General features: G+C 35.2%; 3 protein-coding genes across 3 annotated transcripts; all 3 read right to left on the bottom strand.

Annotated features, from left to right (window-relative positions):
* Window positions 1-53,113: 53,113 nt before the first annotated feature.
* Window positions 53,114-53,533, bottom strand: LOC132305527 (premnaspirodiene oxygenase-like). The gene has a single exon (XM_059803160.1). The coding sequence runs from the start codon at window positions 53,531-53,533 to the stop codon at window positions 53,114-53,116; it is 420 nt and encodes a 139-aa protein (XP_059659143.1).
* Window positions 53,534-59,865: 6,332 nt separating this feature from the next.
* LOC132305526 (desmethyl-deoxy-podophyllotoxin synthase-like) lies at window positions 59,866-79,991 on the bottom strand. Its single transcript, XM_059803159.1, has 5 exons — window positions 79,744-79,991; window positions 79,478-79,559; window positions 79,286-79,385; window positions 60,577-60,886; window positions 59,866-60,487 (listed from the first exon to the last, which is right to left on the bottom strand). Exons 1-5 carry the CDS (start codon window positions 79,989-79,991, stop codon window positions 59,866-59,868), a joined length of 1,362 nt encoding a protein of 453 aa, XP_059659142.1.
* A 3,897-nt stretch (window positions 79,992-83,888) lies between these two features.
* LOC132305525 (premnaspirodiene oxygenase-like) lies at window positions 83,889-91,689 on the bottom strand. Its single transcript, XM_059803158.1, has 5 exons — window positions 91,642-91,689; window positions 91,515-91,556; window positions 86,225-86,287; window positions 84,632-85,450; window positions 83,889-84,538 (listed from the first exon to the last, which is right to left on the bottom strand). The coding sequence occupies exons 1-5, from the start codon at window positions 91,687-91,689 to the stop codon at window positions 83,924-83,926; spliced, it is 1,587 nt and encodes a 528-aa protein (XP_059659141.1). The 3' UTR covers window positions 83,889-83,923.
* Between the last annotated feature and the right edge of the window lie 52,490 nt (window positions 91,690-144,179).

Below are 144,179 nucleotides of genomic sequence, written 5' to 3'. Positions count from 1 at the left end.
GAAGAATGAGTCTCCACAATGCATTGTTGCTTTGTTGGGGCATTCAAAGGCATTTTCCCTTTCTCTCTAGCATTTAAAGTACTAGCTATTTGCCCGACTTGGGTTTCTAGCTTAGCAATGGATTGAGAATGAGAATGAAGCAATTGAGTATTCGCCTCTAGAATACCTAAAACGGTCAATACTTTCTCTTCAAAAGCGGGACTCCTAGAATTTCCTTGAGAATAAGATGGTTGATTAGGAAAATAAGAATTAGAGAATTGATTGCCATGTGATTAATATGATAATGATCTAAAACCTTGGGAACCTTGGCTTTGCATAGGCGGTGGAACATACTTCCCCTGAAAACCACCTTGGGGAGGGTTTGAGCCTCCCCTTGGCTTTTCCAAGAGAAGTTCGGATGGTTCCTCCAACAAGGATTGTAATGATTGCCATAGGGATTATTCCCGTGATTAACAAATACGGCATTAACTTGTTCATGATGCTCACTTTTCGTATGTCCATAGGGACAATTGGAAGTAGAATGTAAAACACTTGAACAAGTCATGGATGATTCATTAGAATTATGATGATGAACATGATTAGGGGAGGAAGACACTTGATTTATTGAATTTTGGTTGATAAAAAATTGATCAAACCTTTGAGATAAGGATTTCATTTCGGCGGCTATGTCATTTGAATTGTCAACTTGATATAAGCCAACATTCTTCCTTCCACCTGAATTTCTACCATTTTTGGAAGATAATGATCGATGCATTGAATTCTCACTCATGCTTTCATAAAGACGCCACACATCATCCTCGTGCCTATCAATAGAAGAACCACCCACGGAAGCTCAACCATTCCTTTAAAATTGTCCGACAACCCTTCAAAGAAGCATTGAACTAACTGCTATTTAGGTATGTCATGGTGTGGACACTTCCTAAGTAAGTTATTTAGGTGTTCCCATGCCTCATGAAACGTTTTCCCATCCCCTTATGAAAACTCTCGAATTGAGGTTCTCATGGTATTGGTCTTTGAAACTGGATAATACTTTTTCAAGAACTCTTGTTGTATTTCTGCCCAAAAAGTTATCGAAAAAGGCCTAAGATTGTTAAACCAATATTTTGCTTTGTCTTTAAGGGTGAAAGGAAAAAGTTTAAGTCTTAAAATGTCTTCTAGCATGTCTGTGTATTTCACGGTGGAACACACTTCAAGAAATTCATCCAAATGCTTGTAAGGTTCTTCACTTGGAAATCCATGATATTTTGGAAGTATTTGAATGGTTTGTGGCTTAATCTCATAGTGATGTGCTCTAAATGATGGCAATTGAATACATGTGGGTGCATTATATTCATTCGGCACATAATGATTACGCAAAGTAAGAGGCGGATTCACAACCGGTGGTGCTACACGAACACCTTGATTGCTTTGGATAATAGGAGGTTGTGGAGCAAAAATTGGCCTAGGCATTCCCAATGGAACTTGGCCTTGTTGTTGTGGATGAATGAATGGTCTAGGCATACCTAATGGAACTTGGATGTTGTCATGATGCACATTAGGATGGAGGATACCTTGTTGATCTATGTGACCAAGGTCCTCCACATGGTCTTCATTATGGTCTTTCATTGACGAAATAGAGTGAGTAAAACTACCTCTTCCCCTAGGATTATGAATAACAGATTCAAGATGAAAATCAAGTGGGACAAGAGTAGGATTTAATGACCTTCGACCATGTATGCACAAACAAAACAAAAACAAGCAATAAGCAATAAGCAATCACTCCACCTCCGTAACAAATCAATCAACAAACTTCCTCCACGTACAATGATCCCATTCTCCCATGCTTTCAACAATATGCAAGAAAAATTAAAATGCCTCCACGCGGGCTCACGATTTATCTAAGAATGTAAAAACAAGCCTCCATGCGGACCGACGATTTAACTAGAGATTGAGTTTAGAAAGAGCTCACAAAGGGTTCTTAAGCACTTCAAAGTATTTTTCAATTTTGGCTCAGCTTTGCAAATTTTTGTAGTCAATCAAGAACAAACACAATAAGTAACCAAAATAAAAATAAAGTAAAGACACGATTAAAAGAGTACTAATTCCTAATTGTTTCCAAAATACGACGTTGCCTTCAATCCCCGACAATGGCGCCAAAAACTATGGTGTCTTCCCCGTGGTGTGCACAAAATAATGCACACCACTTTGAGTTTGGAAATTAGTGTCAAGTGGGCACCATACTTTAAATTTATAATCCGCTTAACACCTATACTATGTAGTATGAGTGAGAAGGGATCGTCCTAAGGGATTAGGGGGCTGTATTGATATGGAAATAATAATATAGGGTTAATAGGTCGAGTGATCAAAAATTGGTTTAATTGGTTGATTAAAACTACAAGTAAACTAAACAAGCTTAATGTAAAATAAGCAATGTAAATGAAGGATAGAGAAAACAAGAGAGAGAGGTCTTGGGACTTTAGAGGTCACCACTAGACATCACCTTTCTAAACACTCAATATATAATTAATGAGGGGAAACATGTGTTGCAATATTAGTGTGTGTGATTAATTGTTTCAACAAGCATGGATGACCAATTAAGTATATATTATCTAAACAACATAGTGAATAGCACAATATATCAAACTAAGCCTTTAATCCTTCCTTTAAGCTCACAATCCAAACACATCACATGGTTAGAGACATATACTACTTGCATTTATAAGCATGGAACATCAAACAACAAGCATGGATTGTCCTTCTATCTAAGAAACTAAGACAACTACACTACAACTAAGCTAAAGACATGAAAATTAAACTAATTAAACTAAGGGAGAGGCACAATCCATCAAGAAATGAGTATGAACCATCAAATAAACCATAAGAGCATTCTATTAAACACCATGCCTTAACAATCTCTAGATTTATAGCATCAACACACAAAGACATGCATCAATAACAGAAAAGCTAGAAATAAACACATGAACATCTATTCTAGCATACATAGACATATGGATAGAATGAAATGATCAATTAGAAGTATAAAACCACACAAATCATTGAATAAACAAGATTCATATATAAATAAGTGTCAAGACAAGTATTAAAACACAAATCCCCTCAAAATACATAGCATCAAGATTTAGAAGGCATGCTTAGGGCTAACTCTAGCCCCAAGAAGATGTTTAGCCACTCATTGATGTAGTCCTCCAACCCTCAAGGGCTATCTCCATGGTAGGGATGATCTCTTTCTTGATAGAAACCCTAGATGAATGGAAGAACTCCCAAAATGTGTCTCTAGCCTCTAGTTTCTCCTCCTCTCTTTTCTTAGTCTCTAAGATTGATAAAGTATGATATGATATGAGATATGATGTAAAAGTGGCTCAAAATCCTTATATAGGTAGCTCAAGTGTCACACCCAATGGTCTAGACTCGTGCACTAGGGCTCTTCCAATGATTGCACCATGAGCCAACTTTTAATGAGCTGGACTCTGTTTTAATTCGCACTTGAGAGGGTTTGATCAATTGAAATCTGGTGAGATCGATCTAACTTAGGTGAGATCTATCAAACTTTGGCGAGATCGATCATTCCATGGCGGCGCCTTTTTGAATAAAGACAAATCTGAGATATTTTTGGGATATTTTGGGAAAAAGACAAAAGTGGTAGGTGAGGATAAGATCAAGTAATTTCGATCGATCTGAGGAAAGTTGGATCGATCGAAGGTGATGGATTCTTTTAAATAAGGACAAAGGCTTGGATCCATCTTGAAATGGCTAGATCGATCTTTCTATAATCGATCGAAGGAATGTGGATCGATCGAAGATGCTATTTTTTCACCACTTTGCTTCCACTTTCCTCCTTTCTTCCATTCAGCTCAAAATTGATTCTTTAATGCTCTTATTTGGCTAAATTGACTTATTTTGGGGATAAGTGCCTAAAAATGTAAATAACACGAAATTAGTCTAAGGCGGAAAAATAAGATAGATAAAGGTTCTAGAATGTTCAAGCTTAAGGGGTTTAAATGCGTACTTTTTAATGCTCATCAAAGGTCATTTTGACATTTTTTGGATTTTTGGTCTAGGAGGTCCCATGTGGGTCCCGCACCCAGATTTTTCGTGCTCAGGGCTACTTTTTAGGATCAGTGCACTCCATTTTTTTTATTTGATGCATATTTATGTGATTAGGTGCTTATGTGTATAATTATAGCATGTTTTGGGGCTAATTTGTGAAAAAGAGGACTTTTGGATATTTTGAGTCAAGTGGGGCTCACTTAACCAAGCCCATTGACTAAAGGGGGAAGACCCCATTCTTTTTCTTCATTTTCTTTTCTTTCTTCCTTAGCCGCAGCTCTCTCTCTCTCTCTCTAAAACCTAAACCTTCAAGCTTAAATATCTCCATCTTCCATCAAGAATTGGACTTTACCATTAAAAGCAAAGTTAAGGAGCTCGACGAGGGCTATAATTTGATTGGGGCCAATTTCTGATTGGACCACTTTGGTGATTTCAAAAATTGGGGAAATTTGGGGCTTTTCTTTTCGTTTTGAGGTAGGGGTTCCTAAGGCCCAAATTATTTTATTTTGGTGAATTATTTCTTTGTAATTTTGTTATAGCATACTTAATTGTGAATTTGGTTTATGGCAATTTGGGTTCATATATATGTGAAAAGTGACAATTGTATTCTATGTGATAAATATATTGATATCCATACTTATTAGAATTGTTGTGAAAATGCATGCTTTATTTAAATTACTACATGTCTTACTTGTTTAAAATGCCTTGGTTGTGTATTGATAATATGGGAATTGTGGTATTGATAACTTCCAAATCATGTTAGTAGAATGGTAGCTAATGTATGAAATTTCAAATTGGTATGATGTTAAAATTCATGTAACATTCGTACATTGGCATTGGGTAAGGAAAGGAAAATTTATTTTTAAATGAAAAGAAATTTATTTGGGGAAAAGGTTTTAAAAGGATATTTGAGAAAATCGGACGGCAAGGAGTCGCTTTGTGTCCATAGAAGTAATGGAACCTAGAGGTAATTAGGGAGACTGCCCTGTGTGATTGAGCTACCTAGGCCCCAAATGACGCTAAGGAGTTGCCTTAGGTCAGGGATAGTTAGCCAATCCTTCTCTCGTGGTGTCTTAGAGTTGCCACGGGCCGGGTTACATTAACGGTTTGACGGTCATTGTATTGTCAAGGATTTTATTTAAAAATTGGGGAGTGACATAGGCATTGCATTGGCATTACATTAGCATGCATTGCAGTTTGTGGATTATGCCGGATTTGTATGTTGATTTATTTCCCCAAAATATGCATGACCCCTTCTCTATACTCCGTTCTTTATTTGTAATTTATGGGGTCATTAAGAGGTGTGTTTTAGGCACCACCTACTGGGATGTTGTGTTCACCCCTTTATTACCATTTTTTAGGTCACGGGAAAGAAGTGGTGGACGACGTTCCACCACAAGTTCAGATAGGATCAGAGGGATTTTTTTTTTTTTTTTTTTTTTTGTGTGACATCTTTTGTAACTAAATCTTATTTTTGTAAAGCCTTGGCACATGATATGTTTAAGCCTTGTAAATTATGGCATTGTGAATGTAATCTTATTCTTTTGCGGATATGTTCATGTATATTTTGGATATGTGAATGTAATGGAAATGTATTTTGAACTCACTTAATGTATGACTCTTTTTATCACCATTGTATGTGGGTATTGTGAATGGTTTTGGGGTAGGTTTGAGGTGCATGATATTGTTCTATAACTTAAAAAAGCATTGTAGGGACCAAACCAAGCCCAAAGTATGGCCTCATAGTCATTTTTGTAGGGCCACAGCTTGAGCACAGGGCCCTGGACTGGGAACCAATTTTTGCAGGGTGGCTAATGCTCAAGCACTGGGGTTTGTGCTAGAGCGCTAGGGGTCCAGAGCTCGAGCACAAAATTTTGTGCTCGAGCATAGTGTTGAGCTTGAGCACAAATGGTTATGCTCGAGCACAAAGTGACCTAACCGTATCTATATTAGTTTAAACTTCATACGCCCATATTTTCTTCTTTTAAAACCCGAATAGGGTCATTCTTGAGCCTAATTTGAATGGTTTTTAGCCATATTTCAAATGGCATTAGTCCCATCCCATAATTTTTAAATGAAATGACCATTTTATCCTTGTGTGTTCCCAGGTCGGGTTAGGACCCGATTAGTGATCCGGACCCCCGGGTTTGGATTGTTACAGATTTGGTATCAGAGTGATGGTTCGAACACCATTAGGACGATTGGTATAGGCTTACCTAAGGTTGTGTAAAAGTTGATTTACATTGTTTATGTGATTATATGTTAATATGTTATGTTATTTGAGAAGCATACTTACTTGCTTATATGACTATGTATTTAATTACTTATGTTGACGTATTTGTTGCATGACCAAGCGTGCTAAGTGTTTAAATGTCTTCATCTCATGATGTATCATTCGTGTGAGGACATAGTTCTTGGGCAGACTTTAGTATTATCGGTATTGATTCATTTTCTCATTTTACAGCGTTATGCTATTGCGAAAGGAACCACGGGGTGTTGGCTCTAGGCCTAGAAGAGGTGGTGATGTTGGGGAGAGTTCTAGCTCCAATCCCGCGGAGTAAGTAGATGAGGATACACTTCTTAGGGACTTAGTTCCTCCTAGAGGTGTTCTCGTTAGAATGGATGATGTTGTGGCACCTGTTGAAGAGGAAGAAGGTTAGATTAGGCAGAATTTGACTACTTTACTGCAGGATGTATTGTGGGTTACGGTTGCATCTGTTATGCAACCGGCACCACAACCGGTGGTTCAACCAAAAAAGACAGAGATGGAGAAACGTCTCAAGCTTATTTCTAGGTTTGTTAAGTTAATGCCGGTGATATTTGAGGGTGGTCAATACCTTATGGTAATCGATGACTGGTTTGATCAGGTGGAGAAGCATTTGTTAACTATAAGTGTGCCGAATGATCATTTAAAGATCATCTTAGCCACTTATAATTTCTCTAAGGATGCAAAGCTTTATTGGAATTCGGTTACCAACCGACATGATGTTGAGACGATGAATTGGGATACATATAAGGAGTTATTCTATGATAAGTACTTTTTTATAACCAAAAGATGCGAGCTAAGGATGGAGTTTGATCTCCTTATTCAAGGCAACATGATAGTGACAAAGTACGAGAACAAGTTCACCTCTATTTCTCACTTCGCTCTTGACTTAGTGAGGGATGAGGCGGATAAGACTTAAAAAAAAATTTAGCCCTTCATTATCAAATAAGACCTGCATTGACAACTCAGTTTATCAAAGTGTATGCGGAAGCAGTGGAGAGGGCCTTGATGATAGATGCGGAAGCAAAGGATAGGAATGCAAGTAGAGACTGATGAGCACTGAATATTGCATATTAGAGCCCCTAAATATGCATATGTTAAACTTTAAGTAGTACTTTTATCCAGTTTTAGACTGATTTGAGTTTACTTTGTGTTTGTAGGTACTTTCCCAAAGAAATGGTTAAAACTGAGATTTTATGATGAAAAGATTGATATCGAAGCTTGCAGAGTCATTGTCGATAATCTGAAGCAAGCTTGAAGTCAAAATGGTGATTTTGGAGAGTTCAAGTGCCAAAGCTCAAGCATAAGTTCCTAGGTTTAAGCACAAAGTCAACTGAAACAAGAAAAACAACCAAGGCCAAAAGGCTCAAGTAGAGATCTTTCTGCTCGAGTATAGACTCAAAGTGCTTAAGCCTTTTCAAAAGCACTTGAGCAAAAACTGCCTCGGAAGATGAAAAGACGCTTCAGAAGTTCCATGTTTCCAAACCTCGAGCAGAAGTCAAAAAGCTTGAGCAGAATCCAAAAAGCTCGAGCAAAAGTCCCAAGGCTCCAGCACCCAAGCAAGGTGATCGAGCACCATGAAGAATCATCCTAAAAATATTCTAAGTGTTAATGAAAAAGACGTTTCGAAAAAGATTTGAAGAAAATGCTCGAGCATATGCCAAAAAGCTCAAGCAGAAGCTTCTTTGCTTGAGCTTTTGCTATTAAGTCAGACTTTAAAGTTGCGGGATTAATTCTAATTAAGTCCTATTTCATCCCAGACGGGCCCAGATGACCCCAGAAGACCTAAAACCCATCTAATCCTTATTAGAAGTTAGTTGCTTCTATAAAAGGATGCATAAGGCCACATAAAAGCTCTCTCTTCTTTATACAAGATATTCTAGATCTAGTGGCACCTTTTAGGGTTTCTAGTTTTGTTGTGAAGTATTGAAGGTGAAGATCCTCAGAAGAGAAGTGCAGTCTATGAAGATGAAGACCACAACAACACAGATGATATCTTGCGTCGTCATGAGTAGCTAAATCCTCTCTTAGGGCACTAATGTAACCTGAATCCGAGTACTATGGTTTAATTGTTCCAACTTCAGGAATTTAATTGTTTATGTATCTTGATTGCATGATTATGAGCAATTGACTTAGATCAATTGGATTTTAATGAATTAAAAGGTTTTTGAATGATTAATACCTTGTCTTAGATTTAATTGTTCTTAAATTATATTCAACCTATTCTTTGTGTACAAGATTGGCGACTAAGGGCTTCTCAGACAACGAGAATAGAGATCATGCAATGGTGTTCCAAAGTTTTTCATGAATGAATATTTTCATAGTCTATGCCAAGGGAAGATGAGTTATACTATAACATTAGTTAGAAATAGGTCTATAGATAATTCGTGCTAACCGAAGATAGGTTATTGTTAGTTAAAATTCATGAAACATCTTTCTTTAAACATGAACTAAATTAATATTATTGAGTTTAATTCCATATGATGCATAATTTTTGAATTCCCAAGGTTGAATAGTTGATCATAGTATGAGGTTCGTTGTAAAGTCAATCCCTGAGATCTTCTCTCTCTGATCTCATTCTTTTATTTAATTTAGTTTTATTTTATGTTCGTGACACACACCAAATCAAACAATCTTTTATCTCTGAATCAAAATTGTATTAATTGAATGCTCAATAATTCACCATAGTCTCTGTGGTTTGACCCTCTATAAGTAGCCCTATTCTGCAAAGGATTCGTTATATTACGATTGGTTTTTTATTATTGACACTGTAAACCACACATCAATTTTTGGCGCCGTTGTCGGGGACTATGTAACGGTTTATTGAATTTACAATTAGTTCCGTTTTGATTTATAGTCTTCAAACTTTCTAATATCTCATCTTATTTCTTTTTCTTTTCAATTGCAAGAATCTAGCAGCGAGGATGAAGACCCTCAGGACCATCTGTGAGTTCTTGTTGTTTTCTTTAGTTGAATATATATATATATATATATATATATATATATATATATATATATATATATATATATATATTACTGTTTGTGCAATTGGACATTGTGCATATTAGGCTGCCATTCTTTGTCAGAACTAACACTTGAATACGACCCTAAACTAGAAAAAACTCTTAGGCGAATTAGAAGACCTAAACAAAATTCTGACTTGTTAAGAGAATCCTCTAGGACAGACATGGCTGATGAAACTAATGTACTAAGAGCACGTGTGCCACCCGCACCTGCTCCTCCGTAAATGAGGGATCATTAAATTCCCACATTATATAATCCCCTTCGTGCTTTCAATTTCCATAGTCTGATGCTACAAACTTTGAGATCAAGCCTGCTATGATCCAAATGCTTCCTTCATTCGATGGGTTTGCAACAGAGGATCCTTATAAGCACTTGAATGTGTTTCTAGAATTGTGTTCGACCACCAAGTTATCCACTCTTTCGGATGACACATTTAGGATGCGACTTTTTCAGTTCTCTCTCAAGGACAAAGCAAGAACCTAGTTGCACGCCCTACCAACTAATTCTATAACTACATGGGACCAGTTGCAACAGGAATTCTTAAAAAAGTACTATACTATGGGTAAAACCATATAAATAAGAAGAGAGATCATAGCGATCTCCCAAATCCCGGGTGAACAACTCCATGATTCATGGGAAAGGTATAATGATTTGCTGAGAAATGTCCACACCATGATATTACTAAATGACACTTAGTGCAGATCTTCTGTGATGGATTATCTGATCCATAGAGGAACATGGTTGATGCATCCAGTAATGCAGATTTCTTTCATAAGAGTGCAGTTGATGCTTGGGAATTGTTTATGGCCCTAAGTGAAAATTTTATGCAGCACGTTTCTTCCTTTAGGTCTAGGTCTATTCCTATAATCCATAAGGTCGAGAAGTTATTTGAAGTTGAGAAATCTAGCGAGTTAGCCACTTAAATAAAAGCGTTGAACCGAAGGTTCGACCAAGTCTTATCATCTAGCTTTGTTCCTGTTACTACTCAGCATGCTTCTTTACCAAAGGAAGTGTGTTCGATATATGTTAATCCATCGCATCTTGCTGATACTTGCCTTATGATGGGACAATCATCTGAGATCCCTCAGGAGCAAGTAAATGCTGTATTTTTCAGACCAGCATATAATCCATATTCTTATACCTATAATCCAGGTTAGAGAGATTAGCCCAATCTATCATGGCGGAAGCAGAGCCAAGGTACCACTATTCCGCAATCTCTGAACAGTACCAAAATTCATCTAATCCTTCGCCCCAAAATACTTCTTTCAATCAGTCTTCCATATATCATCCACCTCAGTTTAGGAATCAATCTACTTAAGCTCCTAATCTTCCACCTCATCGTAGAAATTTTGTATTCAAGGATCTAGTACTTAATGCTCTTACTGTGACGACCCAAGTTTTCCAACCCGGTGCGTCAGTGATGATCCGAAAGTTGACCTAGTAACGAATCTGAAATGCGGAAGTGAAAGATAAACCAAAGCTTCTAAGGATATAAATCATCCCCAAGACACCAATGTGACCTTCCATGAAGTCACGGAACTCAAGGTAAACGAAAGAGCAAATGACAATCAATCTATTGTAAGGGGTTGATTTGACCCACCGGGTTAGTGTGACCCAAAGAAAGACTAAGGGAAGGTTGTTCTCTTAGCAAGGTGAAGCAAGGAGTTGCTTCATGTAAATGTTTGTTCTCCACCCTTAAGGAGGTGTCATAGTGGATTGGGAAGTCTCAAGAGGAGTCTGAGCCGAGGAGTAGGAGTTTCCGAACCTCGCTAAAATTGCCGAGTCATTGTTTGCAATTTCTCTTCCCTTCTCCCTTTTACAATTGTGTTATTAATTGTTTACTTTCATATATTGATTATTGCATAATTGCTTACGAAAATTGGCCATTGACTCTATTCACCCCCCTCTAGAGTCAATACTTGGGTAACAAAGTTATCCCTCTAAATCTCTCTAAATCCTTTCTTTCCTCTGCTCATTAAGAAACCAAACATTTTTTTCCCACTCTCCCTTTCTTTTCTTTTATTTTCTTTTTCGTACAATTCCATCGACCCAAGCAAAGACTTTTAAAACTAAGTTATTGAAGTTTTACATTGACTATATAACACAACGATTTTACATGGTGCTGGTGATCAGGCTGTGGGTTTCTTTCACTCTATTAAAAGTCTTTGTTTGGGTAAGAGGAGGACTACTTTAGAGAAAGGGGAGAAGGAGTTTAGGAAACTCATCTCTTATGTCAACTACAAAGGTGTCTTCTCCTCGGGGAAGTTTCGAAGTGAGATCCTATTTTCGATGTCTTTCTGATAATGCCGGGACTACGTTTCCGTGGAAGGCAATGTGGCAATCCAAGGCGCCGCATAAAATGGCATTCTTTGCTTGGATTGTGGTGTGGGGCAAGATTTTGACGCTTGACAACTTGAGGAAGCGAAAACAAATCACAGTTAACTGGTGTTGTATGTGCAAGTGTAATGGTGAGTCGGTTGATCATCTTTTTTTGCACCGTCCTTTGGCTTTTGATTGTTGGAGCCTTTTGCTAGGTACTTTCAGGGTTTCGTGGGTTATGCCTAAATCTGCGAGAGGATTGATGGATGCTTGGAAAGGGTGCTACGTGGGAGCACAGGCTCATGGGTATTGGACGATGGCGCCTTTGTGCTTTTGGTGGTGCTTGTGGAGGGAGCGGAACAATAGATCATTTGAAGGAGAGGAATCTTCGATTATTGTTCTTAAATCTTTCCTTATTAGTTCTTTATGTTGTTGGGCTTTGTGTAGGCATTGTTCCTCCCTTGAGGAGACGATTGACTTTATTAGTTCCTTGCGATCTTAGGGTCCCTGAGTCCTTTATGATGTTTTCAGGACGCGTTCCCCATTGGAACGCTTTCTATGAATTTTCTTAACTATCAAAAAAAACAATTATTATTTTACGTCAAGTAATTCTAAAGATTTGTTTCATACGAACTATATGTCAAAGTAATTCTAAAAAATTGTCGCAGTTCATTATGGATTAAACTCTTTTCTCGTTTACTTTTGTAAAACATTCATATATTTTGTATTGCTAATTCATACATTCAAATTAGTCTCTCTTTAATAGTGAAAAAACAATTAGAAAAAAAAATAATAATAAAAAAATAAAAATAAAAAAACATTCGAGCCAATCAAAATTATCAAACACCAAGAAACCCATAAAGAAATTAACAACAATGCAATGGCGGTAGCAGACAGTGGAGATCGAGCTAAAGATTCAGTCAGAGAATGAAATTACTTACTTACAGCAGCACAGCACGGATGCCGCCATATACCTCATTGTTAATTTGAAACGATTGGGTGGAAAGGACAGAAGCTGTGAGACTGCCTTCCCTTTTGCAAATGGAAATTCGGATTATCTCGCATCGAACTACTTGTTTGGTAAGCCAGATCAAATAGAACTTGTTACCATGGAGATGATGAATTTGCATCAAAGCCCTGAAGCTATTCCAGATGTAAGGATGTATACCGATGATAGTACCGTGGATGAGCATTTGGAGATCCAAATCGTAAGCATATATGCCAGAAGTAAAGATGCAGCCTTTGTCAATCCGAATCCAGTAAAGAGTATTATCAAAGAATGCAGGGCGGCTGCTCTTCCAATCATCAAATAATTCAGATTGAATTCCAGCGGTAAATTTCTGGTCTAGGATTTCCCAAGAAGCATCTCTCAAATGATAGGCAATTAAAAAACCATCACCTACAACCGTACCCAAAAGAATCCTCCTTGCAGTGTTATCATACACTGAAAAAAGAGACCTTTTATTACACATAAATGCCACTTCCGAGGGTGGTGGAGGATTAATAGACTCCCACTTATTCTTGCTGGGGTCGAAAACCTCGCACAGAAAACTATCATCAGCATTTTCGCACTTGGTACCACAAAAGACATAGATCTTACCATCATCAGCAGTCACTGCCTCACAAAAACGGCCTTCGCTTTTAAGGTTCTTTGCGGGCAAGCTATCATCAATATTCAGTTTCATTGCGGGCAAGCTATCATCCATATTAATACCCAAGGCAACGACAGAGATGCAATCGGAAGCACCAATGCAGTATATAGTGGATCCCACGGCCACAAAGCAGCTCCCCCATGAAAGCGTCATGCCCTTCGCGATGAATTCGACAGGTAAGGGCTTTTCTTCCCCTCTTCTTCTTCTACTATTCTTCTCGTTTGATAATTTAAATACGTACCAGTCCGTCACTTCTGAACGCTTGCCAAACGCACCACCATCTGATTTCGAAAGCACACCAAGATAGACAATTTTCTCGAACTCTACCATTTCCAATGGCGAAAACCTATTAGATACAGAGATTGCCTTCTCCCCCGATGATAAGAGTCCGACTGCGGTGTTCGCCATAATCAATCTTCGACGCTGCTATCGATGTCTGCCCTTACTTTTAGGGTTTCGCTTTCGAACCCTCGATGGGATTTGTCATTATATAGATACAACACCACACACTGAGCCCTAGCAATCTGTTTGGCAACCAGCGATACCGTGACTCCGTTACATGCTAAGGTTGTCCTCCGCCGGTTTACTAACTTAAGGATAAGGAGTTATGGAGTTATTGCTTAACAATTTAAAATATAACAATATATATATATATATTTTTATTCCTCCTTTTTCTTTTTTTTCCTCATTAGTCAATGCGCTACATTGATAGTCAAAATTCAAATTGCAGTTCCAAAATATAGAATTAACTCAACAAAAATTCAAATCTCTATTCTTCCTTCCTTTGTTCCAATTGTAAGTCGTAAACGTTAATGGTCAACTAGTCAACACAAAATAAACAATTTCCAATACTAACTCCATTTAAGTTAATAAAATAAACAGTTTAAGTTATAAACAATTTATTGGCTCAATTTAAGTTAATAAAAATAAACAATTTCCATCACCAACTCCAAACTGTGCAAGCAATTATAAATGGAAAACTGAGAAAAAGAATATAATAATGAAATTATCAATAAAATAAATAAATAAAATTGTAAAACGAGCCAATGGGTCACGACAAGCTCATCTAACCCGTTTTGACTCGATCAATATTTGACCCATTAAAAGCGAGACGAATATGGATCACAACCCCTATTTAATCCGTCCATATTTGACTTTGTCCAAACCCGACCTTATTACTCTCATTTATAATGTTATTTTTGTTGCTATTGATACACAAAAATGGCAGCTTAAGAGGCAACCACTTTGGCATTCATGTGGACAAATGAAAGAGAAACAAGTGGACCAAAGTATAGTCCAATAATACGATGACACATGACATTTGTTGAAGGTAACTGAAAGCCCAACCTGTAACACCCCCAACATTTTCCACGCATAAGTTGATCAGGCTAATACACGAAAAACGAGGGATATCAAAAACAATTGGCAATATACAAACATGGAATACAAAATGATAATAATAAAAGAATTTAGACAGGAAAGGAACACTAAATAATACAACATACATCCATCATTTATTTAATACAGTACTCCATTACAACTTGGAAATCCTATGTCAAGGATCCCTAAATATAAACCTGAGAGTTCAACGTCAAAAGTAAATAAAAACTGAAACTGAAGTAATACATAAAACTTCTACCCTGAACTGGATCGTAAGAGTAGATGAGTTCGGATGGTGGTCCCACACTGCTAACCTCAACCTTGGAACGGGTACTGACCGTATCCTGAAATAACAACAATGTTGGGTCAACCCCACGAGTAAGTCCTCTCTACTGTGACCCAAATCAGAGAATCAAATAAATTAATCATTATGAATTTGATGAGTACTATATCTGTATGCATCCTAAGGGAACTACCCAATGTATAATATGACCTCAACCAGAATAGACGGTGATCTCTTAGACTCACACTAGGTGGTTAAGTGTCTCCTTTCCCTACCCGGGAAATCAGCTATTATACATGGTACACGGTACTGACAACACAGACTTTAAAGACTACACAGTAGTAACGCATCTCCATGTACAAATGAATATACTGAGCATATCAATTAGGCAACACATGCCAACAATATTAATAAATATACCGAGTATGTCAATTAGGTAACACATGCCAATAATATTAAACCACATACCCTGACAGCCACACATCTGTCTATCGCAACGAATGCATAAGGTATAAATGAGTCTAAACTTATTAGCCAGCTCACATGGTTCTATATGGCAACACATCCATATAATATAAATGCGACATAATTAATCAGTCCATTTATTCCCTGAAATGCACACAGCATAATAATCATGGTTTATATATGATTAACAGTATAAATATCCCATAATATATAATGGATAATTTATATGACGATAACCGTGACATTATTATGTTTGAACAGCAATAATGAATACCATTTAATAAAATAATAACACCATCTATAGTAATATTGTTAAATGAATCACATTCATATCCGTACGCTAAACGGGCCAATTAAGGTTTAGAAATATTAATCGGCCATAATAATACTTAACGGGTATTAAAATAATAATTTCGTGGCCCGTTAAACCTGTAAATACCAACACAGTACCTAAAAATCCAAGTTTAAGGTTCTGAAATTTACAAAACAGGCCCTAAGGGTATTCTGGTAATTTCCAACAGCTGACAGGGCCTTTCACGCGCCCCCACGCGCAGCCCTATGTTTTCCACTCTCTCACGCGCTCACACGCGCCTCCACGCGCGTGTGGCATCATCCGCGCGCGCGTAATAGTCACTTGCTGACGCGGCGACTCCTGGTTCGCTCCTGCATCCGCTTCCTATAGGTGCGTCACACCGGATCATCTCACCCTATCTTCCCTCAATCCAACACTCACAGATCCGGGTGTACCGCGGTAACATGGGCCGCAATGCACCGGATCAATCGCTCCTAGTAATGGCCCAGATGCGCGCGCATACCCTCCTATGGTGCGCTGCATCACACCAGATCACTTTGGTCATCTCCCCCATTGCCGGTGACCGGAAAACTCGCCGGAAGGTCGACGGAAATTGCAGAAACTTACCGAAAAATTCTAGAAAATTCTAAAAAAAATCCCAAAGGCCATAATAATTATTTTTAGCTATATTTTAATTAAATAGGCCATAAAATAATTATCTACCACCTTTAATAATTAAAATTTCCTTTCTTTAATAAATTAAAAATTAAGTTAATAAATTTCCTAGCATGATCTCTATGCTCTATAATTATTTAAATAAACTAAACAATTAATTTATGGATTCAAAGGGGAAAAGAAGATAATAACTTGCCTTTTGGATTTAAAATAAAACCGTTGGTTGCGCGTAGTCGGGTAAAAATACCTACACCGGTCCAACCTCCTTTCTTTCTCTCTTTTCTTTTCCACACTTACAGAATAGCCCACAATATTATTTCTTACTTCTACGTATGTGAACTACTCAAAGGTAGCAACACATATATATATATAACTAACTTATATAATATAAATATTATAATGTCAAATTTTTCATTAACTTTCCACCTTCCCATCTTCCTACCTATATCACATTAAGCCAAGCAAGCCAAGTCAAGCAAAATGTCCTAAGGTTCAACTATGGGAATGAAATCCTATCCTAAGATTTAATTTTTTTCATCATTACATTGATTTAGTAATATTTATTTAGTCTTATTATTACTAATATTATTATTATAATTATTATTACTTTAAGGCATGCCACTAAGTCTTCCTTATAACATAAATGAACTCATCATAATCACACATATCACATGACTTTGGTTAATACTAATATAATAATAATAATAATTATTATTATTATTGTTATTATTATTATATTCTTATTATTATTATTATATTATTATTCTTATTATTATTATTTTTATTATTTTTATAAGAATACATTACAATCATAATCATACTTTACAATATAAATATAATACTTTAATTAACTAATATTGCTTAATATAAACCTTACCAATAAAAATATAAAATAAGAATACATGCACAATTAAATGAATAAATTTACTACTTTAACATACACAATTAATTCACATGCACAATTAAATGAACTTAATATAATAATGTAGCATGCACAATAATAGGTAAAGAAATCTACACATAAATGAATTTAAATAAACTAAGCTCTTTAATAAAATATGGGGTATTACACAACCCTTGTATGGTGTGGCAGATGACAAGTGTGTAATACTTCAGCTGACCCTTGGAAGTAGGGGTGCACAAGATTCAGTTCCTTACGGTTTCGGTCGAAACCAAAACCTGAACTGTTCACAACGGTTCCTAAAAAATGGAACCGGAACTGAAACCATATAGATTAGAACCGAACTGGAACCGAATCGTAGAACCGGTTCGATTCCATGAGAATCGTTACAGTTGATGGCATAGTAATAAGGAGAAGGCAAACAGTACCCTTTGGCCCCACCACAGCAAGTGCACAATGCACAAACTTGGAAGCTCCCCAGCCGCCTCCTGGTCTCATTTAGCTCCACCACCATCTCCGCCCGCCCATCTTCCATCAATGGCACCATCTCTGCCTCTGCCGCCACCTTGCCATTCCCCGCCGCGAACCTATTTACCTCTATATCACAAAACTCAAAAAAATCAATCCCATATATGATCAAACCAAAATTAAAAATAAAAAATCATTATTTCATGGGTACAAAAACTCTAATTCCTGTCCACTATTTGCTACATCCAATACTTGCAATGGAGTGGATGTAGAAAAACCTGTAGTGGAATTAGTGCAAACACAACACACACCATGAGTTGAGAGATAGCATTATAGCGGCTGAATCTTGCGAACCCGAACTGGAATAGCAGGCGATGGAAACTGAAAGATATGGGTTTTGATTTTTTGAACAATCTGAAATGATATGCCTATATAGGTTTTGAACTTTTGATTCTTGTAAACAGATCTGAAATATATGGGTTTTGAACTTTTGATTCTTGTAGATTTTGTAGTTTACAGACTTACAGTTGCAGAGAAAGAGAGGGCAAGTTCAGAGTCGAGTGAATAAAGATGGAGATTGGAGGCGATTGGGGAAGCTGAGGCTCCGATTTAGGGCAAAAAACTAAAAAAATAGGTATATATATATATATACGGTTCTGGTTCTTACCGGTTCCCACGGGCTGGAACCGGAACCGTATGTCTACGGTTCCTAAATTCAGAACTGGGACTGGAACCGAAATCGTGAGAACTGGGAAAAAGGGTTCCAGTTCTCACGGTTCTAGTTCCGGTTCTCACGGTTCTGGTTCCAGTTCTTTTGTGCACCCCTACTTGGAAGAATGCAGAAGTTCACTTGCGGCAGAATTGTGTAGTACCAGTTGGTTATATAATTCAGCAAAAAAAATATGCATAATCAGTCATAAAGTGTGTAATACCGCTAATTTTAAAAAGATAGTCTCCGTATTTTTTTAAAATGTTTTAATTGCATTTTTTATTTGTTTTATTTGATTTCTTGGCTATTTGTTTAATTGATTTAATTGCTTAAGTGTATATGTGAATTAAATTGGTTTATGTGAATTAAATTGGTCAATTAAATAATGCGTTTAAATGATGTGTGCTATTTGTTTTATGTGCTAAGTGCTTAGTTGTAATTAAGTGTCTAGATTAAATGTTTATTTTATTTATTTTATTTTAAAGGAGTTGGGCGGATAGTAGTAATGGCCAATCAATTGGTTCTTATGAACTATTTGGATAAATATATTAATGGGTATGGATATTTACCCACGGATAATTGAATATATATAATTAAGGGAATGTATATATTTAAGGATAGTTTTGTTATTACTATTAGTATTATTAGTTTACTATTGGTAATAAAATAAGTAGATGTTAATCTTTATACACACATTTATATATAGTTGTTAAAAATGTATTATTATGGTATGTATATGTATATATATATATACACATCACTAATTTGGGAGTTAATATTTTTTATGTATATAATAAATATATATTGTTATAGGTTAAATAATATATATGTATAGATATATATAAGTAGCAGACTTAGTATATATATTTATATTTTCTTTTCTTTTCCTCTACGTTACGCGAGCTGGAATTGGAATAGGATAGTATAGTGTATATATATATAGAAGTTATGTCTGCTAAAGAGTTTAGAAAACCCTATTCATGTCCATTGTGGAGGCAGCAATATTAGAGAGAGAAAGAGAGAAGTAGAGGAGGAAAAACAAAGAAGGAGGCTTGGGTTTTAATCTAAAATCCTAAGGCAAGTTCTAATTCTGTCTCTTCTCCTTTGACTTGTTATCTATGCATGCTTAGTTATATCCTAGGATTTTTAATTGGATTTAATAAACTGATTTGCATGCTAAAAATCTTAATTTTACAATGCTTAGTTATATGTAATGGGTTGTATGATTTTTAGTTGTTGTAAAATAAGTTGATGCGTGATATATGTTTTAAATTGATGCATGATTGTTTAGACACTTTAAAATCAATGATGGAACACTCTGGGACGTTGTATGAATTACTGGAAAATTGTTGTGGTTGTTTTATACTTTTACACTTTAACACCACATGTAATTATTTCCCCAAGTTATTTACAATTAAACATGATTATGAGGTCTTGGCAAACTTTATTCCCTAACCTCCCTTTAATTGCTATTATCTTTGAATTCAATTTAGTTTTATTTAATTTTTATGCAAGCGACAAACAAACCAACTCTTCAAACTATCTTTTGTGACATTAACAAACAAGAAATTAGTCTTTGAAACTTGATTGCTATAAGCTTCTCAATCTTCATGGATCGATACCCCTATTTAGCCGTTTTCTTTGTGAATTCGTGCTCTAGATAATGGTTTATTATTGATAGTTGCCCTTGCGAACGCATCAAAGTACATTCAAATTTGGGAGAAGAATCGATCTTTATCCTGCTTTGACCAATGTGAAGGAATTTTGCCAATTGAGAGATAATTCATAATATTAGCAAACCAAGGCAAATTCTCATAAGAACCCCCAAACAGTTGCTCATCTGGAAAGGAATCACAAACTGGAAGTGAAGTTGAGATATTCTCAATAAGAATTCTAGAAAGATGGTCAACTATTACATTCTCTGACCTTTTCTTATCCCGAATTTTGTAATCAAACTCTTGAAGCAAGAGGATCCATCGAATCAGACAGGGTTTGGTTTCCTTTTTAGATAGAAGATGTCTCAGAGTAGAATAATCAGAATATACCACTACCTTAGATCCTAATAGATAAGATCTGAATTTATCCAAGGTAAAGACAACTACAAACAACTCTTTCTCAATAGTGGTTTAATTCAATTGTGCATCTAAGAGAGTTTTGCTCATGTAGTAAATAACATGAGGAAGTTTGTCTACTTGTTGTCCTAGGACAACACATATACCATAACCGGATGCATCACACATGATCTTGAATGGAAGAGCCCAATTTGGAGGATTCATGATAGGAGTAGAAGAAAGAAGAGAGCGAAGCGTATGGAAAGCTTCAAGACACGATTCATCAAAGACAAATAGAGCACCCTTTGTAAGTAAATTACATAAAGGATGAGAGATTTTGTTGAAATCTTTGATGAAGTGTCAATAGAACCCGGTGTGCCCAAGAAATGATCGCACTCCCCTTACGGAGGTAGGAGAAGGCAATTTAGAGATAAAATTTACTTTGGCTCTATTAAGTTTAGTACCTCTCTTTGAAATGATATGCCCTAAAACAATACCCTCTTGAACTATAAAATAGCTCTTCTCCCAAATAAGAATAAGATTGGTCTCCCTACAATGCAAAAGAACTTGGGACAGATTTTGGAGACATTTTTTAAAAGTGGATCCGAAAATAGAGAAGTCATCTATAAAGACCTCAAGAAACTTTTCGACCATGTCCAAAACGATAGACATCATACACCTCTGGAATGTTACAGAAACATTACACAAATCGAAAGGCATCCGTCAATATGTGAATGTACCAAATGGATAGGTGAACGTAGTTTTCTCTTGATCCTTAGGATCTATGGCTACCTGATTATAGCCGGAATATCCGTTTAAAAAATAGTAGTAACTCTGGCCAGCCAACCGCTCTAGGATCTGATCAATGAATCGTAATGGAAAGTGATCCATCCTAGTAGCAGATTTGAGTTTCCTGTAATCAATACACACATGCCGTCCAGTGGTAGTGCGTTATGGAACTAATTCTCCCTCGGAATTCTCAATTACAGTAATACCTGACTTTTTAGGCATTACTTGTGTGGAGCTCACCCACTTGTTATCTGAGACGGGGTAAATTATTCCCGCATCTACCAACTTCACTACCTCCTTCATATTAGGATTCAATCTTCTTTGGTGCTTCCAAGATGTTTGGGAATTCTCCTCCAAATGAATCTGATGCATGCAAATTATGAGGCTAATTCCTTTCAAATTAGCCACACTTTGCCCAATAGCCTCTTTATTTTGCTCAAGAACTTTTAAGAGACGGTTTTTGATGGTCACAATTTGTTACCACTTAAATTACCACTTGCAATAGCACAAATCAATGTAGAATAATGATATAGTAAGGGTTGTCGAACCACAAGGATTGCTAGTTTGTGGCAACCAAAATTGTAAAATTATTTCAAGTCTGATTAGAGATATGATGATTTGATTTGTTTGTCACTTAACATAAAATTAAAACTTAAAACAGAAAATCAAAGGATTCAATTGATTTGAGAAAGTAAAGAGAGAAGTCTAGGGAATTGATTTCACCAAAACCTCATAAACATGCTAAATTGCATTCAACTTGGGGATAAACAACTATGTATATAAAATGATGTGTAGAAGTATAAAACAACCACAACATCTTCTAGAAATTCATACATTTCAGGAATAAGTATAACCCATCTTTGGTTGGTATTTCTCATCCACCTAAACTAAGTTGTGGTATGAACCATCTTCCCTGGGCATGGCCTATCAAGGTCTTTCAATTATATGTTGCAGCACATGAAATTCAATTATCTATCATAAATTATCTTCAGTTGGTATGGACTATCTACCTAACGAAATTAATCTAAAGGTGTAGCATGGTTCATCTTCCTTAAGTATAATCTATATAAATTCTCAATTACATGCCAATATAACCATTTCATAAATTCATTCCCATTGTCACTATAGGAAATCAAGTGCATAATTGTGCCAATATAATTTCTAAGACAAGATAAACATATCAATATAACTATATATTCAAACAAATCTCACATACAGTAATTCAATGTAAAAACACATCAATTCAATGTAAACAACTTCTAATTTATGAAATCAATTATATACAAGATAAATCTCCAAATTGAAATAGCAATTACAACATATTTCCTCGGTCTAGGTTACATCAACTCCATAAGAAGGAAGTTAGTTCCTCATGGACATGGTAGCAACTTTAAGGATTGAAGAAGAGAAAGATTTCCCTTGCTGCCCCATTGTTACAAAACTCAGCATAGAAAAACCTTCTCTCTCAATATCTCTTTAGAATCAAAAACTAACTCCTTAAATTCAAGCCTTTGCCCCCTCTTAATCCCAAAATGAGTTTCAAAACAACCAACTCATTAAAATTCAAATTCCCACTTAAAAGGGAAAAAACTTTGACTTATTCAAAATAGGGACCCATAGGTTGGCGTCCGGACGCGAAGCATAACATCCGGATGCGAGAGCTGGCGTCCGAATGCGAAGTATGATGCTTGGCTTCTTTCTTCTCTTCTGTAGTGCTGAATATATCCATTAAATGTTTAGACCATCTTTTCTTCAAAATCACTTGGTATTTAGGCCCGATATGACATGTTCTCAAAAACCCTTAAAACCTTATTTTTGTTTCTTTTAGTAAATAAATTGCAAAAACACAAAAACTCAAAAATGAAGATAATCTATATACAAAGATCAAATAATAGGCTTAACTAATGTAATTAAGGGTGCTTGAATAGGCAATATTCGGCACTTATCAGTTTTCTTGGGAACTTGTAAGATTAGAAGCAATGATCACCAGTAGGGATAAATAGTGTGGAGAAAGAGGCTCGGTTATAGATTTCTATGGACGAAAATCTGTGATAGGAGTAGTGTTGAGTATAGAATTCACTTCATCAATCAAGGATTCGATGTCGAAGTCCTCAAAATTGAAGTGATTCAGACAAGCTTCTAAAGGATCATTAGATAGAATAGTTGGGAATGATTCCTCAACCAACTCATCGATAATATTAAGGAAGAAACATTCACTATCATCATGGGGATGATAAATGGCATTGAAGATGTTTAGATTGACTTTCATATTTTCAAAAGATAAATCCATGGCGTCAGTCCTATAGTTAATGCAAGCATTCGCTATGGCAAGGAAAGGACGCCCAAGAATGACTCGAATATATTTCTTGGAATCGTTGACTAATTCTGTATCAAGAACTAAGAAATTGACCAAAAAATAGAACCTGTCCACTTTTATGAGTACATCTTCAATGATACCTCGTAGTTGTCTGATAGAACGGTCAGCAAGCTATAGAACAATCGACGTAGCTTTTAGATCTCCCAAACCTAAGTTCTCATACACTAAGTAAGGAATGAGATTCACATTCACTCCAAGATCAAGAAGTGCTCGCTCTATCATATTGTTTCCAATTATGCAAGAGATGGTAAAAGCACCAGGATCTTTAACCTTAAGAGGAGTGTTATGCTAAAGTATAGCATTGACTTGCTCAGTGAGACAAATTTTCTTAGGAACTTGGCTCCTTGATTTTCTCTTTTGAGTGCACAGGTCCTTTAGAAATTTAGAGTAGGCAGGGATTTGCTTAATAGCATCAAGGAGAGGTAGATTGATTTTGACCTATTTAAAAACCTCTAGCATGTCTTGAATTTTCTCCCCGTGTTTACCAAAGTAGGAGATTTCCTTGAGACGTTTAGGAAAAAGAGCTCTTGGCTCATAAGCTGTCTCAAAGTACGAAGCAGATAAAGAAGTGACTTCATCTTCGACTCCTTTGGAGCTTGATGAAGCAGTAATTGAGGGAACATCCTTGGGATGTTGAATAAGAATGATATGATTAATGGGAATCCTACGACTTTCTTTTTCTTCCCATTGCTCCTCAAATTGGTTACCAACCACTTTACCACTCCTTAGTGTAGTGATAACTTGAACTTGCTCATGATGAACACTTGAAAGATTAGTGTCATCAATCTATAAGTTTGCTCTTTGGGGTTGGTTACTGGCTGACTGGGCAGTTTTCCATCATCTCTTTGAGATAAAGTACTCACTGTTTGCCCAACTTGTGCCTCTAGCTTTGCTATGGCTTGTGAATGAGAATGAAGAAGTTGGGTATTTGTTTTAAGATCAGTAAGTGTAATAACCTGGTCATTTTCCTTCCTTTCTTTTTTCTCAGATTTTTACGGATATTTTTTTCTCTTTCCGTTGTCTTTTCTTTTCTAAGTTTGGTTTCTCGTCACTTAGTGTCATCTTGAGTGCTCAAGAATGGTTTTCGAGACTCTTTATTTTGGATTGACAACTTCCTTTAAGGATCGAGTCATTTCTGCATTTTCACTTTTTGAACATTATTCACTTTTCGCCTTTTCTCGTTCGTCACTTTGTTGGCACAACCTTACTTTTTATGTTCGGAGTTGAGTTTTGACTTCATGAGTTTTCATTTCAGTTAATTTCCTTGAAACACGTAACTTTATGTTGGTCCTAAATTGCCTTAAGGAATGTTTGCCCTTTAATGTCAAAAAGTATTGCTTCAGAAAGCTTTATTTCAGCCTCAGCCTCGGCCTCGGCCTCGGCTCGGCTTCTGAGCCTCGGCCCTTCAGCACTTCAGCTTTGGACAGTGAACGTTCAGCACTTTAGCCTCAGACATTGCAATGCCTCAGCCTCGGACATTGAAGGTTCAGTACTTCAGTATTACAATGCCTCAGCCTCTGAAAGTGAAGGTTAGCTGCTCAGGTGCTCAGCCTCGGACAGTGATAGTTCAGCCTCAGACAGTGAAGCCATGCTCAATATTGTGACACTTGTTAAGTGGCCCTAGAGAAGAATGAGACACGTCTCAGTGGTCCTAGAAAAGAATGTGACACGTCTCAGTGGTCCTAAAAAGCTATTATATGTTTTTCTTGGAGGCTAAATTTGGACAGAAATGGAATTAAGCACTCAAACCTATAACCTGTTATGGCTGGTAGATCAGTGACAATTTTAGTTGAGGTGGCACACCTACATTGGTCCATTGCTTTGAAAATATCTGAATTGTGCTCTCCCAATCATTGGTGAAAAATGACAGGTGTATATTTGTGATGTGTGAGGCCTTGTGTTATTTATAGTCACTATAAATATACTGCTATAAGGCTCCTTAGGGTTTAAGCCTCTGAAATTATTATTGCACATTGAGCTGCTCATGAGAACCCTCATGTATACTATGTCAAACAAGTTTTTCTCTGTTATTTGATGATGATCCATGCAAGAAAAACTCATTAAATCAACTATGAGGCATGCTCTGTTTGCTGAGATGAGGCTGCTGTCAAAGATGCCGATGCAAGGGCTGTATTGAAGAGTGACTTGGGGTTTCAAGCTTCTATAGTCAATTCTGAGAGTTGATACAGGTATAATTCATCTTCTTACACTTGTTCAAACTGCATTTGTGTTAAGAATATGCTGAAAATGAATTCGGACAGTGTAGTCACTGGTTAAGCTCTGTTTTCTGAAGATATCTTGGATTCAAGTGGTATTTGATTATACTTAGCTATTTCTTGTTGATCTATGCTACTAGCTAGTATATTTTGATGAATCAAGATTATTGAAGTTGAATTGGTTGTGATACTATGATATGCTTTGGTTTTGAGTACTCTATGTTGAAGACTTTCTGTGCCGAGGCTATTTTGTACTGAAATTATTTTGTGCCGAGGACCATTTTGTACTGATCTAAGTATTTGGACTGAACCTGTGATATACTCATGCTGTATTTGATTATACAAAGCTATGATCATGAGTACAACAGTGAAAGAAGACTATATGGGGAGCTGGTGAATTTATCTCAAAGGGAATTCTCTTTTTACCCCTCAGACCGTAGATGTAGAGGATCGCAGTTTTAAGGCAGTAATTTAGAGTTCTGCATTGTCCAGCATTTTTCTATTTGTTGCAATTTCTTATTGTATTGGGTGTGCTGACACCTTGTGTAAATGGCAGTGAGGCTTCGTACCTCACCCATTGTTGAGTGGCAGTGAGGCTTCGTACCTCATCCCCCAGTTGAGTGGCAGTAAGGCTTTACATCCTTACCCCATTTGTGGCAAAGCTATTGAGAGCTTATTGGGTCCAAGTATGGGTGCTTCAGACAAGGGGAGTGCGTGGATGCACTGAAGTATCCTAGTGTGTGTGTATTGGTTGTGAAAGCTAGTGTCTATTCTGGTGCCTGGGTGTATGCAGAGAGTGAGACAGCTGAATGTGTAACAAGATACATACAACTAGTGGATTGCTTATTGGTTGAGGCCAAGAACCAATGTTTTCCCTACTTAAGAGGGTTTCCTTATAAATCTTGTGTTATCTGTTCTTTGAATGCTTACTCAGTGGTGTGAGAAAGATTTTAAAAGTAAAGGTTTAACCAATTCACCCCCCTCTTGGTTCAACACTTTACTTTTGGAGAAAAGCTGGCCAGTTGTTTCCTATTCCCGTAGGGGCGTGGATGAAAAGATTCTTCCGAAACATTCTTGTTTCTTGGGGTGTTTTCATAAATATCTTTTGAAAATATTTATTTTAGGGGTTTTTAAGAAAATATCATTTGGAAGATATTTTCATTCTGGGCCAGTTTTGCAGTTATCACTTTTTGTAGGGGACATTGTGCAATTAATGAAAGTTATTGCAAAATGCCTCATTTTGAGTCTAGATCCTCGTACGGGATTCATTTTCACTTTTCGTTGAGTCATGTACTCTTAGAATTGTCTTCTGGTCGTTTTCCCCAGTTTTAGGGTTTTTGACCCTAGTTGCCACCGAACTTGTTCGGGGCATATCTTTCTGTTCGGGACTCAATTTTCAACGTCGTTTCTTCCGTTGTTCATTTTATCTCATTTCAGTTCTTTTTTGTTCACGGTGTTTTGCCGTTTGAGCGCGTCTGCTCAAATTCTACTTTTTCGGACCGGACGGGACCTGTTTAGGGCACTTTTAAGGTTTTTCTATAAATAGGGGGTTAGTAAACGAAAAGTCAACTTTCTCATCTTTTTCCTCTCTTGGCCGGTAGCCATGGAAGCCAAGGGGCTGCCACCATTCTCTTTTCTTTTTCGGCCACTTTCCTTTAGTAAAATGCCGTAGTGCCGTAGTGCCTTAGTGTTTAATATCCGCCTTCACGAGGCATTCGATTCCAACCGATTGGAATCCCGTTTTGGCCATTTTTTGAGTTCAGGTTTGAAGCCAAGTTTGGATTTTGGTGTGACCTCCTTGGGGTTTAATGTTCACCGTGTTGTCCCTAACAAAACCCCGAAATTTCATAGGATTCAGAGCGGTTTCATTTCAGTGGGGATTTGAGATTTTCATCTTAAATTAAGGTAGGGGATTTATAAGTTTATATTTTTGTTGTCTTGAATGCTTTTCAAGCTTATACAACTTGTATGCATGTGTTTGTCCATAATTTCTTTATATAAGATTTAATTCGCATGGTTGTATGTGTAATGGAATTAAATTGTGACATACTATTAAATTAGACATTGATATGTTTATTAACATATATTAAATTAAGGACATTTGAATAAGTATTGAGACTTTAATTTAATAATTTTCTTTTATGAAATTTTAATTCACATGGTTGTAACTAGCATGAAATCAACTTATAATGTGCTATTAAAATAGGCCTTGGTATGTTCTTTAACCTATGTGAACTTGAGGACATTTGAAATTGTTAACTAATTAATTTCATTTTAGGTGTTTTGTGCACTTAATTGGATTTTTAACTTGATATTGTTGATGACCATGCTATGTTCTTTAACATACATTAAATTGAGGCTATTTGTAATAGATTTGAAATCTAGAGAATTGAATTATTTTTATTTAATTAAATTATATCTAATTATTTCATGGATTTAATCATGTTTTAGAAGTTGTTTCTATGTTTAGATCATGGATTTGGACTTGTTGTGTATTCACTTGGTTGTGTTTTAAGTATTGAATAACATTGTTGTTAAATTTATATTCATGAGAACATGTTTCCAATATTGAATATATTATTGTCTTGTGTATTGAATTGCACACTTTGTATTTGACATTATATATGCATTTTAGAATTGAAACTCTAAGGCATGCATTGTGTGGTTTCAACCTACTTGTGCATAGAAGGTGGTTTCGTGCATTATTTAATTACGTATAAGTTGTGATTGATTTTGGAGTCACTTGGGACATTGTTACAAAGATATGGCTAAAGTTTGGCTCTAGTGCGGGAGGTATGAGGTCTCCCCAATTTATAATGCGCACTAGGGTAATATTCTCAGCGGGTTAGTGCCTGGAATAACCGTTTAGGTCTTGGTTTTACTTCGAGATTTGATGTCCAAGTCGTCCACTATTTGATTTCGTATTCAATTTCAAGTTGACAACCAATGTTTAATTGTGACTTGTAATTTTGGTTATTGGCGATTTAATGTTGTTAAGTACATTTATGTATTATGATTTTTAATGAATCATAGCAATTTTGATGTTGTTAAGTACATTTATGCATTATGATTTTTAATGAATCATTGTAATCTTGATGTTGTTAAGTACATTTATGCATTATGATTTTTAATGAATCATTGCAATCTTGATGTTGTTAAGTACATTTATGCTATATTGTTCAAGTGTGGCTTAGGAATGATCCTATAGACTCATTTGAAACATAGACGTTAGGTGATATGACCCACTTTAGTTCTTTTCTTATTTTAGATTTTAAGTTGATAATTTATGTCTTATTGCATTGTACCTTATGCTCCTTTATTGTTTAATTGCATAAAAATGTGGTTTATGCTAGAAATGTTTAAGGTAGCTTAGGATGGTCCTTGGGTCTCACTCTTGACATAGACGCTAGGTGGAATGAATCACAATGATTAAATTATGCAAACTTGTAAAACATTAGGTCTTTGTATGCTCATCTCCTACGAGTAGCTTTATGTTACTCACCTTAAAGTTACCGGGGACATTTTTCAGGTACATAATTCAAGATTTGGGGATCTGCATTTGCCTTAGGTGATTTGTAGATTTGAAGTTCTTTTAAATGTATTCTTGTTCACATGCAAGTGTTAACATGTTTAAGTTTTACTTATAAAATTGTAATACTTAGTTAGGTTCAATATGCTGTTTTTGCCTTATAATATGTTAAGTGTACTTAGATACACTATTTGAAACCTATTTGATATGTATGATTTGAGGCCAAAAGCCACAAACTTTAAAGTTCAAGTGTATGCTTTTAGATTCCAAGTTTTGCCTTTGAAATGTAATTTCTCTAACTTTGGAGGTTTGGCATGTGATTTGGAGTAAATGATATGTAATGAGGCTATGGGCCATTGTAACACATTTCAATATGTAAAGTACATTATTGGGATGCTTGTACAGCTTTAAAGATTTGTTTTTGGACAAATTCATAATGGGAATTGAGGCTTGGGTTAAGCCTCAACATTTTTGGTGTATAACAGGTCTTTCAGCACCATTTTGAGTCATTTCGGTCAACTGATGGCTTTTAGGATAGTAAAACTCACTTTCCAGTAGCTAAAAACACTGTTTGGGTACATTTCGATCGACCTAAATGATTTTCCTTCATTTTTCAGATTTTGGGCCATTCTGGGTTCGTTTCGGTCGACCTAAATGGTTTAATTCTTTATTCTTCAGGTTTGGGATATCACTATTGCTCTGACTTCAAATGGTCATAACTTCTTTATTTCTAATCCAAATGGGGTGATTCTTGAGCCTAAATTCAAGGATTTTGATTCAGCTTTCCAATGGTACTAAATTCATTCTTAGATTCAAATCATAGTGGGAGTTATTCATATTTTTGTAAGACAGTGTCAGATTTTGCTTAAACTGGGAATGGGAATCTTGTGGGATTCTTAGCCAAAGTTCTTAGAACCTTTTAGAATGTTGTGAAATGATTATTTTAGGTTGTATGGACCTCATTTGACTTGCTTGGAGTCAAATTTCCCTTTTTATTTGTAAATTAACTATTTTGTCCTTGGTTATTTGTAAATTGACTATTTTGTCCTTGGTTAATACAAGAAGTATAAGAAATCTCTCAAAGATAGATGTACAAATTTTATGAAGATTAAAACAAGAGCAAAAACCCTTTTAATCTTTACTAGAATCTCTCAAGATAGAATAAGAGTGAATGAGAGAGATGAAGAGAAGATGAGAATAAAAGTTCTCTTTTGCAATGTAATGTCTCTCAAATGGTGTGTCAATTATGCTTAGACATTCCCTTGGTATTTGTAGAGGTTTTAGCTACTGGAAGGAAAAGAGTCAGCTATACTCATCATGGAGTCGGCTCTACACTTGTGGAGGCGGCTCCCAAAAGTGGGAGGCTGCTCTACTCTTGGAAATATGAAAAGCGCATGCTCTACTTTTAATGGAGGCGGCTCCATTGCTGTGTATGATTTCAAATAGACATAACTCAGTCCATTTAACTCCAAATGAGGTGAAATTTGATTCTAACTTTATTGTCTTGAAGTCAGCTTTCTATTGCCATCGGCCTTACTCAAAAACTCCAACCACAGAAATGGTTATGGCCGTTTTAATGCAACCTGGTCAGAAATTTCGCAGACCAGAAACATGCATTTTGTGATGCTCATATCTTATTCAATTCAAATCCTTTTTAGGTGAAATTTGAGTCTAAACTCAAGGGCTTGAAGTCAATTTTCTAATGCAACCAGCCTTACTTAAAAAATCCAACTACAAAAATAGTTATAGCAGTTTTAGTACAGGCTAGTCTGAAAATTTTCTGGGTTGAAAATTGCTTCTTATGAGATAGCCATCTTTCTAGCACCTAGTACTTTGATGTATGGTTCAATTTAGTTTAAGTCCAGTTTCTAAGAGTCTAGGGACATAAAATGATGATAAATTTCAAGTGCATTGTGTCCTAGAGTCATTTACCAAATTTTGGTAACAAAGGTTTTAAAGATGAAAGAGTAAGTTCAATGTCTTTACCTTTACTTTCTAGGGACCAAAATAATTCATATAATTGATGTGCATGGTCCTAGCATTTTCAGCTTAAGTAATGAGTTCTTTCAAAGCTTATCAAGCTTGAACTAACTCATTATTTAGCAAAGACTCCATATGTCATATATGATGAAGTTCATATTCTATTGCTAATGGATATAGGAATTTATGAATGATAATGATGATATGCATGATCCTCTAGAGATGAGCTTTAAATGAATTCATAAATACTTTGACATTGAATCCTAAACACTCACCATCCTATCTATCCCTTTCTTCATGCTTTGGCCATGATCGTGTAGGTTTCGAGGTATTATTGCTTTCTTCCTTCCTTTGAGTTGCTTTCTTGCTCATTGTAGTCCAAGCTATCTTTTGATGGACTTTGCATTTGGTTCCTTACAACTTTATGTTCTTTTGTCTTCTTTGCTTTCCATAGATGTGATCTTGAGTAATGGAATTCTTTGAATGATCTTTAGTGCTTCATTGAGGTCATTATTTGATTGTGAATAATCTATATGACACTCAATGTAAACATTAGTCCTTAAACATCATTAATGGTTTGTTATCATCAAAACACCTAGATTATCCTTGGATGAAATCCTTAAGGTCAACAAACTTATCCCTCCCAATCTCCCATATGCTATCATTTCAAAAGTGGGAAGATTTGGGGAGAAAGGATAGTAACCTAAGTAACACTACCATAATATTGATTTTTTTTAAAAGACACATGAGTCCTACCTTACTATTACGGTATAATAATAAATTGGTTAACATTATTTTTTTATTTTATTTTCTTTTCTCTGCTTGACCCTTTCCGAACAAGTATGCTAGCCTTTCCTTTCTTTTCCTTCAAAATTTATCCAAACATGAATATGAGATATTGTTATCTTTTTTTTTTCTCTCATAATTAATTATCCTTTCTTTTCTTTCTTTCTTTTTATTTTTTTATTTTCTTTTTTTCCCAACTTTTTATCCAAACAACGCGTGTTTGGTTGATTTTCTTTGTTTTTTTATGATGATTATATCACAAAGGTGAACTTGATAATTGAAAATTAATTCAATAATCAAGATAACCAAAAATGACAATTGAAATTAGCTGATGCTTATAGAAATTCAGGTTGTAGTTTTGAAATCTCAGAAAGTAGGCTGCTGAAGTGTAGCAGTCATCATCATCAGTATTAGGGCTTCCAAAATCCCAAAAGGTAAAACATGGTTTACCCAACAAGAGAGAGGGGAACCGCACAAGACAAATTTTCAATGTACAATCTAAAAAGCTTCCCGGTAAAATAATTTGTTAAGATTCCTATCGACTATTATTTGAGTAAAACTTAGCAAAACTAGCATGACAAGTAAAATTTAAGGACCACCGCACATGACGAAAAATTTCAAATTACAATCTAAAAGGTTTTGCGGACAAATAATTTGTAAAGATTCCAATCAACTATTCTTTCCATAAAAGTTATCAAAACTCACATGACATAATCAAGTAAAATTTACGGATCATAATTCATTGAGAGAAAAAGTTTATTCAGACAGGCGCTAAGCTAACCAAATACCACAGCGAAGCAAATTTTACCTACAGGAAAAGAAAAAAAATCACATCAAAACAAATTTTACCTATCAAAAGAAAAGGAAAGCCAAAAACCCAGAGGAGGGAAATATTTGAGGAAACAAAATTTTGTTTGTATAGGCATGTTATGCAACAATCATAAGATACAAGGAAAATCCAAGTGACAAAGCAAGTAGTCTAATAGTAACTCCTTTACCTCCCAAAGTAAGAGGTGACAGATCAAGTCTCCAAAGGGGTGTGTATATTTCTTGCGAAAATAAAAAAGTAGCAGCAGCATATCACATCTTTGATCAGTATTGCAAAATAAGTTCAAACTCAAAGAAGAGAAACAATTACTTGAAAATAATCAAAATCCATATTAGATAATTGATTACACAATTTAGAATTTTGAAAAACAACACAAAAATAGGAAAACTAAGATTTAGAAAATGAGTATGAAACACTTACAGTGATGTAATGTTATTCATTAATATTCCATCTGATCCATAAATTTGTAATTTGTAGCATGATCTAAACAATCAAGGTACCAAAGTATATTATGGAAGATAAAAACCTCGAAGGCTTGAGGTTTATTGAAATCCACAGTAAAAACATGTGCAACCATCTTAGCAGCCCACTGAATAATTGGTATCATGTGAGAGGAGAGGGTGGGGGGAAGAGTTAGGCAAGAAACAAACTGAAAAAAGAAACTCATAGAAGCACAATGAACAAATCAAGTAAAACCAAATTACATGAAAAATGGCATACGCATTGCATGATTCACAAAACAACATAAACATTATTATAATCAAAGGGATATATAGCAAGGATTTTAACAACAACTTGGATTCTTGTCTTTTGCTAAACATACGAGTGGATATAGCTAGCCTATATGTCTTGACAACAATTACATGCAATGCGGGTTGGTGACATGTATGCATAAATTAATCTTTTCATATATTGAATATAACTTTATAGACACGACGTTAACATAGACTAAAAAGTGGAGGTGTCTTTGTAATAGAAAGAGTGACATAACAAAATAAGAGAGATTATATTACCCGGAATATTTGATCTTAAATCTATGTTATGTGAAGAAACTGTTTAAATTGTAATAATGAGGATTGTAATCATGGAGTTTGGTGGGGATGAAACTTTTTAAAGCTTGGCAGAGAGCAAGAAGAGAGAGGGAATGGATATTGGTGAAAATAATGGGTCAATAATTGAGGAGTCGGAGAGTGTCATGACTACTGAGGAGGTAGTTATGGATGTGGATCAGTTGTCGGATATCGATCGTCGGAGATAGTCTTAATGGTTGTTTGGCATCTTTGGATAGATGTATTTTTAAGGGTATTTTGGGTTTTTTTTTTGGAAATAATTGGTCAAAATTGATGGTCAACACACATTAGGGGGAAATTTGCTCCAAATTTTGAAAATATATACGAATTTGTATTCACATATTAAATAGTAGGGGTTTTTCTTGCACATTTTCTATATAACGAGGGTTTCTTTGCACTTTACCCTTACAACAAAAAAGTGAATGCATATAAAGACTAAAAAATAGTTAAGACCTCCAATTTTTCTTTAATAAGTATTAATGGATTAGAAAGCATTCAAAGGGGGAACGCACCCCAGAAAAGAAACTACACAAAGGCTAAGGCCTAGAGGGGACCCAAGGAACCCAAAATATCAACTATCTCAAACCTAAAAAATCAACTATCTCCTCTATAGATTAACAATCGTTCCCTATAACAAAACAAGAAAGAGTGATAACAGTAAGAAATTTTAGAACCCCAATAGAAGATTCCTCTTTGATTCTTCATCAAAGGATCTTCCTATTCTCCATAAGGGCGCCACCCTCAAAAAATCACGGGAGTGACACTTCACATGACACCATAATCCCCTCCCACCAAGACCTCACATATCCCCGAAAATCATCCGCCCTATAGGTTGGCGTGGACGACCGATCGCCAATTTGGACGACCGGTCATCCAATGCCATGGCCCCAAGCGCATGCAAATGAGTGCTTTGGAGTTTTGATGCTTGGCAATTGACGATTGGTTGTCCAAATGCTCAGCTACTGGTTTGGACTTGAATTTTGAGGCAGCTTTATTCTGAGTCTGGTTGGACACCTGTTAGTAAAATAGCCATAACTCATTCATTTTAAATCAAAATCAGGTCATTCTTGAGTCTAAACTGACCGTCTTGAAACCAGCTTTCCAATGGTACCAATCCCCGTCCGAGATTCCATGAATGGGAAGAGTTATGCCGTTTTATTGAAGACTGGTCATAGTTCTCTTCAGCAAAAAATTATGGAATGATTCTTTTCTTTGTCCAAATGACCTTCGTTCTTCATTATAAAGTGGCCTAAAGATATAGTAATCTTCTAACTCCCCAGAAGCATCATTAAAGACCCTAAATCAATGATCTTAATTGAATGTTAGAATGAAAGCCTGAAAATAAGAAAAACACAAAAATAACATAAAAGCATAAAATAGAAACAACTTAAAGAGCTAAAATGTGCAATTAAGAGGGCTTAAATGTATAACATGAGGCAGTCATCAGTAGACAAAGTGGTGGATTGCCTAGAAAGGATCGAAGCTTGGGAGGCAAAGATCTGGAAGATTGCAAGTAGAGTGAGGGTTTCTTGCTTAGCTGAAGGTCTTTTCCTATTCAGACTGCATTCTGAAGCTGAGGCGCAACATGTCTTGAAATTGGGAAAGCTAAAGTGGGGCAAAGCCCATCTGTTCGTGCAAAAGAAATCAAGTGAGGATGCAAATGTGAGTGGCTTTTCTGCTGGGCCAGCAAAGTCTGTTTTAGGCTCGGAGCGTTCATGCTCTAGAAAAGTAAGTTTGGGCCAAAAAAAATAGGTTGATTATCTCTTTAATTAATGGAAACAGCAGCCCTACAGGACAAGATCCAAGTCATCTACAGCAGAAGAAGATGGCTGGTCTACCTCCTTTCCAAGATCGCGATTCAATGACGACATCTTATGACAAAGGACCCAAAATTATCAAACATAAACGATCAAGTCAGAGCTTTTCCCAGAAGTTCGATAATGCTGAGTCTGACGTCCACGAAGGATTTTTGTCTAGGTATGATATCGAACGTTGGAGACGTGTTAGTTTGGGATTGCAGAATGGATTGCAAAAGTATGGAGTTGCTGTAATCATCCTTTTGGAATTACTCTCTGACCGATTAATCAGCCTATGGAGGTATGTATGACACTGTCCTTAATTCAGGCCAAAATCTCTTCTAGCCATTATCCAAAATGCTGGTCTAGAAAAGAAAAGCAAGAATGTGTTCACAAAAGCTCTATCCCGGGTATAACCTCTTTTCCTGAAGGCTCGAGCTCCTCTTCTGCACTTTCTTCTTCCCCTTCTTCTAGTATGTTGCTGAAGGGTTTGGGTTTGGAGAAGGGAGGTTTGGGTTTGGTTTCTAGAAGACATTCTTCTGTGTTTGTGGCTTTTTTTAAGGAAGGTATTGTGGAAGATTCTGATGCAACATTAAAGGGGCTCTGTGTTATGGGAAATCTAGGAAGGAGGGTATGTTCTTAACTCAGAGTGAGAGGTTTGGGAATGTAACTGTCAATGTGAATCGTAACATTTAGATTCGACTATGTGAAGGCTCTACTGCTACTGTGATTAGGGAACTTCAACTTTGTGAGGCCTTTACAGGGCTAAGCTTCTTTGTTTGGACAGATGTTCGCGATGATGTACACAATTATGTTTTTGGTACCCATTGTGAAGGCAGTTTCTCTTCTGTTTCTGTATTTGCTCTTGATGAGCGGGATGGTGTGTTGGTATTTTCCTAGGAAGGGGAGATAGGGATTGTTTCTAGGGATGGCAACGACACGGCGGTTGAGGATCTGCTACTTCCTTCGGACATGATGGAACCAGAGAAGGGGTGGGTTGAGGGAGCTAAAGTTGGGGATGGGGTTGATGAGTGTAGAAATGCTGAAGCATGAATGGATGAGGGAGAATGAGGGGGATGTGGGCAGCCTTATAGGGGAACCTGGAATAGGGGTGGGGTGTCAGGCTATGAGTATGTTTTACGATGTTGAAACAAGCTGAAAGGAAAGAAGGACGGGTAGGATTTCCACGGAAAAAGGGGAGTGGGAGGTAAGGAATCTCATTTCATATGTTAATGATGAAGGAAAAACAGGGGTTTCAAAAGAACGGGGTAGAGGGAGCTGAAGAGGGAAGGGAAAGGAGGTTTCTATTGTTTGTCAATGAAGATACACATTATTTCATGGAGCATCCATGGTCTAAATGACCCAGGAAAAAAATGAGGGGGGTAAAATTGGCTATTCGAAAGTGGGATCCGCATGTCGTATGTTTGCAAGAAACAAAATTAGCCTCGGCCTCGAATTCTGTTGTTAGGAGTCTTTGGGGAGGTAGATTTGGAGACTGGATTTCTTTGGATGCTTTGGGTTCCTCGGGAGGCATTATTGTGATGTGGGACAAAAGATGGGTTTGGGACCTTTGGGTTGGCAACTTCTCAGTAAATAATTATTTTTCGTTGGAGGAAGATGGTTTCCATTGGATCTTTTCAAGTATCTATGGTCCGAACGAAGATGATAGGTGTCATTTGTTGTGGGAGGAGCTTGATTCGGTGCAGCACAGATGGGCGCATCCCTGTTGTATTGGAGGAGATTTTAACATCATTCGTTCTTTGTTGGAAAGATCAATATGAAGCGGTTGGACTATGGCCTCAGAACAGTTCTCTTTCTTTATCGATGACCACTTTTTGATTGATCTTTTTTTTTTTTTTTGATAAATAAGAAAATTAATAGAAAGCGTTCAAAAGGGGAACGCGTCCCAGAAATAACAAAGGAAACCCAAAGGACCCTAAGGTCCTAAGGCAGGGGCTACCTGAAATCCAATAACATAAAGAACTAATAAGAAAAGATTTAAGAACAACAATCGAAGATTCATCTCCTTTAAAGAATCTATTATTCCACTCTCTCCACAAACACCACCATAAGCACAAAGGTGCCATCCTCCAATGTCCATGATCATGAGGTCCTACATCGCACCCTCTCCAAGCGTCCATCAATCCTCTCGCAAATCTAGGCATAACCTACGAAACCCCGAAAATACCTAACATAAGACTCCAACAATCATAAGCCACTGGACAATGCATTTGATTGATCTTCTAATGGAGGGTGCTTCGTTTATATGGTCGAGTGGTAGGGACCTACACTCTCTTGTTTGGATAGATTCCTTGTGACAAGCGATTGGGAGACGAAGTTTCTGGATGTTGTCCAGGTCGCGTTGGCTTGCCCGACTTCGGATTATATTCCTTTAGTTCTCGATTGTTGTCGGATTCGGAAATAGGAGTTCGCTTTTCAAATTTGAGAATATGTGGTTCTGTGCTGAGGGTTTCTTGGAGAGAGTTCGTTCTTGGTGGGAGAATTATGTGGTTTCTGGCAAGCAAATTAAGGCTTTTGAAAGAGGACCTTAAGAAGTGGGATAGGGATTATTTTGGAAATTTAAAATGGAGGTAGAGCGGTCTTGATAGCTAGAGGATCACCTGGGATGTTCGTTTTCAGCGACAGTTTCAGGATTGGGAGTTAGAGGACATTGTGGGCTTGTTGGAACTGCTGAATAGGCAGACGATTGGTGGGGGAGTCCTTGATTCCCTCATTTGGGTCTCATCTTCCCAGGGGAGATTTGAGGTCCGCTCTTTCTTCCACTGCCTCTGGGCTAATTTTCCTTGGAAAATAGTTTGGTGTTCGAAGGCTCCCCTGAAGGTGGCATTCTTTGTTTGGACTGCCGTTTGGGGCAAGATTCTTACCCTTGACAATCTTAGAAGGAGAAGACAGGTACCGGTCAATTGGTGTTGCATATGCAAGAAGGATGGAGAGTTAGTGAATCATCTACTCCTCTTACATTGTCAGGTGGCTCACGACTGTTGGAGTCTCATCTTTGGTCCGTTTGGTATTTAGAGGGTTTTATGCCCTGGTCTACGAGAGGTCTGATTGACTCGTGGAGAGGGTGTGGTATGGGTCCTCATGTTATTCATTTCTGGAGGGCGGTACCACTCTGTGTTTGGTGGTGCATCTGGAAGGAACGTAATAGTAGATCATTTGAGGGGGAGAAATCTCCTGTAGGAATGATACAATACCAAATCATTCTTTTTTTTTTTTTTGTATCACATTCGGCTGCTTGTAGGACATGATTGAACTATTAGGAGTAAGAACCGTGCTTTTACGGAGATCGCCGATATCGATCGTAAGGAAGGGGAGGGAGTCATTGATGAGGCTTTAAAACAGGAGGAAGGGTTGAATACCAGGCGGAAATTGCCGAGGTTGCCTTGTTGGAGGAGATTTCATGGAGGTAGAACCAGAGCCTTTGTGCATTTAGTGGTGTGTTTGGCAGCTCTATGGCGTCTCAACTCTTGAAAATTACAGTAGTTCCATCACTAAGTTTTATGCGCATATCTGGACCGACAGTCACCTCATCATTGCCCTCACCACCACTGTCGGAAAGGTCCTCTGACAAACTCATAATAGATATTGTTTGTATAATAAAAAATAAAAAATAAAAAATAAAAAGAAAAAAAAGATGGGAGGAAGAGAGCTAATATGTTATGGATTCGATTATGAATTGTTTGTGGTAGGCATCCAGATGAACTCTTTCCTATATAATATATAGTTTGTATACTCGTTAAGTATGATATGATTTTGTAATTGATTGTAGTGTTGTATATTGAGCTGAGGTAATGTGTGATACCCCTCGATTCTAGAGCCACGGGTGATCAAGTCCGAGCACAGATCCGAAGGATATCAAACAATTAATATTTAATCGAACACAGATGACAAAATGAATTTAATAAATAAAGTTTAAGCTGGAAGAACTAAAAATAAAATCCTTTATAATTAAATACTTAGAATCTGATAATCCAAAACTCCATCAGTTTAACAACTCGGGAATCCATCTCTAATGGACCCCTAATAAAAATCCCAAACTGAATGCAAGTAAAAACTGAAAATAAAATCCAAATCTAATATTTGGAAAGAAGTCCTACGTCGTCGGTAGAATGGAAAATCGTCCCTGCTCAGCACGAACAAGCTCTAGATTGGAAATGTCCGATACCTGAAAAATGATGAGTGGGTCAGGCCCACATGCAAGTTCTATACTACTACAACCCAAGCAGAGACCCGATACGCATGTATATCCTAACCAATCCAACAATAGCTAATAGTTCGTAGATAAATATGTATATATAATCACACTACAGGACTCTCACTGGACTACAGGCCCGTCTCAACCTGACTAGTAGGCACCATGCGAAAGCGCACCCCAAAGGTGGGTATGACTACCTAGTCCTAGCAGGGTACACATCCAACCATCATAGCCAGCTATGCATCCCAATGCATATACGCTCCCTAACCAACGACTCTGAGACTCAGGCTCATATCGTGGCATCATAAAAATATATTTAAATTCCATTCCAAACCAAAGTGTCACTCAATTATTTATTAATCTGACATAGAAGACAGGTAGGACTTAACTTTTGTAATTAATCCATCCCTTATTCCAGAGTAGGTAGGACTTAGCATTTTTAAGCTAATCCCCCTAGTATGTCACCGTCCCATACCGGTGCATACAAAAAATCCATCCAGAATTGATAATATATATATGACAGCATAACATATCAATATCAATATACCCAACCATAAGCATAACAAGAATGTTTAACTAGCATGCTTGTTCAATACATCCAGTACCTGATTCTCTAACGAATTTTAAATGCAGAGAATAAATATAACCATCCGGTAACTCACAATAAGCATAATAACAACATTAACAGTATCTACATACTTACTTGTAATCACTCCACAACATACCACAAGTTGACATAAACAATTCTTGGTCAACATCAACTAGTTTCTTATTAAACATTAAGTGAAATTATATTCGTCGACAAACTTAATCCCATATCACTGTTTCATGATTTAAACATAAACTTCTTAATTCAATTGCTAAGCTTAAAAACAAGCAACTTGAATTGTCTGTAACAAGGTCGTCACACAAACTTCCTTAAGCGTTGTAAACATCAATTAATTCCCCGTTAAGCATAACTGACATTATATAATTTGAGATGCTTAATCCAATACCACGGTCAAATGATTTACACATAAAATTCCTAATTCAATTGCTACCTTTAAAACAAGCAACTTGAATTATCCGCATCATTGTAAAACTAATCACTTCCTAAGAGTCTCCGGTTGTTCCTTATTTAGCTTCTTATGGTATATTATGAGTTACCATGCCTTCTTAGAATTTATCAAGAGTTTATTCATTACAAAATACCCCTAGAACCATTCCTAAAACCTTCTGGAACTTCAAAATTCCAAATACAGTAGCCTAGATTCGCAGGGTAAACAAAGAAAATAAAAAAAAAACTGGAAACCTTGGAGGAGCTGGCTCCACCCAAAGTGGAGCCGCCTCCACTACCAAGTAGAGCCGGCTCTACTACAAAGTAGAGCCTGCTCCATTTTTAATTGAGCCTGCTCTACTTGAAATAGAGCAGGCTCCTTCTCCTTTGCGTCGTTTTTTCAATTCCGGCGGTGTCCGGCTGTGTTGATCCTCCAAACCAAATTTCTTGCTGATTAAAATTAAGTCCTTGGGTGTTCAAAAGTTAATTAACTTCCTTGATTAATAATCACGTTCAGTGTGAGCAAGAATTAAACAAAATAATTTAAAAACGGTTAACATGCACCTACAAGGAAACATGCTGTTCAACTTCTTCTCCAACTCCGGCAACTTTGTTCCTCCAACCCAAGTTTATAACTGATCAAAACTAAGTCCTAAGGTGTTTTAGAGTTAACTAAATTCTTTACTTATTAATCAAATTCAATCAGAACAAGAATCAAGCAAAACAGACTAAAACCGAATGAAAACACATACATGAACACATACTGTTTTGAAACAATTACTTGTGCAACCATATTAATTTAACTTTATTACTTCCTGGAACTAAATTAGGGATGCAAAGAACACACGCCAAAGAGATTGAGTAAATATAAAACTTGCCTGTGAGATTCGGTTCAAAAATCTCAATGTCCTTCCTCTAAGTGTTTCCAGAAATCCTTCAGTTTTGTCCCACACTTCTCTCTACGTTTCTTGTTTCCAGTATGCCGTGAATAGGATTTTTAAGCCCTAGGCAGATGCTCATTACATATATTTATAGGTTTTCACAAAAAACCCTAATCCATGTCTAATTCGGCCCATAAGCAAACCTAGGATATACAATGTCGGCTGCCTATGAAAACTATAAACCCCATGAAAATATATTCACGTTGCCAACTAACTAAATGTAATTTAACTAATCTTATTAAATTTAATTTTAACTCAATTATATGTAAGTAACCTAAACCAGTAATCAAATGCAACAATTAAATCCATCACCAATCCAATTAAATTAAAACAAAACAAATTTATTAAACAATTAAAGACAAAATAAAAACCCAATTAATAAAGTCAAATAATACAAATAATTCAAGTAAGTCAAATAAGTCAATAAAGAATTTAAAAATTCAATTAAAACAATAAATTAAATACCAAGACTATCCTTTTAAAATTAGGGGTATTACATAATATCATTTTGTTGAACTGCAAACTTACTCTTTATTTTATCATTCAGGTAATGGGTGATCCAGTTGCGAATAGTTGATGCGTTTTATATAACAACTAGTTTTATTTAAGCTATTATATATTTGTGTTATGGTTTACCAAACACATTTGTGGTGATGTTGGCATGGAACTTTTTATGCAGTATGGATTGGTTTGAGTTGTGGTTTTCTTTATGTGATGACTTTACTTTTTGTTGTTTTATTTGTCTAGCAAAGATATTGGCTTTACTATACAGTGGAGATGGGGAACATATTTCTAGTTCACGCTCCAAATTTAAGTGTAGAACTAGAGAATATTTGAATTTGGGGGCATGACAAAGTTTATTTCGTATGTGTATATTTAAATTTGGCTTTTGGTAAATTAAACAGAATTCCATAATTATGCATGTTGTAATGAAGCTATTAAATATATATATATATATGCTATATGTAGAAATATGCTATGGATATTTTAGTATAAATTTGTTTACTTAGATCATCTTACATCCGCCAGGGATAAAATAGGATAAAATACCGGCAAAAAATTTTAAATAATTTTTTTTTATATATAATATAAAATGTCTATAATTGGGTTTATGCTATGATTATATCCAAGTATGGTTTTTATATGATGACATTGATGGTAAAAGTGTAAAGAGGTGTGTTGAAATTGGTTGGTATCATCGTCATATTATCATTCTTGCATTAATTATATATTTCAAGTTATCTCACTATTAATATTTAATACATTTTTTGCGTTCTGGACTTGTAATAGGGAAAAGTGCCATATAAAATTTTTTACAGGACAAATAAGTTAAAACGTCTATTTTTGAAATTTGAAGTATTAATATTTGAAATTTATTTTTAGAAGGTTCTATAAAATTAAAACGTCTCATTTCTTTTTTGTTCATAACTTGTAGTGTAAATGGATATTTGAGCTTCAGTTTCTAGCAGTTCTATTTGTGTTCGTTTGTTTAATAATTGAAAATAAATAAATAAATAAAAAATCAATTTTCAAGATCTTGTTGATCTCAAAACGGTTTCTAATGTTTGTGTGTGTATATATATATGTTATTTAGATATTAATATATAAATAAAATTAGGCTTTAAATTAATTAAAAATACGAGCTTAAAACAAACCCATTCATCCTAAAACTAAAGCGGACCTAAGTTACTCAACCAATTGTTCTAAAAATTATAACAACCCATCCGTAACTGACACACTATATATCCCACAAAACCTAATCTTCCCTTTTTTATTCATAAGTAAACTTACATGTATAAGAAAAAGTGAAGATAACGATTAATGAAGAGATGTTGCGACTTGCAAGCCTGTTGTCACGTATCAACCCCACCAAATCACTCTGACGAATCACGCTGGGGGACTACAAAACTCTTAATTGCAAGTCCTCAAGTCCTCTTCTCATTTCTTTCTCATCTCTTTCAACCTTCTCGGAAAAAGATGCAAAGGGAATTCAGCAGCCCCATGACGATCCTTTAGTATTGGCGGTAGTTTTGGCCAACTACACAATCTATCATGTACTAACTGACAATGGTAGTTCTGTTGATTGTTATTTATTGATGTTTTTAAAATGATGTGTATTAGTAGTGAAAAGTTAAGGCCAATGAAGTCTCCCTTAATCCATTTTTGTGTGTCAACATTAAGCCCCCCAAATTTCAAATGCCTTATGGCTGTCTAAGCCAATAATATTTTTGAAATTTAAAATATATAGGAAAGGTATTTTCATAAACTATGGCTGAACTAGAAGTTGGAATAATATGACAATTGAACTCGAAAACAATCATCAACTTTCTTTATTTCAAAGCACCACTAAGACGGTATTTTTTCCATATCTGCCTGTTGCCCTGGCCGATTAAGTTTCTTTCATAACTTCCTATAAAGTTGATCGATAAAGGTATTGGCCATTTGTAAACCAATGATGGACTTCACCATCAAATCTTTCAAACACTACTAACAAGGCATAATCATGATCGGCCAGAATCAGGTTGTTATATAACGTCAATTTGGCCATCTCTACTAGGAAAACAACATTATTCTGGTTTGGAATTATCCTGGTGATTGATCTTCTTGAATTTTTGTATGCCCTTGTAGCTTTTGACAGCAATTCATACCAAGTCTTTAGATTTTCATCTTCTTTAATAATTTCAGCAATGTCGGCCGAAAACGTTTGCAATAGAATTTCTCTTATGCCCGATTATTTCTCAGTCGAGTAAGCTTTTAGCTTAATCGAAGCGGCCTAGAAGACCTGCTCCCTCCTTGATTCTTTATTGGGATTTTCTTCCATCATTGCCGTGGAAGATCTATAATCGGCCATGAGATTTCTTTAAGTAACTTGTTGAAACCAGCGGCCAGAATTCTTTTCATAATTGTCGATGTTGGTTGCCTTATTTCATCTATGCCTATGAAGCTGATAGCCATATGATTCTTATCATACATCATTCATCGGCCATGTAAGAATTTTCCCCAGATGGCCGATATACTTTCTTCCACGAACTTAACTTTATCTCCATCATTAACATTGATAATTGATGAATAATAGAAAAAATATAAAAATCTAGATGGATCCAAGTTCAGTATAGTAACCTTAAGGTTATGATAGGAATAGCGTTGATGGCTGATTCGTTGTCTTCCAGCACCCTTTTAACTAGCTGACCTTCCACCCAGACGTTTGCATATAATGGCCTTAGTTTCTGGGTCATAGCCAAAAGAGGTTTTTCAAATACCACTTTATCAGTAGCACACATCCTCTTATAATATTCTAGTGACATAATCTAGCATTTACTTTGTCCAATAAACTACTGAAATCTCCAGCCCTTAACTTTTGATTTGACAATGGTAACCCAAGATATTTGAAAGGGAAATGTTCAGTTTGAAATTGAAGAATAGAAGCTAATCTTCTCTTGTATCTCCCTGATTTTGAAAAAATAACAGAATTCTTCTCTTGATTAACCTATAAACCATATACATCCTTGAATTTTCTGAAAACTTCATCGATTGCTTTCGTTGTTGATACCTCAGCTTTAACCACCAGCAACAAATCTTCAGCATAGAACACATGAGAAATTTGCAGCCCAGTATTGACCCCTGATTTACACAATTTGATCCTCCCACTATCAATATACTGAGTCATAATTGTACGGAAATATTCAGTAACAAAAGAAAAAAGCAATGGAGATAAAAGGCAGCCCTGTCGAATCCCTCTGGCAGCAGAAAAATACCCAGGCACACCATTGCACAAGACATACAATTTTGGAGTAGAAATACAAGCTTGAATCCAATTAATCCACTGGTCACTAAAACCATGAACCTTTAATCTACTTATCCACTCTATAGAATCATAAGCCTCTTCAAATCGACTTTCCAAGTCATGCTAGGTTCACCATATTGCTTTCCGAAGTCCTTAACCAAATTTGAAACTAGTAAAATGTTGTCATGTAATCTCATATTCTTAATGAAAGCCACCTACTCTGGTCCAATCAAATTAGGTAGCACAGAACTCAATCTATTGGCCAGAATCTTTGAAATAACCTTGTAGACCAAATTGCATAAAGCAATAGGTCTATAGTTTGTACTTTTATACCCATAATTCAACTTAGGGATCAAAGCAAGAAATGTAGAGTTGATACCTTGAGGAAACTTGCTATTGTTGAAGAAAAACAACACAGCCTTTGTCACATCTACTCTAACCACACTCCAATATTTTTGGAAAAACCTAGCTGGAAAACCATCTGGACCTGGAGATCGGTCTGGATTGAATCTCATTACCACACCCTTTATTTCCTCAGCAGAAATACAACTAACCAGTATACAACAATCCTCTTGATTAAAGCTTTTCCTAGCTGGCATATCCTCTTGCAGTATACCCCATCTGCCCTTATAAAGATCAGTATAAAATTGAATCAACTATTCTTTAATGGTATTAGGATCTGAAGATAGTTCCCCATTCACATTCTCAAGCTAAGTAATAGCATTTTTCCCTCTTATTTGTTTCACTATACTGTGGAAAAACTGTACACCTATCCCCTTTCTTAATCCATTTTACCCCTGATTTCTGAGCCCACATAATCTCTTAAATATCAAGAACACGTTTTAAATAACCAGCAACTTCCCTTTTTAAGTTTATATTAACTTGATTATCAGTTTAAAGGATCATTTCCATCTTATTTTTATGTAAATTGTCCCTTGCCTCTTTGACTTGATCTGAAACACTTCCCATCTTCTTGTTCCATTCTTTAACTGCATTTTTAACAGACCTTAATTTCTGCTGAACGATATGAAATGGATTACCTGCCCAATCAGTCACCCAAGCCTTTTCCACAATGTTTCTCACCTTTTCTTGCATGCACCAGATTTTCAGAAACTTAAAGGGTTTTGGCCCTTCTGAACAATTGAAATGCCAATTAATGGCCATTCCATATTGATCAGATAAAGAAGCTGGAGTAAAATAAGCTTTTGTATCAGTATAAAGTTGCAGCCATAGGTCATTTATCAAGACTCTATCAAGTTTGGCATTGATTATGGAGCTCAGAGTCTGCTTATTGCACTCGGACCAATCCCTATTATTAATAGGGATGTCATCCATGCATTTGGCTTCCAAGTGTACCACATTTCCAACTTTGTAGCAACAAACTAACCCACCTCCTCTTTTATATCAACATGGTTATTCGCATATGTAAGGATACTATTTATGCCTACTCACCTCCTTAATTGTATGAACTAATTCAACCCATTATGTTAACCAGTAGCCCTGAATTTAGGACTTGTTTGGTCCACTTTGTGATACCCCTCGAATCCGAGACATAGGTTGATCAGGCCCAAGCCCAAACACAAGGGAATATCAAACAATTAAAGTATTTAACAAGCATGTAATACAAAATGAATTAAGAATAAAGAATAAAACTGAAAGAAAACTAAATAATAAACCTCCAATAAAAACAAATCCTCTGATGCCAATAATTAATTAAAATTACAACTTGGGAATCCATCAGGTGGACCAATAATCCATAATCCAACTGAATTAAAATAATATCCAAATACTATAACGTAAAGAAGACTCTAACGTCAAATCGGAAGTGTGATAATAAACTGTCTCTTCTTAACACGAACAACCTCAAAGACTGGAACTATCGAACACTTGAAAAATAATAGTGGGTCAGGCTCACGAATAAGTTCTAATCTACTACATCCCAAACAGAGACCCGATACACATATACATCCTAGTTAATCTAACAATAGCTATATAATCTGTACAAATATATATACACACTAAAGGAACCTCACTAAACTATAGGGTTGTCTCAACTTGAATAAAAGGCAACATGCAAAACGCACATATAGTGGACATAAGTACCTAGACCTACCAGGGTACACAACTACACTTTATCTAGCTACACATCATATGCAAGAGAGAGAGTAAGAATGCAGAGATTGAAAGTATTTTTACCAATGAAGCATTCGTTGCATAGATATAAATTTCTCTCTCATTACAGAACCTTATCTTCTTTACCCAACTACGCCCAACATGATGATCTTCAAGACCAGGCAATTAAGTTTATCTGAACACTCTCTCTATATATATATATGTATATGTGTGTGCGCATTTGAATTGGTCAATATTTTGAAACCCATTTAGCTCGCTCTCAAATTTGTTTGTATCCATGTTGGTCTTTGAAGAAAGCCATATCGTCTTTCTATGTCCAAGAAATGTTCTTTATTCTATCTGTAAATTCAGGTTTTAGTTGAGGGAAGAGTTAAATCAAGAGCAGCTATACTCAACAGACCATCTACACTAAATGCTCTCACTAATCCCATGGTGTGTCCTCTGTCCTCCAATTTTCTCCATTTTTATTTTGTGGGTTTTTCAGTAATGTCCTTTAGTTCATAGCCATATCTAAATTTTGAAAAACTTTGTTTTCCATTCCAGATTGGTAGGTTGAAAAGACGGTATGAATCATGGGAAGAAAACATAGATATTGGGTTTGTCATTATGAATGTAATATATTTTTGTGCATCTTTTTCCCCAACCGTTGGAAGTCCAAGTTTTTTAGGAATCGTAAGTTACTTTTGATTTCATCTTTGAAGGGTAGCGGCAAGGCATTCTGTTCTGGTGCTGATGTTGTTGCCCTCTATCAGTTGCTTAATGAAGGTGGGTCGCCCTCTTTTGTGTGTGTGTGTGTGTTTTCGGAGTCCAGCATTTGAATTCTTTCGGATTAAGGTATCATCTTAACTTAGGTTGATTTTGGGTACATTTTCTATTGCAATAGATTTCTATGCTTCCTTTTATTTGCTTTGGAAACAACTTGAGAAATATTAGTATAAAAACTTGATTGATTTCATTACTAGTGTATATCAGATCATTTCACAAGGAACAATTTTACATAGTTCCTGCTCACTGAGTAAAACTACTAGTTCTAATGTACATACCTGACTAATATTTATGGTAGAGGTGTGGGGCTATGTAAAATTGTTCTGTTATGGAATCCACTGCGTACCTTGGTACAGAGGATATTATTAAATAGAACTAGTGATAGATTTGATGATTAATTAGCGTTGGATTTTATTTGATTGCTATTTTCGCAATTTCTTGAATGTTAATGTGTAAAACTTGAAATGGCCTTCGATCTTTGGCACCCCCTTTCCCCTCCAAAATTTTAAAATCGTCCATGAATTTGTTACAAGGGGTGGAGAAAATAGGGAACAAAATTATGGTTATTTGCAGTTCTGGATACAACCATGGCGCACCCTTGGATTTTCTGGCTGTGTACCCTCTTCGTTTCCACATCTAGTGGGTCACCTCCACGGGGTCTTCTGTCCCTGGTCCTTCTCCTTTTCCAACACGAGTGTCCGGATGTTGTTCAAGGACAGGAAGACAAAAATATTGAAATTTTCTTGTGTTGATCAGATTTCTGGGAGATTATATGTGGTTTCCATGGTTGGACGGTGATTGTAGCCATCAATATACTGCAAAAATTTGGGCTTATGGTGGATTTAATAACAAAATAGCAATACTTTCTTTGTGTGTTTAGTTTGTTTAAACTTTAATGATTTTGGTGTATGTGTGGGGATTGTATTAAGGGTAAACAAACCAAACACACAAAGAAATGAGCCACAATAAGTGCATAGCTTCTTGAAATTATTCATATGGACATTTGTAGACCTTCTGATATTCCATCTTTTAGAGGATAAAAGTATTTTATCGGCTTTATAGTTGATTTTTCACGTTATGGATATATCTATTTGTTGCATGAAAAATCTCAAGTTGTGGATATTCTTGAAATATACATAAATGAGGTTAAAAAACAACTAGATAGAAAAGTGAAAATCATAAGGTTATATAGAGGTGGTGAATATTATGGAACGTATGATGAAACGTTTGCTAAACTCCTTAAAATATATGGCATTGGTGCTCAATACACTTTGCTATATATGTTACATCAGAAGCGTGTAGTTGTAATACATAATCGTACTTTTGTGGAATTGGTTAGGAGTATGTTAAGTAATTCCTTGTTACCCATAATGTTGTGGATATTAAGTAATCTAAAGGGTACAAGTTTTACTATCCTAAACATAGTACGATAATTATTGAAACTGGCAATGTCAGATTCATTGAGAATGGTGAAGTCAGTGGGAGTGATAAAAATAAGAATGTGATCATTCAAGAAATTATGATCTAAATTTATTTATCCATAACTTCTAAGGAAATAATTGTTCCTTCAGTTGTTGAACCGTAAAACAACGAAAAACAATTGAATGATCAATAACTTCATAATGAGATTATTACCAATGAATAGATTATAGATGAACATAAGGAATAACATTAAGATGATCTCAAAGAGAAAGGAGATCTGTTATTCTAGATGATTATGTGATATATCTGCAAGAATCTGATTTTGATATATAGTGAGATATATACAAATTCGGTTACATATTCACAAATCATTAACAGTAATGATTTTACTAAATAAATTAGTGTCATGAATGAAGAGATTATAAAGAAACCTTCTTTCTAGTATTTAAGAAGGAATCTTTTAAAATATCACGGCATTAGTAGCTTATTATGATTTAAAGTTACATTAAATGGATGTAAATACAACTTTTATGAATGGGAGTTTATAAGAGGAAATCCATATGGAACAACCTGAAGGTTTCACATTAAAGGGTAAATAATTCATGGTCTGTAAAATTAAGATGTTAATATATAGATTTAAACAAGTTTCCTAACAATGGTATATTAAGTTTAATGATACTATTATTTGTTTTAGTTTTAAGGAAAACACTGTTGATCAGTATATATACTAGAAGGTTAGTGGAAGTAATATTATATTTCTGATTCTATATATTGATGATATTTTATTTGCTAGTAGTGATTTTAGTTTATTATATGAAATTAAAAGTTATATCTAAGAACTTTGAAATAAAAGATATGGATGAGGCTTCCTACGTGATAGGAATAGAAATATTTCATGATAAATGACGTGAATTTTTAGGATTATCTCAGAAAGCATATATTGAAAGAGTTCTAGAAAGATATGGTATGTAACATTATTCAACCAGTATTATTCCATACGTAAAAGGGGATAATTTCAGCCTAATGCAATCCCAAAGAATGAGTTAACTAGAAGATAAATAAACGAAAAATATTACTTATGCATATATTGTAAAGTTTGATGTATATACAAGTTGGTATGTGACAAAAGATTATATACTCACACTCAGGAAGATATTTATTAATTGGTTATTTGTTTCTTTTGGCTGGAAGAACAATATTAATTGGTAATTTTTTATTACTTTGTCAATCATGAATTTTTAATTTGTAGCATGCTTTGAGGTTACAATTTATTATTGTAGAATTTATTTCAAGATTTGGAGTTATGTGTACCATTTTCAGATTGTTGAAAATTCATATTGCAATTGTTGATCTTTTTATATGAAAAATGATAGGTATTCTAAAGTTGAAATATTTTACCATTAAAGAAGATGTTTAGAAATAACGAATGTCTATTGAATATATAAGCACACAACTTATGATTGTAATCCGTTAACGAATGGACTACCACCCAAGACATTTATGGAACATGCTAAAAGAATAGGTCTTGAATTTAGTCAATGATGATTATTTTTTAATTGTAGATTGTTTAACAGTGCTTATATATATTTGACATTTTGCGCTGATTAAATGTGTTTATGATATTTCCTATTAGTTAATGTACATGTACGTATTACTTTAATACATGGTAATAGGAATAGTCTTGGAAAAGACATTATTGTTAGATCATTATTGATACTTCTAATTCATAGACTATGTTGAATAGGTTACTAGTGTTGTGGTATATGGAAGGGACTGTGTCATTTAGGGACATATAACCGCCATGACTCGCATTGGTAGTTTATTTACCATGGTATTTACGATGACCAACTTAATGAGTCAATCTGATTCATGGTACTACACACTAATAACTATTTTACTAAACCACTACAGAAGTTATCATATGTGCCAAGTGGGAGAATGTAAGATTATTTATTTAATTGTGGCCCACATGATTTGGACACGTGATTTACTTATAATATTTGGTGGTTAAATAAAATAGATATCAGATTAATATTATATTATTTGGTAAACTTATAAATTACCTTTATGGTAATTAATTATTGGAGAAGTGTTTTCCTATTTATTCTTTTACTTTGATGGATGTGGAATTAAAGTTATTAAAAAGGAAAACTGGCCCTCTCTCTGCCTTTATAAAAGTGCATATTCCCATAAGTTATGTACGCTAATGAAAACAACATGTATAATATTTATGTGTGCAAAAGGCCAAGAGAGAAATCGATTTCCACACTTTGTATTGCAGTTTATCACGTTGTTCGTTCCGCAGAAAGGATCTCGACGTTTGCCTTGATCTCTTTGAGTTTACAATTACAGATCGAGATATCTATATATAACTATTTGTTTATGCATTATAGATATGTGAAAATCATGAAGTTCTAAGATATGAGATTCATGTAAATTTTGTGATTAATGATTTCACGAATTATTAAAGTTTACACAAAAATATCATTAATATATTGCGCAAACTAAATACTATATATATACATACAGTAGTATATATATATATATATATATATATATATACCAAAATGACAGCTTTTATGTTATCAGGTGTGAGAAGGGAGAAGTTATCAGTACTATGACCACCCTTGTCTAGGTTGAGAAGGACATCAACCAAATCTTCCTCCCTGCCAGCAGCTGCAGGTACATTACTGCTTTTGGTTGTGTGCTCATTGACAATGGTGTCGAGAATTTGGTCCATTTTCCGGTGCAACCTTCGGAGGGTAGGCTTGGTTCCACTAATGTAATGAAGGATTTTAAGTGAAGGAAATAGATCATGCAACCCAAAACCTCCTGATTAGCTTATTGCTTCGTGCAACACTTTTAAGAACAGTCCTTGATCTACACACGCCTTACCAAAAGCGTGCGTGCAATTATGTTGTTTGATAGTGAGTATATCTTAGTTTGATGATGATGGGATGGCTGCTGCTGCTGCGGCAGGAAGATGAAATAAATTGTATGAGATTCTCTACTTCTTCTTCTCTTACTGATTTGAATGAGTCTACACGTTTGGCGCTTAGGCGTTCAGTGACACACATCTTTCGCAGTTTTCTCCATAAATTATTACAGGGAGAGAAGACAAGGCTTCCACCATTATAGCAGATGACCTCAACAGCAAGAACTCGAGGCCTTGGCGCGCACTTGAGTTCGTGCTGCTTCAACACCTCCTGGGCTATTTCCGGTGACGATATGACTACAGCCGAGATCTCACCAAGTTGGAGATGCATAAAGGGTCCATGTTTCTTGGCTAAGGCCTTCAACGCATGGTGTGGAAGAGAGCTACCTAGGGCCATAATGGGTGCAAGTTACCATAATGGGTAGCTTCCATGGCCCTGGTGGCAGCTGCTTCTTTGAGTATTTAGATGTCTTCCGGTACAATTTCAGAATCAATAAGAACGAAATAAGAAAAGTTAGAAAAACCTCAAGTATCATGGTTTCTGAGCTGCAAATCTTTAATTTGTTTCAACTTTTAACTGCTAAAACTTCACAGGGTACAAGATGCTTTTATGGTAGGTGTGAAGCAGGGTAGTGCCTGACATTTGAAGCGAACACACAATATTATTTAATATATGTTGGATTCGCCAAAAATTAATTATGAAAACATAGGTTACTAGTTCTGGGGAATATATATATACACATAAAAAACACACTTTTATTTTATTTTTATTAATTAATTGTATCCCACCCTGTTACGTTATATCAGACGGTTGAAGGACGAGTTCTATTGTCCAAGATGCTGCAGAAGTTGTTAGCATGATGTAAGGATATTTGTCTGTCTTTTTTTTATTTTTTTATTCTCACAAACTAGAGGAGGGGTATTCTGCTACATAAGAGGGGTTATCATGTGGAGGATATTTGAACCCATTTTTTTTTTTGCAAATTAGAGGAGGGGTATTTTATTATGGGCAGATTTGCTTCCGAACTGGACACTCTACAAACTAAGGGAATTAGACACTCTATAAGCTAAGTATAACGGGTGGACGCTTACTTATTTATTTAAAAATTCAAGTTGGGTAATGCTGCATACTCACCCATTTATACTCATGTCACTTTTCATCCGGATCTGATGTGGGAGACTTATGTCACTTTCCATCCGGATCCGATGCGGGATAATTCTCCCCTTGTAATATTCTCCCCCACCCGAACTCACGTAATGCCCTCGTTGCGGTTGGATCACCCAGCCTACCCGGGGTGAAGACCCGGACGCCCTTCGGGTCGGGTGCTTGGCTTGACACCAGATCAAGGATTGGGTCTGATTCTGATATCAACTGTAACGGGTGAACGCTTACCTTTTTACTCAAAAGCTCAAACTGTTGAGTATTACTACATACCCACCCATTTATACCTATGTTACTTCCTATCCAGATTCGATGTAGGACAAGTCTCCCCTTGTAACACTAAGCCACTACACAATGTCGCACAAATAATTTTAAGGTTAATTTCAGTGACACCCCCTGAGATTTTGATAAATCTCACGTAGAGACACCTTTCGAAAATAAGTATCACTTAGACCCCCAAATAATTTTTCAGTCTCTAACATCGTTAAAAAGAAGTAAATATACATTTTTACCCTTATTTTTTAATTATATTTTAATTAAAAATATCATAAATCTTAAATGACCGAACTACGCTCATATTCTAAACAACTCTCTCTGTAAACAGTTTAATAGAAATGAAGCTTGCCCGTTTGTTTGGTGTAGTTATGTGTTGTTTGCCAGAAATAATAAAGGTTTTTGAACTGGAGCATGCCATTTTGTCCGTTGTAGCTTGTTGTTTGGATCTCTTTATAATATATTATATTTAAAATATATATTTTTGTTAAATAAAAAATAATTTACACTAATATTTAATATTTTAATTATATAGTAAAAATATAACTTTTATTAATATTTAATGTATCAGCAGTATATAACATGAATAACATACATTTTATTTGAAATGAATAGCAGATATGTAAAAATAATAGTGGAAACATTTTTGCTCAGCGGTGTTGAAAGCATGAGAAATATCTTTTTTATGTTTCATTCTTTCTTCACAAAAATAGAAAACGTTTTCTGTTATAGAAAAACAAAAACATATTATTAAACACGATTTTTGTTTTTGTTTTGCCTTTTTAGGGGTTGACAACAGAAAACAGAAAATGTTTCCCGTTACTAAACGCAGCCTAATGATGTGAAAAAATACCAGACATAACAATATACTAATTAATTAAAATAAAATACCATAAAGTACTAACAAACATAATTTTGAAAATAAAAAATGTATAAAATATGGGCTAATCAAAAGCCAGAATGTGGAATAGACCTACTCACCCCCTTCTAGTTCTTATCTCAATATCCTAATTTGCTGTGTTATTTATTGTGATTGCTTATAGTCTCAGTTAATACTTTTTCAGCTAGACTCACTTTTGAGTTATCTGATAAAATCCCTTTTCTCAAGTTAAGATGTAAAATGACATTATTCAAGACGACTTTCAAAAGTTTTATGAAAACAATAGAATTTTGAGATCTAAAGGATCCCTAGAGAGGGTTTTGAGATGAAAATTTGTTTTGAGATCGAAAGAGTGACGTTTAAGAAAATATGTATTTTTTGAATGAAAACGACCTTTAGAGAGGATTGTGAGAAGAAAATGAGTTTTGAGAAGAAACGAGTGACGTTTAAGAAAATGTGTATTTTTTTTTTCAATGAATACGACCTTTAGAGTGAGTTTTGAGATGAAAAGATTGCCGTTTAAGTAAACGTGTATTTTTTTTGAATGAAATGACCTCTAAACAGGGTTTTGAGATGAAAATAAGTTTTCAATGCTTGGAGCTTGATTAGTTAAGCAAAGCCTTGGAAGTTTGACTAATTATGTAGCAATAAAAAGAGAAAAGTCAATAAGATAACAGTTACTCCCCGTATTTATATAATCGCCTATAGAGTTGTCTCACAATTTAAGAAATGTACAATTATATTAAAACGGAAGTAATAAAATAGTGTAATACCGAGTAGATATATTTATTTGTTTGGCAACCTATCGTAAGTCAACGTCAGCTTATCAATCAGTGTCCGGGTTTGAAAATCAGGAGTGAGAAATTTTTTTGGGTGCTGCAACACATGAGTCATGACTGCAAAAAGGTCGAGTCTGATTGAAGAGTACGAACACAATGAGTTGGAATAGGAAAGATAATAACTTACTCCGTACTTTTCTTAGTCTGAAGCTTTTGCTTAACCATTGTAATTTTTTTTTTTAAGCTGCCCTTTCGTCAATTATCCAATATTCAAAGCCAGAGCCAGTTCTCATTAGAAGGAAGATCAGCCATATGTCATACAATATTTAAAAGGCCAACATGATCAGCTAAATGTTATACAATCTTTATATATGTTAAATTTGCCAACAGTTCAAAACGCACGTTTTCATATATATATATATATATATATTTATATTTACTCTTTAGCAAAGGTGTACTGGTGTAGTATAATGATACTTTCTTGTATATAATTATCAAGAAATTTTTTATTTTTATTTTCTCTATAGACTATTGTTTTACAAAATCATGGGTGACATCTATGTAATGATATAATTTGTGTTATATATCTCACACCATTAATTATTGGACAAAGGATCAAATAAAAATTACTGTTTGGATTGATTTGTCATATCTTATTACATTATTGTAGGGTTACTTGCTGTAATGAAAAAGCATTGATTGAATTAGACGGTTGAAAATCATTTAACAATTTCTTCATTTTTTCACGCCTCACTATAAGCACATCACATTCAAAATAACTTTCAAGGTGGTTCGAAATTATCGATACAAAGTCTTGGTTTGCATTAAAGTGGTCATGTCTAACAAGACGTGATTCAATTAAATAGGAGTAATTAAATTATGGTTTTTTAAAATATATTTTTACTTTGAATTTGCCACATGCAGTGGGGAAAGTCTACACTAACAACAAAATGAGATCACACAAGAAAGGGAAAAATTGAGTTTTCTACTAAACAATTCATGTTTTTAATGCTTAAAGATCATCTCGGAGGAAGTTCGTTGACAAACAACTTTAATTTTATAGTTGAGGAGGCAAAATTTCCAACAAACCCATACACACTCCATTGGAGCTAAGATAAGAATTCATTTTGATCCTCATTTTTAGCCCCATCTATGTACAACATTATATGATTTATTTTTTTGACTTTTCAGTGTTTATTTCCATCTAACTCAACAGACTCATTAATTTGAATGTTGAATGAATTTTAAGTTGGTTTATGTTAAAATAAAAAATAAAAAAAATAAAAAAATAATACCTTCTCCAGCCTCAGTGTATGCCAGAGTATTGTGCAGTATAAGCCCACCCTATAATACCACTCTGTCGTAATGTGATAAGATCACAAACATTAGTCAAAAAATAATTGTTATATCAAGATAAGAGACACATTTTTTCAACTGACACTTATTTAAAAATCTGCTAAAAGTAGGTGGGACCCATCTTCTTCCATTAATTCTTGATGTAGAACAAAACACATCAACCTGCATCAATGACTAAAAGAAAGAAAAGAAAAGAAAAAAAGAAATCAGGAAGAGAGAGAAAAGTGAAAAGTGAAAAAGAAAACAGTAAATGGTAGTGTGGCAGTAATTAATGGTAGGCTCTGCTTGTTTGACTATAAAATATTTTTATTTTCTTGAAACTACTTGCCTCTTGCTCCCCTTTTTCATTTCTTTCCATGTTTTTTATTTTTTCCTAATTTTTTCTTTCCATGTTTAAGCTGTCATACTTTCATTTTACTTTTCATTTCATGCTTTGTGTTGAAATTTTAATTCCATGCTTTACTTATCACTTGATTAAAAAATTGTTTAAGATTAATAGTATTGCTTCTACAAAATTAAATTAAAAATAGGTTTTTCATACATACTATAAATGAATAAATCCAAGGGAAAGGCACAATAAAAATAAATGAATAAATCCTCTAAGATGGTATATGAAAATTATTGAAAATGTAATGATTCATTTTCAATAACACCACATTTCGTAAAATTGGCGGAACATGAACGGATGCTGTCTCTATATATATACCCAAAAATGGTATACAAATTGACGGGCCGTTCTATCACATAGGACTCCTCAAATTGATTTATCACTTGGACAAATGGTGTAATGGTGTAGTCATCACCTTCACCATCACTATCATTAACACTATCACTTGACTCTTTAATAGCTACTTTTCAAGTTGAGGTTTGACTGTCTTAATTATTGTATAGGCTTGATTTTGTATTATGAGAGACAGAGAGTATGGACCATGCAGATAATTTGCTACTTCTTAGGCTTGAAAAGTTATATGCTCTGAAGGACAAAATATATATATTTTATGTATAAAAAATGTCCGCTACTTCTTAGATAATTTGATACCGATAATTTGACACAAATGTGAAACTTCTAGACATATATTTTTTAAGTCTTTTGCATTAAAAATATAAAATTTTCACATAATAGAGCATAATTGGCAAAAAGTTTAGAATTTCTCTAGAAACAAGTATTAGGATAATTATTATGCACTCTCAACTCACAATTTATTGGCTATAATTAAAAAAGCAATTGACCCCCTTTTTTTAGATCACCACAATGAACTATGAGCAATTTTGTAACATACGTGCCTCTCCTCTGTTTAGTTGCCATCAACAAATAAGTGCATCATGCAAAAATCTTGTTTAAAGCCTTTTTTACATGAAAAGAGAAGTGATGGCCGGCGTGGTGTGGCCGGATGCACTCCAACTTCTCATTTTATTGGAGAGTTAATGGTAGTATCCACTTAGGGAAGTTGCTCGCTTTCCTTGCCCATTTCGAATTGGAAGAGTTATCCAAGAGGGTGGTAGACTTTATCCTTGAGCTTATCCTACCCCCTTAGGCTTTGGTCTCTATTGAGATTCGTTGTCGGTTCAAATATTCTGTATCAGTTGCCCTGCTCCCTAGCTTGTTTGACACACACATAAAACTTAGAGTGGCTTTATATTACACATGATTAACAAATTAGCTAAACAACAGCTATTATATTTCATTTAACTTATGATTTTTTAAACCGAGAGCTCTTTTTTTGCATAAGCCTTTTTTCCAAGAGCTCCTGGGCACTTTTTGTCCAAGAGCTCTTTTTTGCCAAGTTCTCTCTTTGACAGATCGGATTTTTGCAAAAACCTGATTTTTACTTTAAAACCCTAATTTGCAATCCTATCCAACCTATCATAAATGTACAAAGTGTCTTTACTCAACATACTTGTTCTAAAATGATGTTCTTATATAATCGCACATAGTTAGACTCAAAGATAAAGGAAAAATTACAACTCGATTGAAGTCGTTTTAACAATGAAATTAGCCAATACAAAAACATGCATCTTACAAAGAGCTATTTAGAAACATGATTAATATTTCAAAATCCAATCAATATGTTGAAAATGGTTTTATTTCTCAATCTTTCTGGTGCTACTTAATACATTTATGTGTGCATATAATACATTTAATAACACCATCTCAATTCATTCAAATGGAGTTTATTGCTTCTGCTTCACGATTGCCATTTAATACACAACACTAGTGACACATTATAGTAACACCTGCATAATGAGTACGCCTTATTCATACATTATAACGTCTTTCATCATGCTAATGAGGATACCGGAATGGCAATTAAGTGCAAATCATTCCTTCTCCTTACACTTATTAATCCAAATATTTCTGTCATGTCCAGTTCTTCTGGCTTGATTCCATTTGGGACACTCCAGTCGAAATGATACAGCAGCTGAGCAAGTGCTAGTTCAATGCTTGCCATACCAAATGAAATCCCAGGACATATCCTCCGACCTGCCCCAAATGGGAGATACTCAAAATTTGTCCCCTTATAACTCATGCAAGAATCAACGAACCTCTCTGGTCTGAAATAATCTCTGTCACCCCAATATTTAGGATCTGTGCTCATTTCCCACACATTGATCAACATTTTGGTTTTCTCCGGTATCTCATATCCGTTAATTTTACATCTTTCGATTGATTCTCTTGGTATTAGAGGGCCTGGAGGGTGTAATCTCAAAGTTTGTTTGATGATCGATTTCAAGTAATTTAGTCCATGAATATCTGTCTCATCAATAGTATTGCTCTTTCCTTTAAGGGCCTCTCGAACTTCAGCTTGTGCCTTCTTCATTATTCTTGGGTTTTTTACTATCTCTGACATTGCCCATACTATGGTTGTTGCAGAATTCTCACTCCCTGCTCCAAAAATGTCCTGAAATAAAAAATAAAATACATATATAATTAGTAATCTATATAGTAGGTAGAACTAGTTGAAGCTAAAATTCTAAATGTAAAACATAACAAAATGACAGCTTTTATGTTATCAGTTGTGAGGGAGAAGTTATCGCCACCCTTCTCTATGTTAAGAAACACATCAACCAAAACTTCCTCCACAGGTACGTCATTTATATTGGTTGTGGACATGTCTTTCCTTTTGGCTCTATGCTCATTCACAATGGTGTCGAGAATTTTGTCCATTTTCAGCTGCAACCTCTGCAAGGCAGGCTTCATTCCAGTAATGTAACCAAGGATTTTAACTGAAGGGAACAGATCAGGCAACCCAAAGCCTCCTCGCAAGCGTACTATTTCTTCAAACCAATTTACGAACAAGCCTTCATCACAGCGTGTGCAATTATGTTGTTCAACAGTGAGAATATCTTCCGACTGAGATTGATGGGAAGCCCCCGGGAAGATGAAATAAAATCTATTAGATTCTGTACTTCTTCTTCTCTAACGGATTTGAATGACTACACGCGTTTAGCACTTAAGAGTTCAGTGACACAAATCTTTCTGATTTGTCTCCAGTAATCATTATAGGGGGAGAAAACAATGCCTGAGCCATCATAGGATAAGACCTCTGCAATAAGAATTTGAGGCCTTTGTGCGTAGTTGAGTTCGTGCTGCTTCAGCACCTCTTGGGCTAATTGCGGTGAGGAAATGACTACAGCCGACACCTCACCGAGCTGGAGATGCATCAAGGGTCCATGTTTCTTGGCTAAGGCCGTCAAGGCATGGTGTGGAAGAGAACTGCCTAGGGCCAACTCATGCAAGTTACCGATAAGGGGTAGCTTCCATGGCCCTGGTGGCAGCTGCTTGGAGCCTTTAGATGTCTTTCAAGGTGTAACGACCCGAACCCGAGGGTTCAAATTGCTAACCGGTCCTTACCCGAACCCGAGGTCAACTAAAAGCACTATCGCACTTTCTTATATCAATACATAATATACGTGTCATCCTAGGCTTTATAATTAATAATAATAATAATATGATAATAATAATAATAAAATGAGATCATGGCTACAAAATATGTCAAATAGTCCACTAACCCATCAAAACCTATGGAGGAACGTCGTACGCTACCTCCTTCTCGTGACCTGAAAAATGTTAAAATGATGGGGTGAACATAAGTTCAGTAGGAAGTGTCTAAGACACACCTTTTATGACCCCGTGAATCCACATATAGAATAGAAAACAAGAGAACGGGATCATACTATACCGGGGATGTAAACCATAACCACAACATCCATTATAAACACAAATGTCATCCAAGTCACAAATACACCATGTATGTCAATGAAGTGCAATGCCATGCTCATGTCGCTCCCCATTTCCGAAACATTTCCTTTTCAACTTCCAAACCGTTAGTGTAATCCGACCTAAGGCACCTCAATGGCATCACAAGAGGAGGATTGACTAACTATCCATGACCACAAGGCACCTCCAAGGCGTCGCATCTGGCCTAGCTAGCTCAACCATACTCCCCTCTAGACTACACTAACACCACGGACCACTCGGCGCCTCCTAGGCGTCCGGTTTTCACGAACACTTTTCAAAACATTTTTCCAAAATCATTTCATTTGCTTTCAAAACATTTTTCCCATTTTCCTTTCCCAATGGACGCATGAATGCTTCATGCTCCTAATCGTGAATTCAACCATAGAATTTCACACATGCTTTGCAAATTAAATCTCTAAAATAGGTAATTTATGTTTCCCTTCAACATTATTTTAGCAAACCGAGCATACAAGGCATAATTCATTTCACATAAGCATGCTATTACACAATTCCATACAAGTCATGTGTTTACAATAAAGCAAGCTTTGTAGGAAATTTCTAATAATAAATAACATGTCTCTATATTGAAAATTTAGCAATTCCAACACAATAGGCATAGAAATTCACCACTTAAACATACTTTCTCATACAACATCAATTAATTCACATAAATTACATGCTTTAATTCGAAAGAAAAATTTTAGAAATATATATCATGCTTTCTAATCACAAAATTCATCACTTATAACACAATAGGCATGAAAACATCATCATTTAAATATATTTCTTCATCACATATCAAGTTAGCATGTAAATACGTCTCATATACAACACATAACAAAGTTTGCATGAAATATACACAATTTAATCATGTAATAATACAAATTATAAGGAATTGACTCACAAAATCCAAGAGGTTATGGATTAGAAACCCCTACCTCAAGAATTGCAAAACCCCCCAATTTTGTGCCCTAGATTTCGAAATTCCATAGTGTACCAAATGAAGAATTGCTTTGATCAAATCGTAGATCTCGATGTGCTTTTCATTTTGCCGCAAACGGCTCTTAAAAATACCAAAAAATTGAGGGAGAAATCTAGGATTGAGTCTTGTAAAAAAAAAAAAAAAAAAAAAGAAAAGAAAAGAAAAAAAAGAAAATAAGACGGGAAGGCAGTAAGCTATGGGAGAGAGAGAATGGTGAGCCCCAAATGTGGCCTCCTTGCCACTTATGTGTAAAGTGGTGGGTCCCACCACTTTTTACTTAAAACTTTTGTTTTCCACCACACATAAATACTTATGCACATAAATTACAAACATTACAATCTACCCTCCTTAAAAGATTTCGTCCTCGAAATCTACCCTCCTTAAAGAAGGAGACCCACAACCATACACCTTCCCGAGAAACACCTCACCAAACCGTAGAGCTAAGAACTCAACAACCTTGTTGCCTTTGACACCCGATGCCAATAGACAATCACACCCTGTCGTCAGAAAAACCCAATGCTCACCACCCTATGAGGGTACTCACAACATCACCCACAATATCATATACAAAACCTATTGGATTATGCACTCAACTTAAAACCAACACTGACACAAGGCTTCGGAGTCGAAAGAAAAACGGTCACAAGACCCCTAAACATGACAATATCCTATCTCAGTCCATCCTTTAAAGGACATACAAAATCCCAAACAAGGAACCCCATTCATTACACAATCAAGCTCAAACTCAATCTTCACGTCCCTATCAGACCAAACACTCGCCACTTAACACACAGTTACACCACCATATATCGGTACAAGCAACCATCAACCGCACCATCCATTCGATAATCATTATACTTAACAACCTTAAGATAACTAAATAATGAATCTCTCAACAATTATATAATAATGTGTCACAAATAAATAAAGCGTACTATCCTGTACCTAGGACTTAAATCCTCAAAACAAGATCTTCAATAATCAGTGACTGTACCACAAACTCTTTTATCGGACACTTGGTCTTACCTAGCACACCTTGTTACCTGAGACAACCACCTGAATCCACACTATCTCACCGACTCAACCAGCGATACCGTACTCTCACTATTCTTGGCAAACCAAAACAATCATGGACCTTTGACCCGACATCGTGCTAAAGAGGGATTGATTTAGGAGAAATGGTTGGCCAGGCCATTCTCATCCTCGATCTGGTCTCAACACAGATGTCATCCCTGTCCTCAGGTCTAAACCTCAAACACATCGCCACACAGTCCACAAAACAACCAAGAGATCCACTCACTATCCGCCCATCGTTCCACATAACCTAAACAACTATACAGTTGCATATCAACATGCTAAAAGCAACACGACAATCATTCCTCGACCACACAATCATAACAAGCTAAAAACAACATGACACCAAACATTACAATCGTCGACCAGCACTAAAGATCCCTAATTTCCTCATAACATCCACACTAGGTAAACAACTCATAACATTTCTCGATTCCATTCCTACCCCGTCAAAACACACAATGTGACTATCTCATGCCTGAAACCTCAAAACCAAGGTCAATCATTCCTACAGTTCTTCAACGGAATCTCATAATCACGCTTTAGCTTCAAAACATTCAAACAATACCAACACTTGTCCTCAAGACACTGCTAGAATCAATCACCTCTAAAAACATCCAAATACATGAGTCACATCACATCACCTAATTATCCTCAAGCTGCGATTCACGACAAATATCCTAGCTATCACCGCTAGCACAAAACATCAGAAACACAACACCTATTCAGCAACTCGTGCCTCAGATCCTACCAGTCAAAACCACTCTCAAAACAAACATTATAAAAACCGAAGACTTCACCAGGAGTGAATCGACCTCTTCAATTAGGACCTCTATCGATGAACTCCAACAGCGTAACAAGCCGCTCACAAATCCGTCCGCCCACGGATGCGCACAACTCCTAGATGGAGTACAAGTCTCACGACAAACGACGCCCTTGCTTGAACTAGACTAACAAGAGACTGACGACTCGTACCTGAATTCACCCGAAAACTTGTCACACGCTACTCATCGATCGTCCAACCGTGGACACCTAATCTCACCTGAGATGAAAATAACTCCTTACCCACAAGGAGAAGAACCAACTGGAAACACATACAGGACTACGACCTCAAATCTAGCGACCCCGCCACAAACAAACCATCATACACTATGAACACCGAAACCTCGCACACTCTATATCATGATACGCATGCTAACCAACACCAATCAAATAAAAGCACCAACACTTACGGCACACCAACACTAGAAATAATCTCTACCCATCAGACACAACATCCCGTTTCATCCGAAAACCGTCACCCCCAAATGACAACCTCCATACTATAAAACAACACTTTTACCACCCATTCCACTTTTATCCTTCAAGGCAACACTCCCTTAAACACCGTACACACAAGATTCGTGAACTCAGTTATAGTAACTTACTGACTCGTCAAAAGAAAAGGTGTCTATCTAGTAACATCAGCCTTACTAGTTCTAAAGACTAAGACGTCCACCATCGCCTCAACTGGCATACAATCCCATCACATTTCTGACAGCACACAACAAACAACCCTCAATCCCTAAGTCATATTCGGATCACACCTTAAACCATTCTGCTCCTCAACATTAAACATCACACTACAACACCATAACACCTTCATCACCACTCATTCTAACCACACTTCTATCCTATCATCCCACCAGACCATCAAGCCACTACTAAAGGATCTTTCCTAGAATATCCTTAAGACAATATCATCGTAACAAAAAAATAAGCATTGCTCTCGATACTCCCCATAATGATCATTGCATACAATTAGAAAAGATCCTCCATACGACAATGTTATGCCGACAAACCCTCAAAACAAAATGAGTACAAATCTCAAAATGCTCAAAACCCAATTATCACCTCAATATCATCAACGATGCCATCAATCATTAACGCTTAACCGACAACACCAAACCATTCTTTCTAAGCGATCTAGGCATCCAAACAAGAAAACTTCATACCCTAAGTTCAACATCATTACTTTTCCTCATTCCAGTTCTTTAAAACATCCTTGGCCTCGACAAAAATCAAATGGGGCTACCAACTAACTTATAAAATTAACTCGTCCTAATCACTCCAATCATTAGTCTATCTCTTCGAATCCTCAAACAATAAGCACTATTCCTGATACTCGACACAATCTAAAAGACAACCCTAATCCGCAACTTTCAAATTCTAAAACACAATTCATTTGACAACATAATACTCACCAACTGTCACTTCATCCGCAAACAACCAAACACTTCAATGACCCCATACTACCTACCTTATTATGCAATCTTGCACTACACAACTAAAACTAACCACTATATACCACCTCAAGACTCTCTAGACAGCTGCGTCAACCTAGAACCCCGCTCATTAACTGAGCTATAAAACCGACTCACCGAGAGTCGATTACCCATAGCACACTCCTGTAGCTTTCCGAAATGGGAATCACCCTCGACTAACCAGTCTCTAAGACATACTCTTATATGACCACGAAATGATCCATATCCCGCAACCGGTCCTACGTCACCCTAGACCTACAGAGTCCAACAAGTCCCCTTAACAATCAAAACCAACATGTTTCTTAGACCGTACCAAAATACCAGAAATATACGTCTACAACCCATAGACTACACCCGTGACTCAAGCAACCTTTGCCACACCCACCTCAAACCGGTTCAAAAAGAACCTCTGCACCAAACCGTGACCCAAGTCACAAACACTAACCCCTTAAGGTAAAACCTTTCTCCCATAAAACCTTCACTCGCACACCTGACCCCCACGGTCACAAGAAACTATACACCGATGCATAAAATTCACATACAACACAGCCACCGTGCCATGAAATACAAACCAATTCTGAAGTCGTGCTCTAAGCACCGCACAAATGCAACAAGAAAATCAAAATGACTACACACCAAATAGCTCAATTCACGAGCTAAAAACCAAACAATTCATTCAATAAGAACTGGTACCCAAACAACCCTGGAGCAACCGAGCTCCTCGCTTACTCAAGTCAAAACTCACATAACCATCAATGCCGTGACAAGTACTCTACCGTATTAGCAACCACCCCAATGCTCAATCGCATAAACAATATGAATATATATATATATATATATATATATATATATATATATATATATATATATATACAAAATGAATGAAACCCACAATGCTACACAAAACATGTTTGCATATACCATGTTCATTACTTGTCACATTAGCATTTAATTTAGAACTGCACACACTGTACCTACCACTTTTTGTCACTATACTTCTCATACACAATCAACATGCTTTTCTTTTCTTTCATATTTCATTTACATGGTCAGATCATCTAACTATTCCTTGTACATGGCCATGTAACATAAACTTTAGCATATAAACATATAAACGTGTAAACACATAGCAAGAAAGCATGTCTTTCAAAACCGTAAGCACATAAACATGTAAACAAGTAGACAAGTAAACATGTTTTTCAAATAACAAAACACATTAGCAAATAGTCACATAAATAATGCAAATGACTTCCCATACAACCCTAGGTAGGCCTCTACCCATCGTCCTAATGGTATTCGAACCATTACTCTGATACCAAATTTGTAACGACCTAAATCCGAGGGTTCGAATCGCTGACCGGGTCCTTACCCGAACCCGGGATCAACTAAGAGCACTATCGCACTTTCTTATATCAATACATAATATACGTGTCATCCCAGGCTTTATAATAAACAATAATAATAATATGATAATAATAATAATAATAAAATGAGATCATGGCGACAAAATATGTCAAACAGTCCACTAACCCATCAAAACCTGTGGAGGAACGTCGTCCGCTACCTCCTTCTTGTGACCTGAAAAATGTTAAAATAATGGGGTGAGCATAAGCTCAGTAGGAAGTGTCTAAGACACACCTCTCATGACCTCGTGAATCCACGTATAGAATAAAAAACAAGATAACGGGATTATACTATGTTGGGGATGTAAACCATAACCACAATATCCATTATAAACACAAATTTCATCCAAGTCACAAATACACCATGTATGCCAATGAAATGCAATGCCATGCTCATGTCGCTCCCCATTTTCGAAACATTTTCATTTCAACTTCCAAACCGTTAGTGTAATCCGACCCAAGGCACCTCCATGGCATCACGAGAGGAGGATTGGCTAACTATCCATGACCACAAGGCACCTCCAAGGCGTCGCATCCGGCCTAGCTAGCTCAACCATACTCCCCTTTAGACTACACTAATACCACGGACCACTAGGCGCCTCCTAGGCGTTCGATTTTCGTAAACACTTTTCAAAACATTTTTCCAAAATCATTTCATTTTCTTTCAAAACATTTTTCCCATTTTCCTTTCCCAATGGATGCATGAATGCTTCATGCTCCTAATCGTGAATTCAACCATAAAATTTCACACATGCTTTGCAAATTAAATCTCTAAAATAGGTAATTCATGTTTCCCTTTAACATTATTTTAGCAAACCGAGCATACAAAGCAAAATTCATTTCACATAAGTATGCTATTACACAATTCCATACAAGTCATGTGTTTACAATATAGCAAGCTTTGTAGGAAATTTCTAATAATAACTAACATGTCTCTATATTGATAATTTAGCAATTCCAACACAATAGGCATAGAAATTCACCACTTAAACATACTTTCTCATACAACATCAATTAATTCACATAAATTACATGCTTTAATTCAAAAGAAAAATTTTAGAAATATATTTCATGCTTTCTAATCACAAAATTCATCATTTATAATACAATAGGCATGAAAACATAATCATTTAAACATATTTCTTTATCACATATCAACTTAGCATGTAAATACGTCTCATATACAACACATAGCAAAGTTTGCACGAAATATATACAATTTAAACATGTAATAATACATATTATAAGGAATTGACTCACAAAATCCAAGAGGTTATGGATTAGAAACCCCTACCTCAAGAATTGCAAAAACCCCTAATTTTGTGCCCTAGATTTTGAAATTCCATAGTGTACCAAATGAAGAATTGCTCCGATCAAATCATAGATCTCAACGTGCTTTTCGTTTTGCTGCAAACGGTTCCTAATAATACCAAAAAATTGAGGGAGAAATCTAGGATTGAATCTTGTAAAAAAAAAAAAACAGAAAAAGAAAAAAAAAAAAAAAAAAAGAAGAAGAATGAGAGGGGAAGGCAGTAAGCTACGGGAGAGAGAGAATGGTAAGCCCCAAATGTGGCCTCCTTGCCACTTATATGTAAAGTGGTGGGTCCCACCACTTTTTACTTAAAACTTTTCTTTTCCATCACACACAAATACACATGCACATAAATTACAAACATTACACAAGGTTTCAGAATCAATAACAAAGAAAGATGGAAAGTTAGGAAAAGCTGGAGCATCGTGGTTACTAAACTGCAAAGGTAGTCTTGTTTGGGTTGAGTGGTAAAACTTTTTTTATAGTAGGAGTGAAGCAGTGTACTGCCTGATATATGCACAATAAATTAAGTCAAAAGTTTGATTTCAATTATGATTAATAATACATATCTCAGTATCATTATCTACTAAAACAAATAACTTGAATATCAATCACTATCAGTATCATTATCATTATCAGTTGGGTTCATATAATTTGTAATTTGTTAATTATAATTTGTAATTTGTTAATTTAGACAGAAAAAAATTATATAAAACGACTTGTAATAAAATCTATCCATATGTTGGTGGTAGTAAATATGTTTATTAGTTGTTTAGCACTAAGATTTTTTTCAATCTCTAATTTCATTATTCTAGTTCCATTATTAGTTAATTGGCTTGTACTTTTTAATAGACACATTTAACAATATAAATAAAAATAAAAATGATGACAACTCACAAGCAAAGTATATAATTTTATGATAACAAAAATTAATAAAAACCCAAACAAACTATCAACAGAATTCTGCATTGTCAATTCAGAAGAGAACTTATCAAAAGGGACAAATATCAACTGAACCATTGCTGAACAAATTTAAACCTTTCAATGAATTGGTGGCAGCTGCCATACTATCAGAAAGTGTTTAGCATAAGAATTCAAAGGTGTTTCATTAGGTGATGCCCCAGCCTCAATCTAATTGATCACAATTTTAACATTTTGCTGAACAATTATATTGTGCATAGAGATGTCAACAGGACTTGTATGGTACAGAGCATCCGTAACCCAATTTCATTCCATAACAGAAAATGGCAAGTTAATCTCCAAGACTAAACAAGTACTGCAAAACAGTTATTTGTAGTGCTAAAATCTTGAAATACTCCTTTTTAGTTTATATTTATGACTCCGCCTTGTAGAATTATTTCTCAATCACATATGATGGTCAATCTCTGTAACGCCCCAAAAGGATACCAAAATAATAATAATAAAAATATAAAATTTCGGCATGATTTTCGCAGAAAAAGTCTCTTTACAACCTGTTAAAATACAAAAAAAGATTCAATGGTCTCAGTGGGTCTTAAAAATAACCTATCATGTCACAACGCACAATATAATTATTATATCACATTCCCTAGATGATTACATACATATCAAAAATCCCCTTCCTCTATCTCATCCAAACAAAGAGTACACCTTAGTTACATCAAGTTACAATCCATAAAATGTAGTTAGAATTTAAAAATCTATAGGTTACAACATTGTACCAATTAAACTAAAGTTTCACAAAATGGTTAAGTGTATATTTACAAAATATTAAGGTTCTAATACAAAAGATAGCAAAATAAAATGAGTCTCCAAGCTCGTCTAAACCTGTGGTGGAATGTCGTCCGCCACCTCTTTTTCGTGTCCTGAAAAAATGTTAAAAATAATGAGGTGAGCATAAGCTCAGTAGGAAGTGTCTAAAACACACTTCTTATGACCCCTTGAATAATCCACATAAGGAAGAGGTAAAAAGAAATGGGTCATATCATGAGGAATACATATTCTCAACCACAACAACAAATATATAGCAAATGTCAACCAATCACAGATTTACTAAAATGCCATGAAGTGCAATGTTGTGCATATGTCGCTCCCCAATTCCGAAACAATTCTGTTTCAACTATGAAACCGTTAGTGTCATCCGACTCAAGGCACCTCCAAGGCATCACGAATGGAGGTTTGTGTAACGACCCTAGCTGATGCCAAAATTTTAAAAAAAAATCGGCAGAACCTCCCCTAAAAATGGGCTTTCAACAACCTGCCCCAATACACAAAACACATAAAATCATCCAACATCCCATTCATCCGTTCATTATACCTCAACATAGTTCCTCTCATGGTGGAACATCCACACACTAATTAATCTAAATTAACATAATTACAGTCCCAAGATACATGGTTAAGATTTAAAGTCCCTGTCTTACAACAATACTTGATACAATTGCATGGAAACATATACCATAATTCCATTAGTTTCATTTACATCAAACAAAAGATAAGCTCGTTCTTAAGTTACAAGGCCATGAATACTAACTTAGTTATATCCCTACAACTATGAATATACATAAAACGGTCAAAATACAAAATAGTAAACAACCTTCTAACAACTTTCAAGCTTGAGGTGGATTGTCGTCCACCGGTTCATTTCCAAGACCTGAAAAAAATAATATAGGGTGAGCATAAAGCTCAGTAGGTGACACTTAAGACACAATTCTTGTATCCTTGTGAATCCAAACAAAGCATAGGCCAATGGGAAATAGGGATCATGCAATATAGGGAATTAAAACAAATATGCACGTCAATTCCAATTATAAACCATGCAGTGTAATGAAATGCAATGCATGCTAATGTCACTCCCCATTTTCATTCACAAAACCATCACTTTCAAATGTTAATACAACCCGCCCTTTGGTAACCTCGCCGCGACACGAGAGGAGGATTGGCTATCGTCCCTAGACCTTTGGTAACCCCACAACGTCATCGAGGGGCCCGAATAGGTCAACCACGCTAGGGCGACTCCCTAGTTCTCTCTAGGCTATATTAACCTCTGGCTCGTTGGTAACCCCGCAGCGACCGGGTTTATCAAAACTATTTGACAAAACTCTTCTTCCAAAATTTCCCCCATTTTCATTTCAAGACAAATTCTCCCATTTCATGCATCCCAATGACATCTGCATGGATGTATATATAATCTCAATATTATGACAATGGGAAATTTGGCACAATCTAAATAAACATGTTCTCATTTGTCATTTTTAGCATGTTTACACATAGTGGGCATGCTAAAACAACATCTAAACATATTTTACACATGAAACAAGTCATAATCAAGCTCTTGAAAATTCTCTAGACATCATTCATACAATCATAGATACAATTAACTCCCAATTAAACATGTTTGACACAACAAGGAGGTGTTATTCACAATAAAACAAGAAAGGAGTGGATTAAGATGCCCCTACCTCAAAATGAGTAAAATCCCTAGAAATGAGTTCTTAAATTCAAGCTCCCAAAGAGGACCAAAAGCTGGAATTTCTGGTACTAGCACGTAGATCTCGTCGTGCTCGTCGTTTTGCCTCAAACGGCTCTCAAATCTACCAAGGATTGAGAGAGCAATCAAGATTTGAAGTTGTAAAAGAAAAAAGAAAATAAAGAGGAACAGAGAGGCTGCGGGAGAGAAGAAAACAGAGAACAAGAAAAAATGAAAAAAAAAAAAAAAAAAACGTGGTCTTGTGACCACTTTACAAAAGCTGTGGGTCCCACCTTCTTTTTTTTTTTCTCTTTTTCTTTATAACTTACAGACATTACATTCTCCCCAACTTTAAAAGATTTCGTCTCCGAAATCAAGACATACCTGGAGAAGAAAACAACTCTGGATACTTGGAGTGAACCTCTTGTTCGAGCTCCCAAGTAGCCTCCTCGACTCCATGGTGTCTCCAAAGGACTTTCACCATTGGTATCGTCTTGTTCCTCAACACCTTTTGTTGTGTGTCAAGAATCTGCATTGGTCCTTCCTCGTAGGAAACATCCTCATCAATGTCTACATCAACCCAACTCAAAATGTGATATGGATCTGGCTCGTACTTCCGTAACATCGATACATGGAAAACATTGTGGACCCTATCCAACTGTGGTGGCAAAACAAGTCTGTAGGCAACCTCTCCTACACGGTCCAAAATCTCAAATGGTCCAATGAATCGTGGCGACAACTTGCCACTTTTCCCGAATCTCATCAATCCCTTCCGTGGAGAAACTCGAAGAAAAACGTGGTCTCCTACCTCAAAGGATAACGACCGTCTCCGCTTATCCGCATAACTCTTTTGTCGGCTCTGATCTGTAAATAACCTCTGTCTTATCAACTTAATCTTCTCAGTAGTCTCGAGTACAATGTCAGGTCTTAAGGCGGCTGTCTCGCCAACCTCAGTCCAATAAATAGGAGACCTACAAGGTCTACCATATAACACCTCAAATGGAGCCATCTGAATGCTCGCCTGATAACTTTTGTTGTAGGCAAATTCAATAAGTGGAAGGTGATCCTCCCAACTACCACCCAAGTCAAGCACACATGCCCGGAGCATATCCTCCAAAATCTGGATAGTACGCTTCGACTGACCGTCAGTCTGTGGATGAAATGCCGTACTCAGATGCAACGCTGAGCCAAACTCTGCTTGAAGTCCTTCCCAGAACTTCGAAGTGAACTTAGCATCCCTATCTGACACAATGGTTACTGGAACTCTGTGTAACCTTACAATCTCTTTCACATAAAGAACACCAAGCTTCTCTGCATCATCTATTGCCTTAATAGGCAAAAAGTGAGCCGTCTTAGTCAATCTGTCAATGATGACCCATATGGACTCATTGCCCCTTCGTGACCTTAGAAGACCTGTCACAAAATCCATAGCAATATGCTCCCATTTCCACTGCGCTACAGGCAATGGTTGCAATAAACCAGCTGGTTTTTGATGCTCGGCCTTCACCTGCTGACAGGTGAGGCATCTAGCCACAAACTGTGCAACATCTTTTTTCATCCCGTTCTACCAATACTGACGTCTCAAATTGTGATACATCTTGGTACCACCTGGATGAATTGCAAAACGGGAAGTGTGAAACTCCTATAAGACGTCCTCACGACAAATCGTAGGAACCACTAACAAACCCCTGAACCGTAGACCCCCATCTGTATACAAGGCCCAATCTTTCACTGTCTCACCACTAGAGATCAAAGCGTGAATGGCATCTAAATCCGGGTCCTGTCTTTGTGACTCAATCACTCGTACAACAAGAGTAGGCTGAGCCATAAGACTAAACAAGAATGCCGGCTCGCTGTCAACATCGTCATCAAAATAATACAATCCCATCTCTGCCAAATCCTTAAGCATCTTCCACTTCCGAATAGCCAGACATGCCAAAGTTCCACGAGATTTTCGGCTTAAGGCATCTGCTACCACATTTGCCTTGCCCGGATGATACTGCAAGTCAAAATTATAATCTTCTAAGAATTCAACCCATCTTCTCTGTCTATTGTTCAAGTCTTTTTGGGAGAAAAGGTACTTGAGACTTTTATGATCCGAGTACACCTCTAATCTCTCACCATACAAGTAGTGTCTCCAACACTTCAAAGCAAATACAACTGCCGCCAACTCCAAATCATGAGTAGGGTAATTGTACTCGTGAGTCTTCAACTGTCGAGACCTATAAGCCACTACTCTACCATCCTGCATCAACACACACCCTAAACCATCATGTGAAGCATCACAATAAATCACATAACCCAAGCCATGCTCAGGTATCACCAACACTGGAGCCATAGTCAATCTTGTCTTCAATTCCTGGAAAGATGACTCACAGGCTTCATTCCATGCAAACTTAATCTTCCGGGTTAAACGGGTCATAGACGCTGCTAAACGAGAGAAATCTTTCACAAATCTCCGGTAGTAACCCGCTAGACCAAGAAAACTACGGATCTCAAACACATTCTTGGGTTGCTCCCAATTTAAAACAGCTTCAATCTTTGATAGATCAACTGACACTCCACCTTCTGAAACAACATGTCCCAAAAACTTCACCTCTTGTAGCCAAAATTCACATTTCTCATATTTGGCATACAGTTGGTGCTCCCGCAAAATTTGTAAAACAATACTTAAATGGATCTCGTGTTCCTCCCGAGATCGTGAATACACAAGAATGTCATCCACGAAAACTACCACAAACTGGTCCAAGTAATCATGAAAGACGCGGTTCATTAAGTCTATGAATGCCGCTGGAGCATTAGTCAAGCCAAAAGGCATAACAAGGAACTCATAGTGTCCATACCGTGTACGGAATGCTGTCTTCGAGATATCCTCATCCATAACCCGCAACTGATAATAGCCAGACCTCAAGTCAATCTTGGAGAAACAACTGGCTCCCCTCAACTGATCAAATAAATCATCTATCCTTGGCAAAGGATACTTATTCTTGATGGTGGCACGATTCAACTTCCGATAATCGATGCACAACCTCAAAGAACCATCTTTCTTCTTAGCAAACAAGATCGGTGCGCCCTATGGTGACACACTCGGTCAGATGAAACCTTTCATCCTTAAATCATCAAGCTGTCTTTTTAATTCCTCCAATTCAACTGGTGCCATACGATATGGTGCCATAGAAATCGGCGCGATACCTGGCATTAACTCAATAGAGAACTCCATTTCTCGGTGTGGAGGCAATTATGTCAAATCCTCCGGAAACACATCCAGAAAATCACGAACAACTGCAGGATAATATTCTTCCACAACATCATCCTCTTCGGCTATAAGGCTAGCCAAAAAGTAATCACCACGACTCTGTCCACGAATTCCATAAAACGATGAAATGTGGGAACCACTCCGATCTCCCACGAAAAAGAAACAGTCTCCCTCGGGAGTACAAACTGTAACCCTTCCTCATCGTGGCATGAAAGGAAGCTAACTAATCCATCCCGAGAATGACATCAAGGCTAGTCATCTCCAGGAGGATAAGGTCAAACACAAAATGTAATACCCCTAGTTTTGAAAGGGATATAATCGGAATTTTATTATTTATTTTATTGTTTTCAGTATTTATTTTATTATTTTTAAGTGCTTATGTGGGTATGTGTGGAATTTGAATGACGTGTTGTTTGAATTGATTTGTGGATTTAATTTAATTATATGCTTAATTTTTATTTAATTTTTTTAATTGGTATTTTTAATTAGATTAAATATGTATTTTATTTTTGGTTTAAAAGGATGGGCTTGGACAGTAGCGATGGACCAACCGGTTGGGTCTCATGGACTACTCGGATAGGAGAGTAACGGGTACAGTTAATATCCATGGATGATTATACATATATTTTTTGGTAAATGTGTATATAAGGTATATTAAATTAATAGGATTTTAGGGTTGTATATAACCATGAAATCTGTAGCCGACTTATATATTATTTATTTTATATTTTGTTTTATTTTCTTTTGTTTTTAGTTTCCTCCTAGAATTAAAATTAGGTTTTCCAATACACCTATAAATATATTGTGTTACGGCTGGTTAGGGTTGAAAAATAAAACACAGATCTTATTCACGTTCTGGGATATTAAGAGGAAACAGAGAGAGGTTTTTGAGAGAAACAGAACAAGTTGTGAGGTTTTCCGGCTGGGGCTTCAAGGTCCGACCTAGGAGAAAGGAAGAGCAGAAGTAAGGGGAGGCTAGACAGTAACTCAGTATTGCTGGAACAGTGGACACGATGCCGGAATTTCATAACTGAAATCACAGGTAAGTTCTTTCCTTTCTCTCTCCCGTTGCCTGTGTTCTGTGCATCCTTAGACTGTCTCTAGGGTTTTAATTGATCATTAATTAAATTATACATGCTTGTTATATGCTAAATTAGATGTCTGTATGTGTGGAATTATTCTGTTAAAGTTCTTATGCCTCTGGTTTATAGTTTGGAGTGGAAGCATGCTTAATCGGTTAAGGTTTTAAACACTGTAATTGAATTGGACTATTATGAACAAGTCATGGGGATGATATTGGGTGTAAATAGGATTCTTAAACTCAGTATTAAAGATGAACCGAAGGTAGGGAATAGCCGGAGACGAAGCTAATAATCAAAACGGAGCAACAGAGCAAGAAAAGTGAGCGGAGAAGGCTCTCAGAGAGGGAGAGCTGGCTCTGGGAGCAAAGAGCCGGCTCCAAGGGTTGTGGGAGCCAGCTCTAGGAAGGTTAGAGTCTGCTCCAATTATTTGGAGAAGGCTCTGTGGTCCTTTAGGTGTTCTGAAGCAGTTTGGGGCTTGTTTGGTTCAACTGTGGGTTTCAGAACTGTGTTTAGGCTACTGAGATGGTTTTAAACACTAAACCATGGAATGTTAATACCCTAGGATGTATAAAATTATTTATATGCTAAGGTTTTAAACTGTAGGAAAAATCTAGGGAAAGTCACAACAGTTTACGGACTTGACGGACTGGAAGGATTTAATGGTGCAAACGGTGTCTAGAAATTAAAAAGGGATATAACATGGATTCTAATCATTGTACCATGCTACATTAGAGCCACACTTGATAAATTAATATCTCTGAACTCATGGATTTAACTGTAGGAATGTATACAGCAGTGCAGGTTGTTAACGGAGGGAAGAGGTTAATTTGCTTAATTTAGTTTTAGCAATTTAATAGAGTATGTATATATTTATAAATTTGGTTGTAGGTGCATGCTAGGATCATTTAATTAACAAGTGTGATCTATGCATATCCTAGATGTTAGTTGTTGAAATATATAGTATTTCCTTGCAATACATGGATTTGAGTTAGGGATTTTAATTGTTGTAACATTAAACACTACTCTGTAATTATTTGGATTATGGTTTTTAAACTGGATCATGTTTTGGATGTTAATTGTTGAAATTTGATATATTATTCTACAATTAATTGGAGTATGGTTTTGAACCTTAATTGCTGAAATATTATATAAATTATTCCGCAGTTAATCTGGATTGTGGTTTTGGATATTAAAATTGTTGTACTTTTATTCATAGTCTGTAATTTACATAGTTTTGGATTTAAATTGCTGAAATACTCTTCTGCAATTATTTGGAATGGTTATGGACTGTAAATTGCTAAAATATTATTTAATTGTTGTAATTTACATGGATATGGAGGATTGTATGCACCGGTATGGGACGGTGACATACTTGGTATGGTTTAGCTCAAAACGCTAATTCTTACCTTATGGATTTTAATTGGTGAACAGTTTTACCTGTTCAACCAATTATATGGATTTTGTGGATTGTATACACCTGTATGGAACGGTGGCATACTAGGGACAGACTGTTTCAAAATACTCAGTCCTACCAATTTTGGAATAAGGGTACGGGTTGTTAAATAAAATCCTCCTTATATATATGAGTCGGTGCGGTTGAATACGCCGAACGACTTACTGGATTTCTTATGGATGAATGTGAACGGATTTTATATATATTGTTATGGTACCGTGACATGAGCTTGAGTCTTATAGTCAACGGTTAGGGAGCGTATATGCAGTAAGATGCGTAGCTAACTATGTTGGTTGAGATATACCCTTTTAGGCTTAGGTAGTCATGCACACTCAGGTGCGTATTGCATGTTGCCTTCTATTCAGGTTGAGACCCTCAGCATAGTTTAGTGAGAGTCCTGTAGTGTGAATATATATATTTATCTATTACGGACTATATAGATATGGTTGGGACATCTAGGATGTATCTGCGTATCGGGTCTCTATTTGGATTGTAGTTAGGATAAAACTTGTTTGTGGGCCTGACCCACTATTATTTTTCAGGTAACGGACGGTTCCAAGTCTTAGAGCTTGTTCGTGCTGAGCAGAGACGACTACTCATTCTACCGACGATGTAGGAGGTTCTTCATGGTTTAGCAGTGGACTTCTTTTTAGTTGTTCGCTTCCCAGTATTGGTTTTGATTAGGGGTCCACCAGATGGATTCCCGAGTTGTATTAGAATTGGAAAAGTTAGATGTATCAGACTAGTTCTTGTTTATAAAATTTATTCTGAAGTTTTCAATAAAGGATTTTCATTTAGTTTCTTTCCAGCGAATTTTATTTACTCATGTTTATCTTAATTATATTCTGTGTTCGATTATTGCTAATTGGTTTGATATCCTTGGGTAATCGGGCGTGGGCCTGGCCAACCCGCATCCGGGAATCCGGGGGTATCACACAAAAGTCTGCCCGGCTATCACAATGGAACAGTCCCTCACGACTCAGCTCAAAGACACTGAAACTCCAACTGGCGTATCAACACACAACGCCTGATCCATAAAACTGACCTCTAACCCCGATGCAAGTGCAAATGATGATGAAATGAAAGAATAAGATGCACCGGAATCAAACAAAACATGGGCCCAAGAACCAAACACTGGAAATATACCTCGGAGAACTGAAGATCCAGGAGATGCATCAGTCGGTGCAAGGGCAAAGACACGCCCCTGCGATGCCTGTGCCTGTGAACTACTAATCTGAACACCAGACTGTTGTGCCGACACAGTAGGAGTATCCCTCCTAGCTGGTCGTGAACCCTGAGAAGACAAGGCAGGCTGTGGTGGTGGCGGTGGTCTGAAACCTGATTGAACTGTAGCCGACTGTGACAGCCTCTGCTGTGACCTTCTGCCACTAATGGTGCCTGCTCCCTGACTCGGACAGTCCTGAATCAAAAGGCCCTGCTGGCCACACACATAACAAGCCTTCGGAGCTAAAGAAACTGAAGTCAACCTCATAGGACAACTGGACTTGTAATGCCCAGGCTACTGACATTGATAATAAACACCTCTACCCTTGTCAGATCCAACTGGCATAGGAGTGGTAGGAACAGATCGTGTAGATTGTTACCCTTGAAACTGAAATGAACCACCCTTGTTCTTCTTCCAAGAAGATCCTTCTGAGGATGGCCCTGCACCCCTCTTCTGCTTCCACTGTTCCCTTCTCGCATCCTTATCTCTGTTATCCGCTTCTAACATTAAAGCCCTTTCCACTGCTTCAGAATATACCTTGATGAACTGTGCCATGATCAACGGCCTCATCTGATCATTAAGACCAGAAATAAACTTCCGAGTCTTGTTAACTTCATCTTTCACCATTTTTGGAGCAAAGCGAGAAAGTGAAGTGAACTTGTTTTCATATTCTGCCACTGACATACTCCATTGGACAAGGTTATGAAACTGGTCTTGTAACTCCTATCTTTTGGAAAGCGGAAAGTACTTTTTATAAAATAATTCCTTAAACTTGTCCCAACTCATCTCCTCCACCTTGTACCGGCTCGTAACCGACTTTCACCATAATTTGGCATCCTTAGCAAACTTATAAGTAGCTAGGATGATCTTCAAATGATCCTCCGTCACATCCATTGAAATCAATTGAGTTTCAACTTGCTCCATGTAGTCATCCGATATCATTGGATCTGCACCGCCCTCAAACATAACCGGTATCAGCTGAGAAAACCCCTTAATAATCTTGAGACGCTTCTGAGCTGGCGTCTCCTCAACTTGAACTGTAGGTTGTAGTGCCGACTGCGACTGAGCAGCAATCGTTGCCCTCATGACATTTTGCAACAAACGATTCAACTCCAGTGCCACAGAACCTTCACCCACTTCTACAGGTGCTTCAACATTATCCCTCATTGTGGGGACAACTCTCGGGGGAATCAAGTCCCTAAGAAGTGTGTCCTCATCATTTAGCTCCTCCGGATTGGAGCTGGAGCTCTCGCCAACATCACCTCTAGTCGGTCTAAGGCCAACTTCCCTGATTTCCTCACTCCGTGACATCGTTCTATAAAACAAAGGAAACAATTCAATAACGATAACACTAAGGTCCAATCGTGAATAACCCAACGCAAAAAGATACTGTACAAACATTTAGCATGTAATACTATGCAATGAACACATTAATATAGGCATATAAGCACATAAGCACGTAAGCAAGTAAACAGTTAAGCATGCTTTTTCAAATAGCAAAACACTTTTCCAAACAAGGAAATAACAATGCAAATGACTTCCCAGATAACCTTAGGTAAGCTTCTACCCGTCGTCCTAATGGTATTCGAACCATCGCTCTGATACCAAATTTGTAACGACCCTAGCTGATGCCAAAATTTTAAAAAAATTCGGCAGAACCTCCCCTAAAAATGGGCTTTTAACAACCTGTCCCAATACACAAAACACATAAAATCATCCAGCATCCCATTCATCCATTCATTATACCTCAACATAGTTCCTCTCATGGTGGAGCATCCACACACCAATTAATCTAAATTAACACAATTACAGTCCCAAAATACATGGTTAAGATTTAAAGTCACTGTCTTACAACGTTACATGATACAATTGCATGGAAACATATACCATAATTCCATTAGTTTCATTTACATCAAACAAAAGATAAGCTCGTTCTTAAGTTACAAGGCCATGAATACTAACTTAGTTACATCCCCACAACTATGAATATATATAAAACGGTCAAAATACAAAATAGCAAACAACCTTCTAACAACTTTCAAGCTTGAGGTGGATTGTCGTCCACCGGTTCATTTCCAAGACCTGAAAAAAATAATATAAATAGTAGGGTGAGCATAAAGCTCAGTAGGTGACACTTAAGACATAATTCTTGTGTCCTTGTGAATCTAAACAAAGCATAGGCCAATGGGAAATAGGGATCATGCAATATAGGGAATTAAAACAATATGCACGTCAATTCCAATTATAAACCATGCAGTGCAATGAAATGCAATGCATGCTAATGTCACTCCCCATTTTCATTCACAAAACCATCACTTTCAAATGTTAATACAGCCCGCCCTTTGGTAACCCCGCCGCGACACGAGAGGAGGATTGGCTATCGTCCCTAGACCTTTGGTAACCCCGCAGCGTCATCGAGGGGCCCGAATAGCTCAACCACGCTAGGGCGACTCCCTAGTCCCCTCTAGGCTATATTAACCTCCGGCCCGTTGGTAACCCCGCAGCGACCAGGTTTATCAAAACTATTTGACAAAACTCTTCTCCCAAAATTTTCCCCATTTTCATTTCAAGACAAATTCTCCCATTTCATGCATCCCAATGACATGTGCATGGATGTACATATAATCTCAATATTATGACAATGGGAAATTTGGCACAATCTAAATAAACATGTTCTCATTTGTCATTTTCAGCATGTTAACACATAGTGGGCATGATAAAGCAACATCTAAACATATTTTACACATGAAACAAGTCATAATCAAGCTCTTGAAAATTCTCTAGACATCATTCATACAATCATAGATACAATTAACTCCCAATTAAACATGTTTGACACAACAAGGAGGTGTAATTCACAATAGAACAAGAAAGGAGTGGATTAAGATGCCCCTATCTCAAAATGAGCAAAATCCCTAGAAATGGGTTCTTAAATTCGAGCTCCCAAAGAGGACCAAAAGCTGGAATTTCTGGTACTAGCACGTAGAGCTCGTCGTGCTTGTCGTTTTGCCTCAAACGGCTGTCAAATCTACCAAGGATTGAGAGAGCAATCAAGATTTGAAGTTGTAAAAGAAAAAAGAAAAAAGAAAATAAAGAGGAACAGAGAGGCTGTGGGAGAGAAGAAAACAGAGAACAAGAAAAAACGAAAAAAAAAAAAGGTGGGACCCACAGCTTTTGTAAAGTGGTCATAAGACCACATTTTTTGTTATGACCACATTTTTTTTTTCCCACCTTTTTTTTTTCTTTTTTATTTTTTTTTTTATTTTTTTTTTTCTTTATAACTTACAGATATTACAATTTGACTAACTATCCATGACCACAAGGCACCTCCAAGGCGTCGCATTCGGCCTAGTTAGTTCAACCATACTCTCCTCAAGATTACACTAACAACACGGACCACTAGGCACCTCCTAGGCATCTGGTTTTTCGCAAACTTCTTTAAAAAAATATTTTTCCCAAGAACAAATTCATTTATCTTAAAACATTTTTCCCCCTATTTCTTCCCTAATGGATGCATGAATGCTTTATGTTTCATTTCATCAATTCAACTATAATGTTTCCACATACCTTTTCAAATAAATTAATAAATTACTAAAAATACAGAACTCATATTCTCATCCCACATTTTGATAGCAATTTAAATATACAATTCACAAATTTATTTCCATAATTATAACATAAATTTTCATATCAATTGAAATCATGAAAACAAACCAACACTAAGCATGCTTCTTTACAAGTTAAAAATCATCATACTAATAAGTCCAATTAATACATAACACACATTTATCACCATCAATACAAATAACCCTAACAAACATAATCACAAAAATTAAAATTAAACATGCTTCAAGTCAAATTAAAGGTGAAAATTCACAAGAAATCCAAGAAATAGTGGATTAGAGCACCCTTATTTCAATGGAAGTGAAAACCCCCAAAATCCCCAAATCCAAGCCCTAATTTTGTAATCCCTAGGCTTGGCCAAATGGTGATTGGCTCTTATCAAATTGACGGTCTCGACGAGCTCTCCAACTTTGCTTCACAAAGTTTTACCAAATTCCAAAGGAGTAAAGCTAGATCAAGCCTTGAAATTGCAAAAAGAAAAAAAGAAAGGAAACTGCCGAGGGTACGAACGATGCAGCAGATAGAGAGAAGCCAATGGGTCTGCGTAATGGCCTTTTGTTATGTTCTTAATATATTGGTGGGGCCCACTTACTTTTTAAAATAAAAGAATTATTTTATAACTTTAATATATATGTATATGTATATATATATATATATATGTAATTATAACTATTACAATCTATTGAAAACCCTAGATTGAGGAACAAAGAATCTTCCCTCTCTTAAAAAAGGGTTGTCTCTCTGCCATATAACAACTCCATATTTATAACCAATATAGGAGACCAATGTAGTATAGTAAGTAGAATGCTTTTAGAAATTTTATTTCAGTATATATTCATGATAATGAGTACATGATTTTAATTTACCATATATATATGCTGCAACATTTTTTTTCGCCAAGATTATTCATACATCATTTCATACCTTTTTTTGGGTCAAACAGCAGAGGACATGGGGATGGCAATCAACTCCAAATCATATTTTCTCTTAGAACTTATTCCAAATATCTCTGTCATGTTGAGTTCTTCTGATTTGATTCCATTAGGGAGTCTCCAATCAAAATGATAGAGCAGCCGAGCAAGTGCAAGTTCAATGCTTGCCATAGCAAATGATATACCGGGACACATCCTCCTACCTGCACCAAATGGGATGTATTCAAAGTTAGTCCCCTTGAAACTAATGGGAGAATCAAGGAATCTCTCTGGTTGAAAGCAATCTGCGTCGACCCAATGTTTTGGATCTCTATTTATCGCCCACATGTTGATCAACACTTTGGTTTTAGCCGGTATCTCATATCCATGAATTTCACATATTTCTCTTGATTCTCTTGGTAACAAGGGAGTGGGAGGGTGTAACCTTAGAGTTTCTTTCACAATCAATTTCAAATAATTTAGTTCTTGAACATCTGCTTCGTCAATATTGCTCTTTCCTGTAAATGCCTCTCGGACCTCAGCTTGTGCCTTCTCCATTACTCTTGGGTTCTTTAGTAATTCGGACATAGCCCATTCTATGGTTGTTGCAGAAGTCTCACTTCCTGCTCCAAAAATGTCCTGAAATGAATAAATAAATCATATATATATTGAGCTACCATTAAATAAAATATATACATAAAGCATTGCAAATTAAATTCTATGAAGACATACCAATATGATAGCTTTGATGTTGTCAGTTGTGAGAGAGAAGTTGAGGTCCGAGGTCTCCTCAAATTTTAGAAGCACATCAACTAGATCTTCCATGGCAGATACATCATTGTTTTTCCTTTTGGCTTTGTGGTCGCTAACAATGGAATCTAGAATCTTGTCCATTTGTCGGTGCATTCTCTCCAGCGCAGGTTTTGTCCCACTAATGAAATGAACAATTTTAAGTGAAGGGAATATATCATGCAATGCAAAACCTCCTGCGAGTTTATTCAAGTCGCGCAGCATTTGTGTGAAGAGGCTAGCATCTTTGCAAGTCATACCAAATGCAGCCATGGAAATGATGGTATTGGACCATGAGAATATCTTCTCACTGAAATTGATGGGAATTAGGCCCTGTGAAGAAGATGATGAAATGAGTTGTATAAGATACTCTACTTCTTGTTGTCTCATGGGTTGGAATGAGTGGACGCGCTTGACGCTTAGGAGTTCAGTGACACAAATCTTGCGTACTTGTCTCCAGTAGTCACTATAAGGACAGAAGACCATGCTTGAGCCATTATATGACATGATGTCAACAGCAAGAGTTTGAGGCCTTTGTGCGTAGCTGATTTCATGCTGCTTCAACACCTCTTTGGCTACTTGTGGTGAGGAAATGACTACAGCTGAAATCTCGCCGAGCTGGAGGTGCATTATGGGCCCATATTTGTTGGCCAAGTCCCTCAAAACATGGTGCAGTAAGGGACTAACCATCTTGTGCAAGTTACCGATAAGTGGTAGCTTCCATGGACCTGGTGGCTGCAGCTTCTGTGAGCGTTTACATCTCTTCCAATGTTTCAGAATCAATAAAAAGGAAGCAATGAAAGTTATGAAAAGCTGGAGTATCATATTTGGTTGCTCAACTGCACCAAAGCAAAGGTGGTGTATATATATATATATATATATGGTACTAAACCTTGTTTAATGGAGTTGAATGCTAAAACTTTATGAGGCTAGATGGTTTTTATGGTAGAAGTGAAACTGAGTAGTGCCTGATGATATTTAAGGGAAAGGCAAAATAAGAAGTAAAACAAATTCGTTTACCTCATTTTTCAGTTTTCACCAGGATGACATTTTTTCTTCTGTGCTTGCTTCCATTAAATATCAGTAATTGGGTTACAGTGGCTTGACTTTCGCTCTGCCACGTTTAATTATGATTATCACTTGGGTCTTGCTTTAATACACACTTTTGACTTTAGTGTTTGAGTGAATGAGTCTTCATTATTGACTACGCCTGAATTTGTTCGGGGATCATTATCATTATCACTTGGGTCTTTCTTTAATATACACTTTTGACTTTGGGATTTGAGTGAATGAGTCTTCAGTATTGAATATAGGGTGTACACGATTTGGTTTAAATCGAATTGGAAGTGTTTTGGAACCAAATCATTTATAACGGTTTCATTATTTTTAAACTCAGACCGAATCATAATGCTTATGAAACCAAATCAAACCAAATCATAAAAAATCAATTTGGTTCGGTTTGTCGGTTTAAGTTAATTTCTTTTTTATTTTATTTTTTTGAAAACAAAATGTCTTATTTTTTCCTGTATATAATACATCAACAGGAACCGACAATGACCAGATGACAATCACATATGCATTGTCTATAATATCAGGCACCTGTGGAAGAAACAAACAGATAGTGACTAGATGATAACACAGCATTCCCTATTTACCATTTACGAGGTATTGGGAAAAGGAAAAAAAAAAAAAAAAAAAAAATTAACTCAAAATTTCAAAAAACAAGAGAGATCAAGTACGGAATAACAAATGTTTGAAGTCCCCTACTATCACAATTATTTTTTGCCATGGCTAAAAGTATATAGACTTAGTTAAATAACAAATGTTTGAAGTCCCCTGCTATCACAATTATTTTTTGCCATGGCTAAAAATATATAAACTTAGTTAACTAATCACTATGAAGTTGAAATATATATATATATATATATATATATATATATATATATATATATAAAATATAAGTTATATAACGGTTCATAATTTACTATTTCATAATTTTGGGCCCAAGACCGGACCAAACCGCTATACGACTAGCCCAAACTGTCCAATTTAGTCCGGTCCAGTTTTTTGGTTTACCGAATCTTTTGAACGAATAATGCTTGCCGTAGGCTGCATAAGAAGGAACTTCCTTCTTATGTTGAGGTGGCCTAATAAAACTTCAACATGTGTTAAAAATTTTAAGACAAAAGAAAATAATGACTGCAGATAATAAAAACCCATTACTCTCTCACACCAACTAGTATCCCCTAACTCTCTCACACCAACTCTCCTTGCGTTAATAGAAAAAGAAAAGAATTGTCCCTCTCCTACTGTAAATATACATCTACACACATATCTATATATGTGTGTATATATATATTTTTTCTGTGTATTGATTCTTCTCTTAAATTAAGATCATTGTTTAAAATAGTGAGATCATATTTAACTCACTAATTGCTGGTTGATATATATACATGTATACATTATACCTATTTCAAAATACAGAGTTGTTTGAAAGCAAAAATAGGGCAAATTGATTGCATAAGGATCTCGAAGAGGAGGCTGTGGTGGTCGGGAAGTGATGAAGTGAAATTTTGGAAATTGTCCGGTTCTTCTATGTATTCAAGAGGAATGGGGTTAATCAGATCAAGGTCCCAAGGGTACATTCGTCCTTTAATTTTGATGGCAAGAAGTCTCTAAATTTGATCTCACTTTTTTTTTTTTTTTTTTTTTGATAAGTAAATTTGATCTCACTATTTTAAACAATGATCTTAATTTAAGAGAAGATTCAACACACACAAGATATATATATACACATACAAATATAGATATGTGTAGAAGTATATTTATAATAGGAGAGGGATACTTTTCTTTTTCTATTAACGCAAGGAGAGTTGATCTGACAGAGTAAGGGGATAGGTTTTTATTATCTACAATCATTCTTTTCTTTTGTCTTAAATTTTTTAACAAATGTTGAAATTTAATTGGGCCACCTCAATATAAGAAGGAAGTTCCTTCTTATATGGCCTAAGGCAAGCATTGTTCTTTTTGAAAACCCCTAATTGAATAGGCTTGAATTTGTTCGAGGCACAAGGTGGGTTCAATATAATTTGTGGCTTTAGACGAAAAAAATAAAATAAAATAATTTTTAATAAAATCTATTCATTATTTATGTTAGTAAATATGTTTATTAGTTGTTTTGTAATTTTTAATTTAGCACTAAGATATTTTTAATCTTTAATTTCATTAATAGTTAATTTGGCTTGTACTTTTTAATAGACACATTCTACAATATAAATAAAAATGATAACAACTCACAAGCAAAGTATATAATCTTATGGTAACAAAAATTAATAAAACTATAAAATAATTTAAGTTATTGAACAATAGAAATTGATTTCGAAGAATTTGGTCCAATGTTTCAACAAATTATTTAATATAATAAAAATAAATTCAAAATCTTCTAACGGAGTGGGATAGTAAAACCGTAAATTGTAACAAGTACCAAATGGAGAAGAGGAAAAAATATATATTAAAATGAGAAAGGAGGATATGTGAGGAATAAGAAGGGAAAAAAAGAACAAGATAAAAGTTAATAAGGTCTTTGAAAAATATAGAAAGTTTCACCAATTTCTACAGGAGAAATATATATATATATATATATATATATATATATATATATATATAAATGCATGATGTAATGAGGATGAGAGAGAGAAAATATGTACTGTTTTCTCTTTTACAAAAGAAAGAAAAAAAAGAAAAAAGAACAAAAAAAGTGATATAAGGATAAAAATAATTTTTCAGTTAAGAACTATTAAGGTTTAATAATATAACAAAAGAAAAAATTTAGGTACCATATAATATACAAAGAATTTTTTTTTTTTTTTCTCTTTAGACCCTACAAAAAAAAAATGTGGAAAATGATAGAAATCTTTTAGGCCCAAAAATGGTAAAAAAGGATAGACACAATTTTAACATTTTGCTGAACAATTATGTAATCAAAGCTCTCATATGTTGAATATTACACAGCCTAAGGGTGTGTTTGAATGGGTTGATTTGGAGGCATAGGGAGAGAAAAGAAATGAAAAGAAATGATATGATGTGAGTATGTTTGGCTGGGTTAAGTGGAGAGAAAAGAGACAATAGAGAGAAGATAGCATAGTGAAGTAAGTGGTATTAAGTAAGTGGTATTTTGATAATATCCAAAATAGCCTTCACAAATCAATATACAAAAAAGTTATTTCATTCAAGTCCCAATTATTATAAAAGGATAGGACATAAATTTGGTCACTATTCTTTCTTTTCTTTTCTCTCATCTCTTATCCAAATAAAAATAATTATCCTTTCTTGTTCTCTTCTCTCCTCTATCTTATCCAAATAAGAATAATTATCATTCTTTTCTCCCATATCTTTCAAAACATGAATATAAATTATTACTATAATTTCATTTCATTTCTTTTCTCTCTTAACTAATACGTATATTTTTTCTTTTCTTTTCTCTCCTATGTATCCAAAGTGTCACGCCCTGCCTATGAAAGTTACGCCACGCAGGCGTTGAGTAGGACGTTGCACGGCGATTGCATGGCATGGGAGTTTCTAGAGTCTTCCGGAGTAGTCTAGAGTTGTGTGGAAGATTCTAGATATGTGTAGAAATGTGTAGAAGTGTGTGGAAGGTTTTAGAGTTCTCCAGAATTGTGTGATGTAGTATGGAGAGTTTTAAAATGTTGTAGATATGTATGGAAGTGTGAAGAAGGTGGGAAAAGATTCTAGAGAATCGATCTCCACCGTCGGTTAGAATGCATCTTAGCAGTCCATTAGCGATGGGATGCCTATAAATAGGAGAATGACTTCACTTTGTAGCCATCAAGCCCTAGAGTGAGTCTTGAGAACTTTGTAGAGAGTTTGAGAGCTAACCTTGTACAAAGTATTCTTTGAAGTAATAGAAGTGTTCTTTCCTTGTCAATTTAAATACCTTAGTGTGTATGAGTGTGCAAGCCAAGTGAAGAGAGGGCAAAAGTCACTACAATACTAGTAAGCGCACGAGGGGAGTTCGTTGGCTAAGGTGGGTACGAGAGTTAGGCTGATCAAGCACTTGCTAGAGTTAAAGTAACGTCTTGGTGTCGCACGGAAGTAGCTAGAGTGGTGCTGAAACTCTAAGTCCGTAACAAAAGGCACCCTAAAGTTTTGAGGTTATAATTGGAATAGCGGTTTTCGTGTGGCTATTAAACCCAATAGGGGTAACATTAAATTTATTCGATGTGATTAGGAGTTTCTTTGTTATAGTAGTATTTGATATCACTATTCCTTATACGCGAAAGAAGTTCTACAATACTTCGAAGTACAATATCCTGAGATCTTTCAAGAGTCATACAATAACTGAGATTCAATTCTTTATTTGATTGTATCCCCTATATCTGACCCGTAATGCAATTTTAGGCATGTGATGGATCCTACCTATGCCTTATTCCCTTTTGCCAAAACCAATGGCATCTTTCAATGAAATTCAAAATCTAATAATTTTTTGATTTTTCACACTCAAACAGTACATCTACATAGACTACATGCACATCGGATTCAAGATAACTTTCAATAAGGTTCACAGTTCTATATATACATATGCAAGTCAATGATTTTTGTTTGCATTAAAGTAGTCATGTGATGATTCAATTAAATATTTAAGTTATGACTTTTGTTAAATATGTTTGATATTATACATATATTTATATATATTTACTTTAAATTTGCCACTTGCACTTCGCACGTGGGGAGAAAAGTGCATGCTACCAACAAATTGAGATTGCATAGTCATCGATGATGAAATCTTTTTGAGATCCGAAATTTGGTCAAAAGAACTCCATCGTGTTAAGAAAGAGAGAAAAAAATATAGTATATATATATAATAAAAAAAAATGATATGATTGCATCACAAGTTTTGAAATCTTTGCCAACTTCACAAGTTGGGATTTTGAAAAGAAAGTGAAATTTTATTGGTTAAAAGTATCTCATTTTATGATATCAGATATCCATAAAATCCGTATGGCAATTAACCTTTCAAAAAAATAAATAAATAAATGATTGCAACAAATTTTGGAAATTCAGGGTGATGCTTTAGAGGTTATTCATTGTATAATATTAATAATAAATAAATAAAAGAGCATGGAAATAATAATAATAATAATACTAATAAATAAAAAACCAAGGCAGATGTAATTATCAACTTCGTCTGCTTAAGGCATCTCGACATTGAACTATATTTGCTTGACCAACACCACCATCTCCAGCACTAAACAAGTACTACAAAAAACAATTGCTAAAGTCTTGAGAATGATACTATATATGCAATACAAATAACTTTCAAACGCTACGATAAACAAGATTAAATGGAATACATGGGTTGCTAATTAATCTCCAGATACATAACACCAATAATTCTATTTGCTGAACCACATGTGCCGATACCGAAGAGAACCCTCAACTAACAAACTATTGTAACAGATGTTTTCCCTCTGTTCGAAACTTCTTTTTTTTTTTTTGATAATCGTGGGTGTGCGAGCCAGCTTGCGCGCACCTTGAGATGCCACAATATACACATTCACTGTCCCCTCTTTGAATATATGGAGGAATCAGTATCAGTCAAACAGAAGGTTTATTGCCACAGGCAAGTCTAGTTCAGGTTCGGATTCAGAAAGGGGGGCAAAAAAGCAGTCAACCATATCTTTAGTTGCTTCTCCTAAACTTGGGAGGATCCCACTGCAAATTTAAATTTAGATACACATTCTAACTTTTCCGGAAAATCAATACAGAAAATTCAAAAACAGTGTACTGAACAGAATTCTAAGGATACCTTTGGTGCAAAGTCCTTGTCAACTAATCTTGCCCGAACACCCTATAGAAATTGATGAAAACAAGAGTAAGCCCAAGGGAGTTATTTGTAAAAATGTTTCTATATAAGGACATCAGAAAGCCCATACCTCGCAGAAGTCATTAGACACGTTTTTGGAGATCCAATTCAGAGACATACGATATTCACGAGCAAAAGAAGCGTTTTGCTCAACAAATTAAGGAAATGACATCTGATTATTTAATATATATATATATATACACACACTTCAACAAAACCTTTTTCCAAACTATTTGACGATAGACTATATAAATCCTATATTTTTATTCTGCTCAAGGTCATAAATCCTATATTTTTATTCTGCTCAAGGTCATAATCTCCGCCAAACCACATGTTATCATATCCTCCCTGCTAACTTCATCCACATTAACCTTGGTATTCCATTTTTCCTAGTGCTACCATCAATGTGAACTATGAGTTAAAATTACAAGTTACCAATAAAAGATGAACTAGAGAATTGCACAATATTTATGTGACAAATGCATCAAAAATATGAAACTATTATTTCAGTGATAAATTATATAAACTTCTCACAAATAGAATGCAGAAACAATTATTTCAGCCTCCCCAATCGCCTCCATCTCAAAATTTATAGGCCCATGGATGATGGGCCACCAGAAAAAATATATATATATATATATTTAGGGCAAATCAATTCAGCCTCCCCAATCGCCTCCATCTCTATTCTCGTTCTCAACTCTGAACTTGCCTTATCCCTCTTTCTGCAACTGCAAACTACAAAATCTACAAGAATCAGAAGTTCGAAACCTGCCTCCATCTCTATTCTCGCTCTCAACTCTGAACTTGCCCTCTCTCTCTCTCTCTGCAACTGCAAACCACAAAATCTACAAGAATCAGAAGTTGAAAACCTATTACCTATATCAAAACCCATATCGGCATATCATTTCAGATTGTTCAAAAAATCAAAACCCATATCTTTCAGTTTCCATCGCCCGCTGTTCCAGTTCGCAAGCTTCAGCCGCTGTCTCTCAACTCTCAAGCTTGCCCCCGCCTCTCTCTCTCTGCAACTGCTAACTTGTATGTATGGGTTTTGTTTTTATTTTTTTCTATCGTTTATACTGGGGCTAAGTTATTTGCCTGTAACAGGGTTTGTTGGACTTAATTATTGGGCTTGCATTGGTTTGGATTGTCATCCTTTTGTTTGGCCCAAGTCCCTATATAATTACTGTATTAATGGGAAAGTGTTAATTATGACAAAAATTGGGCAATTACAAAAAAGCCTCGCCTCGCCTCGTAGCACCAGTTCGTTTGGCGGAGCAAAGAAGACTGTGAGCCGCAACCAAGTGTGGGCTTAGAGAGAGAGAGCGATAATGCAGAGATTGAAAGTATTGTTACCAGTGAAGCGTTCGTTGCATAGATATGAATTTCTCTCTCATCACAGAACCTTATCTTCTCTACCCAACTACGCCCAACACGATGATCTTCAAGACCAGGCAAGTTTATCTGAACACTCTCTCTCTATATATATGTATTTGTGTGTGTGCGCATTTGAATTGGTCAATATTTTGAAACCCATTTAGCTCGTTCTCAAATTTGTTTGTATCCATGTTGGTCTTTGAAGAAAGCCATATCGTCTTTCTATGTCCAAGAAATGTTCTTTATTCTATCTGTAAATTCAGGTTTTAGTTGAGGGAAGAGTTAAATCAAGAGCAGCTATACTCAACAGACCATCTACACTAAATGCTCTCACTAATCCCATGGTGTGTCCTCTGTCCTCCAATTTTCTCCCTTTTTATTTTGTGGGTTTTTCCAATAATGTCCTTTAGTTCGTAGCCATATCTAAATTTTGTAAAACTTTGTTTTCCATTCCAGATTGGTAGGTTGAAAAGACTGTATGAATCATGGGAAGAAAACATAGATATTGGGTTTGTCATTATGAAGGTAATATATTTTTGTGCACCTTTTTCCCCAACTGTTGGAAGTCCAGGTTTTTTAGGAATCGTAAGTTACTTTTGATTTCATCTTTGAAGGGTAGCGGCAAGGCATTCTGTTCTGGTGCTGATGTTGTTGCCCTCTATCAGTTGCTTAATGAAGGTGGATCGCCCTCTTTTGTGTGTGTGTGTGTTTTCGGAGTCCAGCATTTGAATTCTTTCGGATTAAGGTATCATCTTAACTAAGGTTGATTTTGGGTACATTTTCTATTGCAATAGATTTCTGTGCTTCCTTTTATTTGCTTTGGAAACAACTTGAGAAATATTAGTATAAAAACTTGATTGATTTCATTACTAGTGTATATCAGATCATTTCACAAGGAACAATTTTACATAGTTCCTGCTCACTGAGTAAAACTACTAGTTCTAATGTACATACTTGACTAATATTTATGGTAGAGGTGTGGGACTATGTAAAATTGTTCCGTTATGGAATACACTGCATACCTTGGTGGAGAGGATATTATTAAATAGAACTAGTGATAGATTTGATGATTAATTAGCGTTGGATTTTATTTGATTGCTATTTCTTGAATATTAAGGTGTAAAACTTGAAATGGCCTTCGATTTTTGGCACCCCCCCTTTCCCCTCCAAAATTTTAAAATCTTCCATTTGTTACAAGGGGTGGAGAAAATAGGGAACAAAATTTTGGTTATTTGCAGTTCTGGATACAACCATGGCGCACCCTTGGATTTTCTGGCTGTGTACCCTCTTCGTTTCCACATCTAGTGGGTCACCTCCACAGGATCTTCTGTCCCTGGACCTTCTCCTTTTCCAACATGAGCGTCCGGATGTTGTTCAATTGGACAGGAAGACAAAAATATTGAAATTTTCTTGTGTTGATCAGATTTCTGGGAGATTATATGTGGTTTCCATGGTTGGACGGTGATTGTAGCCATCAATATACTGCAAAAATTTGGGCTTATGGTGGATTTAATAACAAAATAGCAACACTTTCTTTGTGTGTTTGGTTTGTTTAAACTTTAATGATTTTGGTGTGTGTGTGTGGATTGTATTAAGGGTAAACAAACCAAACATACAAAGAAATGAGTCACAATAAGTGCATAGCTTCTTGAAATTATTTATATAGACATTTGTAGATCTTCTGATGTTTTATCTTTTAGAGGAGAAAAATATTTTATCGCCTTTATAGTTGATTTTTCACGTTATGGATATGTCCATTTGTTACATGAAAAATCTCAAGCAGTGGGTATTCTTGAAATATACATAAATGAGGTTGAAAAACAACCAGATAGAAAAGTGAAAATCATAAGATCATATAGAGGTGGTGAATATTATGAAAAGTATGATGAAATGTTTGCTAAACTCCTTAAAATATATGGCATTTGTGCTCAATACACTTTGCTATACATGCTACATCAGAAGCGTGTAGCTGTAATACATAATCGTACTCTTGTGGAATTAGTTAGGAGTATGTTAAGTAATTCCTTGTTACCCATAATGTTGTGGATATTAAGTAATGTAAAGGGTACAAGTTTCACTATCATAAACATAGTACGATAATTATTGAAACTGATAATGTCAGATTCATTGAGAATGGTGAAGTCAGTGGGAGTGATAAAAATAAAAATGTGATCATTCAAGAAATTATGATATAAATTTATTTATCCATAACTTGTAAGGAAATAATTGTTCCTTCAGTTGTTGAACCGTAAAATAACGAAAAACAATTGAATGATCAATAACTCCATAATGAGATTGTTACCAATGAATAGATTGTAGATGAACATAAGGACTAATATTAAGACGATCTCAAAGAGAAAGGAGATCTGTTATTCCAGATGATTATGTGATATATTTGCAAGAACCTGATTTTGATATATAATGAGATATATACAAATTTGGTTACATATTCACAAACCATTAACAGTAATGATTTTACTAAATAGATTAGTGCCATGAATGAAGAGATTATAAAGAAACCTTCTCTCCAGTATCTAAGAAGGAATCTTTTAAAATATCATGGCATTAATAACTTATTATGATTTAGAGTTATATTAAATGGATGTGAATACAACTTTTATAAATGAGAGTTTATAAGAGGAAATCCATATGGAATAACCTGAAGGCTTCACATTAAAGGGTAAATAATTCATGGTCTGTAAACTTAAGATGTCAATATATAGATTTAAACAAGTTTCCTAACAATGGTATATTAAGTTTAATGATACCATTATTTATTTTAGTTTTAAGGAAAACACTGTTGATCAGTATATATACTAGAAGGTTAGTGGGAGTAAGTTTATATTTCTGATTCTATATATTGATGATATTTTATTTGCTAGTAGTGATTTTAGTTTATTATATGAAACTAAAAGTTATATCTAAGAACTTTGAAATAAATGATATGGATGAGGCTTCCAACGTGATAGGAATAGAAATATTTCATGATAAATCACATGAATTTTTAGGATTGTCTCAGAAAGCATATATTGAAAGAATTCTAGAAAGATTTGGTATGTAACATTATTCAACCAGTATTGTTTCATACATAAAAGGGGATAATTTCAGCCTAATGCAATCCCAAAGAATGAGTTAGCTAGAAGATAAATAAACGAAAAATATTCCTTATGCATATATTGTAGAGTTTGATGTATATACAAGTTGGTATGTGACAAAAGATTATATACTCACACTGAGGAAGACATTTTTTAATTGGTTATTTGTTTCTTTTTGTTGGAAGAACAATATTATGAAAAAGTATAAAGTAATTTTTTATTACTTTGTCAATTATGAATTTTCAATTTGTAGCATGGTTTGAGGTTACAATTTATTATTGCAGAATTTATTTCAGGATTTGGAGTTATGGGTACCATTTTCAGATTGCTGAAAATTTATGCTGCAATTGTTGATCTTCTTGTATGAAAAATGATAGGTATTCTAAAGTTGAAATACTTTATCATTAAAGAAGATGTTTAGAAATAACGAATGTCAATTGAATACATAAGCACACAATTTATGATTGCAATCCGTTAACGAATGGACTACCACCTAAGACATTTATGGAACATGTTAAAAGAATGGGTCCTGAATGTAATCAATGATGATTATTTTTTAATTGTGGATTGTGTAACAGTGCTTATATATATTTGACATTTTGCGCTGATTAAATTTATTTCTGATATTTCCTATTAATTAATGTACATGTACGTATTGCTTTAATAAATGGTAATAGGAATAGTCTTGGAAAAGACATTATTGTTAGATCATTATTGATACTTCTCATTTATAGAATATGTTGAATAGGTTACTAGTGTTGTGGTACATGGAAGAGACTGTGTCATTTAAGGACATATAACCGCCATGACTCGTATTGGTAGTTTATTTACCATTGTATTTATGATGACTAACTTAATGAGTCAATCTGATTTATGGTACACACTAATGACTATTTTACTAAATCACTACAGAAGTTATCATATGTGTGAAGTAGGAGAATGTAAGATTATTTATTTAATTGTGGCCCATATGATTTGGACATGTAATTTACTTATATTATTTGGTGGTTAAATAAAATAGATATCAAATTAATATTATATTATTTGGTAAACTTATAAATTACCTTTATGGTAATTAATTATTGGAGAAGTGTTTTCCTATTTATTCTTTTACTTTGATGGAAAGTGGAATTAAAGTTACTAAAAAGGAAAACTGGTCCTCTCTCTGCTTTTATAAAAGTGCATATTCTCATCAGTTATGTACGCTAATGAAAATAACATGTATAATATTTATGTGTGTAAAAGGCCAATAAAGAGAAATTGGTTTCCACACTAAATTTGTATTGCAATTTATCACATTGTTCGTTCTGCAGAAAAGATTTCGATGTTTGCCTTGATCTCTTTGAGTTTACAATTACAGATCGAGGTATTTATATATAACTATTTATTTATACATTATAGATATGTGAAAATCATGAAATTCTAAGATATAGGATTCATGTAAATTTTGTGATTAATGATTTCACGAATTATTAAAGTTTACACAAAAATATCATTAATATACTGAGCACACTAAAAACTATATATATGCATACAGTAGTAAATATATATATATATATGTGTGTGTGTGTGTGTGTGTGTGTGTGTACCAAAATGACAGCTTTTATGTTATCAGGTGTGAGAAGGGAGAAGTTATCAGTACTATAACCGCCCTAGTCTAGGTTGAGAAGGACATCAACAAAATCTTCCTCCCCGCCGGCAGCTGCAGGTACATTACTGCTTTTGGCTGTGTGCTCATTGACGATGGTGTCGAGAATTTAGTCCATTTTCCAGTGCAACCTTTGAAGGGTAGGCTTGGTTCCACTAATGTAATGAAGGATTTTAAGTGAAAGAAATAGATCATGCAACCCAAAACCTCCTGACAAGCTTATTGCTTAGTGCAACACTTTTAAGAACAGTCCTTGATCTACACACGCCTTACCAAAAACAGTGCGTGCAATGATGTTGTTTGATAGTGAGTAAATCTCTTGATTGAGGTTGATGATGATGGGATGGCCGCTGCAGCTACGGCAGGAAGATGAAATAAATTGTATGAGATTCTCTACTTCTTTTTCTCTTACTGATTTGAATGAGTCTACACGTTTGGCGCTTAGGAGTTTAGTGACACACATCTTTCGCAGTTTTCTCCATAAATCATTACAGGGAGAGAAGACAAGGCCTCCACCATTATAGGAGATGACCTCAACAGCAAGAACTCGAGGCCTTTGCGCGCACTTGAGTTCTTCAACACCTCCTGGGCTATTTCCGGTGAGGAAATGACTACAACCAAGATCTCACCAAGTTGGAGATGCATAAAGGGTCCATGTTTCTTGGCTAAGGCCTTTAATGCATGGTGTGGAAGAGAGCTTCCTAGGGCTAGCTGGTGCAAGTTACCATAATGGGTAGCTTCCATGGCCCTGGTGGCAGCTGCTTCTTTGAGTATTTAGATGTCTTCCGGTATAATTTCAGAATCAATAAGAACGAAACAAGAAAAGTTATAAAAACCTCAAGTATCATGGTTTCTGAGCTGCAAATCTTTAATTTGTTTCAACTTTTAACTGCTAAAACTTCACGAGGTATAAGATGATTTTATGGTAGGTGTGAAGCAGGGTAGTGCCTGACATTTGAAGCGAACGCACAATATTATTTAATATATGTTGGATTCGCCAAAAATTAATTATGAAAACATAGGTTACTAGTTCTGGAGAATATATATATATATATACATACATAAAAAACACACTTTTATTTTATTTTTATTAATTAATTGTATCCCACTCTGTTACATTTTATCAGACGATTGGAGGAGGAGTTCAATTGTCCAAGATGCTGCAGAAGTTGTTATCATGATGTGAGGATATTTGTCTGTCTTTTTTTATTTTTTTATTTTTTTTATTCTCACAAACTATAGGTGGGGTATTCCGCTGCACAAGAGGGGTTATCATATGGAGGATATTTGACCCCATTTTTTTTCGCAAATTAGATGAGGGTTATTTTATTATGGACAGATTTGCTTCCGAACTGGACACTCTACAAACTAAGGCAATTAGACACTCTATAAGCTAAGTATAACGGGTGGACGCTTACTTATTTACTCAAAAATTCAAGTTGGGTAGTGCTGCATACCCACCCATTTATACTCATGTCACTTTTCAACCGGATCCGATTTGGGAGACTCATGTCACTTTCCATCCGGATTCGATGTGGGATAAGTCTCTCCTTATAACATTCTCCCCCACCGAACTCATGTAATGCCCTCGTTGCGGTTGGATCACCCAGCCTACCCGGGGTGAAGATCGGACGCCCTCCGGGTTGGGTGCTTGGTTTGACACCGGATCAAGGATTGAGTCTGATTCTGATACCAACTGTAACGGGTGAACGCTTGCTTTTTTACCCAAAAGTTCAAACTGTTGGGTATTACTACATACCCACCCATTTATACCTATATTACTTCCTATCTGGATTCGATATAGGACAAGTCTCTCCTTATAACACTAAACCACTACACAATATCGCACAAATAATTTTAAGGTTAATTTCAGTGACACCCCTGAGGTTTTGATAAATCTCACTTAAACCCCCAAATAATTTTTCTGTCTCGAACACCGTTAAAAAGAAGTAAATATACATTTTTACCCTTATTTTTTAATTATATTTTAATTCAAAATATCAGAAATCTTAAATGATCGAACTACCCTCATCTTCTAAACAACTCTCTCAGTTTAATAGAAATGAAGCTTGCCCGTTTGTTTGGTGTAGTTATGCGTTGTTCGCCAGAAATAATAGAGGTTTTTGAACTGGAGCATGCCATTTTGTCTGTTCTAGCTTGCTGTTTGGATCTCTTTATAATATATTATATTTAAAATATATATTTTTTTTAAATAAAAAATAATTTACACTAATATTTAATATTTTAATTATATATTAAAAATATAACTTTTATCAGTATTTAATGTATCAGTAGTATATAATATGAATAACATACATTTTATTTTAAATGAATAGCACGTATGTAATAATAGTAGTGGAAACATTTTTGCTCAGCAGTGTCGAAAGCATGAGAAATATCTTTTTTATGTTTCCGTCTTTCTTCACAAAAATAGAAAACGTTTTCTGTTATAGAAAAACAAAAACATATTATTAAACATGATTTTTGTTTTTGTTTTGCCTTTTTAGGGGCTGACAACAGAAAATAGAAAATGTTTCCCGTTACTAAATGCAGCCTAATGATGTGAAAAATACCAGACATAACAATATACTAATTAATTAAAATAAAATACCATAAAGTACTACCAAATATAATTTTGAAAATAAAAATGTATAAAATATGGGCTAATCAAAAGCCAGAATTTGGAATAGACTTACTCACCCCCTTCTAGTTCTTATCACAAGATCCTGATTCACTGTGTTATTTATTGTGATTGGTTATAGTCTCAGTTAATACTTTTTCAGCTAGACTCACTTTTGAGTTATCTGATAAAATCCATTTTCTCAAGTTAAGATGTAAAATGACGTTATTCAAGACGACTTTCAAAAGTTTTATGAAAACAATAGAATTTTGAGATCTAAAGGATCCCTAGAGAGGGTTTTGAGATGAAAATTTGTTTTGAGATAGAACGAGTGACGTTTAAGAAAATATGTATTTTTTGAATGAAAACGACCTTTAGAGAGGATTGTGAGAAGAAAATGAGTTTTGACAAGAAAAGAGTGACATTTAAGAAAATGTGTATGTTTTTTTTCAATGAAGACGACCTTTAGAGTGAGTTTTGAGATGAAAAGATTGCTGTTTAAGTAAACGTGTGTTTTTTTTTTTTAATGAAATGACCTCTAAACAGGGTTTTGAGATGAAAATAAGTTTTCAATGCTTAGAGCTTGATTAGTTAAGCAAAGCCTTGGAGGTTTGACTAATTATGTAGCAATAGAAAGAGAAAAGTCAATAAGAAAATAGTTTCTCCCCGTACTTGTATAATTGTCTATAGAGTTGTTTCACAATTTACAAAATGGACAATTATATTAAGAGAGAAGTAATAGAATAGCGTAATACGGAGTAGATATATTTATTTGTTTGGCAACCTATCGTAAGTCGACGTCAGCTTATCAATCAGTGTCCGGGTTTGAAAATCAGGAGTGAGAAATTTTTTTGGGTGTTGCAACTCATGAGTCATGTCTGCAAAAAGGTCGAGTCTGATTGAAGAGTAAGAACACAATGAGTTGGAATAAGAAAAATAATGACTTACTCCCTACTTTTCTTAGTCTGAAGCTTATGCTTAACCATTGTAAAAAAATTTTTAAGCTTCCCTTTCGTCAATTATCCAATGTTCAAAGCCAGAGCCAGCTCTCATTAGAAAGAAAAAAAAGCAAATTGCAATGCATTAGAAGGAAGATCAGCTATCTGTTATACAATATTTAATAGGCCAACATGATGAGCTAAATGTTATACAATCTTTATATATGTTAAATTTGCCAACAGTTCAAAACGCACGTTTTCATATATATATTTTACTCTTTACCAAAGGTGTACTGGTGTAGTATAATGATACTTTCTTGTGTATAATTATCAAGAAATGTTTTATCTTTATTTTCTCTATAGACTATTGTTTTACAAAATCATGCGGTGACATCCATGTAATGATATAATTTGTGTTATATATCTCACATCATTAATTATTGGACAAAGGATCAAATAAAAATTAATGTTTGGATTGATTTGTCATATCTTATTACATTATTGTAGGGTTAATTGCTGTAATGAAAAAGCATTGATTGAATTAGACGCTTGAAAATCATTTAACAAGTTCTTCATTTTTTCACGCCTCACTATAAGCACATCACATTCAAAATAACTTTCAAGGTGGTTCGAAATTGTCGATACAAAGTCTTGGTTTGCATTAAAGTGGTCATGTCTAACAAGACGTGATTCAATTAAATAGGAGTAATTAAATTATGGTTTTTTAAAATATATTTTTACTTTGAATTTGCCACATGCAGTGGGGAAAGTCTACACTAACAACAAAATGAGATCACACAAGAAAGAGAAAAATTGAGTTTTCTTCTAAACAATTCATGTTTTTAATGCTTAAAGATCATCTCCGTTGACAAGCAATTTTAAATTTATAGTTTTGGAGGCAAAATTTTCAACAAACCAATACACACTCCACTGGGGCGAAGATAAGAATTCATTTTGATCCTCATCTCTAGCCCCATCTATGTACAACATTATATGATTTCTTTTTTTGACTTTTCAGTATTTATTTCCATCTAACTCAACAAATCCATTAATTTCAATGTTGAATGAATTTTCAATTGGTTGATGTTAAAATAAATAATAAAAAAATAAAAAAATAATACATTCTCCAACCTCAGAGTATGCCAGAGTATTGTGCAGTGTAAGCCCACCCTGTAATACAACATTCTTAACATAATGTGATAAGATCACAAACATTAGTCAAAAAATAATTGTTATTTCAAGAGAAGAGACACATTTTTCCAACTGACACTTATTTAAAAATCTGCTAAAAGAAGGTGGGACTCATCTTCTTCCATTAATTCTTGATGTAGAACAAAACACGTCAACCTGCATCAATGAATAAAAGAAAGAAAAGAAAAAAAGAAATCAGGAAGAGAAAGAGAAAAGTCAAAAAGAAAACTGTAAATGGTCGCTTAACAGTAATTAATGGTAGGCTCTGTTTGTATAGATATAAAATATTTTTTAAAAACTATATATATATATTTTATTTTATGATGTTTGGTTGGCCTAAAATATTTACGAATAAGAAAAAAATTAAAACTAACAAAAATAACATACTCATTAATTTTTGGTAAGTTATATATATATATTTTAGCTGAAAAATAAAAATCTTTTCCGATAAAAATATTTTATATTGAAACAAACTGAACAAAAAGACAAACATGAAATGAATATAGTCCGCTTGATATATTCTGTAGAAATTAAAATCTTTGCTTTCTATTCTTAATCTTTCCATTCCTATGATATACCAACAACATCTCGATATTATTGAATCCAACAACACAACTGATACATTATAGAAATAACTGCATATATGAGTACATTTTTTAAGCCTTATTCATTCATACATTACAATGTCTTTCATCAAGCTAACGAGGACATAGGAATGGCAATCAACTCCAAATCATATTTTTTTTCTTGCAAATACTCTAAATATCACTGTCATGTCGAGTTCTTCTGGTTTGATACCATTTGGGACTCTCCAGTCGAAATGATACAAGAGCTGAGCAAGTGCAAGTTCAAAGCTTGCAATGGCAAATGAAATGCCAGGACATATCCTCCTACCTGCTCCAATTACTTAAAACTCATGCAAGAATCAACAAACCTCTCTGGTCTGAAGCAATCTCCGTCGACACCCCAATATTTTGCATCTGTGCTCATTTCCCACACGGTTGATCAACATTTTGGTTTTCGCTCGTATCTCATATCGGTTAATTTCACATCTTTCGGTTGATTCAAAAAAAGAAAAGATTCTGTTGCAACGGCTAGCAAATTTAAAGTTCAGTTACCTTGGTCGGCTCCTACACTGGACTGGGTCTCTCTCTGGACAAGGTTAACTTGGAAATAAAAAAATAAAAAAATTTAGTCGGTATCAGATATTCTGTAAAATTAAAATCTTGCTTTCTATGCTAATCTTTTCCTTCAAAATAAAGCCCTTGCAGAAGCTGTAAGGTTTTTTTTTTTCCTAATTATTTCTTTCCATGTTTAAGCTGTCATACTTTCATTTTACTTTCATTTCATGCTTTGTGTTGAAATTTTAATTCCATGCTTTACCTATCACGTGATAAAAAAATTGTTTAATATTACTTGTATTGCTTCTACAAAATTAAATTAAAAACAGGTTTTTCATACATACTATAAATGAATAAATCTAAGGAAGGCACAATAAAAATAAATGAATAAATCCTCTAAGATTTTTTTTTTTTAACCTGGCAAGAAAACCACCATGTGCCATATGACATCTACAAAGCAAGAACAGAAGATCATACACCAAGAAACACAGACACAAACAAATCCAAAGCAAAACTAACACCCATATAGGTCAAGATCACAGCCTTGACAACAACCAAGAAGGTGTCCGCAGAGTCCAGGACCGAGCCCACCAGCAATGAAAAAATCATAAAACAATTAGACCCAAATGTCATCCATGACGTCAGTGATGAACCCAATGAAAAAACCACCAGACTACTACCGGGGGGAGGACCAAACACACCAGCGCAAGCACCAGAGACGGCGGACGTCGGCATAGGACGCAGATGCATCAGATCCACTTCCATCGCAAAACTCCAAAAAGCTCCATAAAGGAGCATACAAACAAACCCAACTCCGGTGACCCATCAAACATCCTCTCTCAGAAACGACAAAGATCAGGATATCAGGAACACAAACTCAAGATGAAACGTGAGAGACGCTGCGTACAGCGAAACCTCGACAACAGCGACAAGAACCAACAAAAAATGGCGCGAAACCACCCACCGAGCAACCTATGTATATCACGCCGAGATTATTAATCAGTGAGTGGCATGGATCGACACCTCCCCACTCCCATGAGGGAGGAAGGCAAGGAGTAGCGGCTAGGGAAGAGAGAGGCGAGAGAAAAGTCGCGTAGAGAGAGAAAAGTTATTAGACCCTTTAAAATGTAATGAAAATTATTGAAAATGTAATGATTCATTTTCAATAACACCACATTTCAATAACACCACAATTCGTAAAATTGGCGGAACATGAACAGATGCTGTCTCGATATATATACCCGAAAATGGTATACAAATTGATGGGGCGTTGTATCACATAGGACTAGAAATTTTCATGCTAAAGATAATAGAAAAGACTTGTCACACATTTGTGAAAGTTGAGTACTGGACGCATCTTATCCCATTAGCACGACCTGATAAAATCAGATTCAACTTGAATCAAATTGATTTATCACCATCACATGGACAAATGGTGTAATGGTGTACTCATCACCTTCGCCATCACTATCATCAACACTATCACTTGGGTCTTTAATAGCTACTTTTCAAGTTGGGGTTTGAGTGTGTCTTAATTATTGTATAGGCTTGATTTTGTATTATGAGAGACAGAGAGTATGGAGCATGCTGATAATTTGCTACTTCTTAGGCTTGAAAAGTTATATGCTCTGAAGGACAAAAATATATATTTTTTATTTATAAAAAATGTCCGCTACTTCTTAGATAATTTGACACAAATGTGAAACTTCTAGACATATTTTTTTAATTCTTTTGCATTAAAAATATAAAATTTTCACATAATAGAGCATAACTGGCAAAAAGTTTAGAATTTCTCTAGAAACAAGTATTAGGATAATTATTATGCAGTCTCAACTCACAATTTATTGGCCATAATTGAAAAAGCAATAGACCCCCTTTTTTTAGATCACCACAATGAGCTGTGGGCAATTTTGTAGCATACGTGCCTCTGTTTAGTTGCCATCAGCAAATAAATGCGTCATGCAAAAATCTTGTTGAAAGCTTTTTCTATAAGAAAAGAGAAGTGATGGCCGGCACGGTGCGGCCGGATGCACTCCGACTTTTCATTTTATTGGAGAGTTAATTGTAGTATCTGTTGGGTTTAAATAAATAATCCACATGTAGAAATCAAGAATATTACAATTAATTAAATAGGGAATTTAGGCTCGTACCTGATTGATGATTAAATCTTTTGATACCTTTAAGAATTCCTTAGCGCCCTTTGAGAGATCTGAAAAATTAGAGCGCTTTACCCCCTTCTGAAAGTTGTCGATACGATAGGATTGAATAAGGGTTTTAAAATCCTTATATATAACAACAACAAGGGGGGACGGCTTCTCTACAAACAAGCATATCTAAGTTTCCCTTCCTATCATAGAAACTTAGATATCAATCGTTAGAATTAAATCACACTAAATAAGTTGGAAAACCATAATCCAACGGTATAAAACCATACTCCCAATTAGACCACCAAATTGGAAAGTACAACCCAATCCATCAAGTATCAATAATCAAATTGCAATCCTATTTTAAAAAACGTAGTACATAGGACCATAAAATAATTTTTATTATTTAAATATATATATAAAAATTCCAACAATCTCCCACTTGGTCCATGCACTCTAAGTTTTATAAAATGACACTATGGATTGTAACACACTTTATAAAAGTCGAGTGACCACTCATTTTTATTTAGAAAACACAATTATCGAAATTGATGGATTGAAACTTTAGAACACTCTCCTCCATAAATTTCCTCAATAGTGGATCATGAATGCGTAGACAAGTAATATATTAGTCTAAACAGTTCCATGGTCTCAAAACTGATTCCACCTAGGATTCAAGCAAATATAGTGGTTTTACTGTATTTCATGAGATGCGCAAACTGCATGGGGTCTAAACGCACACTTCACTATCTGTCCTACTTCATACCATCGCGGTATGTCACCTGAACATATTACAGCAAACCGCCAACCTTCTGTTCAGTGTGAGGGTTTACCGATATGGAGCCAATCCCATATGGAGCCCAAGCTATCCTCATGGAGTGTGAAAAACTTCCACAGGCAAAATTTAATTTTTATGTTTGGATTTACCAATGTGGTGTTAATCTCACATCTAATCCAAACAACCTCATGAGTGAAATACCACTCCCAGACAAATCTTATATTTGGATTTACCGATATGGCGTCAATCTCATATCTATCCCAAACAACCGTATTAGTGAATTATCACTCTCAGACAACCTTTAATAATTATTTTGGAATTATCGATGTGGTGTCAATCTCACATCTAACCCAAACAACCTCATGAGTGAAATATCACTTCAGGCAAATATAATAGCACATGCATAAACCATATATGTCAAGATAATAATAATTATGCATCATAACTTTATTTTGGATGCAAATAACTATCACCATAAGGCGTAAACTAGAGGAAAAATAACTGTCACCACAAGGCGTAAAGAAATTAACTGCAATGCAGCATATAAAAAAGAAATATCGGACATCATAACATAATGACTCTCGAACACCTATCCGAATCACGTGTTTTATAAATACTTTATTATCTTTGGCTAAAGACCTTTAGTGAGAGGACATGTAACAATCTTTCTGTAACCATATGGGGAAATCTTAAAGGCACTTAAACCTTAACTTTTTCATGCTTGAAAATGAACTTTATGTCAATGGGCTTACTATGCTTGGTCACCGTTAAAAATTTTCATATACTTAATTAATATAAGCCTTTTGAGAAAGTCCAAATATTTCAGTAGCATGATCTATGTGGATTCTAAAACCAAGGACATACTTTGCATACCCATGTCCTTCATGTCAAAACTTTACATAAAATTCTTAATATTATGTATCACATGAATGTCATTGCTACCTTGCAAAATATCATCAACATATAGGATAAGAAAAACAAAATGACTCCCACTGAACTTGAGGTATATGCATTTATCTATAACATTCTCTTTGAACTTACAATTAGTAACCACTGTATCAAAATTTTGGATACTACTGCTTTAAAACTTACTTAATCCGTAAATGAGTGATAATGAAAGAATGACTCTTAAAAAGTCCTTTAATTAAGCTGGAGAAAATCTCAAAGAAATCAACACTTAACTTTTGCTTAAGCACTTGGCCATCAATTTTTTTTGTCTTATATCCAGCAGACATCTCAAAACTACCAACTACAGCATACTTTCAAGCTCTAGAAAATCTCCTAAGCTAAACTGGCTTAGGAACTAGATTGGAAACTGAAAGAAAGGTCTGTAAAGGAGAAATAACTGAAGGAGTAGGAATATGAGCTTTAACTGAAACCATTAAAGAAAGTGGAATGAAGCCTGGAATAAGTAGAATAGATGCTGAAAATACCTTTCTGCAAAAAGAAACTACAATATCTTAAACTCCCACTGGATTCACCACTCTCATTAAATATGCATGACATATTCCAATAATCTCCATAGGTCTATAGAACAGTAAAATCTCGAATTCTTTAACCTTTCAAGATGTCTAATAAAATAATCATTGGTAATGTGAGTATTAAGCTCCTTAATATCTGCATTATATAACTCTGTCTCTATAAGACATAAGACATCCCTACACTTTCTATTTTCTGTAACTTTATTCTGTTCAGGAAAACTAGGAATGGTGTATTGTGGCACAATGCCCTACTCTTTAAGTATGTATTAAAAATACTACTATTTACACCCTCCTTATCATTCTCCTATTAAAACTCACCACCTTAGTCTGATCATAAAACCATAATCTTTATACCAACTACTTTCAACTTTAGTCTAGTAGATTTTACACACATCAAGTGCTTTGGACTTCTGGTGGATTAAGTACACAATCATACCTTGAGAACCAATCAATGAAGACAATGAAATACCTTTGCTGCAAACGAGCTACAATAAGAAATAGACCACAAATTTGATATAAATATAGTCTAAAAGACCAAATGACCGACTAGCCTTAAAATTGCGTTTCTCTGTATCTATCATTTGATACAACCAACGCATAAAATTTATGGCCCAATAATCTCATCCTTGACCAAGCGTTCAAGTCTCTTTTGAGACATTCTCCAATATCCTATGCATAACATAGATGAATCCTCTCTAACCAAAACACGATTTTATTTGGATGGTATCGAGTCAATTGAAAAACAAGAAGCAAGTAGGATCACACCCGAATCCATCCACCATATTTATACCTATATTTTTACCAAGTTAGGCTCAAATATTAATATGTCAATTTTCTTTCTTGCTTTGTTTTCTTTTCACCACAATAACCTTTTCTTTTGATGTCCTTTTATTTCTACAGGATCAACATTTATTATTCCATGATCAATGTTTTTATTCTGTTTAGCCTTATTCACTTTCTTGCCGCCTAGTTTCTTCATGAAACTATTCTTACAATCACCACAAGATAAGTTGACTCAATTTTAACACCCTTGAGTCGTTTCCATTCAATAACACAAAATGCTAACAGCTGGTTAATGCCACATTTAACTTCTTGTGAATTTTAATTCACCTTGAAAAGCTGGAAAAACCTAAGCAGAGAATAGATCACAATGTGGACTAATTAACTTATTAGCAAATATGATTCTCTACTACCTCAAATCATTAACCAGCTTGCACATCTTATAGATGTACTTCCTCACTGAACCATTACCATCATAGCTTACTAACATAATCCATGTCAGATAATAGTATTGTAGTTACTTCTTAATATCCATTAACTCTTTCTTGATCAAATCAATAAGCTCCTTGGTAGTATCAAAACTAGAATACCACCCTGAATAGTATCACCAATAGAAGTATAAATTAATCTAATGGCATGGTAGTACATGTAGTTCACTTAAAAAATGTAACAACTTTTCTACCTAAGAAGACAATGCACTGGGCATATGGGTTTCTTTCTAAAACAACAAACACGTAGTCCAAGAAATCTAATATAATATCGAAACCTGTCTTATAGGCAGTATAATTTTAACCATTCAATGGTTCAATCCCTATAAGATATCTTTAAATTGCGGAAGCGTCTGTAACCTGAATAAATGTTATATTGAATAACATCACATAAACAACATATAGTAATATATCTCAACTTTAGGGATTATAACTTTAATTCGTGCTTGGAGTTTTAAGCCGAATTTATCAGGGTGTTTTACTATGTGCAAAACCATCCACCCCACGGGAACAAATAAAATGCCATCTAAAATCACCTTTTGGCAGAATTTTAGATTTTATTTTACCCTCAAACCTGCTATCAAATCGCACATAGACCTATTTGATTATACTTGAATTGTTGCTAAACACTTCCACTACCTTTTGGCAAGAGGGTTATTTAGTTATAATCCAAGCACTCTCAAATATTCTACTCACTTATCCCACACTAAGACATTGATCACCTTTTGGCAGAACTAATGCCTTCATATAGGTAAATACACTGTGAGACCTCAATAAGACCAATGTCTTAAAAAAAAATAATAATAAATAATAATAATAATAATAACCTCCGTGAGCGTGTCACCTTTTGGCAGGCATCACCCACTTTAGCTATTACCTTTGAAACGGTCACTTTACTGGTCGTCCTAAACCCTAAGGAAAGACCTAAACTGTAGATGTTCCATTTTATTTATGTTCATATTTATTTAGTACACATAAGCCAAACCCAAAATTATGAAACATTTAATTTCACTGTAATATAAATGGCTTTAACACAAATAAAATAAAGCTTCCTCATACATCTTAAGAAATTACAGTGAACAATATAATAATAACATGCACTTCAATCGAGATTTAAAAAATCTCAATTCTTTATATACTTTAATTAAAATAAAATAACAAAATTTGATGCATGTATATTATATACCTGATAAATAATTTAAAATACTTGATTCTTTAAATCAATCAAGTTAATACTGCTTGCTTATAGCACACAAGTCCTATAAGTTGTTTAATTTAAAAATTAAACAAATATCATGAATTACTTAATAAAAGTACTCGACATAAAGCATGGCTAGATAGCCGGCCACACAACTTCATATTAAACTAAAATTTATTTGTGCATGTAATTGAAGATATATACCTCATATTGATACACATAAAATATTAGATTTTAATAAATAATATTAAAAATATTAATCAATCAATTCTCCTCCTCCTCCAAACCGTAGGAGTATAATCGCAAATATACTACATTTATCACAACATACTTTAGATTGAATATTATATTAATTAAAATTCAATCAAACTTAACACTTGAAATCTTCTTAAATAAGTCATTAATGAACATATGTAATCCTGTCTATATATAAATAGATATGAAAATTCATTCAACATAGATGGAAAATCCAATTGGAATTATAAATTCAAATATTTAGAATTTTTCTTTTCAATTTGGTTTAGAATTTTTCTTTTCAATTTGGTTTCATAAGAAATAATTGGGTTTGGATGGTGAAAAGAGGCTCATTGCAACTCACTCCAAGGGCCGCCAAATAGAAGGCACAAGCCAGCTTAAGCCCTTAAGCTCTGTTTTCTTGTTGCTCTAACAAGTCGGCTAAATCTCCACGAATCATCTAGTTCGTGAAGAACTTTATGAGTGCGCACTCACCACCTGACCCAATACAAACTTTCCAATGCCTTAAAGCTCCCACTTGGGTCACAAGCTCACGAAACTAAGCCCAGCAGAAGCAAACATATATATAGAAAACAACATATATATATATATATATATATATATATATATATAAAGCATTTGTTCCTTTTATGACAGCACATGGAAGACTAATTGACTTTTCATCACACACATTCGTACATGTAGTTATCATATCAATTCTTTGTCAAATTGTCTACCCCATCAGTTTTGTCAACTCAGCCTGTAAGTCTTTGAAAGAGAGTTCTTTTCACCGTACCCTACTAATGCTATCTGTTCAAGTTTCGTCAGATTTGATCTAACATCTATAACATACATACATACAGGTAGACGTAGTAATACGGCGTAATCCCGAGTTAACTATCACCACGGACATCAATATAATTTGTGCAATATTTATTTATGATTTCTACACTAAAAAATTTAAACCCTAACATAGCTCTGATACCAATTGTTGGGTTTAAATAAATAAGCCACATGTAGAAATCAAGAATATTACAATTAATTAAATAGGGAATTTAGGTTCGTACCTGATTGATGATTAAATCTTTTGATACCTTTAAGAATTCCTTAGCGCCCTTTGAGAGAGCGCTTTACTCCCTTCTGAAAGTTGTCGATATGATAGGATTGAATAAGGGTTTTAAAACCCTTATATATAACAACAACAGGGGGGGACGGCTTCTCTACAAACAAGCATATCTAAGTTTCCCTTCCTATCATAGAAACTTAGATATCAATGGTTAAAATTAAATCACACCAAATAAGTTGGAAAACCACAATCCAACGGTATAAAACCATACTCCCAATTAGACCATCAAATTGGAAAGTACAACCCAATCCATCAAGTATCAATAATCACATTGCAATCCTATTTTAGAAAACGTAGTACATAGGACCATAAAATAATTTTTATTATTTAAATATATATATAAAAATTCCAACAGTATCCACCTAGGGAAGTTGCTCGCTTTCCTTGCCCATTCCGAATTGGAAGAGTTATCCGAGAGGGTGGTAGACTTTATCCTTGAGCTTGTCCTACCCCCTTAGGCTTTCGTCTCTATTGAGATTCCTTGTTGGTTCAAATATTCTGTATCAGTTGCCCTGTTCCCTAGTTTGTTTGTCACTTGCATAAAACTTAGAGTGGCTTCATATTACACATGATGAACAAATTAGCTAAACAACATCTATTATATTTCAATTAACTTATGATTTTTTAAACCGAGAGCTCTTTTTTTGCATAAGCCTTTTTTCCAAGAGCTCCTGGGCACTTTTTGTCCAAGAGCTCTTTTTTGCCAAGTTTTCTCTTTGACAGATCGGATTTTTGCAAAAACCTAATTTTTACTTTAAAACCCTAATTTGCAATCCTATCCAACCTATAATAAATGTACAAAGTGTCTTTACTCAACATACTTGTTCTAAAATGACGTTCTTATATAATCGCACATAGTTAGACTCAAAGATAAAGGAAAAATTACAACTCGATCGAAGTCGTTTTAACAATGAAATTAGCCAATACAAAAACATGCATCTTACAAAGAGCTATTAAGAAACATGATTAATACTTCAAAATCCAATCAAAATGTTGAAAATTGTTTTATTTCTCAATCTTTTCGGTGCTACATAATACATTTATGTGTGCATACAATACATTTAATAACACTATCTCAATTCATTCAAATGGAGTTTATTGCTTCTGCTTCACGACTGCCATTTAATACACAACACTAGTGACACATTATAGTAACACCTGCATAATGAGTACGCCTTATTCATACATTATAATGTCTTTCATCATGCTAATAAGGATACCAGAATGACAATTAAGTGCAAATCATTCTTTCTCCTTACACTTATTAATCCAAATATTTCTGTCATGTCCAGTTCTTCTGGCTTGATTCCATTTGGGACACTCCTGTCGAAATGATACAGCAGCTGAGAAAGTGCTAGTTCAATGCTTGCCATGTAAGATTATTTATTAATTGTGTGGCCCACATGTTTTGGACATGTGATATATTTCATTAATTAGTGGTTAAGTAAATAGGTATCAGATTAATATTATATTATTTGGTTAACTTATAAATTACCTTTATGGTAATTAATTATTGGAGAAGTGTTTTCCTATTTATTCCTTACTTTGATGGAAAGTGGAATTATGGTTACTAAAAGGAAAACTGATCATCTCTCTGCTTTTATAAAAGTGCATATTCCCATCAGTTACGTACGTTAATGAAATAATACGTATAATATTTATGTGTGCAAGAGGTCAAGAGAGAGAAATCGGTTTCCACGCTTTGGTTATTGCAGTTTAGCATGTTGTTCGTTCCGCAGAAAAGATGTCGACTTTTGTCTTGATCTCTACGAGTTTTACAATCACAGATTGAGGTATTTATATTTAAGTACTTTATTTATGCGTTATAGGTATGTGAAAATGATGAAATTATAAGATCTTAGGATTCATGTTTATTTGTGAATAATGATTTGTACGAATAATTATAGTTTACATGTGATATCAGAGCTTATGGTTTAGGGGCACATTATTTTCCACTAAAGATTGCATAAATAATAATGTGTAAATATAAAGTTAGATTAAATAATTGTAAAATTTAATTTTCTTTTAGAATAGATATTATTTATTTTGATTGGTCTCATTTACTGTTCATGAATTATTGTACATATGCAAATAAATCAAAAATGAAGAAATTAAATTTATATTTTTTGAACTTACGTTTTTTTTTTTTTTTTTAAGAGGAGTTAATCGTGTTCTAATATATACGGGCAATTGCATTGTTCAGAGTAAATATTTGTGTATGATTGTTCTCCTAGATTTCATGGTTTGGAGGATCACAATTTAGATGACAATTGGTTGGATCAAGTTTTAGTTATATTAGAATAATATATATTATATTAAATGTATCAAGTAACTTCAATTGAAACCAAGTTTAGGAGCATGGACCATCTTGTCATCTTGATTTACGTGTATAAGAAAACAACAAAAGTTGCAATAACTAATGAATTACATGTACTGGTGACTACATGGTTTACATGTAGTTTGAATGCCTTATGTGATTACTTTTGCCCAGTGAACATGCATAAGAGATACTTCGTATTATGTTTATATAAGAGTGCATATTAACTGTGCCTGTTAATATAAATTTAATTTTATTTTATTAGGCATGTAAATAAATTATTGTTTTATATGTATACATAAATGATGGATAATCAATTTTAGATTGATTCAATTATGATCTTCAAGTTCGAAAATAAAAAATAATATGTTTTATTATGTATATAAAGTAAAATAATATTTTTATTGAATTTTTGGACTATTATGTTTCTGGGATCGAATCTATATATCTAAACTCGGATCGATCAGCATGAGTATGTGTGTATAATGTTAAATGGGTAACTTAATGATGAATTAATCACTGTCTAATTTAATATTCATATTATGTGAAAATTGGTAGGTAACCAAAGTGGTCCAATCATAATAATTGATGAATATTAATTTTTGTAGTAGACATAATTAATCATAAATTAGTTATTAGCTAATTTAATATTCATATTATGTAAAGGTTGGTAGCTACCAAAGTGGCCTAACCATAATGGTTGATGGATATTAATTTAGTTGTAGACATAATTGCAATATTTCATGAATTATGATGCTTATGATTTTTTGTGGAATTTATGAATATTGAGTTTATTTAATTATGAGAAATAATTCTCCAAAGGGAATTGATTTTCAAGTGATTAAATGAAATTAAGGGTTGCATGTATTTTTTAATTAGGTAGATATAGGATATCCAAAAGTAACTTATTTATTTAATTAACTAATGCATCACCAATGAAGGTATACATATAAATACAAATAAGTATCATTATTAGTATTTTATAGTTGCCACCCAAAGGGGTATTATAGTTATACATTGTATTTATATTTTTAAGTTATATATACATGTTGTTAACTCAAAACATTATTATTGTGAACATTTTATCTTATTATGTTTGTTTTATTATATCTTTTAATGCGCATGCTACACTTGTTCTGATTCTCAATAGGACTAACTTCTCATAATAGAATGAGTAAGTTGAGTTCAAAATTTAGATGTATTAAATCTTGATTTAGCATTTTAAATTGAGAAACCTACTGTTAATACTGATAAAGACAGTGAGGAAGAAAAAAACTCTCCATAAAGTTTGGGAAAGATCGAACAGATTAAGCATTATAATTATGCGAATAATTGTTTCCCATAGTGATAGTGTTAAGGAATATTTGACTAGAAGAATGTTTTCGTATTGAAGATAAATATCTAAAACGAAAATTATTAATTTATATCACTACTATGCAATTTTGTTGGTACTCTTATCATGTATGGGTATGTTCTTAAGATGACTAATGTTGCTACAAAGTTGTGAACTCCTCGAATCCGAGACATGGGTTGATCAGGCCCAAGCCCAAACCTGAGGGAATATCAGACAATTCATATATAAACGAACACAGAATATAAAAGATTTAAGAATTAAATATTAAATAAATACGCTGAAAAGAATTATTAAATATAATAATGAATAATAAAATTCCAATTCTCCAAAACCTCCAAGTGTACAACTCGGGAATCCATCTAGTGGACCCCTAAACAAAATCCCAACTGAACTGAAAAACTGAAAATAAAATCCCAAACTAAAACATAGAAAGAAGTCCTACGAAAACAGATGAATGAGTGACTGTCTCCAATAAGCACGATCAAGCTCTAAGGCTGGAACCGTCCCGTACTTGAAAAGAATATAAGAGTGGATCAGGCCCACAAACAAGTTCTAATCTAACTGTAATCCATACAGTGACCCGATACGCAAATACATCCTAGATATCCTATAATATCTATCTAGTCCATATATATATATATATATATATATATATATATCCACACTAAGGGACATTCGCTGGACTACAAAGGGGTCTCAACCTGAATAGAAGGCAACATGCAAAAATGCACCCAAAGGTGGGCATGAGTACCCAAACCTAACAGGGTACACCTCAACCTATCATAGCTAGCTTCGCATCCACTGCATATACGCACCCTAACTAACGAGTCCGAGACTTAAGCTCATCTCGTGGTACCGTAACCATATATTTAAAGTCTGTCCAAAACCACAGTATGTCATTCAATTGTTCATTAATCTGACATACAATTTATAATCCAGTTAGTCACTCGACTTATTCAGTTGATATGACTTAACTACAAACAATAGTTAATCCATGTAGTCACTCAACTTACTCAGTTGATCTGACCTAAATATAAGTAGGATTCAATGTTTACAATCCATTCCCTTATTCCCACAGGGTAGGCCTTAGCGTTCTAAGCTAAACCATCCCTAGTATGCCACCGTCCCATACCGGTGCATACGATCCACATCATCCATATAAATTACAGAACCTAAATAACAGTTCAGCAATTAAAACCCAAAACCATAATCCTGTTCAAAACCAAAATCCAGGTGATTGCAAAATAATGTATAATATTTTAGCAATTAAAATTCGAAACCATAATCCAATTAATTACAGAATAATATATAATATTTCAACAATTAAAATCCAAAACCATAATCCAGCTCAAAACCATTATCTAGTTAATTGTAGAATAGAGTAAAATATCTCAGCAATTAAACCCAATCCTTTATTCAATAGTGTAAAATATCTTAGTAATTAAACCCAATCCTTTATTTATGTAATTGCAGAAAAAAAAACTAATATTTCAGCAATTTAAAATTCAGAGCATGCAAAGGTCAAATCTGTTAATTAAATGGCCCTATTGTGCATCTAAAACAAGATTTAAATTTATGCCATAGACCGTTAAATCACCGAATGAAAACTAGGCAATTAAATCTTTTCCATTCGTAAACAGCGTGCAAAGTTGTTTAATTTTACACTATTCATTCCATTAATATAATAGGGTAACTTATGCAATTAGAGGTCTTAACAGCACTGAAGTTAAATATTAAAGCCCCTAGTAAAGTCCCAAAACCACTCGGACAGACCCCGAACACTCAAACAGAACCGTAAAAAAAACTACAGAACGCGTGCACATGAGAGAGCTTGCTCTCAAGACTTGGGAGCAGGCTCCCTAAGGCATGGAGCTGGCTCCATGCCTCTTGGAGCTGGCTCTAAAGGGGTGGGAGCCGGCTCCCACTTCCATGGAGTCAGCTTTCTCCCTTTCTGAGAGCCTCCGGTCCAATTCTGCTCCGTTTCTGACCATCTGTTTCGTCTCCAGCCATTCCAACTCTTCTGTTTCTCTTTAATAATGAACACAAAAGTCTTGCTTATACCCAGTAGCATCCCAATGATTTGTTTACAATAGTTAGAATTAATTACAGTGATTAAAACCGCTACCGATTTAACATGCTTAAAAACCAAACTGAAACGCAGACTTGCAAGAACTATATCAAATTAAATTCAACATATACAAACAAGAAATTTAGCATATACTAAGCATGAAAGATTAAATTAATGTCCAATTAAACTCCTAGAGATTATTAGGTATGCACAGAACACAGGCCAACGAGAGAGAGAAAGAAAAGAACTTGCCTGTGATTTCAGTTATGAAATCTCAGCGTCGTCTCTAACTTTTCGGCAATTATTGAATACCTTCAAGCCTCCTACTACTCTAGCTCTAATCCACAATCAACCTCTTTAGTCCTATTTGTTTTCCTCTCAAACCTCTATGTTTCTCTCCGCCTCCGGTACGTGAAATAGGGTTCTAACAAAACCCTTGGCAGACCTTTACTGTTATATTTATAGGCTTAAACAAAATCAACCCTAATTCTAATTCAATTATAGAGACGGAAAACAAACAGTTCATTATATATCTAAGGCAGCTCTATAAAAACGTAATACCTTACAGAGAACAAAATCCTAGAAAACAATTAAAACTAATGTAATTAAACAAACCCATTAATTTCAAATAAAATAAACAAGACAATTTATTTATTTACCACATAAGCGTACATTAATGAAAGAAAATAATTAAACCAACACTCAATTAAATAATAACAATTAAACAAATAATTTAACAAAATAACCAATTAAACAACGAATTTAATTAAATAAGCAATTAAGCAAAGAAAATTCCATTAAAACAATTAATTAAAGACCGAGACTATCCTTTTAAAATTAGAGGTATTACATTCTCCCCCCCTAACAAAAGGAATTCCGTTCTTGGTGTTCACTCTTACCTTCTTCCAATATTTCAGGAAACTGTGAGCGAATGACATCCTCCCGTTCCCAAGTAGACTCCGCCTCATTGTGATGACTCCACTAAACACGAACCAAAGGGATAACTGTATTATGAAGGATTTGATCCCGACGGTCGACAATACTACACGGTGGCTCCAAATATGTTGCATCCAGCTGTAACTCAATCTACCCAACATCGATATGCTGATACCGATTCTCATTTCACAGAAATTTCCGCAACATGGAAACATGGAACACATTATGCACACGATCCAAATTATCTGGAAGTGCCAACCGATAAGCTACAGCTCCAACTCGATCTGTAATCATGAATAGACCAACAAACCGCGGTGACAACTTCCTTTTTTTCCCAAAGCGCATAACTCCTTTCATAGGAGATACTTTAAGTAAAACCTAATCCCCATCTTGAAACTCCAAAGCACGAGTACGACGATCTGCATAACTCTTCTGCCTACTCTAAGCAGTGCGTATGCGATCCCTAATAAGAGCAATCTTCTCAAAAGTATCCTTAATAAACTCGGGACCCAACTCTCGCCCACCTCCATCTAACAAACAGGTGATCGACACGGTCGGCCGTACAATGCCTCAAATGGTGCCATACCAATAGTCTTCTGAAAACTATTATTATATGCAAACTCCACCAGTGGCAAATAATCCTCCCAGTGGCCCTTGAAATCAAGAACACATGACCGGAGCATATCTCCATGATCTGATTAACCCTCTCAGTCTGTCCATCAGTCTGAGGATGATAAACAGTGCTAAGATGCAACTCTGTACCCAAAGCCTGCTGTGATACCCCTCGGATCCGAGACACGGGTTGATCAGGCTCAGGCCCAAACCCGAGGGAATATCAAATAATTAATATTTTAAAACGAACACGGAATACAAAATGAAATAAGAATAAATATTAAAAGCTGAAAAAAACTAAAATAAAATCCTTTAAAGATAAATACTTAAATCCCAATAATCCAAAACCTCCAATAGATTAAACAACTCGAGAATCCATCTCTAGTGGACCCCTAATAAAAATCCAAACTGAAATAAAACAACTGAAAGAATATCCTGATATAAGCTATGGAGAGAAGTCCTACGTCGGTAGAGTGAGTAAAAACCTCTACTCAACACGAATACGTCTAAGTATGGAACTGTCGTATACCTGAAAAATAGAAGTGGGTCAGGCCCACGGGCAAATTCTATGCTACTACAAACCAAACAGAGGCCCGATACGCATGTACATCCTAAACAATTCAACAATAACTAAATAGTCTGTAGATAAATATATATATTCATACTACAGGACTCTCACTGGACTACAGGCCCGTCTCAACCTGACTAGTAAGCACCATGCAAAGCGCACCAGGGGTGGGCATGATTACCTAGACCTAGCAGGGTACACATCCAACCATCATAGCCAGCTATGCATCCCAATGCATATATGCTCCCTAGCCAACGACTCTGAGACTCAGGCTCATATCGTGGCACCATAAAAATATATTTAAAATCCATCTTGTATCCTAGTAGTGCCGCTCAACCAGTCATTGCCATGACACTACAATCAGTAGGACTTAACTTTTAGTTAATCCAATTCTTAATCCCGAGTAGGTAGGTTTTGGTATTTTGAAACCAAACCGTCCCTAGTATACCACCGTCCCATACCGGTGTATACTATCCAACCATCCAACAATTGATAACACTGACACTTAAGGTAGATATCAACTTAGTTCATACATCCGTCACTAATACTAACAGTCATCAGGTAAGCATCAATAAACATAGTTAAACTATATACGTCAACATGCTCAATTTAAATTGTTCCAAAAGATCTGATAGAGTGATAAGATTAATTCAAGATATCATTCACATCCAACAGTTGATATCACAGACATTCAGAATAAATATCAACAAAGTCCATACCTCCAACAGTTGATACTAACAATAATAGTGAAAGCATCAAAATAAAATCAAAGTATGTACATAGACATGCTTAGTTTAGGTTATTTCACAAAATCCAGTTAATGATAAGTTTAAAACTTAATATCACTCAACACTAACACATGCTACACATGTAAAATTCAAATACATAATCATGGTACATGGTGAACCACGTTTCAATTATATTACTCGTCTCAGAAGAAATTGCTAACATAACAGATTAAGCAATTTAAATCTTCTAGCTCTAAGCAGTGTGTTAATTTGTCTAAACCACTTACTATCCAAGCTACCTAGGTAGTTAGTTTATTAATACACCTCCTGGAACCTTAATACAAACCTGAGCCTCATTTAAACCTTCCACATTCAGTCCAAAACTCATCCGAAAATTCTAGAAATCAATATGTTGCATGAAAAACTGATTGGAAATCGAAATAAAAAGAAAAATGGAGCAAGAGCCTGCTCCAACAAGTGTGGAGCCGGCTCCCACACCCTGGGAGCCTCCTCCCATCACAAAGGAGCTGGCTTTCCCCAAGGGAGAGCCGACTCTCTCCCTCTCTGCCTCGTCTCCTTTCTTCTGAAGTCTTCTGTACCTCCTATACCCTTCTGCTAGGGTTTCCAGAAGTTGTAACTAAACCTCAGTATATTCACAGTCTGTGTTTAAGCCCTTACGATGTCACTAACATGGATTTAAACAGAGATTTATGAAATTAAAGTTCACGTTTTAACAGGTTTACAAGCATACAACATATACTGATATGTTTCAGTTTTATCACGAACAGAAAACGTTTTTAATTAATCCAATTAATCCTAGAACTGTTTAAGAATGCAAAGAACATGAAACCTAAGGGAGAGAGTAAGGATAGAACTTGCCTTACACTAACGTCCGTCTCAATTCTCTGGCAAACCCTTTATTTGTTCTTTGTTTTCTTCCCAGCCGTCTCCAAAACTTCTCTCAGCCTTACTATGTTATAGTATTATGCTGAAACCCTAGGCAAACACCTTAGGTGAGTATTTATAGACTACCCTAATCCTAGGCTCTCTTAAACCCTAATTTGATTTACTCAGCCCATAGAGAAATCTAGGTTATATTTAATGTCGGCTGCCCACGTAAACTATAAACCCAATGAAAAGCTATGTACAGTCACGTTGAAAAACAATTAACTAATTAACTTTAATTAAATCAAGTCCATTTCAATAATTAAATTAAATAGTTAAACCATTAAATTTAAGTAAATTAATTCAATTAAAACAACCAAATAATTAACTGTATCTAAATAAATTAAATTAAAATAATTAAATAATTAAATTCAATTAAATCACAACAATGAAAACAATTAAATAATTAACCACAATTAAAGCAATAAAATTACACATATACACGTCAACAACTAAAAATGCAATTTAACCAATAAATCAAATACCAATACTATCCTTTTGAAATTAGGGGTATTACACCTGCTAAAAACTCTTCCAAAATCCAGATACAAAGCTCGAATCCCTGTCCGATATAATAGACAATGGAATGCCCTGTAACTTTACAATCTCTGAAATGCAAAGTCTTGCCAACTGCTTCGAAGTGAAGTCAGTGCGAATAGGCAAGAAATAAGCTGATTTAGTCAACCTATCCACAATAACTCAAATAGAGTTGTGATCCTTAAAGGAATTATGCAATCCCTCCACAAAATCCATAGAAATGCTCTCCCATTTCCAATCTGGTATCGATAGTGGCTGTAGAGCTCCTGGCGGCCTCTGATGATCAATCTTGACCATCTGACAAGTACTACACCGAGAGACAAAAATAGCTATGTCCTTTTCCATACCTGCCCACCAAAACTGCCACTTCATATCCTGATACATCTTGTCTCCTCCTGAATGAACAGAAAACTCAGAGTGGTGAGTCGCCGTCTTCACATCCTTCCTCCAATCGTCAGCAAAAGGTACCACTAATCCCTCCCTTGTACCTCAAACTTCCATCAGCCCCAACATAGTAAATATGGGACCTCCCCAGAAGTTATCTTTGCAATTTTGTCAATGCACTGCTGATCCATGAGTTGCGCCTTCTAAACTTTGTGAATGATAGAAGGTGTAACTACCATGCAAGCCATGAAAGCATCCGATAACTCATCCACCGTCTTCAAAGCATTCCACTTAGTAGTCAATAGAGCAAAAAGACTAATAACGGGTCGGCGACTGAGTGCATCCACCACCACATTCACTTTCCCTGGATGGTATTGTATAAAGAAATGATAATCTTTCACAAACTCTAACCATCGACGCTGTTTTATATTCAGCTCCCGCTGATTGAACAAATACTGTAGACTCTTGTGATCACTAAATAATCTAAAGGACTCTCCCAACAGATAATGCCTCCAAATGCGTAAGGCAAAGACCATAGCTGCCAATTCCAAATCATGTGTGGGATAATTAAGCTCATGAGGCTTAAGCTTATAAGATCCATATGAAATCGGTCGCTCCTCCTACATCAAAACACATCCAAGACCCTGCAAAGAAGCATCTGTGTAGACAAGATACTCTATCCCCCTATGTGGAGTAGACAGAACTGATGCATAAGTTAACTTACGTTTTAGCTCATCAAAAGCTTTCTGACACTGTTCATCCCACACGAACCGTATACCTTTCTTAGTCAAATGAGTAAGTGGTCCCGCTATCTTTGAGAACCCCTAAATGAACCTCCGATAATATCCTTCCAATCCGAGGAAACTCCAAATCTCGGTAGGTGAAATAGGTTGTCCCCACTCAACCACTGCTGAAACCTTGGCTGGATCTACTGCTATTCCCTTTTTTGACACCATATGATCCAGAAACTTCACTTCCCGCTGCCAAAATCCACATTTCTCGAACTTGGTATATAACTGGTGCTCACGAAGCGTCTGTAAGACTATGCAAAAATGTCTAGCATGATCATCCTCTGACTTTAAATAAATTAAAATGTCATTGATGAAGACAATGACAAACTGATCTAAATAAACCCTGAAGACTCTGTTCATTAAGTCCATGAAAACTGTTGGTGCGTTAGTCAGTCCAAAAAGCATGACACGAAACTCATAAGACCCATATTTAGTGAGAAACGCTATCCTCGGAACATCTTGCTCCCTAACCCGCAGTTGATGATATCCAGAACGCAGATTAATCTTAGAGAAGTATGTAGCTCCCTTCAACTGACCAAAAAGATCATTAATCTTGGGCAACGGGTACTTATTATGAATAGTAATCATGTTCAACTCTCTGTAATCTATACACAGGCGAAGTGAACCATCTTCTTCTTCATAAACAAAATCGGTGCTCCCCAGGGTGAAGTACTCCTACGAATAAAACCCTGGCTAAATAATTGCTGAATCTGATCCCTCAGCTCTCACATCTCCACTGGTGTCATCCGATACGGTGCCCTAGTAATAGGCGTAGTGCCTGGAGCTAAGTCAATCACAAAGTCGATCTCGCGACTAGGCGGCAACCCTAGAATCTCCTGAAATATATCCAGAAAATCATGTACAATTCATAACCTATCCAAAGATACAATAATCCCTTCCTCCGTTTCCTCCTCCATATGGAACAAATAAGTGCTAGTAACCCCGTTAGAATGTGGCATAGCAACGACATAAATATCCTGACCAGTTATGGTGAACATAATAGACCTATCATAACAATTAACTAAGACATGGTAGTGAGATAACCAATCCATCCTAAGTATCACATCATAAGTGTGCATGTCCAAGACCAAAAGATTGGTTAGAAATCCGAGTCTACCAATATCTAGTGTCACAGGCCCATCACTCTCATGTAAAATGGCTATACCCTGAGGTCTACTGCATACCCGCGCCATCATCCCAGATAAAGTAACAAAAGATCTAGCTACAAATGAGTGTGTAGCACCCGTATCAAATAACACACGACCCTTTTGAACCATGAATAAGAAACATACCCTCAACAGCCTGAGGTGCCTGAATATCCTGTGGCATAGGGTTGTACACCCTGCCATAGTTCAACTGCTTTAGTGTCTGTTCCTGTCCCTATCCTGCTTTAGGACACTACGTGAAAGAGTGACCAACCACCACAAGTATGGCGACCACCTTAAAGGTACTAAACTGTCTCCTCTACAATCCATCTTACAGGATTGATTCCCATAAGTTTCTTTTATACGCTCCTTAGTAATCGTCCTATCTCAGCACAACATCCCTATAAGCAAAGATTTGATTGCTTGTCCAAATCCTATAAGCAAATATCTCAGCAATTAAACCCAATCCTTTATTCATGTAATTGCAGAAAATAACTAATATTTCAGCAATTTAAAATTCAGAGCATGCATAGGTCAAATATGTTAGTTAAATGACCCTACTGTGCATCTAAAACAAGATTTAAATTCATGCCATAGACCATTTAATCACCGAATGAAAACTAGGCAATTAAATCTTTTCCATCCGTAAACAGCGTGCAAAGTTGTTTAATTTTACACTGTTCATTCCATTAATATAACGGGGTAACTTATGCAATTAGAGGTCTTAACAACACTGAAGTTAAATATTAAAGCTCCCCAGTCCCAAAACCACTCGGACAGACCCCAAACGCTCAAACAGAACCGTAAAAAAAATTACAGAACACGCGCACATGAGAGAGCCTGCTTTCAACCCTCTTGGACCCGGCTCTAAAGGGGTGGGAGCCGGCTCCCACTTCCATAAAGCCAGCTCTCTCCCTCTCTGAGAGCCTCCGGTCCAATTCTGCTCCGTTTCTGACCATCTGCTTCTTCTCCGGCCATTCCAACTCTTTTATTTCTCTTTAATACTGAACCCAAGAGTCTTATTTATACCCAGTAGCATCTCGATGATTTTTTTACAACAGTTGAAATTAATTACAGTGATTAAAACCGCTACCGATTTAACATGCTTAAAGACCAAACTAAAACGCTGACTTGCAAGAACCATATCAAATTAAATTCAACACATACAGACAAGCAATTTAACACATACTAAGCATGCAAGATTAAATTAATGTCTAATTAAACTTTTAGAGATTATCTAGGTATGCACAGAATACAGGCCAATGGGAGAGAGAAAGAAAAGAACTTGCCTGTGATTTCAGTTATGAAATCTCGGCGTCGTCTCTAAGTTTCTGGCAATTACTGAATACCGTCAAGCCTCCTACTACTTCAGCTCTAATCTACAATCAACCTTCTTGGTCCTCTCTATTTTCCTCTCAAGCCTCTCTCTGTTTCTCTCCGCCTCCAATACGTGAAATAGGGTTCTAACAAAACCCTTAGAAGCCCTTTATTGTTATATTTATAAGCTTAAACAAAATCAACCCTAATTCTAATTCAATTTTAGAGATGGAAAACAAACAGTTCATTATATATCTATAATACCCCTAATTTTAAAAGGATAGTCCTACTATTTTAGATAATTATTTAATTGCATTTTTATTAGTTTACTTGTTTGTTTTAATTGCATTAATTATTATTATTTGATTTATTTGAATTAAATTGAATTAATTGTTATTATGTGACTTATTTGACAATTATGTGACTTATTTGAATTAAATTGAAGTATTGCAATTGATTAGGGTTTTGTTTTATTTTCCTTCACGTTGTAGCCGACTTTTAATTAGCTTGGGCTTAGGATTAAGGTTTTCAGTTAGGCCTATAAATATATGTATTAGGGTTCTGCCTAGGGTTTTAGAACCCTATTCATGACTGTGGAGTTAGAGAGAGAGAACAGAGGAGGATTACAGTAGGAATCACCGGAGAATTTAGTAAAACGACGGTGAAAGGTTTCAAACTGAGACCTAAAGGCAAGTTCAAGTTCTATTCCTAACTCCTTCTCTTTGACTCGTGTTCTTTACATGCCTAACACAACTCCAAGATAAATAGACATTAAAGATTAATCTGGTTTGCATGTTAATTTCAATTATAACAGTATGCCTTTACATAAATTGGTGTTTGCTTGTTTGTAAATTTCCTTACATAATTCATGTTTTAATTAATGTTAATTGATGCATAATGAATTTAATAAATTGTTGGGACTGTCTGGAATCTAGACCAAAGGGTTAGGAACCTTTGCAAGGATAATCAGAAAGTCAAAAAATAGCTGGCGTCGGGGAAGACGAAGGCTGGGAAGAGTGGAGGTGGCTTCACCCTTCAACGGAGGAGCTCCATTGAAGTGGAGCCGGCTCCACATAATGTAGAGGCGACTCCAAGGGAGTTGAGCCTCCTCTACCTAAGTTGAGCCTCCTCTACCAAAAAGTTGAGCCTCCTCTACCTAAGTTAAGCCTCCTCTACCTAAAAGTTAAGCCTCCTCTACCTAAAAGTTAGGCCAGCTCTACATCTTTTTAGAGCCTGCTCCTTTGTGGATTTTCAATTTGGTTTTAATTTCAGCGATGGATTTTACTCCTATACTTGGATTTTGATGTTCCAGTTTAATTAGAAGCTATACTGGAGGTTCTCAGAGGTGTCCTGAGCTTATTTAAAACTCCCAAGAGACTTGTTAATACATCATTAAGAACCTTGTAGTATAGTTTGAACAGTATAAAATTCTTACACAAATTGGTATACTGTTTTAGACGTGGAGGATTAAAATTATTCATCATTGTTTTAGCAATTTTTCGAGAATGATTTTATAGTTTAAATCATGTTGCAATGTTATAAATAAGCATGTGAATTTAAATATTCTATTATGCTTACTTGGAATTAATTGATGTTAACATGTAGGATCTGTATCATCAATTATTGGACTGTGCGGAGTTGTATCAAATAAGCCTGTTAAATTACAAAAATTTATCATGCTTAGTATGGAACAATTGATGTCATTATTTGATATTTTAATTATCAATTAGTAGATGTATGGATTAGTTGATATTTACATTCCTTGTCTATATTATCAACTGCTGGATGGATGGATTGTATGCACCGGTATGGGACGGTGGCATACTAGAGGGATTAGCTAAAAAACGCTAAGTCCTACCTACTATGGAATTAAGGAATGGATTAACTAAAAGTTAAATCATATTGATTTGTAGTGTCAAGGCAACGAATGGTTGAACGGCACTACTATGGATTTTGGATGGATTTTAAATATATTGTTATGGTACCTCAATATGAGCTTGAGTCTCAAGATCGATGGTTAGGGCGCGTAAATGCATTGGGATGCATAGCTGGCTATAATGGTTGGAGGTGTACCCTGTTAGGCTTAGGTATACATGCCCACTTCAGGTGCGTTTTGCATGTTGCCTCTATTCAGGTTGAGATTGGCCTGTAGTCCAGTGAGAGTCCTTTAGTGTGAATATATATATTTATTTACGGACTATATAGTTATTGTTGAGTTGGTTACGATGTACATGCACATCGAGTCTCTGCTTGGATTATAGTAAGATAGAAGTTGTTCGTGGGCCTGACCCACTTCTATTTTTTAGGTGTTCGATAGTTCCAGTCGTAAGCTTGATCGTGCTGAGAAGAGACTATAACTCACTCTTCCGACGACGTAGGACTTCTCTCCATGGTTTACTTTGGATGTACTTTTAGTAGTTTCATTTTAGTTTGGATTTTTATTAGTGGTCCACTAGAGATGGATTCCCGAGTTGTTTAATTATTAGAGGTTTTATGGAGGATTGGATTTCTGGATTTTAATTTTATTTTATTCAAGGATTTTTAAACTTAGATTTCTTTCAGCTTTTAATTATTTATTTCTTAATTTATTTTGTAATCTGTGTTGGTTTTAAAATATTAATTTTTTAATATTACCTCGGGTTTGGGCTTGGGCCTAATCAACCCGTGTCTCAGATCTAAAGGGTATCACAATATCCAAGGCGGCTCTATAAAAACGTGATACCTTACAGAGAACAAAACCCTAGAAAACAATTAAAACTAATGTAAGTAAACAAACCCATTAATTTCAAATAAAATAAACAAGACAATTTATTCATTTACCACATAAGCGTACATTAATGAAAGAAAATAATTAAACCAACAATCAATTAAATAATAACAATTAAACAAATAATTTAACAAAATAACCAATTAAACAACGAATTTAATTAAATAAGCAATTAAGCAAGGAAAAATCCATTAAAACAATTAATTAAAGACCGAGACTATCCTTTTAAAATTGGGAGTATTACAAAAGTTGAGAACCTTAGGGATGATTATGGATGAGAAATATCTCATTCAATTTATTCTTAATTTCTTGTCCACTCAGTATAGGTCATTTAGAATTAAGACAAGTGGAAGTGAATGAATTGACCATTATGTTAATTTAGAAGTAGACAAGGCTTAAGCATCAAGGTAATCATTACGTTCATCTGATGACTAAAGAAGTTAGAAAGAAATTTGGGAATAAGTTTGAAAAGGCATTAAGTGAATAACACCCAAAATTAAAAGATTTAAGTCAATCTATTAAAAGAAATGAATGTAATAATATAAAAGTGTCATTTATGTATTGAACACTTTTTGAAAGTGTTACCCAAGAATTGACTCTAGAGGGGGGGTGAATAGAGTCAATGGCCAATTTTTGCAAATTATGGTAATACAATTTCTAATCAACAGTATAACCAATTATGCAATAAACAAGATATGAAAGTAATTAATTTAGCACAATTGTAAAAGAGATAAAGGAAGAGAGATTGCAAACAATAACACAGCGATTTTTGCGAGGTTCGGAAACTCCTACTCCTCGGCTCAAGATCCCTCTTGAGACTTCTCAAATTCCTTAGAGCTTCTCCTTAATGGCGGAGAGCAAACCTTCAATTGAAGCAAGACCTTGCTTCTCTTTCTTGCTAGGAGAACACCCTTCTCCTAGACTTCCTTTTGGGTCGCACCAACCCTTTACAATATCCTTGCTAAGAGACCACCTCTCTTAGTTTTACATAGGCCACACCAGCCCTTATAATTTCTTTGCTAAAAGAAATTCTTCCTTTTAGGCTTACAGCAGATTTGTAGATAGAATTGGTAGTACAAGAAATCCTCTCAAGAACTGATACAAATCAAACCTCACAATAGAGTATATATGAAATCAAGTGAAGCTCAAACTTTGAGTATGAAATGTGTGAGAGATGATGAGGAAAATGCAGAACAAAAGCTCTGATGAAATACTAGAATAAAAGTTCAACAAAGGCTCACGAAATGCTCTCTGAAGTTCACTCTGATTCAACTATGGAAGCTTATATATGAGATATATATCGATGTCTGAACAGAGGCTCTATGAGTGAGTATAACCAGAACAAAAGCTCTGTATAATGGTAGAGCCAAAAGCTCTCTTTGATGCAATATAATGTCTCTAAAAAATAGTCAACTTATTCAGCAGACAACCCCTCTATATTTATAGAATTTCATAGCTTAATATAGCTATTAGAAGTGGTTAGAGGAAATAAATGCAGAAAAATTGCCATTGTAATTCAAAACCCTCAAAGGAGCCGGCTCTTAGCAAAAGTGGAGGCGGTTCAATTTCAAATGGAGGCGGCTCCATTAAAAAAGTGGAGCAGGCTCTTTTTCTAAAATGGAGATGGCTCAACAGAAAAATGGAGCCTTCTCTAGTTTTGTAGAGCTTTCTCTACTTTCCTGAGCCTTCTCTAAAAAAGTGGAGCAGGCTCTTCTTCTAAAATGGAGACGGCTCGATAGAAAAATGGAGTCTTCTATAGTTTTGTAGAGCCCTTTCTACTTTCCTGAGCCTTCTCCAATTTTTCATTGAGCCTACTCTATTCTTTAAGAGAGCTGGCTCTATTTCTTACAGAGGCTGCTCTTGCTTTATGAAGGCTGCGGCTAAATTGGATTGGATAGAAAAAAGTGCATGACTTCAAATGGACATAACTCAGTGCATGAAACTCCAAATGAGGTGAAATTTGAGTCTAAATTTATTGTCTTGAAGTCAGCTATCTAAAGCCACTGGCCTTGCTCAAAAATTCCAACCATAGAAAAAGTTGTGGCTATTTAAGTGCAACCTGGTCAGAATTTTCGCAGAGCAGAATCAGGTATTTTGTGAACCTCATATCTTAGTCATTTAAAATCCAATTTAGGTGAAATTTGAGTCTAAACTCAAGGGCTCGAAGTCAGCTTTCCAATTACACTGGCCTTGTGTAAAAATTCCAACTACACAAATAGTTATAGCAGTTTTAGTGCAAGCTGGTCTGAAATTTTTCTGGGCTGAAAATTGCTTCTTTGAGATATCCATCTTTCTAGCACCTAGGAATTTGATGAATGATTCAATTTTGTTCAAGGACTGTTTCTAAGAGTCTAGGGACATATGAAGATGATAAATTTCAAGTGCATTGTGTCCTAGAGTCATTTACCAAATTTTGGCAACAAAAGCCTTAAAGATGAAAAATTAATTCAATGCCTTTTCCTTTTCTTTTTAGAGACCAAAATAAATGTTATGATTAATGTGCATGGTCTTAGCATTTCTAGCTTAAGTTGTGAGTTCTTTCAAAACTTATGCAAGCTTGAACTAACTCATTCTTAGCACAGACTTCATATGTTAAATATATATGTATTGAAGTTCATAGTCTAATGCTAATGATGTAGGAGCATATAAATGATGTATGATATGCATGGTCCTATAGAGATGAGCTTCAAATGAATTCATAAAGACTTTAACATTGAATCTTAAGCTCTCACCATCCTATCTACCCTTTTCTTCATTCTTTGACCATGATCGTTTAGGCTTGATGAAGACTTGCTTTCTTTCTTTGAAATGCTTTGTGTGATCTTTGAAGTCCGAGTTTTTCTTTGATTTCTTGTAACTTTGATGCTTCCTTGAATCCATTGCTTGAATGTTTGGAATGCTTTAGAATGCTTGGAATGGATCTTCTAGCTCATCATTGAGGATTGAATGATTGATCAACTATACTTCACTCAATGAAAATATTAGTACATAAACATCATTAATGGTTTGTAATTATCAAAACATAAGATTGACCTTTAGATAAAATCCTTAGGCCAACAATCTCCCCCTTTTTGATGATGACAAAACATGGATGTGTTTATTGTCAAGATGGAGTTGCATTTTCAAAGAATGTTCCCCCTATCAATAAGCATATCTTGATGATCATAGCATGCTTGATTTTACAACAAATATTTTAGACATTAAAGTGTATAAGACTCCCCCTTTCAATATGCGTCTAAAAATATAAGTGAAAGGCAACATACGCATAAGCATAACAAGCATAATGAATCACACATCTTTCTCCCCCTTTGTCATCTCAAAAAGGTGGGAGGATAATCTAGTTTCTTGCCATATTTTGAAGTAGTAGTGCATAAGAAACTTGAAAGATTTAAACAAATAAGAAGAAATTTGAAGCAAATTTTCATTTTACATATATAGAAGCCATGGATAATTTTAGGGTTCGGACTGAAATACAGAAAGAACATTCAGAATGGAAACCCAATGAAAACATAATGTAAATTCCAAATCCCAAATTAATTTTGACTGAAGATTTATAGTAGCAATCCCAAAAATTTGATTTATTTATGCAAATGAAATAGCCCAATTTAATGTACACAAACAATCAAGTTTTGAGTGTTAAGAAAATTCATTTTAGAACCCCCAACAACAGTTGTTATGTGACAAGGTCTAGGGTATGAAATAGATAAAAGTAGCCTAGAAATGGAAACCCAAAATGGAAATTTAATAAAATCCACAAGAGGAGGTGAATGATATTCAGCTCATTCAAGAGAAATTCAGTGAATGATAGATTAGGGGTGATGTATTTAAAAGTTGATGACTAAAATTTCAAATAAAGAGCAAGAGCACATGGAATTTATAGGACCGTGCAATATACTACCCAAATGAAGCATAAAAGACACATGTTTATACTATTAAAGATAAATTCAAGAACAAATTGGATTTGCTAATAAACTGTATGCAGTATACTTCTAAAATATGATCTCTATATAAGGGATTTAAAAGGTTAAACAAAGGAAAGATAGAAGTTTATGCTTAAATACTTGAGCATAGGCAATAAAACATAGATTTCAGCAAATCTTGTTAGAATGATTTAACCTTTTATATGTGAGAAAGAAATAACTACAAAGAGAAAAGAATGACCAGGTTTCATGAAGGAAGAAATGAAGGGAATGAAATAACAATGTAGTGACTGTAAGTGTGAATTTATGACCAGATCATGTGAAACTTTGAGTGGATTGAATGAAAGAAACTTACTAGGTAGGATGCCCAATTCGCATGAAGACAATTTGGAGTTCTTGCTACTGGAAATGTCAACTACAATGCTCCAAATGAAGTGCTGAGATCTATTAAGTATGTCTAACCAACCTACAGTGCACTTAAGAACCGGAGACTTAGAGAAGCATTGTGGGAGCCGGCTCAAAAGTTGTTGGAGCCGGCTCTGTATTTGTCATTGGAGCCGGCTCTTAGTAAATTTGGAGCCGGCTCTTGCTACATCAAAGAGATCCCGAGAGTGAAGCTTGCTGGAATCAATGATTTCTTCATTTCGAGATCAATGGAAACTTGGACTGAAATTCTGCTTGTTTGATCACCGGAGCTGAAACACTATGGAATGGAACTGTTTGTGAAGATTGCCTGAACTGTTGCTATAGTATGAAGCTTGCCGGTATTAATGGAGATAGTTATGTCTCACCGGCGGACTGAAATTGCAGCTGGGAACTTGTGATTTGGTCATCGGAGCTTGAATGCAAGCTTAGAGCTTTCGGTTTTTGGGTCTTATTGATCTGAGCTGTTGCCGGAAAGTTGATTGCTGTAGCATCTTCACCGGACTGATATACTCAGTTCTGAAATCGAGGGAAGCTCGCTGGAGGTTGTGGATGATGTAAGCTATGGCAGCAGCTGTTGCAGCTTTCGGTTTGGTCTTGGAACCTCACTGTAGCTGAACTGTACCTTCGCCTTTTAGGAACTGAAACTCACTATCGTTTGAATTTGGTCGGAGTTTCGCCGGACTGATATAGAACTCAAAGGTAGCTTAGGTGTCACCAGAGTCAATAGACACTCGAAGCACACCCAAGACCCAGAAGCTCTTTATTTATTTATTTATTTATTTTTTAAATCTACAGTCATGTATCAATGGAGCTCACTGGTTTTGAATTGATGCTCTTCTCTCTCCGTTTAAGCTCTCCAAGTATATTTTTCTATGAAGCTCAATGGAGCTCATTGTGATGGCTTAAAACATTGTATATTTTCTTTGCTCCGCCGCTCACCCACATCTTAGATCTTGAGAGAGTAGATTTTAAAGCAGTTTGGCAGCCGGCTCGGATAATTTGTGGAGACAACTCTTAAAATTTTTGTGGAGACTGCTCGAAAATTTTTGGAGACGGCTCTTAAAATTTTTGGAGACGGCTCAAGATTATTTTTGGAGCTGGCTCTTCCTTTTTGTTGAGCAGGCTCAATTGTCTGCAGAGGAGATCCCGAGAGTTGGAAGAAAATAGCACTAAAGGAGCCGGCTCTACCTTTTTCTAGAGACGGCTCTTCCTATTCCAATTTTGTATGCAGGTTAGGGAGCCGGCTCTTGTTTTTATAGAGCAGGCTCTTTCTTAAAATTTTTGAGATCCCGAGAGCAAGCAATTTGATATCATTTGTGGAGACTGCTCTGCCTTGTGTAGAGACGGCTCTTTTTCTTCAAAGAGACGACTCTTTTTCTGAATGGAGCTTGTTCTGCTGTTGCTTGCTTCACTTAAAAAATTCCTCTTCTGAGGACATTCCAATTTCCCTTCTAAGCAAGTAAAATCTATCTTCTTGTTTAAGATGTATCATTCCAAACATAATTTACAAGTAATTCAAGTGAATGTAATGCATGAAAAATAATTTTTCAATCAAAAAAAAAAATCATGCACTAAAAATAGTTTGCATAATTGATGAATACTTGAATTATAATAAAAGAAAATTTCCACAATGTATAAATGATTTCAACAAACCATTAAGCAATTCATAGTATTATGTGGAGTGTTACCAATTACCTAACCCTTGGGTTTGCTCCCAAGTGTGATGCTTCCTTCCTAATCCTTGATTGAAGAAGATGTCATCAATTAACCCTACAAGGAAAGGTTACAAATTCTCCTTTTGGTACCCAAATTTTCTTGGTTCCATATGAGTTAGATAATGGAGCATAAGATCCTTTTGGAACCCAAATTTTCTTGGACCTCAACTTCTTTCTAAATAGACAATTATGAATCTTATGTCCTAATCTTTTACAATAATTGCATTTAGAAGATTGGGTACCACTCTTGACAAAATGATCATACAAAGGATTTCTTCTTCTCAACAAGCATGCATCTTTAGTATGAGGATCATATCTTATCTCATTTTTGAAATAGACAACTCTTTGATTTCTAAGCATAAGACTTAAGTTCTCTTTTCCTTTGATTGTCTTTGCTAGAGTGCCATTTTGATCATCAATGACTTCCTTTGAAAATTTATACTTGGAAACACAATCAATTGATGGTGGCTCTATAGATAGTACATTATCCTTTTCCTTTTTCAAGGATTCATTTTCAAGTTGGATCTTTTGTAATTCTTGCACAAGATAATGGTTTTTCATTTTCAAAGAATCATTTTCCATTTGGACTTTTTCATGTCTTTGAGAGAGATTGTGATTTTCCTTTTTAAGAGAAGAACATTTCACAGTCATTTTATCTAGCACACCATGTAACTCTTTAAACACATCAAGTAATTCATTATGTGCATCAACTAGTTCATTATAAGAGGCTTCTATATCAAAAAATTCATAATTAGAATTTACCTCATCTTCATCGGCCATGAGACAAAGTTTGTCCAATTCTTTAATGTCACTTGCTTCTTTGCTAGAAGCTTGGAGAGCAAAACTCTTCTTTTGAGTTGCTTTATTTTCTTCACTATAGGAAGAAGAGTAAGTTCTACTAAGAAAATTCAAATGATTAGTAATGTTAGTAGAACTAGAAAACATCTCACTAACTAATTCATTTTCATTTATAATGGAAATAACATCCTTTTCAATAAGCATAGGCATATATGATTCCTCACCATTAATTGATCCTCCATAGGCTAATTCAAGTGAGTTCCAAATTTCTTTAGCCGTTTTACAAAAGATAATCTTATTGAACTCATTTTTACTTAATGCACAATAAAGATGGAATATGGCTAAAGTATTGCATTGTATTAATCTATGATCATTTTCATCCCATTCACCTTTTAATTTAGGAATTTCATTCCCTTCAATAACTTTGGTTGGGATATGACCACCATTTTCTATAACTTTCCATACATCAATATCAATACTTTTTAAGAAGGCCCTCATTCTAATTTTCCAATAAATATAATCATTTCCATCAAAACAAGGAGGTTTATCAATGGGATAACCTTCTAAGTGTGTGATACTATTATTATTGGCCATGATCGTACTCTAAGACGATTAGGTCCTTTAATAGAGATTAGGCTCTAATACCAATTGTTACCCAAGAATTGACTCTAGAAGGGGGGTGAATAGAGTCAATGGCCAATTTTCACAAATTATGGAAATACAATTTCTAATCAACAGTATAACCAATTATGCAATAAACAAGATATGAAAGTAATTAATTTAGCACAATTGTAAGAGAGATAAGGGAAGAGAGATTACAAACAATAACACAGCGATTTTTGTGAGGTTCGGAAACTCCTACTCCTCGGCTTAAGATCCCTCTTGAGACTTCCCAAATTCCTTAGAGCTTCTCCTTAATGGTGGAGAGCAAACCTTCAATTGAAGCAAGACCTTGTTTCTCTTTCTTGCTAGGACAACACCGTTCTCCTAGACTTCCTTTTGGGTCACACCAACCCTTTACAATATCCTTACTAAGAGACCACCTCTCTTAGTTTTACATAGGCCACACTAGCCCTTATAATTTCTTTGCTAAGAGAAATTCTTCCTTTTAGGCTTACAACAGATTTGTAGATAGAATTTGTAGTACAAGAAATCCTCTCAAGAACTGATACAAATCAAACCTCACAATAGAGTATATATGAAATCAAGTGAAGCTTAAACTCTGAGTATGAAATGTATGAGAGATGATGAGGAAAATGCAGAACAAAAGCTCTGATGAAATACTAGAATAAAAGTTTAACAAAGGCTCATGAAATGCTCTCTGAAGTTCACTTTGATTCAATTATGGAAGCTTATATATGAGATAAAGATCGATGTCTGAACAGAGGCTCTATGAGTGAGTATAACTAGAACAAAAGCTCTGTATAATGGTAGAGCCAAAAGCTCTCTTTGATGCAATATAATGTCTCTAAAAAATGGTCAATTTATTCAGCAGACAACCCCTCTGTATTTATAGAATTTCATAGCTCAATATAGTTGTTAGAAGTGGTTAGAGGAAATAAATGCAGAAAAATTGCCGTTGTAATTCAAAACCCTCAAAGGAGCCGGCTCTTTGCAAAAGTGGGGAGGCTCAATTTCAAATGGAGGCAGCTCCATTAAAAAAGTGGAGCAGGCTCTTTTTCTAAAATGGAGACGGCTTAACTAGAAAAATGGAGCCTTCTCTAGTTTTGTAGAGCTTTTTCTACTTTCCTGAGCCTTCTCTAAAAAAGTGGAGCAGGCTCTTTTTCTAAAATGGAGACGGCTCGATAGAAAAATGGAGCCTTCTCTAGTTTTGTAGAGCCTTCTCTACTTTCCTGAGCCTTCTCTAATTTTTCATTGAGCCTGCTCTATTCTTTGAGAGAGCTAGCTCTATTTCTTATAGAGGCTGCTCTTGCTTTATGAAGGCTGCTGCTAAATTGGATTGGACAGAAAAAAGTGCATGACTTCAAATGGACATAACTCAGTCCATGAAACTCCAAATGAGGTGAAATTTGAGTCTAAATTTATTTTGTTGAAGTTAGCTATCTAAAGACACTGGCCTTCCTCAAAAATTCCAACCATAGAAAAAGTTGTGGCTATTTAAGTGCAACCTGGTCAGAATTTTTGCAGAGCAGAATCAAGTATTTTGTGAACTCATATCTCAGTCATTTTAAATCCAATTTAGGTGAAATATGAGTCTAAACTCAAGGGCTCGAAGTCAGCTTTCCAATTACACTGGCCTTGTGTAAAAATTCCAACTACACAAATAGTTATAGCAGTTTTAGTGCAAGCTGGTCTGAAATTTTTCTGGGCTGAAAATTGCTTCTTTGAGATATCCATCTTTCTAGCACCTAAGACTTTGATGAATGATTCAATTTTGTTCAAGGCCTATTTCTAAGAGTCTAGGGACATATGAAGATGATAAATTTCAAGTGCATTGTGTCCTAGAGTCATTTACCAAATTTTGGCAACAACGGCTTTAAAGATGAAAAATTAATTCAATGTCTTTTCCTTTTCTTTTTAGAGACCAAAATAAATGTTATGATTAATGTGCATGGTCTTAGCATTTCTAGCTTAAGTTGTGAGTTCTTTCAAAGCTTATGCAAGCTTGAACTAACTCATTCTTTGCAAAGACTTCATATGTTAAATATATATGTATTGAAGTTCATAGTCTAATGCTAATGATGTAGGAGCATATAAATGATGTATGATATGCATGGTCCTATAGAGATGAGCTTCAAATGAATTCATAAAGACTTTGACATTGAATCTTAAGCTCTCACCATCATATCTACCCTTTTCTTCATTCTTTGACCATGATCGTTTAGGCTTGATGAAGACTTGCTTTCTTTCTTTGAAATGTTATGTGTAGACTTTGAAGTCCGAGTTTTTCTTTGATTTCTTGCAACTTTGATGCTTCCTTGAATCCATTGCTTGAATGTTTGGAATGCTTTAGAATGCTTGGAATGGATCTTCTAGCTCATCATTGAGGATTGAATGATTGATTAACTATACTTCACTCAATGAAAATATTAGTACATAAACATCATTAATGGTTTGTAATCATCAAAACATAAGATTGATCTTTAGATAAAACCCTTAGGCCAACAGAAAGATTACATGAAACATAAAGAATGATTCGAAAAAGAATGGTAAGTTTTTGGCTACTGTATATTTCAAATTACTTATTGAAATTCTTTCGAATACATGCATGATAGGTTGACTTAAGTACTAATGTTTATATTTCTAATAGATGCAAGGATTTCTTATGGCTTAAATCACAAATTCAAATGAGAATTTCTTCTTTATGAGAATTAGGAAAAAAGTTTTGTTAAAAACCATTGAGACATTTTGTTTAGTCTTAGAAAATGGATTTTATTTAAATTGTTTTAAACTCTTAATATTTCTTTAATTTCTCTCAATTTGATTTTATTTCAAAACTTTATGTTAATGATTTTTCCTTTAAGTTTGATAATGATGTTTATTCAATAAATTCTAATTTGTGAGTTATGGTATTATCGTTGATGATTTCTGTAAATTCAAACTTGATAGTTTATTTATTAAAACCCTTTTGACCTTGCATCATAGTGCCTGACTTTTGAAGCGAACGCACAATATTATTTAATATATGTTGGGTTTGCGAAAAATTAATTATGAAAACTTAGGTTACTTGTGGGGAATAAATAATAAATATATATACACACACATAAAAAACACAATTTTATTTTATTTTATTAATTAATTGTATCCCACTCTGTTACCTTTTATCAGACAATTGGAGGAGGAGTTCTATTGTCAAAGATGAGGATATTTGACTTTTTTTCCTTCCTTCTTTGTTTTTTTTTTTTTTTTAATTATTTTTTATTTATTCTCATAAACTAGAGGGGTATCTGCTGCATAAATGGTGTTATCATGAGGAGGATATTTGACTTTTTATTTTTTATTCTCGCAAATTAGAGGAAGGGTATTTTATTATGGGTAGTAGATATGTTTCAACGTGAGATAAGTCTCCCTTATAATATTCTTCCTCACCTGAATTCAGGCAATGCTCTCGTTGCGGTCGGACCATCCTGCTTACCCTAGATGAAGACCCGGACGCCCTCTGGGCTGGGTACTTAGCATGATAACAGATCAATGACTGTGTCTGACTCTAATACCAACTTTAACGGGTGAACGTTTACCCTTTTACCCAAAAACTCAAACTGTTGGGTAGTGCTGCATACCCACCCATTTATACCTATGTCAATTCGATATGGGACAAGTCTCACCTTGTAACACCAAGCCACTACACAATGTCCCATAAATAATTTTAGGGTTAATTTCAGTGACACTCCCTGAGGTTTTGACAAATCTCACATAGAAACACCTTTCGAAAATAAGTGTCACTTAGACTCCAAATCACCTTTCTGTCTCGTTAAAAAGAAGTGAATACACATTTTTACCCTCATTTTTAAATTATATTTAAAATCAAATTATCAGAAATCTTAAATGACCAAACAACCTTTATTAATTACTTTGACCCACAAACCTTTTTCTCTCTCTTGAATCTGGTTCATCAGTTCATCTCCTAAGCATTTCTCTCTCTCCTCTCTCTATAGATGGTTTAACAGAAATGAAGGTTGCCCGTTTGTTTGGTGTAGTTATGTGTTGTAAGCCAGAAATAATGGAGGTTTTTGAATATTTAAAAAAATATATTTTTGTTAAATAAAAAATAATTTACACTAATATTTAATATTTTAATTATATATTAAAAATATAATTTTTATTAGTATTTAATGTATCATTAGTATATAACATGAATAACACACATTTTTTTTGAAATGAACAACGTACATATATGTAATAATAATAGTGGAAATGTTTTTGCTCAGTGTCAAAAATATGAGAAATATTTTTTTTATGTTTCCTTCTTTTTTCACAAAAATAGAAAATCTTTTCTGTTATAAAAAAAAAAACATATTATTAAACATGATTTTTGTTTTTGTTTTTCCTTTTTAGGGCTGACAACAGAAAACAGAAAACAGAAAACTTTTTCCATTACTAAACGCAGCCTAATGATGTGAAAAATATCAAAGGCCTGAAAAGACATAACAATATACTAATTAATTGAAATAAAATACCATAAAGTACTAACAAATATAATTTTGAAAATAAAATTTGTATAAAATATACGATAATCAAAAGATAGAATTTGAATAGACCTATTCACCCCCCTAGTTCTTATCTCAAGATCCTGATTCGCTGTGTTATTTATTATATTGGCTACAGTCTCAGCTAATACTTTTTCAGCTAGACTCACTCCTGAATTCTTTGATAAAATCCCTTTTCTCAAGTTAAAATGTAAAATGACGTTATTCAAGATGACTTTTGAAAGTGTTCTGAAAACAATAGAGTACTGAGATCTAAAGGATATCTAGAGAGGGTTTTGAGATGAAAATTAGTTTTGAGATAAAAAGATTGATGCTTAAGAAAACATGTATTTTTTTCAAATGAAAACGACCTTTAGAGAGGATTATGGGAAGAAAATGAGTTTTGAGAAGAAAAGAGTCGCGTTTAACAAAATGTGTATTTTTTGAATGAATAAGGCCTTTAGAGTGGGTTTTGAGATGAAAATGAGGTTTGAGATGAAAAGATTGACGTTTAAGTGAACGTGTGTTTTTAGAATGAAATAATCTTTAGAGAGGGTTTTGAGATGAAGATAAGTTTTCAAGGCATAAAGCTTGACTAGTTAGGCGGGAGCCTTGGAGGTTTGACTAATTGGGTAGCGTACAATGTGGACAATCACAGTTTCTGGACGATCTTGACATTTTGGCATGTAATTAAAAGAGTATGGAGGAGCTAGCTCCTTGGGTAAATGTCCTTAAATAAGATTGGGCTGTAGGAAAGCACCGTAGGTAAAAGTCCATTCAGAGTTAGTGGGTTTTTGTGCAAGATTGAAGATACAATGTATTGTTTTGATCAGTGTTGTAGGAAGTGATAATTGGCTTAATTAAATTAGAGTCAATGTGAAGATAATATTGTTGAGACTTGTGTCTCAAATTGATAGTTTAATTGGGTTTCTATTTTTGAGTTGTATTTTGTTAAAAATTTCTTGTTAGACAAGTATTGAGCTCTAAAGAATTGTAATTATTCTCCAACAAAAAATTAGACTTGGAACTCTATAAATAGGTACATAGGTTATGGATAAAGACTAATGAGATTGAGAGAAAAGACTTATGAAATTGAGAGAAATGCAGTCTTGCGAGGGAGTTGATGTGTAAAGGTAGTTTATAAGTTGGTAGAGTAACAAAAATACTGGTGACATTAATTGTGTAGAGTCAAACTCGTGAAATAATACACGATAAAAAGATATACACACACACACACGCACGGTGTTATGAATAATATCACAACACAGTGTGCGTATGTGTATCTATAAACCTATTCGCATATGTAAATTTCTATGTACCAAATTATATTAAATATTGTGTTTGTGTGTAATTGTTTCACTGACTTTCTTTCAATACCAATAACATTGGCTCTCCCAACAAGCACATCATTTAATCAATTCAACTAATTCATTTCAATTTCTATGCAACTCTAGTTTAACTTTTGCTTTAAGGCTCTGTTTGTTTGGATGTAAAATATTTTTCAAAATTTTTTATTTTATTTTCTAGTGTTTAGTTGTCATAAAATATTTACAAAGAAAAAATATATTAAAATTTAACAAAAATAACTTATCCATAAATTGTCGACAAATTATTTTACATGCACCACCCGATGGACTCGACTTCAATTTCAATGTAGACCTTTGCCAAACATAAAAAAGTAAAAATAAAAAAATATTTTACCTAAAAAAAAATATTTTCAAAAAAAAATATTTTACGTCGAAACAAACGGAGCCTAAGTATTTAATCAATTGAGCTTGGGTTGGGTCCAGTTGATTCATCTTCTACAAAAGAAGAAATAAATAAATAGAAAGAGAAAAGTCAATAAGAAAACAGTTACAATAGTGAGAAATGTTTGTTTGTTTGTTTGGCAAACTCTCGTAAGTTAACCTCAGCTTATCAACCGGTGTCCTGTAATGTTTCAATTAGATATATATATATATATATATATATTGTTAATTAAAGAAAAATATATATTTTTAAAAATGGTGGGACCCACATTTTATTACAAAACTTATAATGGCTTTATAGCCATTATCTCTCACGATCTGTTGTCTCTCTCTCTCTCGCTGATATTTTTTTTTCTTTTTCTTTTGCAACTTCAACTTCTAATTCCTTCCTCAATTATTGGAATTTTTGGGTGCTGTTTGCAGCAAAACGAAGAGCGCGGCGAGATCTTCACAAAGATATAAACAATTTCAACTTTAGTGCCTCCTTGAATTTTCGAATCTAGGGCTTGGAAATTAGGGGTTTTCATAATTTTGGAGGTAGCGGTTCCTAATTCATACATTCTTGCACCCTTATGAACTATTCATCTTGTTTGATGTCTAGCATTCAATATTTATGTTGATTCCTTTAAAATGACTTACTTGTTGTATCATGAAGTATATGATTATATGTATGTATTTATGTGGCATGAGAAAACATGTTTAAATGACTTTATATCATGCCTATTGTAATATATGTGCTGAAATTGTAACTTAGAAGCATGATGTTAAATTTTAGAGATTTCTATAAAGCATGGATATTGTGAATATTGATTTGCCAAGAATGAAATTCTTTATTGTCATGACATTGTGAAATAATAAGCATCCATGCATACCATTGGGAAAGAGATGGGAACATGAATTTGAAAAAAAAATATCTGTATAGATATATATATATACATATATATTTTGGGAAAAATTTTTGAAAAGGATTTTGTAAAAAAAACCCGGCCGCCTAGGAGTTGCCTAGGGACCGTGGCATAAGTGAGGCCTAGAAGGGACTAGGGACATCGCCCTAGTGTGGTTAAGTTACCTGGGCCCCAAATGATGCCATGGAGTTGCCATGGGTCAGCGACAGTGGCCAATCCTCCTCTCGTGCCGCCATGGAGTTGCTTGTGCACGGGTTCACTAACAGTTTGGAAATGATAATGGAAATGGTTACGGAAAATGGGGAGTGACATTGTATGGCATGGCATATTCATTTGTGGTAGCGGATTAATGATGTGATATCGTGGTTATATTTATATTTTTTTTATCCGGCGTGGTACGATCCCAATTTCCTTATTCCTATTCATTGTGTGGATTCACAGGGTCTCAAGAAGTGTGCCTTAGGCACCTCCTACTGAGCTTATGCTCACCCCTTCATTTTCAACATTTTTCAAGAAACGGGAATGAAGTGGCGGATGACGTTCCACCACAGGTCTAGTATGGATTAGATAATCATTTTGTTATTTTTGTATCTAAGTCCCACTATTTTTGTAAAACTTAGCATATTGTATTCTGTACTTAGACTTATGGACTCTTGTTATTGTCATTATATTTATGGGCTGTAACTTTAATATAAGTTGTCTAAACGTTGTACGATATGGACTTTTGATCTTAACCATATATTTTTGGGACTGTAATTACGATATTTGGATTAGATGGTATCTAAATACTATGTGGTTGTTCCACCATAAGATGATCTTTGTTGAGGCATAATGAATGGATGAAAGGGATGTTGAAATATAATATTTGTATTGTATGTTTGGGACAGGTTGGATAAGTCTTGAAGGCCCAAGAGAGGCTATTGCTTTTTTTTTTTTTTTTTTTTTTTGGCATTTAAGCAGGTTGTTGTAGGACCCTTTTTAGCAGAGGTCGTAACAATTTATTTATTTATTTATTTTTATTGGTATCATTTTAGGGTCGTTACAAATTTAATATCAGAGCGATGGTTCGAAAACCATTAGGACGACGGGTAGAGGCCTACATAGGGTTGCATGGGAAGTCATTTGCATGGTTTATGCGATTATTTGTTAAAATGTTTTGCTATGTGAAAAAGCATGCTTAACTGTTTCCTTGCTTACGTGCTTACGTACTTATATGCTTATAGTAATATGTTCATTCCATAGTCTTGCATGCTAAGTGTTT

The sequence above is a fragment of the Cornus florida genome, unplaced genomic scaffold (genome assembly GCF_030987335.1).
Source record: "Cornus florida cultivar Cherokee Brave unplaced genomic scaffold, ASM3098733v1 CherokeeBrave_3.0.0_Hap2_Chr04, whole genome shotgun sequence".
NCBI lineage: Eukaryota > Viridiplantae > Streptophyta > Magnoliopsida > Cornales > Cornaceae > Cornus > Cornus florida.
Note: the sequence above shows the minus strand (reverse complement) of the source record. Positions and strands in the feature narration are given on the sequence as shown.

Excerpts from the sequence above, each read along its gene's own strand:
- LOC132305526 (XM_059803159.1), bottom strand. The coding sequence starts at position 79,991 with ATGGTGAAAGATGAAGTTAACAAGACTCGGAAGTTTATTTCTGGTCTT. Across the intron at positions 79,560-79,743 it reads GGTTCATTTCAGTTTCAAGG|GACTGTCCGAGTCAGGGAGC; the intron begins GTAACAATCTAC and ends CTTTTGATTCAG. Across the intron at positions 60,887-79,285 it reads TGGATCTTCAGTTCTCCGAG|GCTTGTTCGTAAATTGGTTT; the intron begins GTATATTTCCAG and ends GCTGTGATGAAG.
- LOC132305525 (XM_059803158.1), bottom strand. The coding sequence starts at position 91,689 with ATGTCTCTGAATTGGATCTCCAAAAACGTGTCTAATGACTTCTGCGAG. Across the intron at positions 91,557-91,641 it reads TGTCTAATGACTTCTGCGAG|GGTGTTCGGGCAAGATTAGT; the intron begins GTATGGGCTTTC and ends CAATTTCTATAG. Across the intron at positions 85,451-86,224 it reads CATTGTCGGTTCCTGTTGAT|AGATGTAAACGCTCACAGAA; the intron begins GTATTATATACA and ends AAACATTGGAAG.
- LOC132305527 (XM_059803160.1), bottom strand. The coding sequence starts at position 53,533 with ATGGCCCTAGGTAGCTCTCTTCCACACCATGCGTTGAAGGCCTTAGCC.